Source organism: Abramis brama (genome assembly GCF_963993115.1).
Source record: "Abramis brama genome assembly, chromosome: 12".
Lineage (NCBI taxonomy): Eukaryota > Metazoa > Chordata > Actinopteri > Cypriniformes > Leuciscidae > Abramis > Abramis brama.
The window spans coordinates 13,892,559-14,034,469 of NC_139974.1; the positions used below are offsets into that span (position 1 = coordinate 13,892,559).

The 141,911-nt window shown below is 37.4% G+C and overlaps 3 protein-coding genes and 1 long non-coding RNA gene across 5 annotated transcripts in view; 1 reads left to right on the forward strand and 3 right to left on the reverse strand.

The window, feature by feature from the left end:
* Window positions 1-8,142: 8,142 nt before the first annotated feature.
* atp9b (ATPase phospholipid transporting 9B) lies at window positions 8,143-59,979 on the reverse strand. 2 transcript variants are annotated; one of them, XM_084130300.1, is made up of 30 exons: window positions 59,877-59,979; window positions 56,815-56,988; window positions 51,863-52,013; window positions 51,173-51,286; window positions 50,967-51,075; window positions 50,067-50,125; window positions 49,604-49,655; window positions 47,227-47,321; window positions 46,020-46,100; window positions 43,090-43,165; window positions 41,888-41,964; window positions 34,725-34,885; window positions 34,453-34,595; window positions 34,038-34,150; window positions 29,853-30,107; window positions 24,506-24,667; window positions 23,947-24,039; window positions 21,614-21,697; window positions 20,403-20,573; window positions 19,533-19,631; window positions 18,208-18,297; window positions 17,972-18,116; window positions 17,721-17,785; window positions 15,373-15,528; window positions 15,142-15,206; window positions 14,950-15,058; window positions 14,738-14,795; window positions 12,770-12,973; window positions 10,501-10,533; window positions 8,143-10,177 (listed from the first exon to the last, which is right to left on the reverse strand). In XM_084130300.1, the coding sequence occupies exons 1-30, from the start codon at window positions 59,954-59,956 to the stop codon at window positions 10,041-10,043; spliced, it is 3,411 nt and encodes a 1,136-aa protein (XP_083986426.1). In that variant the 5' UTR covers window positions 59,957-59,979; the 3' UTR covers window positions 8,143-10,040. The 2 variants fall into 2 exon arrangements, with proteins under 2 accessions (XP_083986426.1, XP_083986427.1); XM_084130301.1 differs by lacking the exon at window positions 10,501-10,533.
* A 390-nt stretch (window positions 59,980-60,369) lies between these two features.
* On the reverse strand, window positions 60,370-70,828 carry sall3b (spalt-like transcription factor 3b). The gene is made up of 4 exons (XM_084130368.1): window positions 70,652-70,828; window positions 64,033-66,957; window positions 62,491-62,831; window positions 60,370-62,095 (listed from the first exon to the last, which is right to left on the reverse strand). The coding sequence occupies exons 1-4, from the start codon at window positions 70,731-70,733 to the stop codon at window positions 61,700-61,702; spliced, it is 3,744 nt and encodes a 1,247-aa protein (XP_083986494.1). The 5' UTR covers window positions 70,734-70,828; the 3' UTR covers window positions 60,370-61,699.
* Window positions 70,829-113,211: 42,383 nt separating this feature from the next.
* Window positions 113,212-116,551, reverse strand: galr1a (galanin receptor 1a). The gene is made up of 3 exons (XM_084132175.1): window positions 115,762-116,551; window positions 115,059-115,124; window positions 113,212-114,925 (listed from the first exon to the last, which is right to left on the reverse strand). The coding sequence occupies exons 1-3, from the start codon at window positions 116,419-116,421 to the stop codon at window positions 114,620-114,622; spliced, it is 1,032 nt and encodes a 343-aa protein (XP_083988301.1). The 5' UTR covers window positions 116,422-116,551; the 3' UTR covers window positions 113,212-114,619.
* Window positions 116,552-119,238: 2,687 nt separating this feature from the next.
* LOC311094136 overlaps window positions 119,239-141,911 on the forward strand; it is a 683,555-nt gene continuing 660,882 nt past the window's right edge. The window contains exons 1-2 of the long non-coding RNA XR_014608572.1: window positions 119,239-119,284; window positions 119,370-119,442. This is a non-coding gene — a long non-coding RNA (uncharacterized lncRNA). The remainder of the gene's footprint in view (window positions 119,285-119,369; window positions 119,443-141,911) is intronic.

Genomic DNA, 141,911 nt, shown 5'->3' on the forward strand with positions numbered 1-141,911 from the left:
GAATGACGCTGATTTGATGGTGGTCTTCTGGAAAAGACCTCAAGGTTCCAGCTTTTTTGTTTCTTCCCCTTTTCCTTAATAGACAAAACAGATAAAACCAGGTTTGGATGCAGAAGTTGAATTTCAGATGACTAGGGCTCCATGAGCAACTGAAAATATGTATCATGTTTTAAATGCGACCATGGCTAAAACCATGTGAAGACGATAATGCAGAACAAGAAAAGCATGTTGTTTTTTTTGCGTCACAATGGGATTGTAATCAAATGTGTTATTTTAGCCTTTTTACGATGTGCCTTATGAGTCCATGTCGTAAAACCTAGACCACATTTAAAAGTAAGCTGATGAACATATAAAGTGCTTAAAGTAGAAACAGCAACAGCAATTTGAGGTGGTATTTACATGACATGGCCTTGGTTATAGAACTGCCCCCCGCTGTACCTTGGGGCTTCCTGTCTCCACTGAATGCTCTCTTTGACTCGGCACAGTGACGGAATCCCCAAGTCTGTTTCCTGTTGTGTAAGGTTGTTGCCGGGCAACTGTGGCTGTGTTCCAGAGGGGAGGGATTTCATTGGCTCCCACAGGCTGAGTGAGCAAACACAGACCCTCTGCCCAGAGCTCCACTGTAGGGTCCAGACACAACAGTGACTAACTTATCAACAACACAGCGAGTTGAGCAACAAATGGCAGGAAAGTCATTTCAATAGATTTTTAAGAGAGTGGTATTGAGCAAATGCTGCTCTTGAGAATACATTCCCCAACTTTCATGTGCCTTAGTAAACTCGGCAAAAATAATCACACCAAATCGTTAAAACATATAGACCTTCTCAGTCGTGCCTGCAAGAATTCTGGAGAATTTTAACATCACAAAACACAACATTTAGATTGATAGACTGATAGACAGAATGATAGATATATAGAATGACAGACATAACTATAGATATAGTGACAGACAGAATGATAGATATAATGACAGACAGAATGATAGATAGATAGATAGATAGATAGATAGATAGATAGATAGATAGATAGATAGATAGATAGATAGATAGATAGATAGATAGATAGATAGATAGATAGATAGATAGATAGATAGATAGATAGATAGATAGATAGATAGATAGATAGATAGATAGAGAGATAGAAAAATGCTACAGTGAAAAACTGTTAATTGGTTAACAGAAAGTTTCCGTACTATTTACGGTGATAATAACTGTGATAGATCTAACGGTACATTTAATGTAATTTTACTGTAGCCTAACATACCGTTAAATTTACAGTTTTTGAAAGTGAAAAAACAACTCATTGTATAATTTACAGTGAAAAACCGTAAATTGACATTCCTGTGACACTTCACATTTGATGTGTTTTTGTTGAAATAACTATGTTTGTTTCTTCATAGTTTTCTTCGTTTTTTCTAATCAGTTATGTACATTAGGGGTTTATGTTACATTTAATGTTGTTAAATTAATGTTTATTGCATTTTTAAAATTTCATGTGTTACCATGATGGTGTTTAATGTTTGTGTGAATGACACTGTGCAGCTTCTATATATATTAGTATTAACTTTCTTGTGGAAGAACTGCTTGTGTTGAGCTTTGATTGATCATGTGACTCTCATCACTGCTGTGATTGGTGGTTATCAGTGTACAAAACAGATATTAATATTTCAATAGGACGGTAAATTAACATTATATCATATTACTGAAATCCAATGTTAAATATACAGTTTTTTTCCGTAAAAACAACGGGAAGAAATTACCATTTTTTTACAGTATTTTTCCGTTTTTTAACAGAAATTTTCTGGCGCCCCTGCTGCCAGAAAATTGCCGTTTTTTTACGGTTTTTTTTTTTTACAGTGTTTAGAAATAATTGCTGACAAATACAGCTGAAGGTTTTCATCAACAGAAAGTGCTTAGCAAAAGGAGTATCCCAAATCTGTGTCCACCTACAGGAAACACAATGCTTTGGAAAAACAGACACTCTAGAGACAGTAGAAAAACAGTGTGACGCGTGTTGTGCCCCACATGTGGCTGATAAAACAACACAACTGCCCCACAACCTCTGCGGAAATGTCCAGCGCACAAACACATCAAAGGGTGGAGACTCTATACAGGCACGTTCAGCAGATTTGGGTCATTTTAAGCAAATGCAGGAACAGCAAAATTGAGTTTTGATGAAGAAGTGAAGAAAGGTAAATGGAGATATAAAGAGAAGGGGAAGAAAGGAAGATAGAAAGATAGATAAGATGAAAGAGAAAGCTTCCTGGCATGTTAGTGTCAGTGGACCATCACATCTAGAGCGGGGTCGCAGTAAACCACACGTTTCCTGCTGTACAGAGTGTGTGTGGGTGAGTTTGGGTGGAGAGCAAGGCTGATAATCTCAGTAAGTACAATAAACCAGTCAAAGGTTTGGACACACCTGCTTGTTGTAAGCCTATGTAAAATAATATTTTTTAGGATTCTTTGATGACTAGAAATTTCAAAAATCAACATTTATTTGAAAAAGAAATCCTTTGTAGCATTATAAATGATTTTTAACTTTTATTTCATTGTTTTGTTGTTTTCAACATTAATAATAAGAAATGTTTCTTGAGCATTAAATAAGTATATTAGAATGATTTCTGAAGGATCATATCATGTGACACTGAAGACTGAAGTAATGAGACTGAAAATTCAGCTTTGCCATCACAGATAAAAAATAAAAATAAAAACATTTTAAAACATTCAAATACAAAGCACATTTGAGATTGTAATATTTCACAATATTTTTCCCCCCTTTATTTCTAATTAATTAATTAAATGCAGCCTTGGTGAGCACACTTTTTTCAAAAACATTTTGCAAAAAATAAAAATAATAATTCAATGCTGCCTTACATTTTTAAGTATAATCAATTTGGCTGTGCAAGTCATTTCAACTTACATTATATTTAACTGACTAGTTGAATAAATCGCATATAACGTACCTAATTTATTTTTCTCAGTTAAAGTGATGTAAAAAAAAAAAAAAAAAAAGTTTTATTGATCGTTTCATTTTTACACTATAGTGAATATATAGGTGAATATATAAGATAAACTATAAAAATAGTCACAATTTCCTCACAACTATGTTCCTTTTTAGAAAGAAATGATATCTGCAAGGATTTTCAGTCTGTTTCAGGATTTAGACCGTACAATAGTACTGAGACAGCTCTCAGAGTCACAAATGATTTGCTCTTATCATCTGATCGTGGTTGTATCTCTCTATTAGTGTTCCTCAATCTTAGTGCTGCATTTGATACCATTGACCACAACATTCTTTTAAATGGACTCGAAAATTATGTTGGCATTAGTGGAATTGCATTAGCATGGTTTAAATCATACTTATCTGACCATCATCAGTTTGTAGCAGTAAATGAAGAGATTTCTCATCAAAAGTTCAGTATGGCGTACCACAAGGCTCAGTACTAGGACCGTTGCTGTTCACTCTGTACATACTACCCTTGGGAGATATCATTAGGAAGCATGGCATTAGTTTTCACTGTTATGCTGATGATACTCAGCTCTATATTTCTTCGCGCCCTGACGAAACTTACCAATTCACAAAATTAACGGAATGCATAGCTGACATAAAAAAACTGGATGACTAGTAATTTCCTACTACTTAATTCTGAAAAAAACAAGGATTCTAATTATTGGACAAAAAACTTCCTCACGTAATAACCTAGAATACTGTCTAACACTTGATGGCTGCTCTGTCAAGTCTTCGTCATCGGTTAGGAACCTGGGTGTGCTCTTTGATACCAATCTTTCATTTGAAAGTCACGTGTCTAGTATCTTGTAAAACCGCATTTTTCCATCTTAAAAATATCTCTAAATTACGTCATATGCTCTCATTGACTAATGCGGAACAATTAGTTCATGCGTTCATGACATCAAGGCTATATTATTGTAATGCTATTATGGGTGGTTGCCCTGCACGCTTAATAAAACTACAGCTGGTTCAAAACGCAGCAGCTCGAGTTCTTACTAGAACCAGGAAGTATGACCATATTAGCCCAGTTCTGTCAACACTGCATTGGCTCCCTATTAAACATTGTATACATTTTAAAATATTGCTGATTACTTACAAAGCACTAAATGGTTTAGCTCCGCAGTACTTGAGCGAGCTCTTAACGCATTATAGTCCTTCACGTCTATTGCGATCTCAAAATTCCGGCCAGTTGATAATACCTAGTACCTAGAATATCAAAATCGACTGCTGGCGGTATCCTTTTCCTATTTAGCACCAAAACTTTGGAACAGTCTTCCTAACATTGTCCGGGAAGCAGACACACTCTGTCAGTTCACAGCTAGACTAAAAACACATCTCTTTGACCTAGCATACACATAACACATTATAGACTTTTATAATGCAATGTTAGGCTGCATAGATTAGGTCAGCCGGAACTGGGAACACATCCCATAAATCCTGATGTACTTGTTACATCATTAGAAGGATGGCGTCTACGCTAATATTAGTCTCTCTGTTTATCCCGAGATTTACCGCAGTCCGCCGGATCCAGGCCATATCCAGATCTGATGAAGGACCTGCGTCCGGACACGACGACAACGCAGTCCTGAAGTGTCAACTGGTCTCTCCACTGTGAAGGCCTCCTTCCCTTCCCTTTACCTCTCTACAGATAAAACGTTGTCGGGATAATTCCGGTTCACGTGGCTTCGCGGAAGCGATAAAAAATTCTGTATTATACATTTTTCAAGGCTTGTGCCTTGGATTCTATTTCATGGTTTGCGTTCTCGAGCCATCAGGCACTGTTTTGTGCAAATGAGCAGGCCGGATCGCATTAAGGGTTTTCTGTTAGAACGATGTTGAGTTAGCGGCCCCTAAGTTAATAACTAATGATCGTTGCGACGGAAGTGAATCAATCAAAACTAACTTTAGCTGGACAATAACTTTATTCTAGAGCTGCTGTAAAGCCAAAACAATCTTTGTTACTTTAATTTCCTATATATCCTATATATTATATAAATAAAGGTGACTTGAATTGACAATTTCTCTACATGGTAGACTTGTATCATCTTTCTCCAAAACATGTTGGTCACAGTTATTGGCAACCCTAGACCCTTAAATTTTTTTAGTACACCAGGGTGACTAGGAACATGAAATTGTCTAGCTATGACTTCTTGTTTCACAGGAGTTTAAGTATGAGGAAACACAAAGGCCAAATTCCCTTAATCATCCACCACAATGAGTAAAAACAAAGACTATAGTTCTGAGGTGTAGCAAAAGATTGTTGAGCTTTACAAAATAGAAAGTGTTGTAAGAAAATTGGCCCATTTCCACCATCAGAACAATAATTAAGAAGTTCTAATCAACAGGAAATGTTACGAATCTGCCAGGAAGAGGACGTGTGTCTAATATTGTCCTAATGCAGGGCGAGGAGGAAAGTTTGAGTGGCCAAAGACTCTTCAAGGATCACAGATGGAAAAAAAACCCTACATCCCCACATGTTGTTTGGGAGGGTTTCAAGAAAAATCCTCCTTGCTCATCCAAAAACAAACACCAGCAAATTCAGTTGTCAGACACGACTGGATCTTCAAACGGCACAGGGTTCTGTGGTCAGATAAATAAATAAAAAAAATTAAAAAAAGCTTTTTTTGCAGCAAACACGCATCTAGCATGGTTTGGTGCACACAAGGATAAAAAGTACCCCATGTGTACAATTGAATATACCGTTGGATCTTTAATGTTGTGGGCATATTTTTCTGCTGGAGGTCCTGGACATCTTGTTCAGATACATGGCATCGTGGATTCTATCAAATATCAACAGATAAAAAAATCTGCTTCTGCTAGAAATCTTATAATGGGCCGTGATTGGATCTTCCATCGAGACAATGATCAAAAACAAACTCAAAATCAACACAAAAATGTGTCAATGACCACAAAATGAAGCTTCTGCCATGGCTGTACCAGTTCCCTGACCTGAATCCAATAGAAAATGAGTGGGCTGAACTTAAGAGAAGAAGCGCCAACATGGATCTGGGAATCTGAAGGATCTGGAGAGATTCTGGGTGGAGGAATGGTCTCTGATCTCTTGTCAGGTGTTCTCCAAACTCATCAGGCATTATATAGGATAATAATAAAAAGGATATTAATAGGAGAAGACTCAGAGCTGTTATCTTGGCAAAAGGAGATTGCAAAAAGTATTTAATAAAAGGGTGCCAATATTTGTGGCCAACGTGTTTTGGAGAAAAACATTTATTTCATAATGCGATTTCCCCCATACTTTCAATTCTTTTACTTAAATGAAAGGTTCGATTTTTGCTATTTTTTTGAATGAAAGATCAAAAGGATAAACAATGCAGATTTATTTTTACAGCCATTTTTGATCATATTTACCAGGGGTGCCACTAATTCTGACAACAACTGTAAACTGGACACTTGTTGGATGCTTTTCCTTCACTATCTGATCCAACTTACCCATTTTCATAATAATAATAATAATAATAATACAGTGGGATTTGCATTTGTCTACAAAGCTAATTTCAAGAATTAAAGACTTTAGATTAGATTATTCAGTCAAATGTGTCTAAACTTTTGACTGGTGATGAACATCTAAGTGAAAAATCCAAGTAAAAATCCATGAAGATATTGGTCTAATACCTCCTAATTAAAAAAAAAAAAAAAAAAAAAAAAAAAAAAAAATCAATAAATGCAGATTAAATACCCAGACAGCAACATAGTGTCAGCCCAGATACGGACCACATCTGATACGTGTGGAATCCACATGTACCAGATGTGGGCCGGATCTTGTCCGACACTACTGTATGTTGCTGTCTGGGTATACAAAAGCTACAATAACATCAGATATGTTGACATCCCTCAAAGAGACTAAAATAAAATAAGAGAGCAAAATTGACAAAGCAAACTTAACAAGCAATAGTAAAATATGCAGTTTTACATGTGGACAGAAACCAGGGGTCATACAACTCTGAAAGCCTATTGTTGAACAGCAATCTTACCAGCAGATGTAGTTTCCATGTGGGCCCAAAGTGTGTCTTCAGTGAAACTGTGTAAATGCCGCCCTCTAGTGGTTAGAAGCAATACATACAAATAAATGTGTGGCACAGTACGTTAAGCAGTGCTTCAGAAATGCAAGCTTATACTCACTCAAATTGCGACTTCCCATGTATGTTTGTCATAGTTTCAGACATTTTGAAATTAACTTAAAATGAGTATGCTAAAAAAAGGGCCAAAAAATCAAATATATATTTTTTGTTTTTTTGTTGTTATTCTCCAACAAAGGGTCAGTGTTTAAGAACACCTTTTTTTACTCACCTGTTTACTCACATTCTACTTAGCAAAAAAAAAAGGTTTGGTGGGGTTCTATACAGAACCCTAGGGTTTTTGACTCAATTTTAAAGAACCCTTTATGCCAAAAAGGTTCTATACAAGGAGAAATGTCTTAAATGATTGCATAATACTCATGTTTATCAGGTTATTTCAGTTTTTTTCCTAGTGATTAGGTACGTTTATGAGCTGCTTAATTAATACAAATTAATCAAAATTAAAAATTGATCAAAACAAAATTCATAAAATGATCCCATGATTGGAATCCCCTAAAAGCCTGACACACAACCCTTCTATATAGAACCTTTTCTTCTAAGAGTGTATATGAAGCAATCTTTTTGAAAACACATATATTCAGTATTAATTTTCTAGCAATTAAATTACAAATGTAATGATAATAAAACAATCAAACAAAAATGGCTACAGGGTTAAAGATTCAGCCATTAATCTGTAACTTGTTTGGAGCAGAGTTTTTAACTCAAATTTCCCATAATGAAAAAAGCAACAACATGACAATTCTTAAGAAAAAGAGTTGAACGGTCGAGCTTCATAAAGTCAAATCAACATTTTAATTTGACAAGCCAATTAAATAACTAAAACTAGCTACATTTCATACAGTCAATTTGATGCTAGAAAAGTATATTTTATATATCTAATAGTTTTCTCTTAAAAAAAAATACATTGGATTTGTGCCTATTAGTTCACCAGTGTATACTTTGTATGTAAAAAGTGCTACCAAATATGGATGTATGACATATGTATTAGCACACCACTAAAAACATTGAGAGCCCTTAAAAGAAGCACCCACTAGACCACTTGGAAACATATTGCTCTTTAATCAGACATCAATAATCATTAAAATGTTAAATTATACTGCTGATGACACTGAGAGAACGCCCACAGTCGCAGTAACGCCACAGAAATATCACATTTTCTATTGTGTCAGTCAATAAAAAAAAGCAGGAGAAACAAAAGCAAAGTAGTCAAATAATAAATAAGCTATTGTTGTTAGGCTGTTACAGGGTTAATTGAAGGTTTATATACAGTAAAATATATCAGTTAGTGGTTTTCCTGAGTACAGTACAACTCTGCGTCTTCAAAGCACAACTGCAATCCACCATTACGCACAGCAAGAAAGGAAGAGCGTACGGCACACACGTTGCTTGGCATTGTCTCATTCAGTATTGTAAACACACTCGCACACTCGGTATAGAAAATAAAGTGAATGATAAAACTCATTCCTCATACCAGCTGACTTATATCATAAAGATAAGGCAAGATGATCTTACACATTATTGAACCAACTTCACACCGTCAGCACAGTCAAAGCAAAAAATAGCGAAACTCCGAAATAAATGGCGCCATTGTCTATAAAAAAGTAACTGATGATGAGCAAGTGCCATAGGTGATTTAAGAAATGCAAAAATTACAGTGCACCTCTAAGCAGCTTAGGACATCCTAATACTTTTTGTTTTCAGTTTTTACAATCTTAAATAAGTCATTGATTTATAACACCAATCCAACAAAAGCACATTCTTGTTTTCAATGACGTGGCGTTACAAGTCATGCAATCAATCAAGTTTGATTGTCAAATGTCAAAACGTCGATTGTGAAGTTTACACAATGTCATTTAGGATGTCAGGTTGAGAGGACCGTTGTTCCCAGAACAAATAGTTCCCTCTGTAAGAACACACGCTGTGCTCTGGTTTACATTTACACAGTTTTTTTGCAGCAGGATCATATGGCAGCAGCAGCCACAGCACAACAGGAAACAAGAGCTGCCCGAAGTACACACTCATGCAATCAGAACACTCCAATCACAACCACAGGTATTTACCAAGCCCCGCCCCCACACAGATCTCATTAATAATAAAGTTAACGACGCAAAATGTGCCAAAATCAGATGGAAAAGTGCTGATGGGTATGATAATACTAATACTTCACGTTCATTAAAGATGAAATTGTATCATTATATACCAACAATAAAAATAAAAAAGGTTAAAAATGCCTAATCTATTTGATAAAAAACTGATTTTGCCTTCACATACATTTACGGTAAGTAAAAAGTGACAGTTTTGGGACCATTCCAGTCATTCCAGTGTGGGTGCCCTAAACAACCCTTTTATTCTATCTCGTCTTTCTTTGTGCTTAAGCCTTTTCAAGTACTCAATACTACTCACCGTTTTATCCTACAACTGTCCCACCATCTTTAAATGATGAGCACTCATATTAATCCAACGGAAAAAGTTCATATATATACACAAACAAATCACATTATGTCACTGAAGCACACATAAACCGCATCATAAAGCACTTTTGGGATAGTTTATGCAAAAATGAAAATTTGGTCATTATTCACTCACCCTCATGTCATTCCAAACAGATAGGAGTTTCCTTTAAGATCAAACACAAAAGTTAAGACTGTGTTGTAGGTGCAGTTTTGGAGTATGACAGTTTTTCCAATGTATGGAAAAGAGCAGCGTGAACATTCTGCTAAACTTCTCTTTTTGTGTTCCACAGAAAACACAGCAAGCCATTAAGGTTTGGAACAACGTGAGGGTGAGCAAATGATATCAGGCTGTTCATTTTTGGGTGAACTAAAATCCAGCAATAATAAAAAAGGATCAGATCCGTTTCAAAAGTGTTTGATGTAGCCGTCACATGTGCTTATATATGTGTCTGCATGCCTTTTGACACCGTAATGTATGGAAAGCTCAGGAGGAAAGTTTGGAATAACTGGGAGGGGAGAACTTCCGCTTCAGGTATTTGATGATGTAGAGCGGCAGACAGCTGACCAGTGTGATGACGCACACCTTCCACAAGAACGCCCGTGTTGTGATAAACGAAATATCTGAAGACAAACAAAACATAAGAGGAAAATCAAACATCAGGGTCAAAGTGACTCTTCATGCTGGTTTATATCATCAAGGAGTACGTTTTCACGTTACAAAAAAAAGAGGCTATGGATGAAGTGGACGGGATGCACTGCAACGATGGAATGTTCTGAAAAATGAGTAATCACGGGGTTACGACACATTTGAATGACTCCTTCTCATCCAGGGGCCCACACCACACGAGAGTGAAACTCGAGGGAGGAGAACGGATATGTTTGTGGAGGCAGGAAATGATAGCTGGTGAAACAACAGAGAGAACACAGGGGAAAGACAAACCTACCCAGGAAAGCTCCTAAGGTCACACGACCTATGCCTAAAGCACAGTCACAAAACAGAGATGGAGAGAAAGAAGAAAGAGCTTAAAAGTTGAGCTTACAGTGAGCGCACCAGTCTGAACTAATGTGTGTTTGGTTGAAACACTGAAAACAGAGCTTTACAGAGGACATTTTTCACTTATTTGGCCTTTTATTTACGTGTGAAGGAAACAGACCAGCGGACCATATCATTAAAGGTGAAGAGAGGCAGACAGATAGAATAATATTAAAAAAAAAAAATGAATACATAAAAAAAAAAATAATGATTTGTTGTTTTAATTTACTTACTTTACTACTACAAAAAAAAAAAAAATATATATATATAATAATAATAATAATAATAATAATAAATATATATATATATATATATATATATATATATATATATATATACATATATACATATACATATATATATATATATATATATATATATATAGAATATTTAAGGAACAGGTAGACTGGTAAGAAATAAATCAATTCAGTAAGATAAAAATTCAATAAATAATATTTTTATTTATATTAAAATTAATATAACAAATAATAAACAAAAATAAATCAATAAATGAATAGATAAACAGACAGACAAATAAATGGATGGATGGATAGCTAGATAAACAATATAATATTATTTTTGGTTTGAATTTACCTGTATAGTGCGTGGATAATTATTATGCAAGTTGATATTCTGATCATATTTTTTATCTAAGCACATTTTACAAATTCCAAACCACATCAATCTTAATAACTACAATTAATTTGATATTAAATCTTTTATAAGTGAAAAATGCCTTATATTCAGGTGTGCATAATTATTAGACTTTAGATTTTATTAGACTAGATTTTCTTTTACATGTAAAATGGGATACAAAGAGATTCAACTCGCTCTGAAAAGCCCAAAATGATTAAATACTCATGAGAAGGATGCAATACTAATGCAACACTAGAAATTGCAAAATTAAGGTGTGACCAATGGACAGCAAAATGCTCGTTGGTTCAGCAGAGTGGTTCAAAAACAAGCCAAGAAGAAAAGACACGTTAGCCGTAAAGAATTAGGCGTGAAAGCATCAGGAACCCTTTAGTCTCCAGTGCCACCATTTTCCAGACCTGCAACTGGAGTCCTACCAGGATCTCAGAGACTTTGCTGAGGGAAAGAATCCTGAAATATGACCCACATTTAATAATAAATTACAAGCTAAACCGTGAAATACATGAAGACTGTTTATAGACAACCTATCTGTCTGAAGGCTTTATAGACAGATAAGTTGAGTGTGACTCTTGAGGGACCAGCACCAGTTCAAGTCAGACAAACAGCAGCGGTGGCGAGGGAGTCCTGCTGTGAGCTGCTACTAGCAATGAGCAAGACGTAGGAGATGGACTTAAAATCAACTCCCAAAACTTACTGCCAGATAAATTCTTCAAACAGTGGTACTAGAGGATGTCATGCTGGTCCCTCAAGAGTCATTCCCAACCTATCTGTCTATAACGCCAATAAAAACATTTATTTCTTCATGTATTTCACAACACTTCAGCTTGTGATTCTTATTAAGTGTGAGTCATATTTCAGGATTCTTTCTCTTAGCAAAGTCTCTGAGATCCTGGTAGGACTGGAGGTGGCACTGGAGACTAAGGGGTTCCTTATATGCTTTCACACCTAATTCTTTACCTTAATTACACATTTTTTGCAGTTAACATGTGCCTTTTCTTCTTGGCTTGTTTTTTGTATGACTCTGCTGAACCAACAAGCATTTTGCTGTCCATTGGTCACACCTTAATTTAGCAATTTCTAGTGTTGCATCCTTCTCACGAGCATTTAATTTTTGACTTTTCAGAGCGAGTTAAATCTTTTTTTTTAGCCCATTTTACCTGTAAAAGAAAACCTGCTTGATAATTATGCACCTGAATATAAGGCGCTTTTCACTTCCAGCCTTCCTTAACAATTATATATCACTTATAAATGATTAAATACAAAATTAAGAGTAGTTATTAAGATTGATGTGGTTTGGAATTGGTATAATGTGCTTCGGAAAAAAAATATGATCAGAACATCAACTTGCATAATAATTATGCACGCACTGTATAAATGAAAATAATGAAAATATAAAAAAAGTGAATAAAAGCTAAAAACATGTAGATAGGTAAATAATATATTAATAATATGCAAAATAATTTAGATAAAATAAATAATAAAACAAGAATTTTCGAAAAATGTGTTGCACTGCTGTCCGTTCTTACCAAAGTATTCGTTTAAGAAGGCGAGGGAAGCAACGTAGCAGCATAGACTTATCATTTCGGCTACGACCATGAGCCAGTGCCAGGTGCGGACAGTCAGCGCCACCATCAGCAGCTCCGTCAGGATCAGAGCAGTGAAAGAGATTGCCACCACATGCACGAACTCCTGATCAAACAGCACCAGGGCCCCGTACATCAGGATGCCCCCTGGTGGACAAACAGAAGATGTGTTTGAGTTGAACTAACAAGGACTGAGATGTTGCTAAGATGTCAGTTTAGTGTTATAGGCCTGGTTTCACAGACAAGGCTTAGAATAATCCAGGATTAAGCCTTGGTTTAATTAGGACATTTAAGTAGCTTTTATAAACGTGCCTTAGAAAAAAACATTACTGGCGTGCATCTTGAGACAAAACAATGGTACTGACATATTTTTAGATATGTCAGTGCAAGTTGCGTTCAGTTGATACAGCTCAAACATGCATTCTAGGACTAGGCTTAAGCCTTGTCTGTGAAACCAGGGGGATAATGAGTATAAAAACATGTGCATGAAACACATTAGTGGTTATTAAATGAAACGGGAATAACTAACTAACAAAAAAAAAAAAAAAAAATATCAAAGACCTCCTTTAGACCTGACAAATCCATAAGGTTTACTGATGTCCATCAAGAATGAGTTTCTTCCGTGATTTCTTGACCCTCGCTCATGGTCTGATCCCAATTCACACATGAGCGCGTCGAGCCCTGACCCCTACTCAAAAGCCTCCACGCTCACTCGGCTCCTCAGCCTACTGTAACCGTCTCTGCTTTCATTTTAATCATAAATGCCAGCGCAATCCAGCCTAATGGCCTCTAACTGATCACATAATTGCCTCTCTTCATACGGCGAACATTCCTCAGGGTTACTCTCTGGACTAAATGAAATCTTTGCTCATATTTCCCTGTTGTTCTTGTCTCTCTGTATTAAGGTTTAATTAAAAAGCAGGAGCTGTCAGACGGGGACACTGATCTCTCTTGCTCGCTGCGCGGATCGATTTACAGTGCGGATAAGGCAGCCGTGTGCGCGTGAGAGCTGGCGGCGGTCCGAAAATCACATTCATGAAAAGAACTCGGCTGAATTTGCGGTAGAATTGCGCTTCAAGGTTTATATCTTTGATGAAACGTTCACAGATTTATTTGTAGAGAACGTATCCGTTTATGGTTAGTTTATATATGTCATGTTATCTCAGATTGGACTGGCTTTTTTAAGTTTACATTTCTCTTTTATGTTTGTTCAGTGAATTTTGAGTACTGAGACAATCCAACTGGAGGAACCCAGGCACAATGGCGGTAGCTCATGCATCACTCCTCCTGGGATTCCAACCTAAGCCTAAAAGGAAATTGGTGTAAACCTTTTCGATTCCTACAGCATTAGACCAGCATAATACTATTAATAGAAAACTATAAACTCGAACCAGTTTCGTTCATTTTCTTTGATCGTTTCAATACGATTGCCATTCTCGATTAAATTACCTGATGTATAATAAAAACTAATTTTAGTAATGACTTGATTGGATTTGAAACAAATGGATTATTTACACTAACGATTCAAAACTTTGGGGTCGTTAAGATTTTTTTATGTTTTTGAAAGTTTCATGGTCACAAAGGCTGCATTTATTTGATCAAAATACTGTAAAAAACAGTAATATTGTGAAATATTATTACAATTCAAAATAAGTTTTTTTTTTATGTTTTAAATTATAATTTATGACCGGCTTCTTTATTAATTGAACTGTAGAAAATTATGTTGACATATAAATAAATAATAATAATAAGAAGAAGAAGAAGAACCTGAAGTATTGATTTAGTACAGTGAGAAAAAAAAAAGAATCACAACATATTGATATATAATTGTATCATTGTATGAGAGTAAAGGTTATTGTTGTTGTTTACAATCAAACTAAAATATAACAACAACATTGTCCATCCATTTACCTTGATATACACTTATCAAAACCCAAATCAGGAAGGTCTTAAAGGACAGGGAACGGCCCTAGTGGAGGGAAAACCAAAGTCAGCACCGCTGTCATGCAGCAAACACAAACTCATGCCTTCATTCCTGTAACTTATATCATGTTTATCATGCAGATATTTGAGCTGATGGTTAGTTCTGATGATTACTGTTATAATGTCTGATAAGTTGTTACCTTGGTGAGGTCTTTATAGAGCTCAGGATACAGCAGAGCCATTTCAGGCTTTACATCCTGATCCAGCACCAGAGAAAAGACAGGGAACATGGTGTAGATGGTGGCATAACTGGGAACAAATAAGCAAAATGTTAGGAAATCATTGTAAAAGGCAACTATGATGTCCAAAAGTGCTGTGTAGCCTTTACTTACCCCACCATGAGGAAACCTTGGTATAGAGGAACAGATGCGAAATAGAAAATAGAAGAAAACACAGCCTGAACGGGAAAACACAAATTTAAATCAAGATGTCAGCACTTCAAATCAAGAGGCAGCAACATAAGTGTAGTGAGAGCAAGCCAATTTACTGTACTGACACTGGTCACTTCAGTGAACACTATATGACAACATTTACATGAGGCTCTACTTGTCTCTGTGTGTTACCTGCATGGTGGAGATGATCATGCCACGGTGCATGACAAACTGGCCAAGAGCTGCTGAACGTTTGTAGCTGTTGCGGCCATGTACCATTAGCAGTCTGCCGATGTGCTTGAACTGGGTAATGGAGAAATCTGCCGCCAGAGACGCCTGCTTTCCCTCCTGAAACACAAGTTTAGTTTTCAAATGACATAATGCACTTATGTGAACTCTGAAATAGTATACTGTTACTGTTCTTTTGTTATTATTTATTAAATAAATACATTTTATTTAGACTAGGTAGGAGCAATTATTAAAGGTACTGTATATGAAAATGTCTCTGTAAATTATGTTTTCTAAAACTAAGAATGGATGAATGTCACGAAACCGTTCATGAACATGCGGATCATATTTTACCTCAAAATCAAAAGAAATAATAGCAAAAAAGGAATGCAAAAAAAATGAAAATTCAGGTCAGAAACCGAAAATGCTTTTTAAAAATGACTTATTTCTTATTTTAAATGAGCATTTTTTTTATGGCTCTGAGGCTCTGAGATCTGCACACAAAAACAGTTGGTTTCACCACCACTCAAAACCAAAATAAATAGTGTTCCAACCAATCACCGACAGGGGTGGGTGTTGTGAGGTTTTGCGCTCGTGCACGGCTGCCTATGACGGCTGCACGCGAAAACCTCACAACACCCACACCTGTCGGTGATTGGTTGGAACACTATTTATTTTGGTTTTGAGTGGTGGTTTTTGTGTGCAGATCTCAGAGCCTAGGCTGCCTACAGAGACGCGTTTTTTTTGACGGCATGCTTATGGGGCGGGCAGCTAGCGGATCGTTAGGAAAGATTAGATGAATGTGATCATTTATGTTTGGGCCTGAAATCGCTGATACAACCTTTAATATAATTTTTTTTATGAATTTTAAAAAATACAAGCCAATAAAATAACCACACTTTTATTGAAAGTAACACAATTAAATATCAATATATTATTTTTTATTCAGATCTTTGCAACAATCAGATTTAACGGATTTAAAAAAATGTTTTTTTAAAATGTATAGTCCTACAAAGCGACTCTTATTACAGCATTTAAGCAGAGTGGAGAGCATATCAGTGAGTGAGAGGGTAGTGTCATTTTAACAGCGTTGCCCAGTATGGCTATACCACACCATGTTACAACACAGTAGGGCTATTGCACTACTAAATAGAAATGTCATGTCGGCGCAACACTTTTTTCTTTTTTTTCTTTCGAAAAGCATGAGTGGTACATGAGCATAGGCCATGACCAACTGAGCAGAGTGCATGTGCAAAGAGCAGAATATTGAGGGGAGCGCCACACAGTGATAACGGCTAGAGCGAGAGTGAAACCTGGGCAGGGCGGTATATATTTTTTGTTTTTAGTTTTTCTCTTTTGGCCAAAAAACGAAAATGCTATTTTCAGCAGCCGAAAATGCGGCACATCCCCAGTAAAAAAAATATAGCTGCAAGCAGCAATTAAGGGGCCAAACACAAAAAAGTCATGAGTTATGCAAGCATGCCTGGGAGCATCAGACCAACTGCAACAATGAATAATTAAAGACATTTTAGATTATTTTAGATATTTAGATGTTATAAGCAAAAAAATCTCCTGACCACTAGGTGGTGTTGTGCCAAAACCGTGCAGGTATATGCAACTGGTCATGGTTGTCATAACACACACCAAGTGGTCTGAATACGCTAAAGAGTTACGGAAATATAGCCTCACGTCCACTTTGGTGCTCTTCGTCAAAGTCATTTGCACGTTATTCATAAGCGGTTTGACAAATCAACTTGAATTCCAAAATTTTTTGTCAGCATGACGATGATCTGATTGAAAATCGGAGCAATGGTCTAGGAGGAGTTTGAAAAATAGTTTTTTCGTGAAATTCAAAATGGCAGAAAATTCGTTACAGGTTGCATCCGAATCGTCTTGAGCCAAGGGATCAGAGTAATAAATAATTTTGTGTCTAGCCCTTATGTTAAAAAGTTGTACTTTTGACAGTTTGTGGCATTAGAGGGTTTGAGTTAGAGACTTTTGCTATGGTGACTGTCCTCAATCTGTGTGCCAAATTTCATAACTTTCCTACAAGAGGTTCTATGGGCTGCCATAGACTTACATGGCGGAAGAGGAAGAAGATGATTTAAAAATAATCTAACGAGCATCACCAATATAAGATATCACCAATATCACCAATGATAGCAAAAGGAATTAGATGCAAAGAGGTAAAACACCTAGACGCATTAAGATAGAGAGAATTTATTTGGAGGGGAAAATGTGGTTCATTAAAGATGAACTGAAAAGTTACAGCAACAGGAAAAGACAATCTAAGTTAATGAGAAATACCTTACCTTCCCTTCAATACCAATACCACAGTCTGCTGCTTGGATCATGCTGACATCATTTCCTCCATCGCCTGAGCACAGAGATCAGAAAGATGATAGCGGGAAAACATGAGAAGACACTGTGAAGACAGTCATCTTTACCGCTCTGAAAGATTCATGTGCTTGGAGAGAGTTCGGTTTAAGTGGGTTTTGTCGCAGCTACTAGATGATGGGACTTAAAGCTCAACAGACTAAAGAGAGAAGCGGAGAGGACTGACCTATGGCACATGTTCTGTTGGCTGTATGTTGCTGTAACAATCGAACTATTTGAGCTTTCTGCGTGGGAGAGCAGCGACAGCAAACCACAGCGGGGCACTGACACGCCAGCTCCACAAATTCATGCTCGTAGTACCGCAGACAGACCTGATGGGACACACATAGAGAGATGAGAACATCAATCCTGAATGATCGTACATGATTGTGTTGAATATATGGAATATTTCAGGTGTTTTACTTCCAGAGAGTCTCCTGATATGACCAGTGCACAGTCGTGTTTCCTCCTGAAGGCGTTCAGCTCCAGATGAGCCTCGCCCCTATTGGACACCTACCAAAAAAAACATAAAAGACATCCTATTACTAAAGCCATGTTCAGACTGTCAGTCCAAATCCACTTACTGGAATCTGATCTATGGAATGGAGATCTGATCTATGGCTATGTTCACACTGCAAGCCTTAATGCTCAAATCTTTTTTATTGCTCAGATATGATTTTTTTTTTTTTTTTAATGTGGCCGATATCAGATTCCAGCGTGAACTGATCCGAACTGACCCGCATGCGCAAAAGAACAATAACAAGATGGCAAGCAGCAAACTGTCATACGGAAGTAAACATGGAGGTTACTGAAGTCAGCTTTTCCAGTTCATTTATAATGTGCCGCGGAAGTGAAGGATGAAGACGAGGATGTGGAGAAAGAGAGCAAAGTTTTTCTAGATTTCCCTCGAGTTTCGCTTATATAGAGCTGTCACCGTGATACTTAGACCTCACTGTCCCTCCACTGACTACTGTCACGGCTGTCTTCCATATTAACCGAATGACCTAAGAACTACTGGTATGTAAAATCTTTGGAGGGACTCTCGTCAGCACTTAATTGTGATGCATGTTGATCTAGAGTGACATAAATGTTGCATGAATTCAGATATAACCATTCAGATTGAGGTCACACTGCAAAACATCCAACCTGTATCTGATTTAGATGATTTAGAAGAATCTAGAAAAATCTGATTCAATGTGGATTGCGTGGTTCACACTGTAATGAAAAAAACAAAACAACAACAAAACAGAACTCACATATGAGCAAAAAAAATTGGGCCACTTTTGCCTGCAATCTGAACGTAGCCTAAATTATTGACCTGCCAACAGAATTTGACACCCCTGGTTCCAAACTGTGTAGATCCCATTTGTGTGTCTCGTGGCTATTTTTTTTTAGTTTTCTAGAATATATGCATTGGTTTTCTACACCAAAACCACATCCTTGTTTCTGCATTGACGTCAGACGTGTTTACGTTTACGTGGCATGAGAAAGTGCCATAAAGGCAGAAAAGCTACATGAAATCCAATCAGTGGCCAGACTGAAACGGATTTCCAGAAAAAAGATTTAAATAGAATTTCAAACCACTGCAGCTTGAAACGGATTTGTCCATTTTTTTATTGCCCACACTATGTTCGGTGAAAAAAAATCTGATTTGGACTGACAGTCTGAACAAGGCTTAAAACACCACAGAGGTTTCACTCTAAATCCATTACAGTTAAAATCCAAATGATCAGTGGTTATGATCCTACCGGTCTGAAGATATGGATGTCTTGATTTCTGGACACTAAGTGGGAGCTTTTGGCGATACATGTAGCAGTTTCCAGCTTGTCTCCGGTCAACATCCAGATCTGAAACATTAAGAAGAACCCAATGGTCAATATTAACCCTATAAAGCCTGAAATATGAAATCATAGAAAAAAATTTAATGGAAAATGTTATTGAATGAACATTTAGACAAAATATAAAAAAAATAAAATCATAATTAAAAAGTCTGAATATGTGTTGTTGAGTATTATATAGAGCATTATATTTAATACATCAGGCTTTTATTCAAGGATGAAAAAAACATCTTAAAGAGGCACAAATTGAGCAAAAAAATGCAATTTAGTGCAGTTTCTGATATGTATATGGCCAAAAAGTAAGATGGAATTCTAATAGCTTGTAATGTAAATCAATGAGATGTTTATAAATATTGGTTGTATCTCCCAATATTATGTCTTAGTAAGATGGCGTTAAAATGCGCCATTTTATGATCAATGTTCTGCAGTTCTCATTGTGGGGGGGCAAACCATATAATGCAATACAATACAATGATGACTAAGAGATGGCCAGATGCATCATATTTTATACTCACATTTTAATAAGATTTTCCACCAAAAAAAAAATATATATATTCATGGATAATCAAGTGAACCTAAGAGTTCACCTTGAAATATTACTAACAATATAAAAATGTATTCTTACATTTACTTCTTAAAAATTCACATCACTGATTTCACATCAAAAAGACAGTATGTACAGTGCATATACAGTAGGCTTTATAGGGTTAAATTCTCAATATGTATATGGGCCTAGTGTTTGGGTGTTCAAATACTTTTGGCCATATGACGTATGTGTACCTTGATCCCAGCATTGCGGAGGAGCTCCAGTGTGGGCCGGACATCCGCCTGCAGCTGATCTTCCACTCCAGTGAGACACAGAAGCTCCATCTCTCTCTCCAGACTCTCCACCACTGCCGCCACCTTCAGGGCGCGATCATGGATACTCAACTTTGCCTGATTATAACGGCTCTGGATAGATCATAGAGATGGATAAAATCTGTGTTAAGTTATAAGGATTTTAAATTGGCCTTTCTTCAGTAGAATTAGAATTGGTCAATTTGATTTGAGTCGGTTCAAACTGACCAATGAATAAATTTCAAAATCTGATTCAATGATTTGTTTGCAACAGCAACACAAGTGACATTATTCATATATTAAAAGGATTAAATAAAAATGTCCTGTAAAAATTGCTGCATATTACTATTCAAAAGTTTGGGGTTGCTGATTAAAAAAAACCTTTTGTTCAGTACAGATGCATTAAATTAATCAAAAGTGATAGTAAATACATTTATAATGTAAAAAGGATTTCTATTTCAAATAAATGATGTTCTTTTAAACATAATACTCTAAGAATACCTTTACATCAAAACATCAAAATGCATCACTGTTTTCAACACTGATAATAATTAGAAATTATTCTTGAGCAACAAATCAACTTTTCAGAATAAACACTGAATGATCATGTGACACTGAAGACTGGAGTAATGGTATGGTATGGAATATGGTATGGGAATAAATTACATTTTAAAATATATAAAAATAGAAATTAGTTGTACTAATATATCACAGGATTATAGTTTTTCTGTGTTTTTAATCAAATAAATATCTTGGTGACCATGAAAAAATTTCTTTAAAAAAATATTTGAAAAGAATCTTACACACCCCAAACTTTTGAACAGTAGAGTATATGAACAGTATATTGGTTCTAAATTAATAAAACATAATTAAATATATGTTTTCCTTGTGTTTGTTTGATTAAAACATGTGGGAAATATGCCTAGATCATTTATAATTCTCTTTTACTGCATTTTATTTATTACATGAAACAATTTGTATTTACTTGTCACCAATAACTGTTTGCTTGAAATGATGGTTCCTCTGCTCGAGTACAAAAATCACAACTTCAAACTATTTCAAAGCAAATCCATGAATTCTAAAAAGCTGAAAAATATCAAGATATATATTAACCTACATTTTAATTTACTTCACTATCTGAGGGCATATCATACCTCAAAGTCCTGGTATTGCTCTTCAGTCAGTGATTTCTTAGCCACCACCAGCGTCCGGAGGCCCTCTCTGGCCATGTTCCCACACTGAGACAACATAATGCAACACACAACTACAGTTACATCTGCTACAGCCACGGCGTGTGAGACAATGAACTCAACTGGTATACAGAAGGCATTGGAACAAAGATATAAACAATGCTTTTAACACAATTGTATTTACAGGAAACATCAAAACACTTTCACACAAATAGATAAATGCAAACACGCGCACAGGATGGATCAATTGTGAAAAATACAACAGTGCCTATGGGAATCTTTGAGCAGACTGTAAAAGATGTGGGACAGCGGTTTATTTTTGATATGAAAATGCAACAGGCGAAAGTGATGCAGTGATTACTTATTGACCCGTCCTCATAACGGCGTCTAACACACACACAGCGCATCGTGAACAGGCCGATGAGGATTATGACATGATGCTCCCAGTCATACGCCTTTATTGAGGTCATTCATTAATTAATAAGCCTCATCTCCGCTCCTCATCGACTGAATATTGCCAATACTAATCGTAATCATCAAAGCGAGAAATGCATGTGTGATGATGGGCTGAGCTGATTGTCCTTGATCACAAAGGATAGGACAGGCCGAGCTGCTTGTTATGCTTGGCGGTACCTTATCATATGTGTTGATTCTTAATTCAACAGGGTCATATGTTCATAAAGTCATTCATTCAAGGGATTCAACACCAAAAACACTGCCGTATAGAATATGTATGTATGTATGTATGCATGTATATACAGTACCGTTCAGAAGTTTGAAGATTTTCGAATATTTTTTTAAAGTCTCTTGTGCTCAACCAAAGCTGCATTTATTTGATCAAAAATACAGTAAAAACAGGAATACTGTAGAATATTATTACTAGAATTATTATTAGAAATAATTCTAATATGCTGATTTGGTGCTTAAGAAACATGTACTATTATTTTGAAAACAGTTGTGCTACTTGATATTTTTGTGGAAACCATGATATATTTCTTTCCCAATCTGTACTGTCACTTTTGATCAATTTAATGCTTCCTTGCTGAATTAAAGTATTATCTGTTTAGAAAAAAAGTCTTCATGACAGCAAACTCTTGAACAGTAGTGTGTGCATAGGCGGATCGAGGGGTTGAGGGTTGTCCCCCCCTAAAAATATAATTAAAAACCATGCAGTGTATTGTAAATAATATAATGATATATACTTAAAATAATTGTGTACCTGGTAAAACAATACAAACGATTTAAGTTCAGAAACATTTCGAGTCCCCTCTCCCTTGCCTCACAGTGCTCCATTAAGTCTTATTCACTTTAACCATCAGATGAAGTGATTATTTTTCTCTTTAAAACAGATGATGCTGTGTCATTAATAAATTAGTCATGACAAAAAAAAAATTATGATATCCAATCTTTTTTCCATGAGTCATGTCGGCGATTATAATGTTACCTAGCTTGTTTGGTAGCTTGTTTAATACAGTAGCTTGTTGGATAGTAAGTCACCCACTACAACTAACACGGCGATAAGCCTATGTGTGAACTGATATTAGCCTAATTTTGTAGATCTACCATTGTGTTAGGATTTGCTCAATATGATGTTAAGTGGCAGACCAGTGGGCTTGTCCGCCCCAGACGAAACCTAAAATACTATGTGGAGGACACAAGATCATTTAAAAATTATAATATGACCGCGTGGTGAACCTATGAACCTAACTCATATTTAAACAACTATCCCTTTGTGTAAGCTACAAGTACAAAATTGGCTTTATTATTAGTGTCCCCTTCAAAAATTGCTCTTTAGAATTTTTTTTGTTTATTGCCCCCCCACACTGTTAGACGAAAATTACACCCATGAGTGTATGTATATAACTTGCATACAATATGTAAAAATGGTTTGATATTTTTGTATTCCTGTTAACATTTTTATAGTTTCGTAATTGTGAGTGTCCTAACTGTTTTACTGTTTAAATTTAGCTAAAAAATAGACAACTACTGTAGCACTAGTCTACATCCACATTTATAAGATCTAGGGACATTTTTCTTTTGTGTGTGTGTGGATAAATTACATTTGAGGAACAAATATAAAGGTACTGCATTTTTTTTTTTTTTTTGATTGCATTTGATTGTGTGTGTGTAAATACAGATTATGAATCGGATACAAAAACAATGAAAAATGCAAATAAACAAACAAAAACAAGAAGGGTCACAGAAACAGACAATTAGGTTTATTCATAAGCTCACCAGCCTGCATGAAAAAGCAGAATGGCGATTTTCTCCATCAACAATGGTTCATGTATTCTTACCTCCTCCTCCAGCCAATCATTGTACTGTACAATGCTCGCCATAGCAACATCTGCCCCTTTCATGTAAAACGTGATGTCGCCAGTGGCCTCCTCCTGAAACATAATCAATTCAAAAGAGAACACTTAAAAACATGTCTAAATCATTAGCGTGTTCAACTGTAGAGTACACGACCAACACGATACCAACACTCCTAAAGTTTTTAGTGAAAAAGTCAAACAGATGTGATTTGCGCCCACACAAATACGTCAAAAGCTAGTCATAAATACTCTCATGCATGAAATGTAACAGACAAACAAACAAAAAACAAACACAACACACTCACAGAAACGCTCAAGTACAGAGTTCTGAAATATATAATAGCTTACTCAGCAAAGACTAAAGGACACAAAGTCAGACTGCAAAGGGAGCATTTTCAAACACACACATTTTCACATTTATATTTTCCCCAGATTTTTTTTTTTTTTTTTTTTTTACAATGCTTGAATTGAGAAAAATATGTCATTTTGAACACAGTGTACGAACAAGCTTGCACACACAGTGCTGTAGTGTGAGACGTACCCTGACAATGATGCCCATGCGCTTGCTCTCTGAGGTGAAGGGGAAGATCTGGAGAATGTAATAGGTCAAGATCTGTCCGGCTGGGGTCTTCAGCTGGAGGGACGTCAGGTCTCTGTTCACCAGAGTCAAACCCATACTCTCAGTCCAGCGCACCAGAGCCACCTACACACAAGTGAAAGAACTTTTTTTATTTTTGTGAAAGATGTGTGGTTTTGTATGCAAGCTTTCAAGCAGTAATTCAAATTTGGTAATGGACTTTCACTTCCGATACGCTCTGTAAGTGGTATACCAATCACAACAGACTAAAGCCATCTGACCAATCAGAGCAGAGTAGGCTCTCGGAAAGGAGGGGTTGAAAGACTGAATCCTTTATCAACCATTTCAAACTCTTTGAGAAATTAGAGATGCTGCAATGTACTGTATATTATGAGAAAATTAAAGTGTTTTTTGACTGTGGATGCAAGTAAACCTATTGTAGGAGACCTCAAAAACAAAACTAGGAACCTTTAAAATAGCATAATTGGGGCACTTTAATTGTTTTTTTCAAAAAGACATTTACATTTACCCTGAAGAATAAAAATGTGCAGTAAATGGTAAAACAGTTTGAGCTACAAACCATTGTGTTTATAATTAAGCCACTACAATAAAATAGCATGGGAAGAAATACCAGTTTGCAATATCAAGCGGCATAACAAACATTTTTGTACAGCTAAAAAATAACTGGAAGCGGATGACACTGGAAGCCAGACAGATAAAATTTACAAATGGCTGCACCCACTCTTACGTAATAACAAAAAAGGTTGATACTTGGGAAAATAAATGTAAGATTCGAAAAAAAAGTTATGTTCTGCACAAGGTCTGTCACTAATTACATTTCTGAAAATTCAATTTGTGACACTGATCATGGGAATTCTTGTACAGTCAGATTTCCATTGGTGCACACGATTTTGTTCGGATCATTCTCAAATCTTGCTCATGATCAACATGATCATCAGGTTTTACATAAACTTGTGGAGCTCATGCAGCTTTAGTGCTTAAAGCAAAAGAGGGACAAACCAAATACTGAGACTTTCTGTTAATAATTCAACTTTTGATCTAAGTGTTACACTGACAATACAAGTCATGATGAGAAGTAAATTGGAAGTAAATTAAATAAATATTTAGCTCCTCCGTCTCAGACTTCTTGACCCTATGGTTTATCTCAAAGCGAAAGATCCTAGCCATCACTGCAAATTATGACTTTGCAGCCCTGTGATTAAATCTGCTTTCTTTGCCCTTACACACATCTGAACACAGCTAGAACTCTTGTTTATGACATTTCAATGTGATATGACTAATTAGCCAGTCTTCTATCAACCTGACAGTGCTAAATGATGCCCTCAAGAGCACACACACACACACACACACACACACACACACAAACAAGAGTAACTCAGGTGGTGGGGAAATGCCTTCAGGAGACGAGCAGGGAACTGTTTTACGACACAGGGGAGAGCCTTTAATACACTCTATCAATCATTTCAGCAGTACAGGAAGAAAAGCTGTAATCATAAACCAAGATCACTGCGCCTTCAAGAAGCGGAGAGGATTGGAACCGCACCATGTGACCTACGACCACATGAAGACGTGGCTGTTATTTAATAAAGAGACCAGATGTGACAGGAAATATGATACGTCGTCATAAAGAAGGCATAGTGGAGATGGCTTTATCGGACAAAGCAGCTTCATCTAGGAATTTAGATAAGTAATTCAAAGAGTTTATCTGAAGTCTATCTTTCGCTTATCGCTATTAAATAATATCTTTTTTATACTTTTACAATGACTTTTACATGACTTCCAGTTGTTTGTGGTTACCGGCCTTTTAAAAAAATCTAGAGACAACTTGCTCAGTATTATTTTTTTTATTATGTCATTCATTTATTATTATAAATGATTAATAATTATTATTAAATTATCTAGGCCTGAAAATCAGGATTGTTTTAAATGTCATTGCATTGCAGAATCAAAATCGTATTTACTTTAACCTCATTCTAACCAAAAAAAACTCATTGTAAAAAAAAAATTGAACATACCATAACTCTCTTGTACGAGTGGCCCATCTTTTTGTGACAACTTCTATTTAATAGGCTAAAGGTTAGAGGTCAATACTATATTTTTCCAAGAGGAACCAAAGGTCAACAGCCACTGAACACTGTCATCTCATCTGAATAAGCTAAAACCACTAATAAAAGCATCAGTGAACTTCCATTACCCCCCATAAGTAAAACTTCATTATCGGACATAACAAACGGTCTTGCTCATGAGAATGTCCGATCATTAAAGGTCATGATAAACCTCTGACCCTTGACACCGTGGGGTCAAAGGTCACAAATGACTTAAAGTAAGTGTGCGGAAAGGCATCTGGGTTATTCAATCCCTGAACTCGGCTTCTCTTTAGGAATATTATCGCTTTGCGTCTGTCATATTAAAGGCTGAAAAGGCTGGAGGTCTTTGAGCGAGCGCACAGACACAGGCGCCGATGAGAGTGACACGTAGAAAAAGACTAGTGTTAACCGCTAGTCTCTCAGAGAAAATTAAATATTGATCAATCCCGGAGTGAAGACGTTGGAGAGATAAGACCTGGGCATTAAAGAAAATAAATAAGTAGACACATCAAGGGAGAAGAGAGGACAGGCAATTCCACTAAAGAGGGAGATGGACAGATTTCTTTTTCCTTTTATCACTCTCAAAAGATATCTACCTCTACAGAAGGTCCTGAAGAAAAAGATGCTTGGGTTGTATAAAGGAAAAATGAAAGAGCACCGGAATATTCTCAATTTATGTAATGACTGCAGCATTGTCTTTAAAACAATCAATGCTTTGAAAACGACTGCCCTTCATTAGTTCATCTTCATTAGATCCTGCAAGTGAACAGCAAACATTCTACAGAATTATCTGAATGGGTTATTCACCTAAACACAAATATGTTGTCATCATTTACTGACCCCACCTTGTTCAAGACAGATATGGTTCTCTTTATTACAGACACAAAAAAAAGAAAAGAAAGAAATGCTCCACAAGCTGTGAGGCTCCTAAAATGACAAACAAGCTAATTAAAAAAATCATATGCTAATAAAAACGAGGCTGTGAAGGAAAGACATGAAGTCCGTTCAATGGGTTATACTTTTGTATACCTTTATTTCATATAGACTTTCTGTAATTTTTAGGGATGGGCGTTGGTCACCATTCACTTTTATTGTATGACAAAAAGCAGTGCAAACATCCTACTAAACTTCACCTTTTGTGTTCCACAGTAGAAAAAGAATCACAAAGGTTTGGATGATTATGACAGAAATGTAATTTGGGGATGAATTATTCCTTAAAGTCGAGTCTCTGTTAAAAAAATATGTTTAACTATAATGAGCCTGACGTATCCCTCCATCTATTTGAGGACCGCTGCCATTGTGACATATGTTTGGCCTCAATGCCTTTTCTGCCATTTATTTAGTGCTTTTCTTACCAACAACTCATTCAAAATATTGTTGCTCTACAACGGATCTATAAATATCTACGATCTCTCAACACAAATGATGACCGAGTCCTTCCTGGTGTGTGACCTACCCATGCCCCCTCTGCTTCTGATATTTATTGAGCCCTCTCAGATTTCTCTACTAACACAGAGTCTATATTACCATCCAATAAGGCAGTAAATTCAAGGCTAAAGTGGGGGAGTCATAAATAGTAAAGCAGCGATATATAGGATTACACCGTTAGAGGAATGAGAAGACCAGTGTCAATGCAATCTGTCTGTTTTCTAAATAAAAAAATAAAATAAAAACTGTTTTTTTTTTCTTCTGGAACCGCTCAAGGTGAAAATTACAAAAATGACTAAGAGAGGTAAAATGCTAAAACCAAACATATACTAATCAAAAAAAGCAAAGATTTTCTTTGCCCAAGTGCTGTTAACGCATGCAGTTGATTTTTGTCCAGTTTAACGTGTTAAAATATTTATCGCAATTAACGCATATTCATGACGTCATCGCGGCGTACTTGCGTTCTGCCTGCCTAATGTTTTTTCTCATTAAAATCATGCTCACATACTGTATTTTAATATAACATAATATAATATCATATCATATAATATCATATAATATTATATAATATAATATAGCCGAATGTCCAATAAAGCTGTTCTCATTTACTATATTTTTTTGTCTGACAAAAATTGAATATGTAGTAGCTATTGAATGACTATTTTTTATATGTGTAAAATTATCTGAATTGAGAGAGTTCGGGAACTGGGTGAACTAAAGCACTGTGATAGTGAGTATTACACGTGATAAGCACAAGAAAAGAAAGGAAAATAAAATGGTCAAACTAAATTCTTTAAATATAAAACAAAAGATAAGTGACAAGTCCGTGGAAACAACACTGCTCATTCACGTCTGTTTGCTGCCGTGCTGCTGCTCCTCTCTCAGCCATTCACTGAACAGGGTAGACGTAGAGAGAGGTGTGTGACGGCAAGGAGAAAGCAAACCTCGTGCTCGCAGGGACTGTGCTGGCTACATTTGGAGGTTACTGAGGTTTGTCCAAAAAGTAGCTAGATTTGTCGCTAGTCGCTTTTTGGAAAAAATGTCACTAAAGGGGTCTGAAAAGACAAAGGCGCTAAGTTGGCAATACTGGTCTAAATGAACGTAGAGAGTTGTGAGAAATTGAGAGGTGTGTGATATCTGCGTCATGTGCAGCAGCGGCTGGTCTTAAAGGGACAGCAGCTACTAATGCTGTCGGTCATTAAAGTTAATCAAAGAACAAAGGTAACAGAGAAAATTACTCACAACTCTTGACTTTCGTAGCTTTACTTAGGATTAATCTATATAATATTTAATTTATAATATTTTTTCTAAAGCCTAATAAATGTTAAACAATTGATAGCTTTCCATACACTATAATGTTGAATGGCTATAATTAATGTTTAAAATTGGGGGGAGAAAATCATTTTCATCGAGACATCAGTAGCTGTATTAGTATCAGGGATACTGGCCTTCATTCATAAAAAGATGCCATTAAACATGAATTTAGAATATACTGTCTTTATGTTGTTTCTACATTAATTTGAAGAGGAACTGTGAAATTATTACATTATAAAATATAAAAAACGTATAAAAACGTTTGTGTTTTTAATCGTGATTAATCGCGATTAATCACAGAAAAAATGTGAGATTAATCTAATAAATAAATGTAATCGATTGACAGCACTATCCAAAACGTACTATTATTTTTTTCAAATAAACATATTTTTTATGACGTCAACATGTATGTAAATAAATAAATATGTTAGTCATCTTTCAGGATCTCCCATCGTTCTTACTTCATCAGGACTGGAGGCTTGGTAAGTGCGGTTGTCATCGCTAAAGTCCTGGTCGGCCTCTGTGCTCTCCGGTTCCGTGCTGGCAACGTTCACACGGGATTCGTAAACCGGTGTAACATTGTGGCAGAGGGCGATGGCTTTCACGGCCTCGTGGATCCGGCTACTGACGCTCTTGCGAACCTTCGGTGCGGGCGGCTGTGGTTTACGTGAGGGTGTTGAACTCGCACTACTGCCATTAGACTGCGCCGAGCTCACCTGGAGAGGCACAAAGCAGAAATATCAAGAGTGAGCTCCAGCTTCAGAAGTAACATCACATGCTCAACGAGGCTGCATTTAGTTGATCAAAAATACAGTAACATTGTGAAATATTATTACAATTTAAAACAACTGTTCTCTGTTTTGATATATTGTAAAATGTAATTTGTTTCTGTGATGGCAAAGCTGAATTTTCAGCAGCCATTACTTCAGTGTCACATGATCCTTCAGAAATATGGTTATTTGGTGCTCAAGAAACATTTTATTATTATCAATGTTGAAAACTATAGAAACTTGTTTCTGCCACAGAATAAAAAATAAAAAAGGTAATTGCGACTTGTCTCAAAATTAGACTTTTCATCTCAGAATTGTGTGATATAAAGTCGATATTGTGTTAAAAAGTCCGAATTGAGAGATATAAACTCGCAATTGCAAGAAATAAATTCGCAATTCAGAATTTTTTTTCTCAGAATTGCATGTGTATCTCAAAATTCTGAATTTATAACACGCAATTGCGACTTTATATCATGTAATTTTGACTTTATATCTCGCAATTGCGTGAGAGATTGCGTGAGATATAAACTCGCAATTCTGAGGAAAAAAGTCAGTCCTTTTTTTTCTTAGAATTGAACTTTATAACTCGCAATTGTGAGTTTATATCTATATAAACTAGTTATTATATTAATATAACTAATTATATCTAGTTTATATATATATATAAAACATACATTCCCGACAATAAATATTTGTTTGAAAAAAGATTTCGTTCAAACACGTTCAAAAATCTGTTAAATCTCTGATCTAAAAGAATCTGATAGCATTATGTGTAAGAACAGGTGGACTGGGTCAGGAAGTGAATGCTGATAATTCACCTTACTGTGCTCGCTCTCACTCAGGACACACAGGGCAAAAAAGCGTGAAGATTTCATCAGTGTCTCCCCACACAATGACAGAATCTCGCACTGTCTCTGAAACTTATCAATTTACATAAGCGCCGCTGTGAGTCTTTGTGTGTGTGTGTGTGTGTGTGTGTTTGACAGGGGTTGCTGTGCTCCACTGGAGCAGGAGATTTCTCTTGATGAACTCCTCTTTCCTCAGAGCTCTGCTGAGGGGAAGAGATGACAACCTGCACATTGCCTCCAAATTGCAGACGCAGGTACATAAAGACACCCCACTGCTGGCTCATTCTCAAAAACGTATGCTAGGTTCCTGCTTTTGACTATCTGAATATGTTTATAAATATACAGTAAATGCGTGATGGGATAATGTATAATCAGCCAGTCTTATTGGGAAAGAAATATTGATTTGAGTACTTACCCCTATTTTTACATTTAGATGACCTGTGCTGTCATCTAATGCTCACTTCAAAATTCAAAAACAATAATTTAATAACACTGTGATCTTTAGCATATCTCAAAATAAATATCAATTTTTATAGTGTACATTATAATGTTGTTATGCCTAAATTCACGTGTAGCAATTAAAACAATTAATTAAATATTGGCCATTTATTGGTTATCAGCCATAACATTAAAATTATTATCAGCTTATTGGTATTGGTCAGAATTATTGTATTTAAATGTATCTTTTAATTTTATCTCAAATTTTATTATGCAAGTAAAACAGTGTGATACGGTGACAAAACTATCACTGTGTAAGAAATCAGTCGGTTATACAGTTTATCCAAAAATGTATATGTATGTATATGTATATGTATATGTATATGTATATATATATATACATTAATATACACAACGGTGAATACATAGGCCTATTCATTTCTACACTGTTCAAAGGTCCTGCTTCTCACCGAATGGTCATTTCCTTACTTTTGTATAACTAAATTTCCATTTAGTGCCACAAAAATAACATACTTGACCTTTAAATTACAATTTTATGGAAAAGCTAAGATTTTTAAGCTAAAGTGCTACTAAATAGTCACAAAAAGCTTGTGAATGGAAGGTTCTCCAAAATGTTCATTTTCTACCTTTGTATTACAGTCACCATGAAATTAAAATGTTTTTAAAAAAATGTTTTTATGGAATATTGCACTATTTATTAGAAATATTTTTTCCGTGCAGAATTATTTATTTTTTTACTTCCCCTTCCTTTTGCAGCAACATTCTTTTCTTCTCTGATAATGGGTTTTTCAGCACAAGATCGGGACAACCAGTCACTCACATAAGATCACAGCAATAGTTTCAACTTCGGTTTCATGTCGACTTTCAAGGGGCTATATGTACGATTTTTATGTATTAATTGCTTTTTTATTGCCAATCTGTAAATAGCTTTTAACGAAACAAAAAAATTAGACCATCCCCGCCTTCTTAGCTTGTCTATGAGAGCCTATAGAGCCTGGAGAGCCTTATGTGATGAAAATCAAAAGAATGTGATGTTTACGCGCGTTCTTCCTCTTCAGTTCATTGACACATGAAACGAATGCCTACATCCGTTTTATGCCGGATTATAGGATTATGCCGAAATAGCTATTCTCTACTGTAATGTCAATGTGGCATGCAAAGAAAAGTTTGATACTTTATAATCAAACTATCATAACAGTGTGATTTTAATTAACTCATCTCAACATGATACTGGTGAATTGCAGGGCTAGTGCAAATATATCCACATTTCTATAATCAGATGCTTTCTTAACTGCTGTTTCTTCACCGCTGGCATGTTTGTTGTGTTTTTATTTTGTTATTGAGAGGAAAGTGTGCAGCACATATTTACATATTCATCTAGACATTGCTCTCTCAGACAGTGTCTGGATGTTCGTTAGCAGTATAATGCTGCAAAGGTATTTCCAACTTCTTTTTACCCCTATGCGAAGCATGAAAAACAACTTTGCCATGAAAATATAGGGGAATTGAATCATGTTCAGTCTCTTGTACGTTACGTGTGAACCAGTGTGAGCACGAGCAGTAAGTTGCTGGCTGCCGTTCACTTAACGGCCACTGGTGTCGCTAAAAACAAGGGTTTCTGAATTCTACACATAGTCCCTTTAACTAAATTTCTATTTAGTGCCACAAAAATTACCAACTTATTGACAACTAGTGGCTGAAATGGGTACCGCATACAAATTCTAAATATTGGAGAGATCACAGTCACATACCAAAAACAAAAATTCCGATCTGGAACGCACAAATCAAAGTAGAATAACTGGCTGTAACATTGTTTTTCGGGGAAATAATTATTTGAACTTGGCATGTTTCCTAAAACTCAGCAAACATTATTGTTTTTTTCTGCTTTAGTACAGTAAAAAAAAATATACATACAGCATCTTTAAAGTACAATTTTATAAGAAAGCTAAGATTTTAAGTGACAATGCTATTAAAAAAGCTTGTGAACTGAAGTTTCTAAACTGAACCATGTCTTTTACATAGAGGAATATCAGATTTTTTCCATTTCAAAACACAATTCGAGTTCAAAATCCCAGTAGGACAGACAAGATCTCACATAAAACAATGGGGTTTGCCCTCTACAAAGGAGCAGCTGTTTTTAATAGTAATTTCTTTATACTCATAACACTCCAGAGAGAGAATCGGAGCTATAACTGCCTTGTGCACACCAAAGCATGTTAAGCAGTAAATTACATTATGTTTATTGATTCCTGTCAAACTCAATTTCACACAAGTTGTTGGACACGGACTCTGACATGTCCTGAGGGGGGATATAATAAGGCTATGATCGCTCATATCATGGGTACATTTCAGACCTGCCTGCCACTCCATCATCACAGTAATGAAGGACCGTGAAGCATGAAAATCAATTGCTACTGTGGGTTTAACACTGTGTCACCCAGCTGTTGGCACAAAACATAAGCACACACACAAAGACGAGTTTGTGAAGGATGTGAAACTCTTCAGTTTTCACTATAATGACAGAGAATGTCTTAACAGTGATGTATAAGGTGACAGATGTCAATCACACCTGAGCGTAGGACTGGATGATGTGACTCTGGATCTCATCCATGGTGTCCGTTCCGTATGACACGGTCCCGAGATGGAGGCGTTTGAAGACCATCTCGTTCTGGGTCAGAGTGCCTGGAAAACCAGCACACAAAGATTAAGATCAGGAAAGAAATCAATAGTTATTATAAAGCTTTTGGATGGGCAGAGCAGTTCCAACAAAAGGAAATAAAACAGAGAGCAACAGAGAGAAAGAGGAGGATAAAATAAATAAATAAAAATAAAAAACTAAATAAAATGAAATTAATGAGGGTGCTTTTAGACTTCTGGAAATATTTCTGGTACATAAGGTGATTCATGAGTAGACAATCACAAACTATCTTTCTTAAAAGTTAGATGTGTGCCATTATAATTGGAAAAAAGGCATCTTAAAGTACCCGTTTTGTCTGTTAGCAGGTAGACCAGACGGCCCAGCTCTTCTGGGATGGTGCTTGTCCGAACCACAGTACCTGGAATATTCTCATCCTTCATAATCATCCAGCCGTATGCGGACTTCCCCATGTCCAGGTTTACTCTTAGACTACACACACACATATAAATGACTTACTAAAATAAGTTTGTTCTTCTCATTTCATACAGCTGAAGCTTTGATGATTTGGCTGTAATATGTCACATTAATATAATCTGGGTGATATTATTATAACTGTACCTGATGGGGATGATGTATGAAAACAGAACAACAAAACGGAACAGGTTTCGGAACCAGGGCCCAATAAATCCCTGCAAAGCGACCATAACAACAGAGAGAACCACCTGAGCCAGGAACAGAGCTTTTGTTAGGCGGTTTAACTCCAGGTCCAACAGTCCCACCTGCAGAGGAAGAGTGAAAGATAAAGAGTCTGAGATCAAATTCTTGACCTCAAATGCAAATCATCTGCTTGACCTTTGTCCTATTACTTGATTACTTAACTTTCTTTAGGTGTGTAATGTTACTGTCTGAGCATGAAAAAAGTCAGCTCCAAAGGGAGTTATTCTCTAAATCAGTAAGCAACATTTCTGAACTCCCAGAAATTCCTCAACTGTAGTCTTAAGTTTTCTTCCGGGAAAGAACACATCACAATATTACTTGTTTTAATAATTACTGTCCAAGGCATGTGCAAAAGAAAAAGGAGCGAGGCCTGGTTTAGTTGCGCTAGTAATGTGTTAAAACTTGCGGTTATAGTAAGGGGTGTGACATTTGCGGTTGAACAATCACGACACACTGGTCCAGCCGACCAATCAGAGCACACTGTGATGAGCACTTCAATCAGAGCACTTTTCGGAAGGAGGGGCTTCCATAGATATGCATACGTAGGTGCCACATTTGACCGCTCCAGACACATTGGCGTGCCTGCCATCTTGTAAGGGTCAGTGTGTCATCACCCACAGTAAGAATCAATGATGCCACAACATTACGCAGCTTCTGGTTGTGAAAGCAGATTTTAATTCCCGAAGAAATGGGATAACCTTTCACAGGTGAGAATGTGTTGGTTTGTGTTTTTATATGTATTAACGTTTTTACTATGGTACTTTGGTAATGTTTATACTTTTACAAAGGTAACTTTTTAATGTTGTGTCAGCTGACGCCTTCGTCTTGTTGTACTGCGTTCATTTAGCAAAATCATCTGCTGAAGTCTATTTCATATATAGACACATGCGTAACTAAGTTTGCAGACGCTCAGTCAACCTGCTTTTGAATGTTCACAGACCGGTCCAATATGGCGGACGGCTTATGTATAGCGGCCCATTGAAATGGCCGTTAATGAGGCATTAACTTTTTTGTTAATTTTTGTAAATAAAATTAAGTTTCAAGCATGAAAACCAAAGTCCACACGAAATCAAAACTAATGGATGCTTTTTAAATAGATAAATAAATAAATAAATAAATAAATAAATATAAATTCACACACAACTACAGAATTCTGCAACTAACCAATTAAAATTAAGTATTTAAGAATATTTAGTAATGAATATTTCCAAGGAAACTTGATGGAAAGAGTGATAATTATAGTGATTATTATGATTTATTTATTATTATATTTTATATTTTTACAGTTTGTTTAGGATGCATTAATAATTTTTTTTTAAAGAAAATCACAAAATGAATGAGTTTGTGGTTAAAGCACTCTTAGCCAACGCATGTGATATCCCCTCTGAGAACAAGAACCTTAAGTGTTCCTCTCATCTGGAGTGATCTGAAATGTTACTCTTATGAAAAATAAAACAACCTGCCCATAAGCCAGCACTGATCAATGCCCCCCAGGCCCGTTCCAGACCGCAGACCTTTCTCATGCTAATAGTGTATGTGGAGGAGAGAAGAGATGAGAGGCATTTAACCAAGAAGCCCACTGCTGTTGTCGTCTCTCTGTGAAAAGCACAGGAGGCAAAACCGGAAAAATAAAAGCAGAACGCCTCTTCATAGAAACGGCCCCCTGACAAAAGAGCTGGAGTTTTCCCCTTTTTCTCTAAAGTATGTCCCCTCAGCCAATGGAATATGTGGGAAAATGATGTCAAAAAAGAAGTTTTTCTTGTTTCCCTCTGGCGAGGGCCGACAGCGCGGCCTGCGCGAAAACACTGAGGTCTTTCATCTCGGCAGCGCGCTAATAAAAACAGCAACACATAACACCGTCCCCTGAGAAAAGGAATCTGCGTGAAAGGGACGGGGGGAGGGGGGAGAGGGGATGGACAAATTGAACAGAAAAGACAAAAAATGCAAGCAAAATTAATCCCCCAAACTGGCTATGGCCCCCCCAGTCCCTGGAGAACTGCGTAAACTGGGAGACACTGGGAGAGAAGAGCTGCTGTCTGATTTATCAGCTGTAGTTTAAAACCCCTCCGATGGCCTGCCACCCCACTCCGAGCTTCATGCTTCAGCTAGTGAGGAAAAAGGGGGGAATGGAAGGATTAAAATGAAGAAAAATTAAGACAGAGGACATAGTTCCCCAGCTGAAAGGGAGGAATCCCCCTTTATGGGGGCAAAACAATGCAGAGGCTGAATTTTGCAAAGCTGGCCGGGGATCGGGTGAAGCCGTTATTCATTCAGCCCGAGAGGAAAAAGCGACTCAATTACCTCAAGCTGAAGATGCTATCAATGAATCGAGAGTGCATATTTTACTCTATTCAACCGGGCCTCGTTTAAAGTGAAAGGAATGATTCAACCTGCCCTCGCTGCCTGTATGTTTTGTGTGTGAAATTTGATGACGACTTTGTGCCTGCATAATGAATATTCATTGGTTGAAATCCATCAAGTATACGGAGGCTGTTACAACAATATGGCATTATGCTAGTGCTCCAGAAACTGGATATGCAATACAGCTAAATGTAACATGCCATTCACGGTGCAGGGCCGCAGACGAGGCCTAGAAGAAGTTTATTCACTTTATGAAACGAATATATCAACTAAAATAATCAAAGTTACTGAATTTTTTCACATTCAAAAACGTTTATTCACAACTTATTATATAAGTCTCGAATATTTGATTCTGATCAGTCAATCACTCCATTATGTGGTCAAATCATTTTGTATAACGACCGCTAAATTTCATAATTGGCTGTTGTCCCTGGCAACCAATCTCCTCTCAAATAAATAAAATAACTCAAATCAATATTTGGCATTCATATATTGATTAATTTGGTAGGAACTGTTTTTTTTCGTCATAGCCGTGCTGTGGTGTGGTGTGGTGCCTCCCACTCTATACTTTACTGTGTTCTTGCCACTCTCTTTCCAATAACGTTGCAAAAAGTAAAAAAATAAAAATAAAAATAAATAAAATAAAATAAAATAAAATAAAATAAAATAAAATAAAATAAAATAAAATAAAATAAAATAAAATAAAATAAAATAAAATAAAATAAAATAAATCTAACTGGGCATCTACAGTACAGTGCTTAAAATAAAATCCAACAGAACTTCTACATTGCGTTCAATACAATAGATGAACGCAATGTAGAACTTCTATACTGCTTAAAATAAAATAAAATAATAAAATAAAATAAAATAAAATAAAATAAAATAAAATAAAATAAAATAAAATAAAATAAAATAAAATAAAATAAAATAAAATAAAATAAAATAAAATAAAATAAAATAAAATAAAATAAAATAAATCTAACTTTGGCATCTACAGTACAGTGCTTAAAATAAAATCCAACAGAACTTCTACATTGCGTTCAATACAATAGATGAACGCAATGTAGAACTTCTATACTGCTTAATAAAATAAAATAAAATAAAATAAAATAAAATAAAATAAAATAACTGAGCTTATACATTTCTACACTGCTTAAATATACCAGTGAATATAACACCTAAAGTAGTGAGATGTCTGGTCAGCGAAGAGGGTTGTCCGACCCTTTGTCACATCCTTCAGACCACCAAGGTTTCGATCCTCAAAGAGAATATCGCTCCATATTACAACAATGACAGACACACACACAGTGTAAAGTGATAGCTTATGTGCTGTCAGCAGCTTCAAGTGAGAGCTTAGAGCTTTGTGCAAGGAATGTCACAACAGATTATAAGAGGCGAAAACGTTCTCAGTGACTTTCGCCGAGTCGTATCGACTTTCCCGCCCCGTCTCGTTCCCTGTATTGGCACCTCTGACATCATCTCCTTGAGATATTGAATTCCACTCTCGCACACAGAACATGGTAGAGCTATGAGCTCCGCTAGAGCTGCTGCTATCACACACATCTTGCAGCATCCATGACAGGGTCTGAAACACTTCATGACATGAAGAATAGTGGTTAACCAATATGGGTTTCTGGGATGGTTTTTGTGACGATGACATCTAGCACACAAGCTAATGGCTAATAAAATGTTTACAAATTATATGAAAATAAATGCACTCAATTAAATGAGTAAATAAATGTTTAAAATCCACATTATGCACTGACAAATGATATACCAAATGATATGGCAAAATTGATGATTGTTTTCACACAGGTTTCCTCAAACGCTCTTCTCGTCTGCCATTTGTCAAAAAACAGACCCAAACTAATACCATTGGTCAAGCAAATGTTGCTATGTAAGGCTAATTGGGATGATTAATAATGTATGTATCTTATGTTGTGACAGCCCTACTGTGTTCACACTTTTTTGGAGAAATCAACCTACGTTTAGATTATAGTTGACTTTGTATATTAAACGATATTAAACTACACTCAATAGGAAAACGTTTTAACATTGGCAAAATTATATCAGATTTAATACATTTAAAGGCTACGATATACTTCAAGCGAAAATCGAAGAACGAACTGATGTTGATGTCATTTCGAACAAAATCATGCCAAAACGAACTTGGTTTGGAGCTCGTTTTGGGAAACAGCTAGCAGTTAGTTCGAAACAGCTTTCCAATGCCAACTTTCTGTAAAAGTTCGCTAAGGCTGGTAAACACCTTTCTACTACCATTGACCTGTGGCGATTACGTAATAGGTAGATGTGCGCGGAGGCTCCGCCTTCTTTCACGTGGAAATCTTTTCCGCTTCATTTCTCCTGTTCAGTCCGTCGAGGTCAGACGTCTGTGAGTAAAAACATGAACACGCTGGAGAGCTGCTTTATAGTAGAAAATTAAGTTGTACTACTGATGAAACAACACACTGACACAATTTTAAAGGGGTCATGAACTGGCTTTTTAAAAAAAATTATATTGATGTCTGAGGTCAACTTATGACGTTCGCTTGGTTTTTACATTCAAAAACATCAAAATGAAAAAGTAATAGGCTATTTTCTACCCTGGTTTTGAGCCTAGCTCCTGAAACGCTCAGTTTTTATGGGCGTGCCGCATTGAAGACTTGGAAGTAAACACCCACTGCTATGATTGGATAACAGTTTTGCATATTATAATGAGTTTCATGTAATGCGCGAATTGGTGGGCGGGGCTAAACAGGCAGTGTTGAAGTAGGCGTTGATCTTCTTCTGCGGAGGCGGTGTTTGATACCCTTTGACGTCATAGATCCCCACTTTGAAAAACCTGTCGTTCGCTGTGCCTGGTGTCAATAACAGCTTTTATTGGACTAACAAGGACGTTTTCAGTTCTGAAACTTACAGAATATTCTTATAGTATGATGACCTCTTATATGTCAAAAGCTCAAGGAAAATTTGATCTCTCAGTTCATCACCCCTTTAATGTTTAATAAGGTAAAGTTGCTTGATTTTAAGCTATCTATTATTTTCTTTAAGTGCTATATAAATACGTGTGCCGAATTGCAAAGCAATAAACTTTTTTTTATCCTTTTAAAAAAATTATTTTCTCAGTTTTGTTTTGTTTATTTTGTTATTGATAGGAAAACGCGCAGCACATATTTACATATTCTTAATGCTGCTCTCATCAGTGTGGGCTGCGTCAGGATGTTCGCTAACAGTATATCCCTGGTCACGCATTTCAAACTTTGTTTTACCCCTAAGCGAAGGATGAAAAAGAACTTTGCCGTGAGTATATCGATATATTTGAGAAAATCTGAAAATGTTATATTGTGGTTTCCACAAAAATAGCAGTTTGAGCCGTTTTCAATACTGATAATAAGAAATGTTTCTTGAGCACCAAATCAGGATAGAATTATTTCTGAAAGTTCATATGACACTGAAGACTGAAGTAATGACGCTGAAAATTCAACTTTGCATCACAGTAGTAAAGACATTTATATATATATATATATTAAAGGTACGGTAGGCAATTTCGGAGAGGCTAGCAATAGCAAGCTAGCTTTGAAAGCTTGAGATCCCACCCTCCCTTCAGAGCGTCTCCAAAGAAAGCCTCCTCCAAAACACATGAACGCACACAGCAGAGTTTGCAAAGCGCCACGAGATGAGAGACGGTGTTAAACTACCTCATGTCTCACAGCACATAACATTACAATAATAATGAACGTAAACAACTTACAGAGCTCTTACTTGTACCACCTGACTGCTGTATTTATTTCGCCGTTAATAGTGTTGACATAGAAATGCATAAAGCTCCGGGTAGAATGTCACGGGTTGCCATTTTAATATTTTGACCACTTCTATTATTGATTGCTCTCAGGATATGAAGAGAGTTTTTCAACCAGTATAACAAAAGTGTTTATAAAATATTGAATATAAAAAAATATATATAAAAAAAAAAAATTGCCTACTATACCTACAGAAAAAAGCTATTTTAAATTGGAGTAATATTTCACAATATTGTTTTTACTGTATCTTTTATTAAATAAATGCAGGCTTGGTGAGTGTAGGACAATTATATATTTTTTTCAAAAACATAAAACATTTTTTACCAACCCCTACATTTTTGACCAGTCGTGTACATATGAGTAGAACAATGCCAGAGCTCTGAACTATGTCGATAAGTTTAAAAAAGGAAAAAAAGGGCAAAGACAGCAGGGGTCAGTTAGGGGAGGGGTAATGAGTGTAATGGGATTTGACGTTTTTAAGTTTACTTTTACAGCATTGACGTCCACTGTATCTAATCATTAAGGGGAATTCTGCAGGATTAAGGCTCTGCCACAAATGTCACGCAAGCCCTTGGTTGGTTAATTTCCCTCTAGATTAATCTCTCTGGGGTTGTCCTTTCACATCGACAGGTCCAAATTCATCACTAAGATCAGGGTTGAAAACCACCTCAACTGTTCGCTATTTTTATTTGGTTTAAATTGAAAGGTTAAAAGGAAAAAGAAAAACAATCCCTGGGTAATGTCTAGTGAATATTGACAATTCAACTGTAGATATCACAACTCATACTTATGTTATTGAATTATTATAATTTTTTTCAAACAATCAGCCTTTGGGAGAAAAACTAATTAAAGTAACCAAGTATTTCACTTTTCATAACCAAACAAACAAACAAACAAACCCACCTTGTTTTTGGACTGCGACGTGTTCAGCACACTTCGCATCTCTTTCCCTGTATATATGACCACACCTATGACAGTACCTGGAAAAACCAAAACAAATTGGATGACTGACTGCAAATGGACAACAATAAATAAACAGGCCGTGTGTCTATGGCCGGCCTAATGAACAATTAGCTCAAAAAAGTGTGTTTCCAGTTAACGGATGCAGCTGAGACTCAGACAAATGATTCAATATGTGGGACACCCAGAAATAAACCGTTACAATGAGGCCTATTATAGTCAGATCAATGGTGCTGCTTTGGTAATGGACTGATTCATTAAAGTGAACTAATTACTGATGGAGTATGCAGCCTACCACTAAACGAGGAAGTGCCGAAGTCCAACTTTTGTTTAAACACTGTAACACAATATATATAAAGTGCTGCAACAGAGTTTAAATATTTCTCATTTTCTTTAAGCTCGACATATCGTTTCATGTTTGGAAAGCAACGAAACCTAGGCTGCTCTCAAGGGGGTCTTTAATGGGCTAGGACTACAGGGCATATCGGTTTCTCGCCCCATGGTGTTTTGTGTTGGGTCTGCTTGGTTGGATGGGATGACGTCACCAGACTGTGTTTTGCGGGGAGATATGGAAGGACTTTCTTCGGCTGAAGGTCACACCATGCTGGGGAATATGAAGAACCTCTAAAAACCCCTGGAGAACCAAGACATGGGCAACCACAGATCAATGAAGGGCCGATCGCTGGCACAAACGCATGCCGCTTGAAGGAATAGCCCTGCTATTATTGTTGAACTGGGATCAGATTCTAAACAACAGACCCCTAGGAGATGTCGGAGAAAGCGTAGCGGCAAAAACCGATCTCGGACCTGTTCTTTGGGGACACGTTTCATTGACACCGCAGGGATAGGACTGCAAAAGGCCAGACACTTCGGCTTCCCATTAATGGCTACTCATATTTCTCTGCTCATGAGATTGTTTGAATAGTAGCAGATGAGTCTGGTGATCTCAAGTGACAAACAAACGGGAGAGCGAAGGGGGTCTTGAGTGATGCTAGCGGATTGCCTCAGTATCAACGGCACACTCTCCTACAACACAATAAACTCAAAAGATATTTGACCTGTGATGAATATTTCAGACCTCTGAGGCTTGTGTTTTTCTTCAATTTCTATAAAAGAAAATTCACGCTGGAAAAGACTTTTCTTACCAGATGCCACCACAGTGCTGGCCCACAGGGTGTTCTCAATGCTCAAACTCTCGTTGACGGGAGGGTCACAGTCCTCCTGGGAACAGAGGTCGTACATTAGTCTGGGTTTATACATCTCAGTCTGTTTTGATTTCATGGGTATCTAGCACAGGAAAAAGCGGTTATCAATTATGGCCTTTAAAAAGCAGGTCAATAAAAATGACAAAGACTCAAAGCACAAATAATGAATCGATGAACTTTCATCACGACGAATGGCAAGTAGGGAATTAGACAACAGATTGAATTACACTAATGCCCGGTTTAGCGACACAGTCCATTTAAAGGGAATGGCGAAATCGGTTTGACTTGATTTGCCTTGTTTAGAAAAACAGCACCATGCTGAACATTATAATAAGACCTTGTTTAGTGTTAGCACGCTCTGTGCTGAGCAGAACAGAACAGAATTTCTGACCCCAGGCCATAAATCAGGGGAGAAGCGCAGAAATTAAATCTTTAAATGCTTATTTCCACATAACATGTTGCGGCTGGGTGAATACGGATGATATCTAATTATCCGCTGTCAGTAGGGCATAATATACAGTGAGAAAGAGGACCACACACACATCGCGGCTGCTGAGACATGCGCATTGATGCAGATAGCGAGAGAGATGTGTCCTCTATTCAAGACGGCCCACTTGCTTTGTCATTTGTCTCTTTCTGGCCAACAGATGTAGCAATGCCAACCTGACAGAAACTGAAGAGAGGTTTATCAAGAGAAAAGGCCTTTCATCAATGATAAGGCTCAAAAGACAGGCTTAAAGAAATGGGAGTGTTTTAAACCATAAATCATAACTCCATACGTAGGATAAAAGTTCTATAAAACTTTTAGGTAAAATTGTTGAAATAGAAAGGAACAGTTCCAAGATGAGCATTCATAATTTTATTCTGCAGCTGTGAATCTGACAAGTTTAATGAAAAACATTTGGCTGCATCATAACTTAAAGGGATAGTTCATCCAAAAATGTTAATTCTGTCATCACTTACTCATGTTGTTCCAGACCTGTATGACTTTCTTTAGCGGAACATAAAAGAAGATATTTTGAGAAATGTCCCTGTGCTTTTTGTCCACAGAATGGAAGTCAATGCTCATCGAAACTGTTTGATTACCAATATTTATCAAAATATCTTCTATGTTCTGCAGAAGAATGAACATAAATGATGATAGAATTTTCATTTTTGGGTGATTTATGTCTAAATCTAGTTAAACCCCCTTTTATTTAGCTATGTAAATGAGAAAATGTTTTGTTTATTTTGGAACATTATTATTTTTATACTACCGTTCAAAAGTCTGGAGTCAACTTAGTCAAAAAGTGTTTAAAAAAATAAAATAATAATAATAATATCCTTCAGTAAGGATACCTTATATTGATTAAATTTTTTTACAAAATGTTTCTCTTTTAAATAAATTAATAAATTCAAAGAATCATACAAAATGTATCATGGTTTTCATTCAAATATTAGGCGGCACAACCGTTTTCAACAATGCAAATAATAAATGTTTCTTGAGCCCAATTCAGCATATTATGAATTAAAATATTAAAACAGAAAAGAGTTGTAATAACATTTCATAATCTTACCGTTTAAAAAAGAAAGAAAAAATAATAATCAATTAAATGCAGCCTTTGTGATGATAAGAATCTTTTCAAAAACATTTATAAAATTTTACCGAACCAAAACTTTTTAATGGTAGTATTTACTGTATACAGCTAATAATAAATACTAGAAATGAACCCCAAATCCAAAACCTACCACAAAAGAAATGTTTTAATTTAGAAAAAAAAGAAAAAAATCAAAACCAGTGTATGTTAGTTTCCCCAAAACTAACATACACATGTATGTACAGTCAAGTGTAAAAAAACATCAACCCATTTTAAATAGGCTGATCTCTGCGATACCAACACAGATGTGTGTGCATGTGATGTGAGACATTAAGAACGATCATATTCACATTAACAATTACAGACTGTTTTATCCAAAGTGACATAAAAATGAGAATAATAAAAGCAGAAGCGATCCATCAAGTGATTAATCAATGGATTTAAATGTCACTGTAAGGGCCTATATTGATGTCCGAATCATAAAACTTTATTAAAGTGATAGTTCACTCAGTCATGAAAATTCTGTCGTCATTTACTTACCCTCATCTAATAATGAATAATGTACTGGTGGCACTTTTCTATGCAATTAAAGCTTTAAATTGACATTAAATCAGCTTTAATTAAAAAGAGAATATTCGAGAAAGAAATTTCTATGGGTCTGGACAACAAAAGGGTGAGTAAATAATGACAACATACTCCTTTAAATAAACAAAGCACTGAAGTGGCAATAAGGTGCAGCAAGTGTGTGGGCAGTAAAGAACTGTGGGAAACAGCGTTTGGAAGCGTGTCCCTATAGCTGCAGATTTGTGAAAGCAGGCTCAGGAGGGTGACTCAGCGCAGGAAGTGATCTTCTGCCCCTGCATGCTGTGTGGCCAAGAGCGAAGACTTCAAACAAAGACAGGCTTCATGTGGGGGGTCCCTTTTTCCTCCCTCTTTCTTTCTCCGGTACCGCGCTAATCTGCTGTTAATAAGGAACTGTGCTCGGCCAATGGGCTGGGAGTGAGCCTAACAACCCGTGATGTCATCTGCGTTGTGAGGAATGCGCCTCGTTGGCCGGTTTTACATTCCAGAGACACTTCAGCTCATAGTCATGTGAACAGGCACACTTTGAGAATCCATGTTATTTTAATGTGCAATTAAAAACAGCGGTTAGGTTTAGTTTACTGGGCAACAACACAACATTAAATACCTCTACAAAAACCTAACAGCGGGTTTAAATTGGGGCCGTGACGTCACAGCGCATGCTAAACGAAGCCTCGTAAAAATTCCTTTATTAATAGCAGTTTCTCTTACCCTTGTGAAGTTCCCCTCAAAACTGTGAATGTCCAGTTGAGGCTTCTGGGCGTAAACGTATGCACTGATGGAGAAGAGATCCTGCGGATAAGCAAACGGAAAGGTCAAGAAAAACATTAGCGCAATAAATCAGCACCGGAAATGTCATCCAACGAACAAAGTTCTGGACTCGGTCCAAACCCAACCTCTTGTTTCGTGCAAGTGTTATGGCAGGACTCAAAGTGACTAGCAATCAGAGTGATTCTCATGAAAATAAGCCCCTTCTGACATCCTGCCACAAGTCTGAATTTCAAACGGAACAGATAATGTAGACAAAACAACGTAATTAAAACACTGATGGGTTGCTTACAAATGATAATGACTTTTGCATTTGATGACATTCTGCAAGTATGAAAAAACAGGGATGTTTAGCGATCTGACTGTCAAGCCCACCAGACACCCGATCCGACCGCTCCCGCTGCTTTACTGCGCCAATCATTCGGCGACTTGCTGAAATTTTAATTCTGTGATCACATTAAGTGGTTTCGGAAAGACAAATACAAACGTGAACCCTTGCTCGAGGTGAGTGTCATCTCCACACTGATGGCACTGGGAGACAGACCGTTTGGTGGATTCCAGTTGTCTCTCGGGGTAAAGTTACCGGCCCATGTGAAACAAACCCTCCGGCCAGTAAATCAGATACACAGTGATATCAAACATGAGCCTACGTATCATCAGCCTGAGAGAGTCTGAGCGTGGGCCTACGGGGGTAAAGTTACCGACCCATCCGCGAACAGAACAGAAGGAGCTGAAATGTGATTTTGGATGCAGCTGCTTTCGTTCCAGAAGAAGATGGGTGCTGATGTGTCTGACGGTTCAAATCATCTTACTTTTAAATGATTTAGATTTTTTTATATACTTTGTTTTGAGCAATAAAACCATTTTTGTAGTTATACAGAAGCACATTCAAGTAAAATGTATGAGTAGGGGTCAACATTTTCTTCATACCTCACAGACTACTTTGGTATAAAAACATTTATATGATCCAAGCATGAATGCACCATTAATAGACTTAAAATGTGAAAGACACGGACTAGATGAGAACATTGTATTTTATACTAGTCAAGCATCTTACATCAGCAAATATTTGTATAATTTATTATTAACATGCATTAAGATCACAGGAATATGGAGTATGTACTGTTTTTGTGCAAGAAAATGTTCATACCCCTAAGGCAGGAAGTCTTTGAGTACAAGCAACAGTGACTCGCAGTTTCCAATCTGTCTCTCCATCCAGCTGATCTGTTCTAATAAAACATGAACCTGGAAAACCAAAACATTTGCATCTTAAATCTGACAGACAAAAATATAACACATTATTCTTTCAAAAATCTAATTTAACTTGACAACATGCAGTGATCTGTTCTGAAGTTCTGAAGAGCATTATTTTTATTTCCAGACAGAATAGTGAGAGGGCTGGAGATGAATGTGTGAAGGACACATTTGTTATGGGCCAAAACTTTGGCCCCTATACACTAAAGAACTCTGAATGCTTAACATATTGTTCATATTGATCTCAAACAAGACTGATATAACGGTAGGCGGTAGACAGGAAAGGTCGCAGTCTTTAAGCTCTCAGAGCAAATGCTTCAGTGTTCATCATGTTCCATATACTGAGTTTGCCTACATTATCCAACCTTACTGAAGTACAGCCTGTCAAAACATGTCCTATCATTTCTTTGAAAAACAAATAAATAAATATATATAATAATAATAATAATAATAATTATTATTATTATTATTATTATTACACATACATACATACATACATACATACATACATATGTATGTATATATGTATGTATATATGTATATATGTATATATGTATATATATATATATATATATATATATGTATATATATATATATATATATATATATATATATATATATATATGTATGTATGTATATATGTATGTATATATGTATATATGTATATATGTATATATATATATATATATATGTATATATATATATATATATATATATATATAAAAAAAAAAAACTATTTAATTAAAATTATGTATATATGTGTGTGTATATATATATATATATATATATATATATATATACACACATATATACATAATTTTAATTAAATAGTTTTTTTTTTTTTACGAAATGAGATTCATTATCATAAAGATAATGTCTCAATAAAAAAAAAAAAATCTTAAAATAGACTTCACTGAAGTCTAATAATAAAGACTCATAAGACTTATGAGTATTATTTTTTACAGTCAGTGAAGTCTATTTTAAGATTTTTTTTTTTATTAAGAATTATCATAAAGATAATGTCTCAATAAAAAAAAATCTTAAAATAGACTTCACTGACTGTAAAAAATAATAATTATAATAATTATCTTTTGAGGTTGGGGTGAAATATGGACATGTTTTACATGCTTCAGTAAACCATACAAGTTACAGCACATTAAAGGATCTGCTCACTAAGACTTGGTTAATGTCTTACTAATAAATTATTAATAATCAACTCTGTAAAATATTTATAGACAGAAAATCTAAAAACCAAACAGAAGAAAATGAATTAAGTGAAAAATTAAGAACGAAAATAAGTGAAGAAATTGTGTTTTAAAATTCTATCCAATTTGTTAAAAAGCTTCAAATTTAAGTAAATTCAAAGGGCCATAGAGTCTACCATGGCTAAAGAACCAGAAAACTGGTTAAGCATATCAAACAAAAACTATTTTTTAAAACTATTTTTCTGACTTTAATTTCACTATGTACAGCAATTTCAGTCACTATGGAAAGCACCGCAATTTCAGCAGCTATTGAAAACTGTACAATAAATAACTGTACAACAACTGTAATAATGTGTCATAATGTGACTTAAGTCATTTATATGGCTCAGCGGCAAGGCAAATGCTGGTAATCGTACACACACACTCTCGCTCACTCTCGCACAGAGAACATCGTTCCTCAGAATTCAAGAAGTTAGGCTATACGTTCAAACCAGAAAGTGAAGCATCAGCCCATGTTCACTTCAACAAAATATTAAAAAGTGGCACTTGAAGAAAAAAAATGTACAAGCACTTTTCAAGAGAAACAGCTCTCATAAAGATTTTTGTAAGGATTCAAATGAAAATTAAGCAAGTATTTGGACACTTTAATATTATGAAACTTCTATTATATAATTATATAATATATTGTGATATATATTATATAATTATTCTAATTATATAACTTCTATATAGTTCAAGTGATGAACTACCTGTGGTTACTCTTCTAAGACACTTGTATTCACCTTGGGCCACATGGTTTGATATTTCATGGTTTGATATTTTTAATAGATTTTATGTGTGAATAAAATGCCTAAAAGTTGAGGCCTACTGCATGTATGTATGTGTGTAAATATATTAATATATATGTTAACATTATAAAAAAAGAAAGAAAATGAATATTTTTAAAATGTTCTCTACAAGTGACTCTTAGGCTGCATATGGGCACGGTGTTGGAAACCACTGGCTTAATGATAAGTAGTTTTCAGGGACGACTGAAAGCTCTGTTTGTATGTGAAGAGTGAAACTCACCAGTCTTCTCAGAAGTTCTCAGAAAAATCATATCAGCAGGAATTCTCTGATTCTACAAAACAAAACATCAGACATTGCTAAAAAGGCATATAAGGTATCATGCTATCTTTGCTTCAAAACTGAGCGAGCTGGCCACCTACACAGCTTATAATCTTTAGAGATATTCATTTATTCACATACATATATATTTTATTATATATACACTGTATATGCGCGTGTCAGTGAATCCAGTTCTGTAACGTTTTAGTGTTCTTAACCTATTTTAGTGTTGCGTTGAATAATTGAACAAGGTCATTTCCCTAGCAAGCAATTAAAGCGAACCACAGACAGTAAGGGGAGAGACAGACACAATGTCCCATTAAAAGAATGACAGGATTTCATGTGACGGATCACATAGCAGAAAGTTTATGCTGATACCTTGAACAACAAAAGAGAGAGGAAGGGATAAAAAAGGACAACAAACCTTTTCCACAATGATTAAATCTCCGACCTGTATGTCTGAGCTCTTTATTTGGACCTTCCCTGAAAAGCATAGATGGACAAATAATTGTAATTAGAAATGAATTATTAAGCCTTAGGCAATTTACATTTAAAATTATAAATATTAGGGTTGTAGGGTTAACATATCAAGATGGGTTAACTATGTTTAATTCATTAAGCACATTTTTCTTTTTGATTTTCTTTTTGATTTTTCTAAAAGAACATTCAGAGCTAACTGGGACTGAACAGAGTCGCTAAGATTTCACACACATACACATAAGCTCCTATCAGAGTACCCGTTTCCCACTAGATGGAGAAAGACATTCTTTACATTTATTCATAAATTAAACCCAGACAGGGCGTTTAACAAAAGTCATTTACATTCTTTGTATGGTGAAATTAAATTATCATCGAAGCTCAACAAGTTGCATATCACCCATGAGTGAAACACTGTCATTCACAGAAATGTGGAGGATTGCACCTTTATACATATTTTGTATAGTTACTAAATTTCAATTGGATGTACTTTGAGAAATATATAACCTTTTTTTGTACAAGTACTTACATTAAAAATGAACTAAATGCTATTTCAAAAATGTAAGATTAATAGAGATTACATAAATAATTTTACAACAATTGCAAAACCTGAGGTAAATGATTTTAGATTTCTAAAACACTGGATGAGGATTTGAATACATCAAGTCATTACCTACAATGTAAAAAAAATAAAATTGTGGATACACTCAGTATCAACTCTTTTCACTATTCAATTATTTTCCACAGGCTTCAAAGGCTGCAACTCTTAGTTAGTCAATGGAGCTCAAAACATGTGCATATGACACATCATGTATAATATCATCAGGATGTGTCACATTGTGGTCACCTCTCATTGTGAGTTTACTGTACAGCTGGGAATTCATCTCTTTATCTCTCCTGCAACGGCGAACTTCGTCAACTGCCTCTCTCACCATGGTGACAGCCAACACAAAACCCTGAAAGACAAGGGGGGAAAAAAAGGAACAACAAAAGTGATGAATGAATTTACTTTTAGAGTTCAATCTCCACCTTCATAAGGTTAGACGTACTCACCAGCGGGGCCCAGTAAGTGTACAAATATCCTATCTTAAGCGATGGAACAAACTGAGAACAAGCCACTACCAGAAAATACAAGTTGAGGAAGAACTTAAACTGCTGGTAAAGAACCTAAAACAAAAGAAAGAGAAAGCACCACAAATAAATCAACAACCAGCAATATATTTGAAGATGAAGAGTTAATAAAATGCCCATGACAATATGAATCGAAAAGCATTTAAGTACTTGTAATGACAGTAATACATGTGACATCCTAACACAGCTTTTGGTGGCACACCTGATTGGCTTATACATAATTCATCGTACAAGCTGCAAATACTTTGCCAAGGACACATACACAAGGTGCGTTCCTCTGAATAAGACATCGCCAGCAGTCATAATACAGTAGATCGCTTACACACTCAGTGGAAAAAGATCCGTTAGATTGCTGTTACACCCCTTTCCTTCACAGCTAGTTACACATTAACCTGATTACTGAGCAAATCTGCTGTGCGTACAATGGGTAGAGATTTCACTTTAAACAGCCTAGCGAGAGCTAAAGAATAAACGCAGGCACAAAAAAGTTCTGCATCATAAAATAAATAATTAATATAAAAAATAATATTAGAAATGATTCAAAATATTAATGACATAAATACACAAAAATAATAAGACAGCATTTTACAAGTGATAAAAATATGGCCTTACCCCTGGCACAAAAGTGACAAAGTTGTATTTCTGATTCTTGATGGCATTTCTGGGGTACTTCTCTTCGCATTTCTCGGGATGTCCCAGCCACACTGTCCGAGCCTTCAGCTCTTTCTTCCTGCGACATGTGTGAACCAGACATTCACAACAGCTGCGTGACAAGAGACCACGGGAGGAAAAAGATCATCCAGTGATTAGACACATTCACTTAAAGGAGACAGTGCTACAGGCGCAGTTCAGGCCTGGATTCCAGTAAACGGTCTTCATTTAAAAATATCCCTGACCGAATAATTAACAAATATCAAGGCTGGTCATAACGCCTAATTTAAGGGTTGTGCTGAAAACCGGTGATTTTGGTGAATTATCACCCTGTTAATCACTTAAAATGCACTTGAGAACTAACACTGAGACTTTTTGTGGAATTCATCACCAGTCAGGCATATCCAGTTGATTCCACTTGAAATACAACTGACGTTAATGCAACATTAATGTAACTGATGTTACAGAGAGTGAAGGCAGCCTAGTTTCACTAGAACTTCAAGCAGACGATACAGAAAACAAGTAAGTGCCAGAAAATAGTATAAGAAGAGGCAGAACGCTCTCGAAACCCTCAAAATGAGCATTTTAATTGTCATTCAACTCATTTTACTTCCGTAATATAATATATTTTAATGTACTGAAGAATTAAACAGAGAAAAAACAAGTTCATTTTGATTTCATGTCGACTGAGAATACTACACATATTGATAATAAAGACAAGCAAATAATCAAGGGGGCTAAAGATGTGTATAGTTTTAGTGAACAATGAAAAACTTCATCTAAGGTTCCTGTGTGTTCCATGCAGGCCTAGCGATACCTAAAGAGAACAACAAACCTGTAGATGATGTCCTCTGCAACACCCCTGTCAAATAAACCCCTCCCTAGTAAACGAATGCTCCGATTCGCTGTGAAGGTCAGAGAGAGCGCCAAACACTTTGTTGACCTTCATATTCATTTTATATTCTAGCGGTTGCCATCCCCGCTGAACGGCGTGACGGTACTCTGCCGGTACTCTGCGCAGTTTACACAGTCATGCCGATTGGTTTGGCTGGCACTGAACTAAATTACATAAACCTTGAAAAAAATATAATAATATTTGTGTTGGCCCCTTTTGTCTCCTGTCTGTAAGTGCCAGCTCCCTGATTCATAAGAGAGATTATTTGCTCAAATGAATGTAGTTCAAATAATAGGGCCGTTTGAATAAGCAGAGTTATTCTGCTTGAATTATTTGTTCATTTCATAATCCTTTGCCTAAGCACACAGAAAATTACTGGAAAGCAGCAAACTGGTCAGCTGTGTGAAATCCCATTTGTTCATTAGGAGCAGAAAAAAAAAAAATCAATACCAAGCTTACAATTGAGATGCGCTGCTGATAACCTAGTGCATGTGGAGAAGAGTCAAGCACACACGTTCATAACCGTAAATTACTAATATATCTTTTAATCACACTTGCATCATCGTTGATGCAACACAAAAGGCACTGAGATATTCTGGGAATGCACGTCCAAATAGACATTGAGCCTATTGATATTGTTGGCTGGATAAGCAAATTTTCGGTTGGCGTGTTTGACCTTCTGACTGATGATGCGCAGAGAGCACCTCAACCAAAAAACACAACCTGTGCTTGTGCATGTATTTCATGCACAGTTACCGGTGCGTTAGAAAGGAGCTGAGCCAACCTGGCACAAGCACTACATACACACACAATAGGCTGCATGACAATGGTGACATTTATTAATAAAAGGTGAAGGCCAAGATCTTTTTAAATGTTTTCAGCAAAACATCTATCTATCCATCCATCCATCCATCCATCCATCCATCCATCTGTCTATCTATCCATCAATCTTTTCATCTACCTACCTACCCATCCATCCATCCATCTGTTTATGACTGTCTATGACTCTCAATCAATTACAAACAAATGTTAAATCATATTAATAAATATACCAATCAAATTAAACATAAGTAATCAAATTTATCAATATGTTCTCATAAAAGCCACCAAATGAAAAAATATTCCTGGCTTATCAACAACTATTAGCTTCCACAACAACACACAGTAACATTCTGTTTATTATTACAAGCGCACATTGCAGTTATTTTGTCTGCCACTTTGAAAGCTTCAGCTCTTTTTAAATTTGGATGGATTCTGATTGGCAGTCAATGTTTTTATCATTCATCAGTTTGAAAAAATCATTCTGAAAGCAATTCCAACGATATCGTTCCTCTATGCCGTTATTGTTATAGCTGTGGCGTTGACTTCTCTATTCTCATAGAAATGATTATTAAAACTTCATAGATGTCCCCCTTGGTGTGAAAGTGCCTTTACATTCAAGAACAATCCATTTGCATTAGGGTTGCTGCTATAGTCTGTGTTACCTGTGTTACATGGTGTTCAGCTGCACACCGATTACATTACTTGGCCACTGTAATGTCATTTTTTTATAGAAATAAAAACCATTTAGTTCAGTTAGACAATACAATAGATGCCAAAATTATGAACAAAGCGTCTGCTCCGCTCCATATACAGCACAAGTTGCAGAGTGCAACAGGAGTCAGATTTCAGATTTGCAAAAATAATAGATTTGTCGATTAATCGTTTTTTAAAATGTGGTTGATTCGATATTAATTTTCCGTATGCATTTCCACAAACATTGAACATAATATCTGACTGACGTTAATCTTATTACTAGTCTTTTTCACTTTTTCATTTACCTTGCACGAGCGTGACAGCGGGGACCCTGTCATTCATCCTGTGCTGAACATGGCGGACACAGGTTCGTTTTTCAGCGTGAAAGACGTTGAAGGAACTGCATGGTCACGAAAGTTTATAATTTGCACGCATTTTCAAGCCTTGCCAATTTAAGCATTCAAGCGAAAGAGAACTTGCGCGTGCTGTGTGAGAAGTTTTGTGCACACACACCTGAAGCGCACACAGCTGCGAGTCTGAGACAGCATGCAAATAATAAAGTTAATTCTCTTTCACGTCTCTTTGCGCTAAAACGGACAAATTCACAAAATGGCCGCCTTTGCAAGTATCCAAATAAGCATAGTTGTTATGGCTATGGAGAAAGAACTTATATTGAATGATGTATGAGTATATTGGATCCATGCATTAGTCTTAAAGTGACAGCAGCCTAATATTCCTGCTGCTGTCTGTGTTTTTAATGTTAAAGGGATACTCCACTTTTTTTGGAAATAGGCTAATTTTACAACTCCCCCAGAGTTAAACAGTTGAGTTTTACCGATTTCGAATCCATTCAGCCGAACTCCGGGTCTGGCGGTACCACTTTTAGCATAGGTTAGCATAGATCATTGAATCGGACAGGACCATTAGCATCTCTCTCAAAAAAATGACCAAAGAGTTTCGATATTTTTCCTATTTAAAACTTGACTCTTCTGTAGTTACATCGTGTACTAAGACCGACGAAAAATGTAAAGTTGCGATTTTCTAGGCGTAATGATATGACGCAGCGCCTGAAAATAGGTCTAATAGTTTAGACAAACTAGTCCCGGTCACGTTGGAAGTTACCGAGCTGGGGACTATTTTCAGGCGCTGCGTCATATCATTACGCCTGCTCATATTACCTATGCAGCCATATCAGCCTAGAAAATCGCAACTTTTCATTTTCCGTCGGTCTTAGTACACGATGTAACTACAGAAGAGTCAAGTTTTAAATAGGAAAAATATTGAAACTCTTTGGTAATTTTTTTGAGAGAGATGCTAATGGTCCTGTCCGATTCAATGATCTATGCTAAGCTATGCTAAAAGTGGTACCGCCAGACCCGGAGTTCGGCTGAATGGATTCGAAAACGGTAAGACTCAACTGTTTAACTCTGGGGGAGTTGTAAAATGAGCCTATTTCCAAAAAAAGTGGAGTATCCCTTTAATCACACTACAAAAGACAAATAAATCACTCCATGCTCTTCACTGAATAACTTTTTTTAAACTTTTGTCCTTTTGTTTTTTTATGGAAATAAAAACCCATTTAGTTCAGTCGGACAATGGATGCTTAAATTATGAACTGAAAGTGTCTGCTCTGCTCCATATACACCACGAGCTGCAGAGTGCAACAGGAGTCAGATTTCACTTATCACGTGACAAGAGTAAGGACAGATGACTGACAGGATGATGGCAGAGGATTTGGTGCACAACAGATCCTGAGTGTCATTGACAACTGACAGCGCATGATGTAGTTTTGGTTTCTTGCCACTGTCGCCTTTGTCGCATTTGGCTTGCTTAGCTGGGGACACTTAATATTCAACAATATTATTGATCTGCCTGCATTGACACCATTTTATGAGAACTGAACTGAGCTGGACGATTACATTACTGTTTTATTCAGAGCTGCCGTATAGATAAATGAACAAAATTAAAAACTTTTTTACAACAGAAATCCCTATATACAGAGTGGACTTGATCGCAAATTCAAAAGTGAAAGGAAAAACAAGCATGCATTAAAAAAAAAAACTATTTCAATAACCGCCATATTGATAGCGGCTCCCTTATGGCCACAAATTATTGGCCATATTGAGTATGCGTGATCGCGATTTAAAAACGAGAGAAAAGCGAGTGCACATTAACCAGTGTTATCAGTAATACCGGTGTTGTAGCAAGTTTATATACTGGTGTAAAAAAAACCTCACCGTGACATCCCTAATTTGCAGTCGAGTTTTTAAATATGAGGGCATTCACACAGAACAGGTTCTCACATTCCTTCTGTGCTGTTTTTTAATTTTTTGGTCTTTTCAGCATTTTTCACCATGAGCCTCACATTTTTGAGACACAGCGTCAAATTTAAAAAGTGGTTTACGTTGGAGAAGCAAATACCAGATCATTTGTGAGCACTCAGATATTGAAAGAAGCAACTTAATGCTTAAATATTAACGTGAGCTCTCATGTAGGCTGTTACCTGATGCACAGGACCTTCCATCCTCCACAGAGGAACCAGCCCAGTCCTCTGTGTCTCTGACTCACTCTGGCTCTGGGCAGAGTCTGATAGTCACTTTCGTCATTTTCGAAAGCTTCCTCTGACATCATCAATGGCATCTCATCAAGGTTCAAGGATTCGTCTTCAATCTGATACCTGAAACATTGTTACAAAAAAGGATGGCATTACACCTCTGACAAGTTAGGCATCATCATTTTTTGCCAAAATTATTATAAAAGTTGTGTAGGATCATTTCTCCTTTATATAAATTTACAAAAAGCTAAATAACCTGCTAAGCTACAAAAACGGTATAGGATTTCTATATCAAATTAAGGTCTCACGACTCAAATGTAATAAATAGACTGTTTGTTAAATTGTTATCCAACAAAAACATTCCTACTTTCATTATAACCTATCAAATATAAAAAGACATATGCAATGAAATAAGGACATTTTTAAAGGCGCCTACATGAATGAGTGGAACAAAAAAAAAAATGCAGAAGTTAAGGGAACTGTTCCTCTCTCACACTGTGTTCCTCATTTATCGAGACGAGTCTCAAACCCAGATCAGCAGAATGCTATTGTGACACTCTGAAACAGCCGACGTCCCAAGAGGATATCACCTTCCACCCACACAAAAGCCTGGCCGTTTCTGCACCAGATCCACTTTAGCATTAGCGTCAAAACCTGCAAGCTCCCTTTTCATTTTAGAGTTGTCCGTGGATAGACTTAATTCATGCAATTAGGCCTCTGTGATCACTGTAAACACTGACAGCCTTTTGCAGTCGACCACTGAAATAAGTATAAAAATATACCAGATTCAGACCACGCTGACTGAACAGGCCCTCCTAAGCCAGTGATATCGAGTTGGATAAATTATTAAAGAAGCATTATACACTTACAATGGCGGATATTAACAACCTACAAACTCTAGTCCTAAGGATTTTAAAAGGAACAGTCCCTTTTCTTCTAAAAGAATGAACAGGGCAGAAATAGATTTGAGAGATCAGTTAGTGTGAATCATATTTAATCCTACGCAAAACACTGAACGCACACATTTTGTAGTGAAGATTACAGCACTGACTGATAAAAAAAGATATTACCATCAAATCTGCTTAACAATCATCAAATATGTTTGACCTTCTGTTTCCCATTTTTAATGTGGTCAATGCATGATCAATGTGTGAATAATGGTCTAAATTAAATGTTCATCATATCAAGCAATTGTGTCTTTTGAGAAGACTTGGATTGAAACTGCTTGATTCATATGATTTACATAACTATTTCTTTCTGAATTGTGAATGTTTGGGGGGAATGGACTTTTAATAAAGCGATCGAAATCTCTCAGGTTCCATTAAAATATCTTCATTTGTGTTTCGAAGATGAACAAAAGTCTTATGGGTTTGAAACGACATGAGGGTAAATGAGAAAGTCGGACTGGTCGGGATGCTCAAACAACTGACCTACAAATGGCTTAGTTGTAGCTAACTCTGTATAATAATTTATAATTTAATAATAATTAAAACTCTTTTGAGTTTGGGGGTGAAATATGGTCCACACATGTTCTTGACAAGTTTCGTGAGATTCACCATTATAAGAGACTATGAACTAATGGGAAATGACAAATATTAGCTCTACAAAGGCTAATCGGTTCCTGCCACAGTAGGCAAGTTATTATTGAGGTATGTCAACAAAAGCACATCACTCTGAAATGTGTCTAAGTGGATTTAAGCGTTTGACGTCCATTAAAAATAATTTTTGGTTAAACTGCCTTGACAGTGGTCAAGCAGAAATGGGTGTAATAAAAAAAGACAACCAAGTTAGCTGACCGGTGTAATCATAAACCGAATCGATACAGTCTAGCGAGGCCGATGTAAGAGATTTGTAACCTGCAGGCCCACCACTGATATTTGTATTCAATTGTATGATAAAGGAAATCAGATCACCATCAAATCTGCTTAACCAGCCATATAGATCAAGAAAGACAACAGAATAAGCAAAGTATGAGCCAAACATAGCTGGTGGTCCAATTTATCTCTCCTAACTGTGGTCAGTTCTTCTGCTCTTCTCTTTCCTCCTCAATAAAACAAAACGATTCGCAAAGTTATTGTGCGCAATAGCATTACCCCAAACAATGAAATTAAATTAAGCAATCTTTTTGGTTTAGGTCCATACTCTCAAGCAGCAACGCCACAAGTGGTCCTTAGACTGTCAGTATTTGACGAACAGCTGGATGCCATAAATACAGATCCTATCCGCTGTTAGGCTATTTATGCGGTTCAGGAAAACCAGATAGACATTTGTTTCTAAATTAGTATCTTTGCCTCACATAAACCATGGGACAAAAGTTTGCAGAGAGATATCGTGACAAGATCGGCATCAGCAGACCATGGCATGTGATGCATATACCTAAGGCAAATGAGATGCTGTATGCGATATGCTATAGAAGGAACAAAGCCTCATATGATGGTCACCAAAAGTTCATGATATGTTCTATGAGTGTACCGTGAACTGTGTTTTATGTACCAAATGCACAAGAGGCATTACTTGTGATGTTTAATGAATGAACCTAAGGCTCAGAAGATGTTTTTAGCACATCTTCTGAGCCTTAGGTAAGTTACATTCATTAAATATCACATATGCTTCATGCTTCAATTTATATGAGATGTTCCATACACGTAATGTACTAACAACCACAGAATAGCTCATAGCCAGAGTACGCTTCAATGGATGTTGTACCTAAGATGTTTTATGAAAAGGAAGCGGAATGACAAATATCTCACATGATTATATCACATCTTAATCACCACATGCATCTCTCGGGGAGTCTTGTATCCTCTCGTGTCCTATCAGCTGTAATCTGACACTGACAGCTCGCGCTGCTGAATTTACACTGCCGCTAGACTGTTAGCCCGTTAGCACTCAACCCCGGAACCGTGGTATAAACAAACCCAATATCAAAACATACATTATTATAACAACTCAACTGACAGTCTTGTGTTAAAAAAGAGGTGTTTAAGATCAATATCCAACCGTATACATACCTGGCAGGTCTGCCAGCATTATAATACGCAGTTTTTCTCGAATTCGTCCGTACGGGATTCAAAAGGATGCTGTCTGCCATCTTTACTTGGCTACGTATGAATGTCGTCATGTCCGGAACAAAGTGAGGGAAATATCTGCTATGGTTTTGAAGGTATTTTATTTTTATTTAAGTGTACTTTAATATCTAACTTGGTTGAATTAATTGGCTATCTTTGGTTATTTCACACTAGGCATCTTACCATTGTTGTCTTGCTGTTTTTGAGGTTTGACTTCCCAAATGATACCAAGATTTTGCATTTAAATAACAGTAATATAATTATTTAATTAATGATTATCTTTTTTAAATAACACTATTAATAACAATGTCTGCCTAAAGTTTGTCTCAACACACACAGAGAGACAGAAAGAGATACAGAGTGAAGCATTTCCCTGTATACTCTAAAATATACTCTCACAATAAAAAGATGACACAAACAAAATATTTTGTTTGAGATTTATTTATTGAGGGTGGCAGCAATATTGCATCTTAGAAATAAATCCAGTTCAGTCAGTGTGTTTGAGAGACCACCTCAGTTGTTCCATGAAAAAATACTGATGTTCAGACAGAAAAGAAAACCTGGTGTACTTTTTATTCATTATTATAACATATCTGAGTACAAAAATAGTGTCTCTTTTTCATGCAGAGGACACATCAAATACCCCGTCCCTTTTCACCATTACCTATTTTATGAAAACTGCTCATTCATATTTTTTATGTTTTTCTCCCATCACTAAACAATATATTATTTAAGGAAAATAGCACTACAAAATAAAATAACATATAATAAAATAAAAAACACTAAAATGACCTGACATGACACGCTTAGTAAATAAGACATAAGCTACCATTACAGACAAGTATATTGTTTCACTTTTTTCTTATTTTCCCGTGTTCAAAAATGTTTCTGGAAACATTTATTTAGTTTGTTCTTAATAGGAAAACACTTCTAAATTTTGAAATATAATAGTCCCGCAACACGTTCGGATGCATCACAAGGCCTGATAACTATACTTTAAACTGAAGTGTAAAGGTGTTTTTAAGATCTTTATTAGCACTCATATTATACTTCATAGTCTCATGTTGGCCCGCTAATTAATTTTGCATGTAAAAGTAAATAAGGCAGAAAATAGCATAAAACACATAATCAGAATTAATAACATAATAACATAGGCTGGTATAAGATGAAACGTTTGATTGTTGATGGCAGCTAAAATGACACTAGCTTTCATGGTGGTGTACTTAATTTGCATGAAAATAAACGGTTTGCATCTAATGCATAGCAGCAAAGCAGTGGGATGTCAAAGAAGAATACATCTCTTTTCAAAAACTGAAATGTCTCTTTATCTTTTGCTCGGGATTTAAGTTACATACTTTCAGCTGTAGCTATATTAAGACCACAGTGTGGGAATGAAAAGTTTCTATTATATATGCAAACATGTTCCCTTTCCCATGAATTGAGCAATGTCTGACAGCAAAATCAGAGGATAAAACAAATAAAATAAAATAAAATACATATTTACAACATAAAATAATCATTTTATCTCAAAGCAATGCCCTTGAATCAAGTGTAAGGTTTCAGTCAGTGGACATAATTGAAAAACTAACCGTGGCCTCAGTTTAAACAATAAAATAAAAAAACAAGTGCCATTATAGTATAAGATAAAGAATCTTTTCCCACATGAATCAAGCACATTCTAAAGAGTTTATTCAGATTTTCAAAAATCAAGACACGTTTATTTTCAATGTTCCTTATGCAAGGAGAAAGAATATGTCATCTTTACTTTAATTGATTCCGATGTCTTTTTTGTCCTCAATCATCATGGAGAAGTGTTGTCCAGTACCCCTTTCTAAGCCTGTTTTTTCCATGGCTGTGATTGGTGGGCTGTTTCCAGTGCTAGCCTTGTCCGTGGGCACAGTAATGGTAGGAAGCTGGGGGACTCCTCCACTCTGAATGACGGATATTTCATTGTTCCTCATTGCTAAGCCATTAGTAATAGCTGCTGCATATCGGCTCCAGAAGTTTTGGTCCACATTCATGGCCCGCGCTGCTAAATCCTTCTGAAACGCTTCGCTGAATTTCAGGGCGTCACCGCCCAGAAGGGCAATTGGGTTTTCCACAGACAGTCGTCTACCTCTACGGGCAGGAGTGTTATTCCACATATGGGTGCCCATGTGCACCTGTTGACAAACAGAAATTAAAGAGAAATCAATGACAAATATTTGTACGCACTTTGTGGTAGATGTGTGTATTAATCTGTAAAGAATGATAAAAAAAAAATGACCACCATGATGTTGTGATGACCGCCATGTGTATTTGCATTGTTGTTGTTTTTTTAATTATTATTTTTTTATTTTTGCTTTTAATTGACGGAATGGTGGAGGACTGAAAGGAAACATGCACGTTTGACATGTTGGGAGCAACGCACAACTCCAACACTGGTAAGCATAAAATAAAGACTGATTTGAAAAGTGCATCTGTTTCATATAAGCTGTTCACTATTTCACAAGTATTAATTATTATACTTGTGAATAAGTGAACATCTGAAATAACATAATCAATAATGATCACATACCTTGAGATTACCCTTGGTTGTGAACGCTCGACCGCAGACAGAGCAGCCGAAAGGTTTTTCGCCTGTGTGTGTGCGCTCGTGGATCTGCAAGGCGCTGGCAGAAGAGAAGTTCTTCCCACATGCACTGCAGTTGTGTTGCTTAGGGGTCCGTCGGGGAGGGGGTGGTCCAGTGAGTGTGGTGACGCCCGGTATCATCACCTCAGAGCGTGAGGTGGGAGACTGCAGGCCAAATGCAGGGAAAGGCCCTTCTTTTAGCATGTATGGTCTATTGCAAGCACTCTCCAGTTTCACTGCAGTCGGCGAATTTTTTGTATCCTGATCAGTAAACCTTTGAGCATTTTCTGAGAATAAAAATAAAAAATAAGAATAAAATGAACACTGAAATCAAATATACTAATACTGCAAAACTATGCATTAAGTGTTTAAGGGGAAATGTGTCATTTCTGGCTTTGCAAAGCCAAACAGAATTGCAAAAATATAATATCATTTAATCATTTAAATATATGAATATATATTTTTTTCATTTTCTACAAACACTTCCCTCTCCTCCATTACTTTACCATTACCATTACAAACAGACCAGTCCAGCCCCAAACTCGAACCATTAACTGAGCTATATTGCGGTGCTGGGCAATGTGTAGCACCACAGTGTTTACACATTTCAGGTGAATTGAATACGGCTTACTTACAGTTGTCTATGCATATTTAGCTAAGGTAGGATTTTAGAAAAAAACATTTACTTCACCATTTAAGTAATTAAATTTACACTAAAGAAAAATATTTTTTTTGCTGATTGTTCAGTTTACTTAAAAATAAGCCCAAGTTAAACAATTCTTGAACATTTTGCCACAACTTAATTTCATTCCGTTCAAATCACTTACATTTGTAAAACAGACGTTAACTTAATCCTTTGTGTTGAGACTGCATAAATCATTTTTGTTGACATTATTAACTGGACAGTGGACTTCTAATTCCCAACATGCTTTACATAGACTGCATTAGGAGAGTAAATGGTATCTACGAGTTATTTGATGTTTATGAGTAAAGGGAAATATCTATTAGTGTTTAATGTTATGTTATAGTTTCTGTGTGGTTACTTATGTGCTGAAGAGTCTAGCTTGTGCTTAGGTTGTGGGCTACATGACGACTATGGTGTGTGTTGTTTCAGTCAGTACTGACAGTACTGAGACCAATCTTTTCTTATTTGATCATTCCATGCATTACATATAATAATACATATATATTTAGTATGCTAACATGCACTAATGCTAGCTAGAATTTATCTAACACAAGAACTTAAATTTAGGTTTGTTCAACAAAACATGATTTGTTTTAACCCTCTGGGGTCTAAGGTATTGTCTGGGCCCTAGAGGTGTTTTGACATGCCCTGACATTTGTGCTTATTTCAGTTATTCTTGTCTTGTAGTGCTAACCTAAAATAATTGTGCAGAAAAGCTTTCCTCAGTTTAATTAAACTCATTGAACAAATCTATTTTTAAGGGTGTTTTATGGCTATCATATACAGTAGCAGTTTAAGCTTACCATGTTCCTTGCTGAAACATTGCACGTTGAAAGGGTTTTCTTTCTTTACTGTAGACTGGATAGGCTGTATTCCTGTTTGATTAAGAGTCACCCCGTTGACTGCGTTTGCTGCAGGACAATCTGTTGTTTCAGATTTTACTATAGCTGTTTCCTCAGGGATTTTAGAGGAGAGGTTCAGAGAGACTAGGTGCTCATGTTGGCCTTCAGGTTGACTGTTGAGATAGGGTGGAATGTGAATAGAACTAGATGAATGCGGCATTAATCTAGTTCCCATGCTATGGTTCTCCATCTCACCAGTGGTGATCAAGCCCAGAGCATGAAGATCATTATCCATAGGTCCGTACTTGACCATCTTTTTTCCATTTGATTGGCTGAGACTGATGGATGAGTCACTCCTTACATTTTGAGATTCTGATACACTGGTTGACAGAGATGAAATAGGTGGTGGACTGTCTGAAAAAGAGCTCAGGGTGTTTTCACTGTTCTCCACAACATCCGCTTCTTCTTCAAATGAAATATCATCAAGACAGTCGTCATCATAAGTGCTCATGCTGTCGAAACTCTCCATATCTGTGTCTTTCTCGTAGATGGTTTCTGCCAAAGGAGTGTTTGGAATCTGCCCACCCATGTGCATGCGTATGTGCTGCTGTAACACAACAGCATTTGTGAATTTTTTCTGACAGATCGGGCATGAATGTTGAATCCGAAGAGGAGGCTTTGCACGGTGGACACCAAAGTGAGTCTTCAAGTTACCCTTTGTGGTGAATGCTCGTCCACAAACCTTGCATTTAAATGGCCTCTCCCCTGTATGGATGCGGTAGTGCATCTTCAGCGCGCTCTGACAGCTAAGCACGCGGTGGCAGATTACACACTGATTGGGATCCATCATCTTCTTGTCAATGTTTTCCACAAGCTGTTGGAGCTTCGATGTCTCAGATGTTTGCATAGAGTCTTGGAGACCACCAAATGGGAACTTAGCCCTGAACTGATCCGAGATGAGTGGAGGAGAGGGTGACTTATTAACAGCTGAAGGAACATCAGTGGACTCTGATACATTCCCCTTAACAGGTGTTTCTGTTGACATGGATTGTGAAAGCAGGCTGTTGGGGTTGTTACCGTTTCTGGTCATACTGTTTGATGGCAGGTGCACTTCCTCTGTATTGAAGCTGTGTGTGATCTCTTCTTCTCTGATTGATTTAGGGGAGGCCGCAATGGTAGACATATCTGTCTCAGTGCCGGTGGGATTGGGTGACGATGGGGCAAGTTCACCTCTGGCTGGTGATGGCCTATGTGGAGATCTTTCAGAGGGTGTGCTTGTAAATGAATCACTTAAGCTTTCAATAATTGGTACTGTGGGTGGCAACTGCAGACCCATTGAGGATGGCACAGTTGGAAGAACAGGTTTGCTGTCTAACCAAGTAGGTCCTGCCTTCTCTGGAGGAAAAGACATCCCATATGGAATCCCAGAACTGGTAGGGATATTGTCAAGATACTCTGGGACTGGGTACGGGTTCATCTGGACATGAGGGTACTTCTCCTTGTGCCTTTGGAAGTGGACTTTGAGGTTTCCCTTTGTTGAGAAACGGTTGCCACAAATGTTGCATTTGAAGGGCCTCTCACCTGTGTGTGAGCGCAAATGGATCTGCAAGGCGCTGTCGCTGCCAAACACTTTAGCGCAGAACCTACACTTGTGCTTAAAGAATGGGTCCTCAGAATTGGGCTTGTTGTCAAAAATGGAGACGCCGGGCAGTTTGCCCTTACGGTGCTTCATCATAGCAGCAAGTGGGTCTAATGCACTGGCAGTGGCTGCAATGCTGGCCAGTGGATTGGGAAATATGACTCCGTTGGGAGGGCTTTGAGGTAGTAATGGTAGGTTGGCAGAAGGGCTAAGGAGGCTACTCTGGCAAGCTGATAGTGGACTGGGAGTGCTTACGGACTGGGTGTTACTAACGTTAGAGAGAGATCCACTACAAGTGGGTAAGAGCGGGGAAGCCCCGCTGTAGCTGAAGAGATGAGGGCTGGAGCTTGTTAAGGAAGCAGTGGCACTCTCTAATGCTCTAGAGACGATTTGTCCACTGCTTGGCTGGGAAGACAGCAACGGTGGTCTCGAAAGCATAGACGCCTGGGATACAGAGGCATGCCCATTCACTGCAGAGGGCATGACCCCAGATAATGGAAGTACAGGGGGTGGAGCGATGCCCTGGAAATTGTAAGTGTTCGAGTCAGAGGGCAGGCTTTTTGAGGCAGGATTAAGGGCGGCTTGCGTAGGCTGCCTATTCATTACAGCGACCTGGCTGCGGATCTGCTCAATGAGCTGCAATTGCTGAACCTGCTGCTGCTGCAGCGCCATCAACTGCTCCAGAATCATGGGTATCGCAGCTGAGTTCAGCTTGCCTGCGGACCCTGCACAGTGAATGCTCTGGGAAAACTGAGCAACGGCCACTCGGGTGCTGTGAAGAATCTCCAGGGTCACATTGGTGCTGGGCATGTCATAATGATTGGTTGTAGGTGGTGCAGGAGAAGAGGTGGGGTTTTCATTGTCAAGTTGTAGAGGGCTGAGGTTTGATGTTTTATGCTCAGGCAAACTTATATCCATTTGTTCATCCAGGTCGATGATATGGGTTTCCTCAGGCATCTCGTCGACTTTCTCAGCCAGCTCGGAGTTGAGCTCGCTGGCCTCCATTTCTGCTGAGTCACTGTGGGCACTCAAAAGGGACTCTGTCGGTGATTCCCGGCAAATGGCCTTCTCTTCATTCTCTTTTACTATCAGCACAGGGGGGTCTTCCGTGCACTTCTGTTGGTGCTCCAGCATTTCGGACCACTTGAAGAATTCAGCACAGCACCTCTCACACACGTGTGTCTCTTCACCCCCGCTGCGGCTCTCTGTGCCGCTGTCCTCCTCATCGCCTCCCCTCAAGCGAAGTGCTGGGAGATAAAGACATAGAGAGAAAGCGTGTGAATAGAAATTTCTGAGATGATAGATTTTTCACAGCTATTCTTGGAGGAGTGAACAATATAGATAAACTAAATCAATTGTACCACTTTACCAATTACTGAAAGCCAGCCTCTTTGTGCTCATGCTCCAAAGACTCAGACGATAATTTTCTTTGCACAATCCATCAAATTATGCGACCTATCTATTGAATATACGGGAGCTTAATGAAATTCTATAGGGGATATTGATTTCCAATGTTTTTATACAATTCACAGCTGCACTGTCAGTTGAGGGCAAATTGAGTCTTTGATTGACTAATCTGAACTCTCCATTGCTATCAAACACTCTTATTTCCTGATGAATTTGAAGAACTAATTCCTCCACTTGACATTGTTGAGTGAAACATTTATCTCTCACTGCTAAAGATGTACAACCTTGAAAAATGGTTTCAGCTTTAAAAGTGTGAACATGGACAATTAACTTCAAACTGTTTTAAATCATGCCATATTTGGTCATTTAAAAAAAAATAAGAAAAAAAACTGTCAAAATGAGAAAAAAAATCTGTCCTTTCACTAGAAGTCAAAGCCTGCAGTGCTATCTTAATAAATCTGTTAAGCGCCATTTTCTCATGGAATCAGTAAAATATATAACGACAAGAAGTGATATATAAGTGTAAAGTTTCAATAATGAGCAAGAATATACAACTTAAAAAAGTTGTTAAAAAATCAAAGTGTAATGATCATGGGAGCCAAAAATATTATATTTGTTTTTAAATTAAATCAGCAGCATTTGATGAGATTTTTTGTTCTGATAAAATACCTAGGTTACGTCAAGTTCAGATAAGATCTTAAACTGTTTTAGGTCATTGGTTCACTGGTGAGCATTTAAGGGGTTATTTTTGAGTAATTTATGCAGAAATATTCAGAGGAAAATATAAACAGAAATAGTTTTACACATAAAAGATGTTTAGTTTAGTGAGATGGCAAAGTGTGTGAGTCTAAACAGAATTATATTTTCAGCCTGTTTCTATTTGTGTGTGTGTGTTTTTTTTTGTTTTTGTTTTATCTTTTTATAGTGTTTTTTTTTATAAAAGATGCCATGGAAGATTGTATAGGTGTATTCGCTGTATGATTACCCATCGTTATCGCCTTGATATAGCCACACTGAATGTTTATGACATCAGCGTTTAAGAATAATATTGGATAAAAATTTCTGGAAAAGTGACAGCGAGAAATGAAATGAGTGAAGAGAGGATGACAGAATATCTCAAATAAGTTTGTGGTATGGTGTTGTTTGCATATCTTCTCAGTTTTTGTGAGCCTTCCTCAGAGGAGTTACAATGTGGGTCATTTGCTTGTCTAATTCCAGTAACTGTGTGGGTGGTCTGAAAAACTCTTAACACCGAAAGGTGAGAGCTAACTGAAACTGATCTAGTGAGGCGACCAATTAACTTAAGGCCATGCCACAAATCATCTTAAAATGTTCATACATTAGTTCACATATATTAGCATTCACTGAATAGTCCAAATAGATTTACAAAGAAAAAATATATACAATGGCGAAACCCCAGTGAAAAGACGGACAAAACTGTGATCATGAGATATATTTAAAAAAAAAAAAAAAAAAAAGCAATCAGAAAAAAGGCATTTGTGGGGCCCTACTACATCAGCCTCTACAAAGATGAAAAAACTTGGGAGATTCCTAGGGTGCTCAGTTGGTAACCGTGGTTTTGTAGCTAGCTGGATCATTTCGACATGAGACAGACAAAGGTTAGAACATAAGAGTTTTAAAATATATTTCTCAGACCCCAAAAGAAGAAAGCTAAATGCTATTAGACAATTGTTACTGTAGAGGCCTGATGAATGGCGAACTGAAAGACGTACAAGGGCAACCACGAAAGTCAATTGTGTTTGCGTCGACAAAATGAGATAAAAGTACCTATTGCACACATGGATAACACTCTGAAGTCAAATCATCATGATTTATTTATTTTTATTTTTAAATTAATTTAGAATATAACATAATTTAATATTAATTTAAGGAGAAATTAAGAAATGTATGTAGGCTATGCCAATTAGTCTTTGAACTATTGTAGATGGTGAAAGTTTGGCCATAAGTTACTTAAGTTTGTTAATAATATTTTTTTGAATGATAATAATATGTATTGAAATGCCCATGTGTGTTTGAGCTTGTTCTGAAATTTCTGCACTTACTGTACATTAATTTTAGTAAATTTCAAAATACAACAGATGTTTTATGTTCTGAAAAAATAATTAATTTGTTCAAAGTTTAAAAAAACTCCCATATGCAATTATCTGCTTATTGACTAAAGGAGACATTTTTTATTAACTTGTTAAAAAAATAATAATAATAATAAAGAAAACTAACCCACAGTTTAAATATATATGTGTAGGCTAAATGATCAAGAATTAAGATTTAAACATTATGCTAATTATTTCTACATCAATATTGTTGCATCAGGTTTTCACTTCAAATTATTTACTCTTCTAACAGATTAGGCCTGATTATAATGGATTCGTCTGATTAAAACTGATCTGAAGAACAATAAACGTCTTTTTCACTGTCTGATTTCAACCCATACCCTGATTCAGTTCTTTTAGTTCGATCTTTGTGTTGCAGTAAATACTTTAACGCGATTTAAATAAAGACACAACTTCGACACCAGACCAAGTGTGAGGCTTTTTCATAAGTAACGTCATTACCATGACAAAAGGAATTATTCTCACGCAAACAGACGAATGTTGAAGGTTTTGTTTGGGTCTTGCAATGGGACACTTTTGTATTTTGATGCTTTATCAAAAGCACAAATAGCCTAGATGCACAACTCTAATCTACCGTTACTGATTATAATTAATAATTCATTTTAAATCATGTTAAATCAAACTATTTTTGAAAGTCTACACGAAATGCAAAAATAAATAAATATAGGGCCTAAGATACGTGACCAGTTTAAGCAAATTGAATAAAAAATAATGAGAGCATTTTATGTCCATAAATGTTTAATTATTTCTAATGAATTTAACAGAAATTGTTAGTTAACAGCTAGAAGACTGGAAAGACTAGAAATTACGACTGCATTATTTAGTGGGGGGAAAAAAAGTGTTCGGCATTTTTGTCAAATGACACATAATCAACGTTTGACACGAAATTTCCGAAAGCACATATTTGTAGGTTTCATGTAGGCTACTATATAAACACACTTAACTTGTGATTTATGAAACACTAGCCTATTAAAAATAAAGGTTCTAATAGAATTTTACAATCATGTCATAAGACAACCACAAGTAGCCTAACTTTTTATTCTCTGGTTCTTTAGAGAACGCACCGGTGTTTTAAAGAACAACCCTAACTTTTTATATTAAAAAGACTCTTTGTTGAACGTAGAACGTTATTTTAAAGGGTGTAAAACTTTGTCTTGAGTTCCGTATAGTCTACTTGAACTGAACACAGCATCGTTTAAACTTGCATGCTTCCTAAATCAAGTTCTTTTTATATTCCCCGACTCTCTCAAATTGTTCATTCTATGTAATAGCCTATGTTCTATAGGCTATCGTGTCTTCAGCACTACTCAGAATTAACAATATAACATCGCGAAATTCTGACAAAAGAAACTTGTTTGTATCTAAAGAGCCGAATAAAAGATTCGTATTTCAATTCACATACCGTTATCCGGACTTTTGTCCGACTGTGTTCCTTCTTCGTCCGACCTGAGATGCTGAGGTTTCGCTTGCTTTCTTCGGGACATGTCTCTGCGCTTCGCGTCGGCGCTCCGATCTGCAGAAACATCGGACGCTGGCAGTCCCGTACAGTCCCGGGGTCAGTGAATAAGAGATATTAGATGTTGTTACCGTTGTGCAGATTGCGCATGTCGGCGTTATAATGATAGAGGGTCATGTATTACGTTGCGCTGCATGAGGGATTGGCCGCGCGCCAGTAGACACTCTCTCTGGATATGGAAATGAGGGATGGACTGAGTAATTAGCCCGTTTCACTTCCTCACTTTTCCCCCTTTTGCTCTCTGTTCACGTAGGACCACAAACTGGACGCAAACAAGTGCGTCTACAGCTCTGGTGGCACTTCACATGGCGTAAAGTCCATCCGTAGTTTGTTAAACATCACCGTAAGTACGGAAAACCAGTCTTGTCACGCTCACACGCCTTCTTTTCAAATAAATGACAGTATGAATAACAGTCAAGCACCTCTCAGACTCTTTCAGAGTGTATTGATTCTAGTTTAAGCATATTCCTCTCTTAAATAAGTTGTTTCATTTTTTATATGCAAGATAAGTTTGTTCTGACAGGCGAATATATTATTATAATAATTGCTTTTGGTTGGTTTTTATTTGAGGGGTTCTGGGAGTGTAATTAAAGCTTAAACCCCCAGAGACAACATCAAAACAAAATGTTGAGGGTTTTTAAATGTATATATTCTTTCAAACAATGTTTCATTAACCACAAAAGTTAGATTAGGGTGCACTAGACAATCGCTAACGTCTCGTTCGCCTGAGGAGGTCACCATAGCAACAGTATGCTGCTCCAGCGCTTTCCGTTAGAATCTGTAGGCTATGGGACGGTACGTCGCAAAACAAAAGTAACTGCCAGCATTTATGGCTTCCTATACATTTACATACCACACAGAAAAGCTTCTTTTTTTTCTTTTTTTTTTTTACTTTCCACGTTTCTTTTTTTAAGTTTTTGTATTAGGAAAAAACTAAAGAATTCGGTTGCGCGAGACGAACCACGCGCGCGGAAAATCCAGAAAGTTAGCCTACTGAGGGGACGTCGAGAACGCTATCGAATGATTCGCAGACTGTTATCGAATGATTCGCAGACTGTTTATTAAGTAGGCTATTGACAACAAACACTGTTCGTTCTGTTCTCTGTTCTCCGTCTGCTTCTCACTCATACCGAGGACGCATCCTCCAAATAGTTCATCCAATTCAAAACTATGCGCTTTCTTGCAGATTCCAGAGTCCCATAAGGTGGATGTCTTGATGTAGGAGCTGCACTGAAACGAGTGTTCGCTGATATTGAGCTGAAAATGTGCTTGTAAAACCCAGCAGAAGTCCTGGAGAAATGCAGAAGGGTTGTTCTGTGTATAAGCTTATTGCATTAGGTGACCACTAGGATATCACTGAATAATGGACCCCTATTCAACCTGCTCTTTTTCCTGTTAACCTTTCGCATAACTTCACATCTGTTATGATAGCCTACTGAATTTAAAAGGATCAACAAAAAAAGGATATAGCACTTATTTTTTGATCTGTGGTGTAGCACCTTATAAATTTAACACAGGAAAACTTCAGTTATGTGTCTATCATGATATTGAGCTGCTCTCATGGGATCAGACAAGCATTCACATCTGACCAGTATCGCTGGTGTATAGCGGCCAAAGGGCTCTAAATCAGCGATACATCATTTCCATTACAACACAAGTAGAACAATATATAAGCCTATTGATCGGCGTCTCTGTTACTCTTCTGGTGTAGAGAGATAAGCGCAATATAATTTCGTTTGACCTATCTGTATGGCCAAGTGATGGATTGCCAGGGTAACCGAGGGCTTTTATCACAAAACTCTCCCAATGATGTACTATTGATTGTCCTTAACTAGCTTTTCTGGCAAAAATCAAAAGTCCCTTCCTCGCCATCCTCTTCATTATCAATAAAATTACAAAGTGGTGGGAATTGTCAAAATCCACCCCCAAGGGAAGTCTTTAAAACGGCTGCTGTTATCCTGGCTTTTCTGTTATCCGTGCCATGTAGTAGGATTAGGAATGGGCTTTTCAAAATGAAACAAAATGATCAGATGAAGACGAGCGCCTAGAAGGACAAAATATTTAAAATTCTGCATATGAAACCCTTAATGTTTGTTTCCCACAGGGAATTTTTTTGCCTGTGCTGTTGTTAATTGTGTTTTTGTTTTATTTTTCGTGCTGTTTTTCTTCACATTCCCCATCCGCTTTCACAAGAATGAGACAAGCTTGATTTAAATGAATCGTCACAGATACAGATTTTTCTACTCTACATCACCGTCTCGCCTGGTAATTTCAGATTATAGCTTCACAAACATTTGTATGATGAACATCTTAGCTTTTAATAAAATAAAATAAAAAAGTTGTTTCAGTTGGTGCAGAAAACTGCTGTTTCTGTTCCAGCGTGGAATTCAAGAGTTGTGTTCTGCTGGAAAAAGGAAGAAATTTGTCCAAGTCTGTGTGTTTGTCGAGAAATGTTATCATTTTCTGTCCATTAAAACGAAATCATGTTTAGAATCGTTTCATGGTCCATGCTATTTCTATATGTTCCTTTAAGCCCCGATTGTAGCTTTTTAACCGAGAACATATCCCACTGCTAAAAAACATCTTTCCCTACTCTAAACACGATGAAGAGGGTTTGACTCTGAGTATAAAGCACATCATCTCAGATAGATCAACAAATGAAGTGTCAGGGCGAAACTACATGAAGAACAAACAAAGCAGAGACGGGGCAGTGAGATGGACAGATGTGAGATAGCACTGTTCTGTGTGCCGAGGGCCTCTGGAAATTTCTGATTGGTTTAATTTACCACATCTAACGCGGCTGCTTCTCAAGTCCGCGACTTTTATCTAATGCTGTGAACCTCTATTGATTTCTCTTCTCTATCTTTAATGCAGGACTGGAGCAAAGAGAGCAAAAAAAAAGCACTTGCTAAATGGAGGACTACTTTGAGATGGCTGCTATTCTCCGGCTTATTGCCTCCTGTCGACCATGGTTTCACATGAGGTCCGGGGTGTCAGGTCCGCTTCCACCAATAAAGCCTGTGATTGACACGAGCGGGAGAGACTTGAGCTGGGAAAAGAAACTGAATCTCAATGTATGAGGGGTGAGTCAGGGTCTATTGTGGGGCCAGTTGGACCTGATACATCTAAGGCGAAATAAACGTTTTTAGCCGTGAGATACGGGTCCCTTGGCGATACCGTGGTACAGTCTGGTATCCGACTGTCCAAAAAAAAAATACTGTTGTACTTTTTCTCTATATCCTCAACAAAGCAGCATGGAAATCAGTACTCTCGCTGCTTTGTGTGCCTTGATATGAAACCACATGTAGGGATTTCACCCCCGTACTTACGGTCATTTACAAACACTTCTGCAAAAGCGCTTCGCTGAATACGTACACAAAGTTTTTGCTTTGTAAACAACCGTGCAAAGAAGATGTTTCAGTTCTGTTAACCCTAGTCGCCATGGCAACCGACTATTTTTATGAAAGACAGCAAATTTTAGGCACAAACAGGATATTATGTATTCTATGTTCTCGAGGGAATAACGAGCAAAAACAAGAGTAAAGCCAGTAAAAACAGTAGTTAATTACTGGCTGTGAGTGTGTGCAGTCTGAGATGGCAGAGGGAAGACTTCAGGCGCAAAGTAATTCTCTTACATTTATGACCTGAAAAAGAACAGACCCTGCTATTAGCATTTATTGGCATGCTATAGAGGAAAAGCATGTAACGAATGAGTTTAATCTCCATCAGCTCAGATTCTCTGAACGCTTCACAGGAAGTATCTTCTGACATAGGATGTGAAATCTAATCCAAGGGTAAAACTAATGTTAGAGTCCGTGGATTTAGAAATATACTATTGAGATTACAGGGCGTATTTTATACAAATATAATATCTGTGCATTAGTCGGCAGATCAATGTGAAGTAGTTGTCTGATGGTCCTGATGGGGAATATATTAGAAAAGTAAAACACTGCATATGACTTCTCAGTGTTAAGACTGAAGTTCATAGCCATTTTACATGTGTCTTTGCAACACATATTAAGGTCAGTGAGAAATAAGGATGTCAGAGATGATGAAACTGAGAAATCTTTTAAAAATCAAATTACAAATACAATTTGGCAAGTTGATAGAAATGTACTTTTTAATTCATTTTATTATTTTATGTTTTACTTTCTTTTTTATTATATTAGGCTATTTTATTTATTATATTATTAGTATTATTATATTTTATTACCATGTTCAACTTTTTTCATTTAATTGTGGTTAAACATCATGTAAAAAGTAATGGGATAAAATATACACATAAATATTTATACACATGAGAATTTGGTTTTAAAAAGTTTTCAAACATATTGTCAAGGTAAAAAAATATATATTTTTACATATATCATTTGTAATCATTAAAAAAATTTACTGACCTTGAAACAGTTATAAGATTCTACATGGTCTGTGATAAAGTTTACTGGTTTGTTGATGTCTTGTCACATGACAACAAAATGGCTTCCTTCATGTTGGTTACACTACACTGTTTCTGATTCGGCAGACAGAAGTGTTTTAAAAAATAATACTTTGAAACAAAAAAGCTTCACTGCTTTTTTTTAATATAATTTATTTTTTATAAATCATTTTAAACTCTTTATGCCAAAGTTCAAATCTGCCAAGGACACTGCCCACACTACACCCTTTTTAACTTTAATATATAAACAAAATTATAAAAATAAAATTGAATTCTGGAAATTGAAAACATATTGTTATATTCAGGTCATTTGATTGGGTGTATGTATGAAATTTGTTAATTTTATAGATCCAGACGTAAAACAAAAGATCATTGGCCAGTATAAGATTCTAATATTCTAATATTATAAGATTATAAGTATAAGGTTACAATAGCAAAAAATTAACAATGTGGAAATTACCAATTGTAACAGTAATGTTTTTGGGTTGGATGTAATGAGTTTGGATGTATTCGACACTGTGACAAAACTGTAAGTCAAACCTCACTGACAGCTCAATAAAGGAGCATATGGGAGGACATCTAACCTTCCATGTCCAAAATTACTCTCTCAGTTGGAGGCTGGGGACAAGATAACGATTAGGAAGCTGTTTCCCTGAACATGCTGAGAGAGATGCAAAACCAGGTTAGCATGATCATTCATCATCTAGTGGCTTTGACTTAAGCCTGTTGCCATTGAATAGTCCTCTGAATGCAAAATCTAAAGGTGCTCGGGGCCATGATTGTTGCTGTCTTGACAAAGTAAAAGAAATTAATGGCACAATCTCTTGCATGCCACCGGCCTTAGATCACAGATACATGTGACATTTACAGTTAACGATTGTAAAGAGCTGTCAGAAGTAAACAGACAGTGACTAACGGACGTGTATGCCTGGTTTATGAGTCACCTCTTATGTGAGTTTCCCAGCATTATGCTGTAAAACCACAGACAAAAGTTCAGTAAACCAAAAGACACTCACTTAAGCAACAGAAAGGCAAAGTCTAACATTAATTTAATGGCAGAATGAATAACAAAAGTCACACTGACACTGCCTGATTGCTGTAATGAGATCTAAACTGGCTTGTAAACAACTATCCTGTTACAAATGTGGTCACACAGAAAAAACTGATTTGAATGATAATCAAGATCTGTTATGATTTAAGGTGTCTTTACATGAAAATAATAATCATCCATAGTATTTTATGACTGAGCCTAACTCCCTGTATACGTTTGCTTGTTCATAACAAACTGTGGCACCTCTATGTCGCCATAAGCATCTGTGTACAGTGAAATGAAAAGAAAAAACAAGTCTTTAGCTCAATTTTTATGTGAGTGTTGACTGAAGAGTGGGCTCCATCTGTGTAAACTCTCTGAAATAGTGACTTCCTCTCCATGTCTTAAACAGACGCTTGAGGCAAACCGCAGAGAAGTCACCATACATGTCCCTGATGGAAGAGGACCTGAGATTACCTCAATATAGCCTATAAGATGCTCTTCTCTTGGATGTTCTCAAAATGCTTTCAGTGTGAGGAATACATCTTACATATATCACACTTTGAGATCTGATAAACCTATGGTCTGAATGCTTTGTTTAAAAGTAGATAAAAATAGCTTTAAATCGGCTGTTATGGTCACTCAGGGCACTTCCTGTTTCTCTATGCGCACTATTATGTAAACAGAGGGAAAGCTTTCTCTGAATGTGCTGAGACTATAGCTTGTCCTCAGAAATGATCAATTTTTTTTTTTCATATACGTAACACTTATTTTAACTAACCTGGGCATGTGAAACAATTCTGTCCAGTAGAGGTGGTCTCGAGACTTCAAAACACAGAACAAGATCATTTCAGATTGTGTCTTGATTGGCTTAAATGTGCATACACATTGTGATACATTTATTTTATAGAAATTCCATAATTAGGCCCAAAAAGGTTTTTCAATTTGGCCATTTTTCAATCAAAGTATTTTACTTTGTTTTAAAGTTGTTGATTTAAATTAGAAAATAATTGTATATTGTTCAAAGTTAATGTGATGAACTACCTGTGGTTACTCTGTGTCAGGATCAAGTTGTAAAAACACATGAAGATGAGCGTTAACAGGTAGTTTTTAATTATCCACACAGGGTAACTCCAACATAGAGACAAACAATCCAATCCAACACAACCGTATTAAAGACTAGACCCAACAACAACAACAACAAACAGAAACAAGGGAACTTAAATACAGGTGCAAATGAAGTGATTAACGACACACAGCTGACAGTGATGAAGACTCAAATCAGAAACCATGACAATGAACTAGTGGCGGGAAATAGCGCAAACGGGAAAACAAAGTCCAAACTGAATAAGGGTACGTTTACACAACAATAATATGCTTAAAACTGAGAAGTTTTTCCTTTGAGTTTTTCGCGTACAGATGACACCATTGTCAAAAACAACTAAAACGCTGTGTTTTGCTGCCAGAACATTAGATGACGATGAAACACTATAGATTGAACACGTGATAGATACACATGTGCATGACGTCATCGTTTTCAGAGATTCGGAGTTGTCGTGTAAATGAATGGCCAAAGCGCATACAAAGCTTTACGTTTTTAGCTGAAAACGGTGTCGTGTAAACAGCCCCTCAAACTGTGACACTCTGCTAGTACACCTTTGTGAACTTGAGAGGAACTGACTTCATACATCCACTAAAAATGATCTTGAGACCAGTTATTTAAAAGTCATTGCAGAACTTGGATAGAAAAGTGAAGTTAGTTCTGAGAAAATGTCTGGCATCATTTCTTGCTACTTGGTTTGATATTTTGTAACTAATTCCTTGAAGTTACCAATACATTTTTTGGGTCACTGTTGTAGTTTTTTCGGCAGCCTTGACAATTAAAATAAAACTTTGTTACTTAAGTGAATAAGCAGAATAACCAGACAGTGTAAAGTACGTAGACACAGTCAGTCAACAGCGTGGTGTTTGCCGTCTGTCTGGTCCGACATTGAATTGGTGAAGCTCAGTCATATCAACTAATTCTCATGGCACAGAGAAGACACATATCTCACTGCACCGTTAACACAGAACAAGGCCACCGTCATTCACTGTTATTTTCCCAAAGGGTGAAAAACGTAAAGTCCCATATGTGAGACATGGTCAGGGACTTAAACAAACAAATGGAAGCAGGCGGTGGTGTGTAGATGACAGGCCGTAATCCGCACATTGTGGAAGAGCATTCTTAAAATAGAAAAAATTGAAGTGAAGGCTACTACTGTGGTAACCTGAAATTTCTGGTTAGGGATCGACTTCCTCCCCTCACATCCTTATGTGACTCATTAAGAAAGCTGAGAGAATGACTGATTCGAGATTAGATCTGAAAACAGCAGCACTTACAAGCTTCAGGAGCAAATGTCAGGACAGTGAATAAGAACAATGAAGCTCAGTGCGATAAGATTTACAGATGTTTTTATGAGGCCGTCCTTCTTCGTATATTCCTGTGTTTTTTCTCGCCCTGTCTTTCTTAAGAAAATCTGTGCTTCGTGTTCAAGCCTTTTTTTCCTGGGAGCAGCTCTTTAATCGTTGCCTTGGCTTTGACTTCCTAACGGTTGTAAACAAATGCAATTTTGCATTTCCTGTAGTCTAGACACAACAAAAGAAGCGTTGGCAAGCCGAGTCCCAACACATGCTGTTTGCGTACAGCTAACGGACTCCGACAAAACTTTTGAGGAAGAAAGAATGTAAATGTGAGGTGCTGATATCAGCCACCGTTTTAAAAAACAATATTTGTCTGGTCTTTCCAAAATAAAAGTGCTGCACTTAGATATTCTTTTCAAGGTTTTCTGTTATGCTTTAATTTAAAATTCTCTGAGACTCTACGTTATTTTATAGTTAATGCGTTCATGTTTAATATAAAAATGTACATTTATTAATTTAGCAGATCATTGAAATGACGATTTTAATTGTTTCCCGTTAGCTAAAGTGCTGAGGACAAGAAAAAATGTTCACCCTTTTCTACGCTCGAAAACTAGCTCTTAAGGGAAAATATAACCCTGGGAAAGCTTAGGCTAATATCTGTGCTCACCAGTATTTTTTTGTCTGTGTTCTCCCTGTACAGAAAATCTAAAAGAAAAAAAGAAAGAAAAAAATCTCAGGGTTGGAGGACAAAAGCATGCTCCGGCCATACATCTGTGAGTTTTGAAACAAAGCTTTGTTTGTAAGCTTCAGTCACTTGTGCTCATGAAAGCAGACACTTACTTGAAAAACTTTCCCTTTTTTCAGGGAAACACTCTAAACCAACATCCTGGTATAAATTTGCAAAACGCAATACAGGCCGGATTGTGCGCGGGACAGACGCAGGGTGCATACAAATGGCTCCCCCGTCTAAAGTACCCCCTGTTTCGCTTCTGCCTCAGAAGGTAATGTACAATAAATCAACAAAAGAGCATTAATGTCTCCGTTGAGTATAGGAGAGGCTTCTGTTATTGTACCTTTTTTTAAGTATTTAATTGGAAGGGTCCCTTGAAACGTTACACGGCTCCTTCAGATGACTTTTCCCCAAATCTAAGAAAAGATTGATAAGAATTTCTTTCCTCCCTCTTTTAAATCTCTTCAGCTTTTTTTTTTCTTTCTTACATCCCTCTCTCCCTTTCAGGAGAGCCTGCGTTTTTTACCGAAGGGAGAATAAAGTTTCAAGTGCATGGCATTTGAAGGTAAGCGAGTGAAATCGGAGGCTGGTCGTTGGGGATAAGGCAAGGCTGGGAAAGAGGGAAGTTGGCAGTAGTGCCCAGCCAGACTCGGTGCCTTGAGCTCCCCCCTCCCTGCACCAGGTGTCTGCTACATTTAAATGATACTATTATTCATAGACAAGAGAGCAGGGTATTAAAAGTCCCCCCAAAAAATCATTTGCAATTGAATACAGATATAATCCTGGAAATATAAGTCTCCATTTAGGCCTTGCCATTAAGCTAACAAGGAGCCCTTTGTACAACATGTGTGTATTAATCACGGTCAGGGGAAAGGGGCAGGAAGAGAGAGAGTGGGAGAGAAAATAGAGAGCGAGGGAGGGAAAGAGAGAGAGAGAACACCATTCGTGTGTGTTCACATGCAAATTGAAATGTTGCTCATCAAAAACGAGCTTATCACTTTCCCTCTTGTTCTCGGCAGACTCGGCGGGCCAGCGCGAACCCGAAGTGCTTCAAATGGGGATAAACGGAAAATTTATTTGCATTTGTGAAATTTCAACACACTTGATTTCTTTCAGCTGCGCAATCTGAAGTGCGCGAGTCTATGCGAGATGTAAAGGAAGCACACACTGTGTGCAGATGTCACAACGACACACAGGAATTCACTCAATGAGCTGGGGTTTCTTAAACCTACTGTGTGGGTTTCATTTTCCTTCAGATCACTTTGATTTGTGCACTTTTTCAATGTGGCAAATAGAGATTTTGGAGGGCCCTCAAGGCAGCCCCCAAATGCCCCTTACAAAACTCCTCTCCAGCAATCATTACATCACCATTTCTCTAAGCCGATTTTCACCAAGTCTGGCTGTGTTATTAAAATAGTAATTAATTTTTGTCCAAGGGAACAAAAGCAAGTTTTTGTCCCCCTCCAAGTGTCTCTGAAGAGGCCAGGGGTGCCGGTGAGGTTCTTTCTATCTAGTCTACGGTCTATAGAGGTAATCCCCAATAGTCTGATACAGTAAGAGCGCTTTGATAATGGGATAGAAGCAGACACCCACACCGGATCGATCTGGATCTCAGGATGTGTTTGATAGTCATAAACAAGTGTGGCTCAACAATAGTGTCCATGAGCTGAGTTAGGACGTCATTAATTAAATTGATACACACTCAAATGCTGATTTTGCATTACAGACTTAACTGTTAACTTTCACCATATGGTACATGGGAAAGTATTGTGGGAACTTAGATTGACAATATGGATACGGCTTAGTATGTTTAATATGAGTCCTGAAACAGCACTGCCGGATGTTTCTATGGCAGATTAAGTGTTCATAGTGAGGAGGTGCGGGGGCTTATGGGTAAAATCACTAGCAAGTGAGGCTTCAAGATCGAATTTTCCCTGGAAACACCAATCATGTTTAAAATCCAAGTTGGAAAGGTTGGGGGGAAAAACTCCCAAAGGAATAAAAGTTGACTTTGAGAGCCTTTGAGTTTCCCGGACAGCCCATCTGCCATAAAACACCATTGTAAAGCTGGACGTGGGTCCCAGAGATTGATGACTTGAAGTCTTTCAAAAAGCTGTTTGTATAAGTGGAGTTATGCTAAAAATGCGGCAGTGATAATATCGCCGCCGTTCATCCGAAACAGAGCATTACTGCAATGATAAACATTGTGTTTGACTTCATGGATTTAGTCAGCTGGTGTGCTTGAAAGACGGAGGGGGAAAAAAGTGGGTGGGAAAACATTTGCCTTTCTCCAAAATTAAGTCGTTATTTCACACAGCCATAAATGCGTGTCCTGAGTTACTCTGGCAGTCTCGGCTTCCCGTCAGATCACAATGGAGATGTCAGGAGATCATCTCTGAACGCAAGCATATCCGCCCCTTTCCCACCGCAAAACGTCAAAGCATTTACATCTTTCCGTATGAACTCTGTTGCGCTGTAGTGACGTCATGAGAATCAATGTTTAGTTTTCTTGAGAACCTCATTAAGAATAATATTGTTACATATATTGCATTCTGTGGCTTTATCTCACCTGTAAAGAAGCAACAGGTCATAAAACACTTTGTTTTTACAGGCTCTCTGTCTTCCCCATGAAAATGACTTAGATTTTTCCCCCATGCATTGTGGACAGCTGGGGCAGGGGGAGCTTTTCAGGATCTTACTGCATCTCGGTGTGTCCAAGCAATAAGTGTGGGGCCAGTGCAGTAGTCACTGCAGGATTTAAAAAGACTTCCTCATGCAGAAATATTTAATCTCCTTTCAGAAAATAAAAGAGGGACAGGGGAAAGAAAACCCAACATGAGTTTTTCTGTTCTTTATTACTTGTGCAGTATCAAAGAGTACATTATAGTTAGTCGTTGTTCCCCTTGAACAAAATTTCTTAAAGTGTGAAAGTCACATTCATTAAAAAAAAAAAAGAAAAAAAAGAAAAAGAAAAGGATCTGTGAAGCAACAACGTAAGCAACAAAACATTTCAATAAATTTATTTATGTATTTAGTTACTTTGGAGTTTTATTTTCAGTGTGCGGACATATTCCTTCTAATCCTTATTATTATATATAATCTCATAAATCCATTTATGTAATTTATTTATATAATTTTATTAGCATTACTGTTGAAATTACTGGAGGAATTTATGGGAAATGAGAATATCCCCAGTTTCTCCAGTAATTTCACCACTAAAAATAAAATGGGGTTACGTATAATAAATATTATATAAGAATATTTAATAAAATAATATTTGTGTATCATGTATATTTTATATATTTTATTATGTATTATATTTCATATTCTAAAACTCAAACTCAAAAAATTATGAATAAATATTTCAGACAATTTCTGGTTCTCATAAATTAATAGAACAGGTCCATAATGTAATGAAAACCTTTTGATGTTTTAGTTATAATGGAATAAAATGACTACATTAATTTTTTTCTTAATACGCTTTTAAAGACTGCTGTGAGGTAAACAACCTAATTTTCAACCACATTTCCATTAGTGTACAGTCTACAACCCATTACCAGTAAACCTCAGTGTCATAAATAAGTGCCATATGCCATTAACTTTGGGGATTTAAAACACTACGATAGATTAATTCACCCTCCAGACACCTGATTTACTCTAAACCATAGAGCCCAAACATTTAGCGGGTCATGGAAGGAAATCCTCTGGCAAGATCTTCACAACACTAATGACCATATCTGACATGACCACCACTGTCTGGCAGCGCCCCAACAACCCTGGCACTAAAATTACCTCAGGGTCACACTCCTGGCATAAAGAGTGGCGGGAGACAGAAAGAGTGAGCACCTGCATGCCTGATTTCAACCTGTGCCAAGCTGAGGATTGGCAGAGCATCTGGCACGAACCCAGAGAAGAAGGTTGGAGAATACACCAGCGAACATCATAAGCGAGGCTGACTCAGGATCCCGACCCAACCCCTGTCAGCCCCCCCACCCCACTCCACTCCCCCCACCTCCACCCCGGAGTAAACATATGCTGACAAATAACCTTGAACTAGTTCTGGCCTAAAAGTTACAGTAGTGAGGAGAACACATAGTAGAAAAATCAGTGTGGTATCAGAGTCTGTTTTTTTTCTTATCGCATTTTGGAAGATGTTTGAATCTTTTCTGTTGTAGAATTCTCTATTTTATACAGGCCCAAACACTGAATACTTTCCATCAATGTCGGTTTTCGTTTGGATCCCGAAATGTGAGAATTATTTAATCAATGTCCGCCTAGCTCAGAGGTCGGCTATCTAAAATCATTTCAGGGAAGTAATGAATACAACTCAGCCATACAACATCTGCGCAGACATGCCTAAACCCTGTGGACTTTCTATGCTCAATTTAACACTGACAGAATCATATCTCTCTCTGCCTCTCTCTCTCTCTCTCTCTGCCTCTCTCTCTCTCTCTCTCTCTCGCTCTTACCATTTGTAATTGGCTTTGTCACTAAGCGCTCAAAATAACTAATCAGCGGTCATATATACACAAATTGGCCACTGTTGAAGGTTTTGGAGTGTTTCTAGGATTTCAGTTAAACAGCTTTAGTGACGTAAGCAGTTGCTAATGAGCTGGTGGATTAGGTGCAGAATGAGAGAGAGGTTAACAGATTAGCCCCATCGTTTTGATTGATTATCAGCACACGACTCTAATTAGAGTGATTATTAGGAGCAGAGACTGGCTACAGAGAGGGATGCGCCTCTGTTGGGACAGCAAAATGGTACAGTGTCCTTAAACAACAAATATGGTATATTTTTTAAGGCAATTGTTATTTATTTTGGATGTTCAAAATATAATATATCTTTGTTTAGTCCTATGTCATATTTCAGAAACATATATCATGTTCAAAAATCTACCTTGAGAACCATATTTCCACCAAAATATATCACTACAATTATTGTTACTACTGTAAAATCATATAATAGATTAATCTTGGATCAAAATATTGTAAAATGTAAAATTTGTAAATATGTTATTTTATTTAGATTAATTTTAGTCAACATAAATTGTCATTTGCAACAGATATTTTCCATTATATATATATATATATACACAGTATGGGTGATTCTATAACATACATTTGGTGTCCAAAGTCAAATGGTTATATTTTAATTATTTTAATAATTTCCGAATTAGTTGTGTATTTTTCCCATAAGTTTCATTGTGTAATCAAAATACTTAGTTTTACTTTTCTTTTGGTAATATTTCATTTATTTTATTTATAAAAGGCCTAAATAGTCATTTTCCTAATTCTACAACATTAAATTGTTAAAAATAACTATTTTCTTATAAAAATGTGTGTCCATAAATCTTGCGATCATTTCTGTTATCGTACCATAATTTGCCTTTAAATTGGTGGAATTATATCCCACAATGTAAGAAGTAAGATACAGTAAAGTACGTCACTTTGCATATCTGATAAGATCTGAAGCACTGAATGTGTGCTCTCTCTGAGAAAATATTTTAATCTAAAAAGTTCTTACACCAAGAGTTATTTTGTAAATCGTCTAAATTGTTACCACAATATCAAGAGGAAAACAGAATGTATCACTGACCACACAGTGGGTTGTTTAAAAGTTTTTTTAATCATGATTTCATTAGTGCCATGCGCTCTTAGCAGTTATGCTAGCAAGTGGAGTTTTTGGCTAAAAAGTTTAAAATTGTCAATTCTGTTACCGTCAAACTCTGTTACCAAGGTATAGGGTAACAATTTTGACAGTATGTAGCAGAATAGACAGTAACATAGTTGACAAACAATACTATAAAATTTGTGAAGTTTTTTTTCTTTTTAAATTCAAATATGTATCTCTATATATGACATCAGCAGAAAATGAGAACGAGAATGTGCAAAAAAAAAAAAAAAAATCGGTTAAGAGCAGGAATGTTCATTAAAAATAAAAGTAAATACTTTATTTTGATTTCGTGTTGACATCCCGTAATGCAGGACTGTCATAAGTAATTTACATAAACTTTTATTATCGTTTTTATGAGTGCATCCAACTTAAACATATAACGAAGAAGTAGTTGGCAGAGTTCTTTTTCTCTTGTCTTTGGTGAGATTGAGTACACTGGTTCATCTGTGTCACATGTCCTGGCATAGCTGTCTCCCGGGTGGACAGAGGGGATGCTGGGAGCCTGGTGCGGCCATGGAAATGAGCCCCATTCATCGCCGGCTCTGAGCATATGGCGTTGCTTTGTCCCCAGCTACTGAGGCAGAAGTGATGCAATTTGTTGGCATGTCCTGTCATTTCAGCAACTCCCCGGCCCTACCTCGGCCCTCATAAACAACAACAGAGCAGAGAGCAGGGCGGCCAGAGAGAGCAGGTCTCACACGCTCACTCACACTGCTGTACTAATGACTGAGGCACAGAGAACATGCAGCCGATGCACAGACGCTCTCCCTCTCCCTCTCTCTCTCTCTCCCTCTCTCTCTCTCTCCCTCTCTCTCTCTCTCTCTCTCTCTCTCTCTTGCTCTCGCAGTGTTTCAGTGTGCTTTATCAGCACAAGAGATAATAGTTATATTTTAGTATCAGTAATAGTTGAAACAATAGTTTAAAAAAATAATTATAAAGGAAAATATAATATATAAGCTACAGTATAATTATGTTTTTAGAAAATATGTATAAAAATGAAAGAACAAAAAGATGTCATTTTTATATACAAGTAAATATTAATACCATTATTGTAATAATGTATACTGTAAGAAAGAAGTAGACAGATTGCTCAGTGTTCCTCATATGGTGACATGCAAGCAAAACATTATAATAAGAGGGGGGTGGGGGGGGGGGGGGGGGGGGGGCATTACATAGAGAGGAAATATGGCAACACTTTAGTTTAAGGTCCAATTCTCACTATTAACTTGCTTATTAGCATGCATATTAGGATATTGTCTGTTTATTAGTTCTTATAAAGCACATATTAATGCCTTATTCTGCATGACCATATTCTACATCCCTTAAACAATATCTAAACTTTATTAATAGTATTAATAACCAGTAATTAGGAGTTTCCTGAGGCAAAAGTCGTATATAGTTAATAGTGGGAATTGGACCCTATTCTAAAGTGTGACCTATAATATTTATCATGAAAATAGTTTTTTCTATAACAGCAAATATATTTTACAAGAAAAATGAGTGAACAGTGAGTAATAGAATAAAATAAGTGCTTCATCGGCGCAAAAAAGAAGCTCATTTGTATTACCATAGTTCATATAGGTGAAACAACAGATTAAAAATATAATAATAAAAATTAAAGTAAAAAGTAGGTTTTATTACATAATAGCAAATATATTTCACAAGAAAAGTATTAGATAAGGTCAGATTACTCAGTGTTCCTCGTATAAAGGCAGGCATAGACATTTGTACATCATTTTAAGATGTAACATCACTTAAGCATCTTAATATGTCATTAATTATGCTTTACTGGTGCCAGAATTTAGTTTAATAAAGTCTCACTTTAGTCCCTTATACTCTCTCACTTTGTGTTCACTGGTCTATTATGCAAGAGAATGGGACATGAGAGTGTCTTGAGGAAGTGAACATATCGCACTTGTTATCAAATGTAAACTGTTGAGAGAAATGTAAATACTTGGTCTGACTGTGGGGGGTCCTGTGTTCACATAAAAAAAAAAAACAGCTGCTAAATAAAAAGCAGACTGGACAGTTTTTGCCCCAATGGAAGTTTCACCATATGCTTCAAAACAGCTCGTCATACGGCATCACAACGTGTGGAGATATAAGTGCATGTTTCAATAATGTTGCACTGTGTGAAAACATAAAATTAAATTTGCTTTCATCGCTGTCAGCCGTGGACTTCAAGCTGTCAGCGATCTGATTAGCATCATAAAAACTCCCTGAAAGACTGTGAGAGTCATCTTTGTGGATTACGGCTGATGCTTTGTGAGACATTAAATCCACTTTGTGCCATTATTGTGGGATGTTTGCTAGTTGACTTCACCTTCTGGTGAGATCTTTAACGCTGGAGAATGTCTCCTGAGACTGAGGGAATAAAAGAGTGTCCCCCCCTGCTATGCTCTGGCGTCTGAATGGGGCATGCTGGGAAACGTCACATATAAATGAAATTACATCTGCTTCCTTGCACTGTGGTCCCTTTGAAACAGTTAACTTAAATGGAGAGGGAATCTACAAAAATAAGTGTGGGAATGTTTGACATACTCTTATAGCCATCTCTGTATGTGTTTGTAACTGTGTGTATATGCACACACACACATTAATACAGAGAGAAAGCAGTCTTGGCAAGCATATTTTCAAAGGTTGATGGAAAAGACCTGTGGTGTTTGAAATCATCTCAGGGCAAGAGGAACAAGATGTGTTTCGGCAGAGATTGATGGCTCTGCTTTTACGCTCTGAACATTCCTCAGCTGCCACGACAACCGTCCTTATGACACACTGGTGACAAAGAGTCAATCGGTGTGTCATTTTTCAGGGTCACCGACTGACAGGGTCAGAGTCTGACCACTAACCTGAACACAGATCTGGAGAGGAAAATAAAAACCTTTAGTTCATATCACCTTCTCCAGCCATCAGAATCAGATATACAGAAGAAAAAGTTCTGTCATTTTTTTATGAATTAAGCAGCTCGTAAACATACTTTATCACTAGAATTTTGAAAGTATTGTGCAACCATTTAAGACATTTATCCTTATATAGAATCTTTTTGGCATAAAGGATTCAATAAATCGAGTCAATAACGCTAGGGTTCAATACAGCACCCCATTAAACTTTTTTTTTTTTTTTAAGAGTGCAGTCATAATTTGAATTTGGAATTAGAATCATTATCAATCCATCCATGACAAGAATCAGAAATGAGTCAGGAGTCAGATTGAGAGTCGTAATAAGAATACAAAATATAAATTCCAATTAGAATCAGAACCAGAAACATCATGTGACTGCAAGAGTGGGGAACGTGACCTGTGTAAAACCATTTACACTATTAAAACAAAGAAACAATGCTTTAGTGAAATATATGCTATATTATATTGAAAACACAGTGTAAAATAACTTAACAGAATCACATTTGAAATCAGAACCAGATGCATGACAAATAAAATAAACAAACATGATAAGAAGCAGAATTGAATCAAAAGTCAGAATAAGAATACAAATTGGAATCAGAAACATAATTCATTTATCAATGGGATCACACTGGTAAAAAAACAACAGCAAATACACATGATCAGAATCAGACTCAATCGGAAATGGAATCAGAATAAGAGTAAAATTTTGAATCAGATCAAAATCATTAGTGTGATTACAGTGAAGGATAAATAAACAAAGATGAAGAAAATCAGAATCAAAATCATTATTCATCAGTCTGATCACTGATGATGAAAACAAATAAATATATGACCTAACAAACATGATTGGAATTAGACTCAGAAATAAACAAATCTGAATCAGAATCATCATTAAAAGCATGTAAACAAACAAACACGATTCCTCTCCACCGATATATCTTCTTCAAAACATTAAAAAATTCCACAAGACTTAAAAAGATGCACATTTCTTTGGAAAAACTGTGCCCAGTCTGAATCGAAACTAATAAACAAGCAAGTTGATGTATGCCTGCACGCTGCATTTGACTGTATGTTTTGAATAGATAGATTTATGACAGAAATGAAACTTCGCCGCTCTACAAAGAGTCCCGCTGCGAGGAGTGACATCACATACAGTAAACTCATTCTCTAAAATACCCTTCATCATCCTGTCTTCTCATCCCTCATCCTTTCGTTCCCACCCTTTGCCATGTCCGAAACAGAATTGCTAGAGGAGAGGCGACATGTAAATCATACGGTACGTGACATTCTCATTTGATTAATGGAGTCCTAGTGTGACTCTTTGTATATTAATCAACAAATAGCCTGACCTCATCAGATGCTGTCTGAGTTCATTCTCAATCAAAGGGGTGCCCTGTGAGGTCCAGACCTGTCAACCAACAAGAAGATGGGTGTAAACAGCCATAGCTTTAGTAATTCATACCAATTAGTCTTTTCCAAAGAATAATCTGCTCATTTTGCCATCTCCATTATGAAGGTTTTCGTGCCCACATTGTGTCGATGAACATCTTAAATAGACCAAACCGTGAAGAATTTTACAAAGAAAAAAGATTTAGAGCAAAGCCTAAGAGAATTTCTCAATTTTAGAGGCACTTAATAATTTAGAAGCACTTAATAAATATTGTATATAAAGGAGTGTCTCTTTCTCCATGTTATTATAAGGTATAACTGAAAATCAATGGCTGGTTATTCAGAGATTAGTGTGACCTTTCAGTGTGCCTGTAAATAACTTGTTCTGTGAAACTCTGAGTCCCTCTTCAGTAAGACGAACTTTCAATCTTATTTACCTTCATCACCGCAGTGTTATTAAAATGAACCATCAGTCTAGGGGTAAGTCTAAATATTTGTTCTTTATTAGATAGATTTTCTGTCATATGTGATCACACATTTGTCATATATTTCTTCACTGTTTATATACACTGCAAAAAAAAAGGGGGGGTGTGTTTACAGGACTTTAAAAAATGAAGACATATGTTTGCATGTTTTTAGTTGTTGATTATTTTGCGCAATTATTTTAAGTAAATATCTTGACTAAAATTAAAATGGAAAGTTGGCATGATTTAAAATCTGCGATCATTTGAACAATTTGAACCTTTTGGGGTTTTAAAGACTTGAAATCATTTCCTTTCTTTGAATGGTTTGAAGTATTCCAATTTTTTGAAGACTTATAAGATTCAAACTTTTGTATAAACCACACAGAGACCTCAAGACTTGGTACACAAATTACAACAAAGGTAACAATATACAATGAATCATTTTAAGTAAAAAATAATTAATTATTATTATTATTTATATTATTATTACAAATAAAAACTGGCAAATGTTCAAATATGTTAATTTGCTATAATGAATATTAATTATTCATGCCCAAGTGTATGCTGGGAGAGAATGAGATGGAAGGCACAAAACCATTTTTTAGTAAGTAAAAAAAAAAAAAAAATTTTTTTTAAATGTATTAATCCAACTCACCTTGTGTGCTTCTTGGTTCTACAATTAAAAATTCAGAGTGTTTCTCCATCTGAAAGAACAAGGAACTGGACTGCAGCACCACCACATGGTATGAAATATGATTGCCATCATATTTTCTATTGAAGTCATTCAGATATGATATCCCTCAGGCAGAAAGTGCATTGCAGCTCTTAAATATAGCGATAAAGCTAATGCAGCAAAAATGCCGGGACTCTGAAACACCTCTGAGTCATCAGTTAAAACAAAGGCCTCGACGTAGACTTACTTATTAGAAACACCTGGTTTCCACCAACTTTACTTTACTCCATACAGGAAGGTGGTACAACTCCTTGTGCTTACGTTTCAAAAGATAATGCATGAGTCCTCAGATTTCGTTGAATGGCATTTTATCAAAAACTTTAATGAGAATAAACTGTCACGTATAGCCACAGGGGAGATTTGAAGGACCCAGAGCCTTTATCTTTTAAATTATTTTATTGATTTTCCATGTCCACATGGGTGCCGTCTGATTCATCCTTCTCTAATTTGCAGGATTGATTTCTTGCGGTCAGTCATTTCACTCTGAATAACATCACCTCATAGAGGATAATCCTGTTTTAAAGATCTGATTTACATTTATGGAATTGCCGAAATGTATTGATTCAATTTTCAAGCTTAAGTAAATAATATCTAGTAAATGCCAAGGACCAAACTCTCATTTTGATATTAGTATACTAGCGTATTGGCTGATTTTATTTGACTTCTACATTCACTTTTGGCGCATTGAGCACTTTTGGCACTGCATGCGAGCTGTTATGCATTGTATATTGAATTGTATATTCAATACTGCAAAACATGGAGTCAAAAACACTTCCTGCAATTATTTACAAAGCCTCCTCCGAAGGTTCCTAAGGGTTCTTTAGCCAGGTGATGCTTTCCATATGCAAAAACACCTATTTTCCCCATTCTCCTTTGGCTGTTGGTGTGATTTACCCCTTCATACCGGGTCTTAAAGCAAACTAATCCACTTTATTGGTAAATGAGTACGTGAAGGGCCACTTAAAAATGCATTAGAAGTGCAAAGCATTATCAAACAGAAGAGCACATAAACCCAGTCAGCCATTTAAAGCTCGGCCAACACTGTTTATGAGCTCAGCTCTTCACGCTAATGCAGCTCTTAGATGAAGCCAATAGCTTACAGCGCTAACTGTTCCGCCGAGGTAATGGTGCCTCGGTCTCTGCCTGCTTGAAATGGCTGTAGGGGCTCCTTGTTCGCCTCGATCGGATCGGTGACCCTAATTAATAACGATCAGTCTGTCTGAAATGTGCAAATGGAACAATAAACGTAGATCTGAGTAATTAACCTCTAGCATTTCTGCTAATCATGGGCAAACATCCTCACTCTGTCATTGTTACTCACTGCAGTAGATTTCAATCGGGCCAGCAGACTCGTTTAGCAGGTCATAAATCTGACACTCATATCGTCCTTTCAGGGAAAGGGCAAAGTCGGCACTACACAGCTGGGGAGAGAAAACAAGATGCCAAAATGTAGGGAATCAACAATAAATAATTTGGAAGTCAGCTCTTTGTGTTCCAGAATACTTGCTTTCCTTTCACTCTCAGAAAGGTTTTCCCATATCAGATATAGGAATTGAATATAAACCAATTCTGGTTTTATTACTCTTGAATAAGATTTAACCGAGTATAATTCTGTTTAAAGCAATAATAATTGCATCATAATAAGGTAAACACTTAGAAATTGTCATAAATCTAAGGGTTATTAAATAATAAAAAAATGATGGACTGCATGGTGCAAATGCTAGACACTAACATTCATTCATGCCTATGCAATGCACTAAAACCACCAATGGACTTCTAATTAATCAGTGTGCATTATTACATATTTTTATTAAAAATCTATATTTACAGCATTATAACGGAGGCCATGAAGTCCTATGAGAGTTCAGAGAAAGCATCCAAATGGAAAACCACATGTTCCGCTCTCTAAATGCACACTTTGTGATTGATCCCGGGACGATAACCATTTAAGCAAAACAAAGCCTCCATAATCCCAAATGTGGGCATCTGTGTGAGAGCGTCATTGACATGGACACAGAGGGTAAGTAATTGGGGAGTCGGAAAATGATTAACCCACTATGCAAATGGCAATTAAAGGACACCTAATGCTGCAGGCACTGTCCTTGTGTCCTAATCGCTCGGACAAAAGTTCAAGTACAGCTGTTTGCCATGGACGCATGCATACCAGAAAACAAGAATGCCATTAACACAACCGAATCATTTGTGCTTAATGGGAAAAAAATTATCGACGCTCGCTCACATTCGTTTTGACAATACAGTGACTGCAAGAGTGGGGAAAGTGACCTGTGTAAAACCATTTGCACTAGTTAAAACAAAGAAACACTGCTAAATTCACTGGCCTCAGTATTCATTTAGTGAAATACATGCTATATTTTATCGAAACGCTGCTTATTGACCTGTTTGTTGATGTGTTTAATGTTTCAGTTAATTACTTAGGCTAAGTTTATTATTTCCATATTTGAGTTTTGAGGAATCCATTTTGTTTGGCTCTAGTCTATGCATGTGGGATTTAACTAATATTTTGATTTTGTTCATTGTTTTCTTTCCCTCCAAACAAGTCTTTTTCTTTTGCCAAAAGAAGCCTATTTTTTTCTGAAGTCAGTTAGACAGAATCAATTATGAAAAAACAATCACATACAGTATGATTTGTGTGTTTTTGCAAGACTTTCCTCGAGAAAGGATCGTTTTTCACTGAATCGCATCTGATTTGACCTGAAGTCATGCACAGCCAAAAACAATATTATGGGCAGTCTGTCAGCTTGCATATATCACTTTAAGGCTTTTGTTCATTCGTCACAGTAATCTAAGATCGAATCTAGCATCAGCTAGATGCTTAAAAACCTAATACCGTCTTCTCACCATCATCTTTGAACGATCAAGCATGTTTCTCAGAGGTATAATGCGGCGGTGAGCAGTCTGTTTATGCATCCGGCCCTGTCCTGCAAAGTCTGAGACACTGCAGGAGTTTAACACAGCTGATCAGCTCTAGCCTTCTCAGCGCTGACCTCAATGATTTCCCCATCAAGGCTGACCTGATGTACCGCTCCATCTGCACCCAATCCCTCTCCCGTATCGATTGCTCGCAAATGAGCCTTCCCAGGCCTGGCCCAGGAGCAGTAATTCAAAAGAGCAGCGCATTGAGTGGTCCTAATGTTATGAGACCTGGATGTGCACATGCTAACAAAACAAAGTGCCAGCATTGGCTTTCTGCACATCATTCACAGATGTGCAGCGTTCTCTGATTGAATTGTGGATATCTGTGAAAGACAAAGATGTTTGTCTGTTTGCTTTTTTTTTTTTTTTTTTTGCTCCATTTTGCATTTCCCTCCTTTTTCATGTTTAACATTATTCACCTATTTGTCCCTAAACATTGTGGAACAAAATTTTTTTAATTAAAAATGTCACTGCAGTGCAGGGGGGTAATTTGGGATAATGCTTGCATTTGTTAAGGTGTGGTCACATTTATTGTTGTTTGGCGAATTTTCACAGACGAAATCCAGTCATGGGCGGAATCCATGTGGATGGGAATATCGCGTCGCGGGAGGGCTAAAGATTTCCCCACTCAGGTTTCGCAGTGGGTTCAAGCTGGTGGCATGGATTCACCACGCAGAACAAGAGTAAGCGGTTTGGTTTAAAAAAGGACTTCTGTGTGACCCATGCTTCATATATGTCTACATATTGACAATGGCCCTTTTTTGCTAATGTGACTGCACCATTATGCTTTCCTAAAAATTACAAAAAACCTGACATAAAAATATTGATTTGATTAAAAAAATATTGTATTCTGTGAGCTGAAAGAGAGCATAGAGTATTATAAGAGACGTGAAACTAGTGATGTAGGAAAGTGGGCATAATCGAAATCTGCTTTCTGGAATACCTGATTCTCATTGGTCAATCATGGCATTCCGCAGTCAGATATTTCCTCATTCTCACTGCCGTCCATGGAAACGCTGAATGCTACAATGTACAAAACAATCAGCCTAGCAAGGTGAACATTAGGCCTACAATATTACTGAAATATTAAGGTTTAAAATTGGCATGAAGCAGAAGTTGCGAAAGCCTTTCTTCCTTATTGTGACATATATCAGTGTGAAACAGCTTCTCAAACAAGAAAAAAATTTAGGGCGGGACTTAATTTTGTCCTTCGGGAATTGATTGGATGGTTGGATCATTGTGGTTTGCTATTGTTGTGATCTCATTTGAGTGGCAGGTTGTCCCGCCCTCATATCATTAAACATGTCATCAGAGAAGAAAAGAGATTTCACTGCAAAAAGGATGGGGAAGTTATTTTGATACGATTATGAGGGCTCATGAATAAATAATTTATAATAAATACTGCAATTTTCCATAAAAATAAAATTTGAATTGTCGGTTTTTATTACATGGTGACTTTTAAAGTGTTAGTTCACTCAAAAAGGAAAATTCTGTCAATAATTACTCACCCTCATGTCGTTCCAAACGTAAGACTTTCTTTCATTTTCGAAACACTAATGAAGATGAAATCGGAGAGATTTCTGTCACTCCATAGACAGCTACGCAACTAACACTTTGACACTTAAAAAAGTTCATAAAGAGATCGTAAAACTAATCCATATGAATTGAGCGATTTAGTCCAAAATTTTTTGAAGAGACATGATCGCTTTATATGATAAACAGATTGAATTTAGGCTTTTATTCACATATAAACATTCATCAACTCACACATCAGTTGTGGTAAACAGAAGCTCAAACATGTTCTCTTGACGTGTGAGAACCAGTGAGGTTCATTCTTGTGTTACAGAGCATGTTTGAGCTTCCGCATGAACCAATGAGGTTTGTTCTTGTGCATCAAGCATGTTCAATTGAGCTGCTGTTTATGTTTGCTGATTAATCTTTATATGTGAATAAAATCCTAAATTCATTCTGTTCATCATATAAAGAAAATTTCAGAAACTGAAAATTTGGACTAAACTTCCCAATTCATATGGATTAGTTTAGCTATCTCTTTATGAACATTTTAAAGTGTCAAAGTGGTAGTTGCGTAGCTGTCTATGGAGGAATAGAAAGCTCTCAGATTTCATTAATTTGTTTTCCAAAAATGAAAGAAAGAATAAATGAGAATAGTTTCATATCACTATGTTCTTGTTCATGGCCCTGGTTAATATTTACTTCTCACGTTCTCAGATTACAGATCATCAGGTGAAGCAACAGAAAGTGGCTTATTCTTTCCTTTATCAGTAAAGAAACTTATAATAGAGTCCACAAGGCCCAGTGTTCCAGAGCCCATATTCTTTATGAAGATTGGCAGACTGTTCAGCATACAAACAGCACACAGCCTTCTCGTATCAGGCTCTCGCCTCTGGATTAATGTTTCAAAAGCTGTCACCGTCACTCAAGACCCTGTTCCACACATGCCACCTACCGTTTATCTGGGCTGAGAGTCAGTGTTAAAACCTTCTTGTGGTTATGACAGAAACATAACTCATCCTAAGATTATAACCAGCCGTGTGCCTGAAGAAAAACCTTATTGATCTGACCAGAGGGGGGCAACCTGCTCAAACCTGCACAGGCTACTGCTGCTCTGTATTTCTTTCACACTGAAATATGTTCCCACTGAATATTCCTGCTTCATTCCTGCCCTGTTTCCAACCGGTATTAAGATGATCAGATCACAAGTGGTCAGCTAAAAAACAGGTGAAAAGGGGATCTAAAACATTTTGTGATCGGATCTCTTGAAGTCACCATAAAATCAAAACGAACAATTCTAATTTTTTTTTAATGGAATATTGCCGTATTTATTATAAATGATTTATTCATGCATCATTATTTATTTTTAAATTGTGTCCCTCTTAATCTTAAACAAAATAACTTCCCCTCCCTCTTTCAGTGACATCTCTTCTCTGATGATTTGTTTACTGGCGTATTCCAGGTGACCTTATTCCAGGTGAGCCAGTCCCCCGTGGAAAAGTGTAGGCTACCCACTTTCCTTCCCTTAACAGAAGGCCATGGAGGATTACATAATGGATTACATAACCTCCTGACATCTACCTTCTTGGAAACTGTTACCATCCCTTGCCGTCTATGGTCACACTTGGAAGTAGACTTCATAACTCAGTGTTTCTCAACTTGTGGGTCGCGACCCAAAAGTGAGTCCAAGATCATTTTGCGCAGGTCACGGAGTGTGTAGTCAAAGAAACAACAACAAATGTAATTCAGAAAAGTGTCAAATGAAAAGTGTTTTTCTGATGCGAGACTTTTATTTTGAAAGACGTGCGTGAAAGCTGTTGACTCTTCTGTCAGATGCAGTTTAGGTAAAGCGTGCCTGAGAAAAATGCTTTGTCCTGATTAAAGATCCGTGGTCAGATGAGATGTTGTCAGGCTATCCCCCGGTTTCACAGACAAGGTTTAAGCTAGTCCCAGACTAAAATGGATGTTTGAGCTGTTTTAACTGAAAGCAACTGGCACTGACATTTCTTAAAATATGTTAGTGCCATTGTTTTGTCTCAAGATGCACACCAGTAATGTTTTGTTTCTAAGGCATGTTTATAAAAATCATGCGCCCTAATTTAACAAAAGCCTAAATCCTGCCTTAATCTAAGTCCTGTCTGTGAAACCGGGCCTATATGTCAGTGCCATTTGTCTAACATTTCGTAACTTGTTACGAAATAAAAAGTTTCTCACATCAGAACAACGAAAACATTCCTGTCCTGTCAGACATTATGCTGTGCTCGTAGCCCGTACTTAAATTGCATGGGCAGGTGCGTGCTGTGTATCTCATTACTATATATAAAGAGCAAATTAAATTACGAGCATGCAAAGTTGTAGTTATGTTGTCTATTAGTAAGTCATGACATTACCAAAAAGAACCAATATATTACATAACTGGTAAATGATGTGTTTGCTGGGAAGGATTTGCATGCAGATTTGATGCTCATTCTATTCATCAGGATCAGACAGACATGTAAGTATTGTGTATTTACCATGGTAACTGTAGTTTTCGTAACCTTAACCCAATTTTTACTTTGCTTTACTTAACCTTATTTTTACCTTTATTTTTACTTTGTGCTATTTTTTAAAATTTTGATGACTGTCAAAATATATATAAACTGTTGTTCATATAAACTTATTAGCTTTAGAACTACTAATTTACTAAATCTGTTTTATTGCTATGGAAACTGCTGAACTCCTCTTTAATCATGTCTTCTGAAATTATGGGATTCCAAAGGATATTGTGTCCAACAGAGGCCCCCAGTTTCTCTCTCATGTGTGGAAAGCTTTCTTCAAACTCCTACGTGTGACCATCACCCTGTCATCTAGGTATCACCCACAAAGCAATGGTCAAACTGAATGCAAGATCCAGGAGATTGGTCACTTCCTTCATACCTTCTGTTATTGCCGACAGAACCAGTTTAACTGCCTCCTGTCCTGGGCCGAGTACTCACAGAACACACTCCATCACCCCCCATGTAATTAACCCCCTTCCAGCGCATGCTTGGATACAAACCTAATCTCTTCCTGTAGTCCGGCAAACCATTGGAAGTCCCTTCTGTTGACCGTTGATTCAGAGAGAGCTAGAGGGTCTGGGACATCTGCAACAAGCTCTGCAGCGCCAGAAGAGATCTTTGGGCGATGTCTCGAGTACCTGGTGGACTGGAAAGGATGCAGACCTGATGAAAGATCTTGGGTACCTCAGGATGACATCCTGGATTCGACCCTTACTTACCAACTTCTATGAAAGCCATCCTCAGCGTCCTGCTCCCAGAGGACAGGGTCAACTATTACCTGCTTACTGTGGACTACTTACCTGCCATGCCTGGAAAGTTCATCTGCTCCTTTACTGTTTATCCATCGGCTGTCAATGAACACTGCTTTGGGTTCTATTAACCATCACTGTCTAATAACACTGTCCAATGGAAACACGTGGCCAGTTCACGACAGGCTTAATTTCGCCTGGCCGAGAACAGGCTCTGGCACCAGAACGCAAACTATTCTGGTGTAAAAGAGCTATGAGTGTCTCGGTAACAAAACATTATATAGAGGTCGCCAACAATGTGTAACCACGTTGCATTTAGTCTGCTTTCATAGCCTCTGAGTCGTTGTATTTAGAATCACACTCTTGCAAACTATTGTAACTCAAACATTTTTAAACAAAGACTGAAAGTTCTTTGGATAAAATACAGTAAAAATGACAAAAACACAGATAATGCAGACCAGAAAAAAGGTAAATAGTCCACACGAGGATGACGGCAGCAATTCAAGTAACACAGAGAGAAAACAAGAACATCCAAGCACCCCCAACCAAACACATTTCCATTACTGACTAACAAAACACTACTGAAACACAAGAGCTTAATTACACAAGGAAATCAAAGATAATTAATCACAGGTGTGTCTAATGACGGTAACCTTTGCAACTATTACGACAACAGGGAGAAACAGAAGCCAAACACAGGAAGGAAGCACAGAAACAATGGGAACTGAGAATACATTTCAATATAAAAGTCCTTACAAAACACAAGACACAGAACCAGGATTGTGACATTTATCAAAGTATCTGAAAAAAATTAAATAAACAGTTTTCACAAAAATATTAAGCAGCACAACTGTTTTCACCATTGATAATAATAAGAGATGTTACTTGAAAACTAGAATAATGACTGATAAAAAATCAGCGTTGCCACTACAGGAATAAATTACATTTTAAAATGCATTTTAAAAGTATATTACATTGTAATAATATTTCACAATATTGCATTTTTTACTGCATTTTTGATCAAACAAATGCAGTTACTGAGTGCACTGTGCGCCTCTAAGGTCCGCAGCTATTCCTCATTTTTGAACAAATCTGTTAACTTCTCCTCTGTCAAAAAACTGACTCACTTAAGAGGATTGACATCAGTTCAATGGCTTGACCTGGTTTGAAACAGGTTTTCCTGGTGTATCAAAATTGACCTGCTACACAGGACCAAAGGATCTGGGACGAAGCCCTTAGTCTGTGAAGGTCTGTCTGTGGTGTCACGCTTGGTTTGATTTTTCCCCCGCCGATGAGATCTCTGCTGCTATCTGATGAAATTGAACAACCATTACCAGCCATCAGAAAATAAAGCCCACTCCACTCACTGTTAAAACGAATCCCATACAGCTGTCTCTGTCAGCATTTTTCGAATTCGTTGGTCTCCGATGATCGGCATAATCTCGGGCCGAGGGAGATTGACAGTTCATTGCAGAAATCAATATTTACAATTTACTTCTTTCAACGTTCATTCAGGAAGGAGCTGCCATGTTCCCCTCTCCCGAAATAAGCTGATCATATCTTTCCGAGCTCGGAATGAGTTTCCTCACCAAAAATGTGAATCTCTCTATATCTATTTTCCCTCTTTCTCTTTCTATTTTCTTTCATTCCCTTCTTCTCTCTCTCTCCCAAATCAATGTGTGTCTGTGTGTTCTAATCTGCTCTTTGATGACAGTAAATCTTTACCTCTCAATGGCAAGCAACACTGAACCACTGACACCATTTCCTTTGAGAACAAAGGGACAGACCAACACCAATCCCTCTTTCTCCATGTTCCTATCTCCATCTCTTCCACTCTCGTTCTCTCGCTCCCTTACTTTCTCTTTTCTGTCTCACACACTTACTCACACATACACTTGGGCTTTAATGTACATTAACAGGCAAAGTCATTAATCAGTAAAAGTGACAGCCATACAATCGCACTCACACTTCATGTTCTTCATCTCATCTTTTTGGTCCTTTTGTGTTGATGGACTGAAGGTATTTTGTGTTTGCTCTATAGATTTAATTGAGAGAAAGGAAACTATTGAATGATGAATACACAAGCTTTTAGTGGTGTCTTTTAATAAATCAAGCATTTCAGTCAGTTTTGCCATCTGAGAGCATCTATATCTAAAGCATATTAATAGAAAAATTCACTAATATTGTGAGAAATGACCCTGAAAAAAAATCCTGACCTGCACTCAACATGACATTTATGCTTAGTATTCAAATCAAAATCAGTATTTCTTGTACGGACAGACAAAGAAACATTTGACAGCTTTTGTGCAACATCTATAGCATGTATATAGTCCTATATTTTCCGCTTTCAGCCTGGTGCGGCGACAATTCACTCTTCCGCTTGGTCCGTACTGAAGGAACGATTGGGTGGTAATCTATTGTTAAACAGCATTTAATGTGAGAGATGAAAATGTCAGGCTCACGCAAGCAATCAATTCATATCTCATTAGTGCATATTATTTATGACAGCGGTAATGACTGGGGAACAGCTCCCAGGAGAATAACACAGACCTCAGCCGTCAGGGCGAATAATGACAAATGCTGCGGTATTATATGACTACAGAGGCCAATACTGAGTGCTAGCTCGGAATATTATTGATTGTAACGGGCTCTTTAAGAGATGTATGGGCATCAGCTCACTGCGGGGGAGGAAGAGGAAGAGAGAGAAAGTGGAACAACAGCGGCATGATCTCGACCTTTATCTGCAGTTATACAATTATAAAATGGTTAGTCAGATGCTAATTGGTCAATACAACATTCCAGCCATTTTAAAGGGGTCCTTATGATTTCACTTTTTTTTAACTTTAGTTAGTGTGCAATGTTGCTGTTTGAGTATAAACAACACCTGCAAATTTAGGATGCTCAAAAGTTCAATGCAAAGGGAGATTTTTTTTTAATTCTTTTTTTACAGAAATCTATTTTTAAGGATACAACAAACGGCTGGTATGACTACAACTAGCTTCTTCCTGTCACGTGTCAGTGTATGTTTGGACATTCAGTTTGTGTTTTGAATTGTTCCTGTTTTCCTTTGTTCTTTTCCTGCCACTCCTTCGTTTCCATGGTTACCGTCATATTCAGTTCAGTTGTATCACCTGTTTAGTCTATCATTGTTATCTGTATCACCTGTGTTCTGTTAATCAGCCGCCTGAGTCCTCAGCCACGATGGCCGCCGACGCCACACCGCCTGAGCCCTCAGCCAGGATGGCCACCGCCACGTCAGAGCCTGTTCCTGTCCCAAGACCTGTTCCTGTCCCTAGACCTGTTCCTGCCCCAAGAACTGTTCACGTTCCTAGACCTGTTCCTGCCCCCAGAACTGTTCCTGTTCCCAGACCTGAGTCTGTACCTGAGCCTGTATCTGTTCCTGAGCCTATATCGGTTCCCGAGCCTGTTCCTGAGCCTGTATCTGTTCCCGAGCCTGTATCTGTTCCCAAGCCTGAGCCTGAGTCTGTTCCCGAGCCTGAGTCTGTTCCCAAGCTTGAATCTGATCCAGAAATCTGAGCCTGAGATGGTTCCTGAGCCTGAGCCTGTTCCTAAATTCCCACCCAGCCTCCCTCTCCCACCTCCTCCCATCATAATCTACTAATCCACGCCTCCGCTGCTTCCTGTCAGCCCCTCAGCTCACCCTTATTCCACCATCAGGGATGTGGGGTTGCCGCGGGTCTGCCAGTCTCCAGCTCCATCATGGTCGATGGATCCCCGGTCTCCGCCTCCGGCCTCCGCGACCAGGACTCCACCTCGGCCCGTCGGTCCATTAGCTCTACCTTGGCTCCCACCTCCCTCATCTCCACCGTGGTCCATCAGTCCACCAGCTCTGCTGGGCTCCCTCGTCCCTCTGGCTACGCCTTGGCTGTTCGTCGGCCTGCACTCGCCTCAGGACTACACTCCTCTGGCTTCACCTCATCCCTTCATCCTTCTGGCTCCGTTGGGCTCCTCACTCCCTCCAGCTCCACCTTGGTCCTCTGTTGCTCCGGCTCCACCGCGGCCTTCTGGATCCCCGCCTGCGCCTCGGTCGCCAGAGCCATCGGCATCGCCATGTCCCTCGGGATACTCGACATCGCCCTGGCTCGTCGGCTCTCCGGCTTCATCCGGGTATCCTCTTCCACATGCTCCGCCTCCGTCAGTCGGCCCCCTGGAGTCGCCTGCGCCGCCTGCTCCGCCCTGGCTGCCTACACAGCCTGCTCCGCCCTGGCCTCCTACACAGCCTGCTCCACCCTGGTCCCTCCTGCCTTCTGTCTGCCCTTCATCCTCCTCCTGATCCCCCTCTCTCCCTCCGCAGTTGGTGTATCTACGGCGCAAGGTCGCGCCTTCCGGGAGGGGGAGGTACTGTCACGTGTCAGTGTATGTTTGGACTTTCAGTTTGTGTTTTGATTTGTTCCTGTTTTCCTTTGTTCTTTTCCTGCCACTCCTTCGTTTCCATGGTTACCGTCATATTCAGTTCAGTTGTATCACCTGTTTAGTCTATCACTGTTATCTGTATCACCTGTGTTCTGTTAATCAGTGTCATCTGTGTATGTATTTAAGTTTGTCTGTTCTATCAGTCATGGTCCGATCTCAGTTATATTTAGTGTGTGTTGCTACCTGTTCTGCCGTCCTGTGTTTAATTACCAAGAAACCTTCGTTTTGGAATTATATCCTCGTCTCCGTCTGCCTTCCTGCAACCACCCGTGACACTTGACACCCGGGTTGGTGACATCACAAACCCTAAAGTTCAGTAGCCCCGCCCACTGATTCGAGCATGACAAGTAGTAGTAGAAAAATAACAGACCTGTCGCTAACACCACATTGACCAACTAAGCGATAAACATGCATTTGAAGAGTGCAAAATGTTGTGCAGTGCCAGGTTATGGAAAAACACAGTAGCTGCATTAGATTTACAGAGAGCCTGAAATAAAAAAAAACAATGCTGTGCCTTCTATATTGGATCCGACAGGAACGGCGCAACACACTTATGTGAGTGAAAACGTTTTTACAGTGTCACTTTTGCTTTGTTACAGATCGTTTGATATGTACAGATTATGTTTATGCACTGGTGATTTTGATGTCAAACCAAAATCACCAGTGACCAGTGATTTCTGATATAATGATTAATGTAGGCCTACAGTCTCAAAATGGTTTATTGTGAGTAAATCAAACCAGTGACTAAACGGTCAACTTCACATTGTTTATCTTAGTAGGATGAAAATAATCTGTTATTCAAACTGTGATTTAAATTATACATAGAAAGCGATCAAAGAACACTCCCTTTACAATCGCTGGAACTGTCAATCAAACAGGGCAAGTGTTCTGGACTCTCGCCAAAACTCTTATTTACATTGTGTTTGCACTGTTAGTTATGATGAAAGCATTCGTTAGTGCAAAAATCGAGTTACAATGATGAGATCGTTGCATTCATGCGCTCAATGTGATCGGCTACAATGCTCATCCACTGTAACCTTTCATGCCACGATCTTGATGCTACAGATCTAAATAAAATGCTATACACAACACTTTTCACGAATAGTAAACCTTGAGAACTGTAATAGTAAAAACATGCTAAAAGTTTTTGAGAGAATTCCACATAAAACTTAGCTATTTCCATATTGTCACCTTCCTAAAATAATTGCCCAAGTCATTTTGATGATCAGATGACTTAGGCAATTATTTTAGGAAGGTGAAGATATGCAAAGATGTCAGCCAATCACAGCAGTGGGCGTTTACACTGAAGTCTCACAGCAGACACGCCTCTTCAAACAGAGCGTTCAAATCAGAGGCTAAAATCAGGGTAGGAAAAATGCCTTTTATTTCTTAATTCTGACAATTTTGGATGTAAAAATCATTCTAACATTATAAGTGCACCCCAGGAAACATTATAAAATAATATAATAATGCAGTTCATGACCCCTTTTAATATCCTGTATACAGATGCAGAACACATGTTTAATATACAACTATGACCATAGATTGTTTTTTGTTGTTGTTGCATAACATCGTTCGGTCCAAGGGGTCAAGGTTTTGCTGGTTAGCATGGCAGCCCCTGCTGTTAGATTATTTTTTTGAGGGCTCTTAAAAGCGTGTAATGGATTCATATTGACATCACAGCTTCAGATAGTTGCTGTGAAAGGCTTGAACTGTGTGCGTTCTTGTGGTGCCACCTGAGTCATTATGGCATTTAAGGCTCAGGCAAAACAACCTGGAAGAAGAACTGAGCGCCCAAATTGTATCCCTTGACAAAATCCAAACCCCCACAGAGATTCTATTGGGTGACAGAATGTCTTTTTGCTACTGTATTTGGTGCCTCGTTATGAAACCTATATGGTTTTGCTTGTTATTGTCATCCTAACAACCAAAATTAGTGTTTGAAAAAAATATTCTACATGCTTAGAAGAAAAGCTTCCATAGCATAGAACCTTACATGGTTCCGTCATATGAGTTCTCTGAACCTTACAGGGTTCTGGCGCTTCATAGAAGCTTTCAGGAGTTCCAATCATCAGTTTAGATTTAGTTTTAATTAATTGTTTTAATTCATTTTTTTATTTTAATAAAATGTTGAATGAAACAGCTCATTAACTAGAAAAAATAAACACATTAAACAAGAATGTATTATGCAATCATTTAAGACATTTCTAGATAGAAACTTTCTGGCGTGGGTATGGAACCCAATTATGTATTGTATCTAACAAAAAAAATATTTTGCAAACATTTGTTTTGTATTTATTTTGTTATTAACGTTCATGTTGAATGTTAGTGAGCTCTTTTCATATGTGCCTTAATATTATTCAAATACAACATGGAAATTTTGGAAACTTCATTGCAAAATCATTCATTACTGCTTACAGTCACAACCCTTTATATTGTCATTCATGTACTCAGATCTTGTAAATAGCCCAAACTTCCAACGCCTCTAGGCCTATATAAACCATTAAGGCGCTATTCTGTTAAGTGAACATATTTAAATTATAGCCTATAGGCTATATTTAAATAATAGCCTATATTTATAATTTAGTAACAGACACTCCTTCACGCAACAGCCTTTAGTCTAAAATACTTGTTCCTTAATGGTAAATATTCAGACTTGATGAGCCGCGTTCGAAACCATTGTGAAATATCCCAAATACTCAAACCTGCAAATGCACGTAAGAATTAAATTATAATTAGCCTATAATTAATTAAGTTAATGCGCCAGGTTGCCACGTTGCTTAGCAACCGTGTTAAACGACTTACAGTTAGGCTACTGAAATGTAGCCATATATTTTTAAAATAGCTTATTCTGATTAAGATTGCTACTTACTGAACGTTGTTTGATCATATTTACCACCGTTTTACATAAAAACCGTTGAGGGGGACTTAAAGAATTCCGTTCCGCCCTCTCGAGCCTTTAAAAACACAGATAAAACATTGATCTGTTGCTGAGGGCGCTATTGTGTTTACAAGTGGAGGAGGAAATTGTGTTACAGTTTGAAGTGTACTTTTAATTTGAGTGCTATGTTTTATTATTGTAATTTTAGATTAATCTGTTTGATTAGTGGTTATATTAACGACTCTAGTGCCACTAAATCGACACTTGAGTGAATCTCTAGAGGGGTTTTACATAATGTGAAGAGCAATCTTTGAAATGCTGTGCAAGTCTGACCTCTGCTGGTGGAACATAATATAGCAACTTTTTTGTTGCAAGATTTTTTATACAATATTTCTATGGAAAATGCAGATTTTATTTTATATAATATTGTTTGGACTTTTAATTTTTTTTAAAACAAAAATTATATTTGGAGTAATTCTGAGTTGCCCTCTATAATCCATGTATAAAAAGCGAGCTCCTTGACAAAAAAGCCAATAGACATATTATACTGTTTATTACTGCTTTTCCAATCAGATAAAACCTAATTCATGTTGATTACTGCCAGAGAATTTAATGACAGTGTAATTGAAGGTTAGAATGTTACTCAAATCATTTAACATTTGATTCCATGTATAAAATGGTGTGATATATAAATGTAACCTCTAAAATCATTCAGAGTGTCACTTGTGTAAGCCAGTGAAATATTTTGGGAGCAGAACAAATGGCCAAATGTCCCCAAAATGTCAAGGATTTCGGATATTGCCACCCATCCACCCCCCACCCCACCCCACACACACACACACACACATATCTGGTTTACTATCTTTATGGGGACTCTCCATAGACATAATGGTTTTTATACTGTACAAACTGTATATTATATACCCTTACACTAACCCTAAACCTACCAATCGCAGAAAACTTTCTGCATTTTTACATAAAAGAAATAAATAAATAATTCTGTATGATTTATAAGCTTGTTTCCTCATGGGTGGGACCTCAATTTAGGTTATTCCCCATCAGTTCAGGTTGAAGACCCACACACGCACGCACACACACACACACACACACACACACTCTGAGGCTAAAATGTTGAATTCTGGATTTTGAAAATGGCATAGTCAGAGGATGCTACAAAAGTTACAAATTGCATATGATCACAAAAAAGAGAAAAATACCCTTCTTTGGCAAATCCTTTTGTAATCTTATCACATAATTTACAGTATACTCTGACCCAGTAGTGATTTTTGTCCTGAGGACATGTAGGCCCTTTTATTTATTTATGTATACTTATGAATTTTAGATTTGAAAAAAATCCATATATATATAGCCTACTGTATATTTAAAATTCTATTGTGTAATATTTATTTAGTTTTATAAAAAAATAAGACTCAAGACTAGAGATCTTTCTGCACCCTTTTAAACTGCTGTTCACCCATATTGGATAGAAGCTTTGAGAAGCAAGTGTTTTTGTGGATCACTGTGACCTATCACACACACAAACCAGTGATGGACAATTACAACTCCTGTTGCTCACTCATGAACTGCACTGTCTCCATGACGACCAAAAGCAGGATACTTTGAGACAGAAACTCTTCTTTACAGCACATAAAAGAACTTTACTCAAACACACACACACACACCCAAAATACAGTATATACACATGATCAAAACATACAGATATATTTCACAATTTCACAGCAAAATATAAATCCATTCTGAGAGTTGAGGGATTGTGATGATGCGGCCTCACATGGCCTTCTTATATTCCATTATCAGTAATTCAGGTACAATTGCAACAAAGGGTAATCTTGCCATGGTCTCTTGTTGAGACGATAAGATAAAAGCCATCTTTTCGTGACCCTGGTCTTCCGTGAATCTTATAAATGGATTTTTTTATTCAATGTGAACTTAATGTGCATATAAATTAGGCTAAGCTTCTGCGTTTCCATCTGCGTTAAGGATATTTATGAATCCAAATAATAAAGTCCCTAAATTAAACTTCAAGTGGTTGGTTTGCTGCATCTTATGGGCAGCATAAGATGTTATCTTATGTGGCTGGAGCATGTGATGTGAAGACATCCCCAGGTGTTCTGCTTTCCTTTGTGATCCGATGAATGTTATATTTATGTGAGATCTTCAAAAATATATATATTTTTAAGTACTACTCATGTACTCAATGGCACAGTATACTGTCATTACCATGGTCACCGTCATTATGAGTTCGTTTGGTTCAGCTGTGTTCTATTAATCATCTTGTTTGAATTCCTATTTAAGTGTGTATCCTCTCCGTCTGGTCACGTTCACATTTTCTGTGTGTTGCTATACCTTCTGTTAACCTTGTGGATATTCAACGCTATCTCACAACCAATACGTACGAGTAGCCTACGATTATTTGTCTAAACCCCAGTGATGGATGGGTAGGTACAGGGCCGTTTCTAGGCATAGGCAAACTAGGCGGTCGCCTAGGGCGCAAACAGCTGGGGGGGCGCCAGTGAGAGCCCCCACCACACCAAGAGATTTTTTTCTCGCCCAAGCGAGTGGAAGAAAAATCCTTATTTTTTTACATTTCCGATAATGGAGCGTATATTTGGTTTTTTTTGACAAGGTATACAATCACTTTTGGCAAAAAGACGCCCACCACTAAATATCTACAGTGGCATAGGTCGTAAGGTGTGAGGTGCTTGAAAGTAGCTTTTGATGCGTTCGACCAGAGAAAAAAGGACTTTGGTTGGGATTCAATAGGAATCTTGCCTAGGGTGCCAAAAAGGCTAGAAACGGCCCTGGGTAGGTAGGTTTAGGGGCGGAGTCAGGGGTAGGTCATTCGTACGAATTCATATGAGTTGGGCAACTCGTAAAATATGTACGATTTAGCAAAAATCGTACGAATTCGTACGAGTGAGGCCGTATGAACTCGTACTAGCCACCTCGTAAAATACTACGAATTGCCGAGAGATTAAACTCGTGTTGGAACCTCCTTCATCTTCGTCATGTGTGCTGTGACTCCAAGCCTCTTTCAAAAGACTTTCTCACCCTACTCGACTCTTTTGACTTTGTGCAATGGGTGTCTGGACCAACTCATGTTCAGGGACATACTTTGGACTTGATTTTATCTCGTGGTCATGCAGTGTTGAACATCAAAATTGGTGGCTTATCTGACCTATTGATGACCTCAGATGAGACCAAACATTGTTACATATTAGAACACACTAATAAATAAACAGTATGTAAAGCATATGTCCTATGAAGCAAATGGTAAAGACGTGTCATTGAGGTGCAAACGACTCTGTCTCTCCCGACAGAACCATCCTGTGCCTGGAGTGTCCCAACAGTCCTCAATCAGCATATTGATGAAACCCTTGCACTAGATCGGCATTAGCATACACATCGGCCTCAACTTTATCTACTTTTATGTCTACTCTTAAGACTAATTTATTTTTTTTGCATTTAATATATCTTGACTTGTTGGTTTATGATGTTACTTTCGTGTGTTACACCTATTTTACAGCTTGTGTTTTATTCTATATAACTTAGAACTTTTTTTTTCTTTTTTGCAGCACTTTGGTCAACTTCGGTTGTTTTTAAATTGTGCTTTATAAATAAACATTGTATTGTATTGTATTGTATGTGATGTACTGTATATAAAATCATACATATAATATGAGACATTTTCAAGACTAGTATTTTCAGATTTCAGAAATATGAGAGAGAGAGTGCTAAAGAAAATAAATATGCAATTTAACAAGCATTGAAACATTTTCAAGACCAGCATTTTCAGGTTCCAGAAATGTTATAGCCTGGGCCATAAATATATATTTATCCCAAGCATTGTTCACGTTTGTTCACATTCATGCTCTCACAGCATTGTTAAAATTAATAAAAAATGTTATAATAATAATAAACTGGCCAACTGGTGATTGACACCGTTTCACCAACACTGATTTTTAGTCGCATTTGGCGCATATATATATATATATATATATATATATATATATATACACACTATAAAAAAAAATCTGTAGAAATTACAGTATTACTGGCAGCTGCTTGCCAGTAACTTACTGTAGATTTAAATTGATGTTATTTACTGGCAACAGTTTGTTCAAAGTTAAATGAACATTAAACATTAACAAGTCTTTATCTTTACAGAATAAAACTAAAATAACAGCCTCATGCAAAGCATTCTGGGAACCAAAATCTGAAGGAAAAAAAACAGAAAAAGGTTGATGAAGATTTCTGGTTCCCAGAATGCTTTGCAATAGATTATTTTATAGTTTTATTCTGTAAAGGCAAAGACTTGTTAATGTTTAATGTTCATTTAACTTTGAACAAACTGTTGCCAGTAAATAACATCAATTTAAATCTACAGTAAGTTACTGGCAAACAGCTACATAACTACAGCAAATTTTTTACAGTGTATATATATATATATATATATATATATATATATGAGCAACATTATATAAATGTAGGCTACATGCAATATAACAAGCATTTGATCCCACGCTACATGTCATAAGTCAAATTGTTAAAGGATTTTATAACATGATGTATATAGAATGTTTATATAAAACACATTAGCCTACTTAAAGTTTTTGTGTATAATGGTTTATAGATGTATCATAATGTGTGTTATAATGCATTATATCTTTTCATAAATAATTGTAACCAAAATTAAAATGCATTATAATATTTGCAGATTCCTTGTTACATCTGAAATTGGTTGTTTGTCGTGTTTTAATGCATTATACTTTAGAAAGGTGTAACATAAGTATTATAATATGTTATAACTGTGGTTACAATTATTCATGAGAGCATACAATGCATTATGAGATTAATTAAAAGGCATTATTCATGCATTACATGTTTATTTATAATATCTTTTATAATATTTTATAGTATTTTACAGTATATATGTTTAGTAAAATGCTACTAAACAAGCATTTGAAGATTTGAATAGATTTGAAAGTAAATTATAACATGGCTCAATGTAACAGTTGATTACATTTCAGACTATTTTGCCTGAAGGAAATGGAAAACCAGATCCTCACCCTCCTTTACCTTCACCTTTTTTTTGCACATATTTACAGACCATACATCACTATGGCTTCAAAGCAGGTGCTAAGTATGGTCGCGATTGCTCTCCAAAGAAATGCATTGTCGTGAGTAACATGTCAAAACCAGATCCTCACCCAAAAAAACCTGTCAAAAACCCTTCCAACCCTCCAAAACCACCAAGCATATAACAAATACATTGGCCAATTTCTAACCAAGTTAAATTCTTATCAATCTAAATCAGTGTAGCAAATTAGCTCTAAGAAATAATAATCAATAATAACTTGTTATAATTGATTATGAATATTTGGATCAGTTAATAGAATTAACTTAATGTAGTAAAATTAATATTAAAATCAATTAACCTGTTTGGTACCATGAACACTCAGTGTTAATTGTTTATTAATTCTAAGAAATGTACATTTCCGGGGCATGGGAAATGTCTTTCTTACTGTACAGTTCTATTCAGAGCCTGTAGTCAAAATCTGTGATTAGGGAATCTAGTATATGAGCCTGAGAGACAGACAACTTTACGTGTGACATGAACAAGACTTTATTAACTAGACTAAACATTTACACTACTCTAACATGCACATAGGCTACATGTATACAGTTTACCAAGGGAAAGAGAGCTGAAGCAGATACAGGAAAGCAATAATTTATAGCATTGTTTGAAATTCAGCAGATCAACAGCCTTGAGCAAACCATCAGTTTAGTTCTAACTTGCCCTTCTTAAAAAGGGGTAAGGATACTTAATGTATCAAATAATGAGACTAAGTTTGATACTTGCATGTCTCGCCCATTTGAATTAAACTGTCTTGATGCAATTCGTTGACGCTCCAGTTTATCTTTGCTGATGTTGTCTTGATGAGAGAGAACCAGTGGGAGTCAGAGGATCTTTGGTGAATGGAAAGACAAGGCCGCAGCCTGGCACAAGCTTGGGGGTCCTTAGAAAACGTCTCGGTTAAGTATGTAACCCTCTTTCCCTGAGTAGGGAACGGAGACGTCTCTCACCTTCGAGAAATAAAACAAGCCAATGGCAAAGAAATGCCATGGGTCTGCGGATTTGCATAGCGTAACTCCTCCCCACCTCGTGGGTATATAAGGAACTACACTGGCAACATGCAGACATGTTTCTTCGCTGAGGAGCTCAGGTGTTCCAGCGGTACAGTGGAAGTGGCAGGGAGACGTAACGTCTCCGTTCCCTACTAAGGGAATGAGGGTTACATACGTAACCGGGACGTTCCATTTCGTGGTCAATGGGAGTTACGTTGTGATGATGAATGGGGTTCCCAGTCTAATCACGCTACCTCGGCTGTCTTCCAGTGCCCTGCGTAAGTCTGAGATCCCTGTCGTGAGACTAGCACGGACGAAGGACTCCTAGTTAACACAGGAATACCAAAGTACACTAGGAAGCATATCTCAGTGGAAATATGCAATCAGTGCCTGCCCGAATATGCAATCAGTGCCTGCCCGAACTTACAGAATACGCAAGGTGCCAAGGGAAAGACACATGCTCGAGAGAGGCTTACAGTGGAAATACACATGTGGGGGTTGCCCAGAGGGGGAACCATGCACATGGAGAAACCTGGCCAATGTGAAAGCTGCCGGAGGCATAATTCTGGCGTTGACGTCAACAGTGCTGGAGGAACTCAGGGCTTCTCAGGGAGGCTCACCTGAGGAGAATATCGCACGTATCCAGTCCATGGAGTGGAATGGTGAGCAAGTGAAGACACCTGAGCAGATCCTAGTACCGGCTGGTTGAAGCGAGTACATGAGAGTACACTGGAGATTGTAAAATCTCGCGAACGTTTTTGGGTGTCGCCCAGCCTGCAGCTCTGCAGATGTCTGTTAACGAGGCACCATGCGCTAGAGCCCAAGAGGAAGCCACACTCCGGGTGGAGTGAGCCTTCACACCAAGAGGGCAAGGTCGACTTTGCTGCTGGTATGCCAAAGCAATGGCAGTAAGGTAGCGACCTCCGCACGCATGACAGTGGCATTGCCACCCACCATAGTGTAACGGACTCCCCGGAAGCGGGGAGGAGATCGTACAAACTGAATCGCATAGCCGAGCCTGATGGTTCTCGCGGCCCAGCGGGACAGATTGGGAAGCTCTAGCCAGGCTCCCAAAAACTGAACCAGCGGGGTCATGTGAACCACAGACGTACCCTCGGTGGGGCAGCGAAGCAGAATGACCAGACCAGGGAAGGACCAGCATTCCACGGGGGCCTGCTCTGCCAGGGGTCTGGCGACAGAGGGGAAGCGAGTGGCGAGGCCCGTGAGCGGCGCGGCGCGCACTGTCATCCGAGAACTCTGTGTGCTCAGAGATGGGTGTGTCAGTTCTTTCTTTAACCACATTAAGGTGCTGCCTGATGAGGGGCGAGCAGCGGGGGGTGGAGAACAAAAGATTCTCCCCCAGCCCTCCACCAGGGGAAGGAGTGGCCCTGCTACCATCTCCCGGAAAGAACTGATTGCCATCTCTGAGCAGCCCGTCTCAGGAGCACCGCTTAGCCTGGCGTTTAGTGAGAACAGTGAGAACAGTTTTCCCACAGTGAGAACATGATTCATCCACAAAGACTGCCTTAGCATGATCTACGCCCAAACGCGTAAGGCAGCGATTGTGCCCATCAAACTCAGAAACAGTCTGACTGCAATCAGAAGTGCATGGGCGAGACATCTTTAAAAAGACGTGCCACGCGCAAGTTCTTTTGTGAGAGGAAAAAGACTCCGCAGAGTGTTGAAGCGGCCAGGGAGAGAACACACAAACACTGGCAGATCACTGCACAGATCAGCAGGGAATGTGCACTCGCTGGAACTCGCCGTCACACCAACACCTGGAGAGAAGCTCGTCTCGAAGAGTGTAGAGATGAAGAAGATCTCAGGATGGCTTGTGGAGTGAAGTGGTAAACTTGGCTCCGAAGCGAAAACATATCTGCATGTTGCCAGCGTACTTCCTTATATACCCACGAGGTGGGGCGGAGTTATGCTATGCAAATTCCGCAGGCCCATGGCATTTCTTTGCCATTGGCTTGTTTTATTTCTCGAAGGTGAGAGGCTTTCTAAGCGAAACCCCATTCATCGTCACGATATAACTCATAGTGACCACGAAAGGTAACTTCTAGTTCAGCATCATCTTCACATCAGGATTTTAGAAAAAGAACTAAGAGAGTAAGAGAATAAGAGGCGTGATCTTGTGATCAGTGATTTTTAAAGTGTGAAGATGTCACACCCTCTAGAGGTTTCTGAGCCAATAAGAAGTTGTTCCCTTTGGAGGGAATTTCTTTACGACCTTTTGTTCAAGCAGGCCTTTGAACATGTAATTTGATTGGGTGTTTAATAAAAGAATCTTCAAGATTCTTATAATACTAATGCATCACAAAGTTAGCAAAATGTAATGAAAATTAACGAATGGGGGACGAAGATTGGAGTTTATAGAGACTAAACATGCTACACATATGATTTTGGTTAACCACAGTATGCAAGTCTGAAACATTAATCCAAATGAGTTGAATGAATACACAGGCCAAACCATAAAAAAGGAAAATAATGAGATGGGAAAATAAGATACATGTTTATACATTTCTCAAGTGGTTATATATAGAATATATAGGATTAAAAGGGTTTATTTCTCATTCTCAGCTAGAATTAAGTGAGAGTCACAACTCTCTGCAAATTCCTTTTGGGGTCGTAAAAAGTCTTATCAGTCTTAATGTGTCCTGTAACAGGACAGCGGGTTCTGCCAGTGTGTTAGCTTCATTTGGGATGTTAGTTTTGGGGGAGGTTTCATAGACCTTTTTGGGAGAGTGAGTTTGCTGGATTATTCATTAAATATAATGAATAATTTGTGTGTGTCTGATTGGTCCAGATGCTACATCAGTATGTAACAATCTTCTTGCCTTCTCCCAAGTCATTTTTAAGCTATCATAAATTATGACAAACTTAACAGCAGCAGGAATTACACAGTGGTGCAGTTGGTGGATGGTGCTGCCTTCATCTCTCTGGCCTCATTTGTAGGGCACACAGAAGCCACCTGACAACGGAAAACCTGCTTATACGCCTGCCTGAAGTTCTCTGAGAGGAACGCATAAATAACAGGATTAACAGACGAGTTGCTGTAGGCCAGACAATGAGCCGCCACACGGAGCACGAAGGATGCCTGGTTCAGGGGGAAGGAGCCAAACTCGACCCACAGGTGCACCACATGATGAGGCAACCAGGACAGGCAGAAGACCACCACAACCACCAGGACTGTCTGAGCAGTCTGTCAAGAAAGGTGGAGAGACATTTCTGCTGGGTTTTTACAAAATAATAAACAATTAATAATTCAACAATTAACAACCATGAGATTATATTATATTTGAATATTTGAAGCAAGCACTCTTAATATTTCTTACCTTCTTTTTTGATGCCTCAGACTTCTTGGAGACATTTCTTAACTTTTTATGCAAATGATTCAGGACCTAAAGACACATTGGCACATAATAATTTGAAATTAAAATATGTGAATGAAGGGTCAATGATTTGACACACTTTTTGAGTTATTTAAAAATACCAAAAAAATATTATTGATACAAGTGAATTGAATGCACATTTTCTATAATGTTTACAATTTCTTAATATTTATTTTGTGTGGCATGAAGTAAAAAAAAAAAGAAAAAATATCTAGCTGGTAAAAGAATAGAACATTAAATGTTAGAAAATTAGTTTAACATCATTAAGAAGTGAAAGAAGCGAAGCAATTTTGTTTTAAATATGAATAATATTTGAAAACATTATGATAGCCAAATCAAAGTGCAGACCAACATGCAGGATGCCATTTTGTTGTTGTGACAAATGCATAAAATAAACTCAGACCATTATATATATTAAACATGACTATTCTAACTTGTCACATCTGTTTTAAATAAGATTCCTGCTTTTTAATAATTTTGGACACCTTATTTTTCATTAATATACTTTAACAGATTCTAAACCAAATACACATTTCATTTTCCTTTAATAAGGAATATAATCAAAGCACATTACATGCAAACATTCATAATCAAGCCACACACACACACACACAAAAAAAGAAACAAAAGAAGACGAGCAACTAACCTTAGCATAACAGAAAGATATCAGAATCAACGGCAGCACATATCCAAAGACAAAAGTGCACACGACATAGATTTTCCTCATGCTGTGATCTGGCCACACTTCCCAGCAAAACGTGCTGTTGTCATCACTTTCCACGATACCCTGATAGTAGGCAACCGGAGTGGCCATGGCGAAAGAGAGCGCCCATATAATCAGCACCCCGATTAACGCATGCCTCTCAACTCGAATGGATGAGGATTTTCTGCAGTGCACTATGGCGATATACCTGTCCACCGACATGGCTGATAAGGTGAAGATGCTCACCAACATAGACACTGTGAAAAAGTAGTGGATGAACTTGCAAATGAAGGCACCCAGGATCCATGTGGGCAGCATGTAAACTGTTGACTGAAAGGGGATGCAGAATAGCAGATAGGACAGATCTGCCACACTGAGGTTGAGGATGAATATGTTGGTGGTGCTTCGTTGCTGTCCAGGTTTGCGTTGAGCCAGAACAGTGATAACCAGAGAGTTTCCCAGGACTCCTAGAGTAAAGATGAGTCCAAAGATCAGAAGCGTGACGAAGTTGTCGGTGCCGATTCCAAATAAGGTTTTTTCAGGTGCCTCTAAGCCTATGTTTCCTTCAGGGCTGTCTAAATCACTGCCGTTTTGGATGTTCATCTTCAGACTCAGCTTACTTTGACGGTTCGTCGTGAAAACAAACTCTTCTGCAATTATTATTTTTTTTCTTGGTTAATCGATTCTCCAGAAGAGAGGGTTTGGTTGAAAAATCCTTTAAAGTTTACTGGTGTCCAACGGTCAGCGACGGGGTTGGAGTAGAAGGTGCTCATTCAATTTTTGTATTTTTCACATTTTCATAACAAACAAAAATATAATAGGCTAATTATCAGAAATTATGTTTCTGATCATCCAAATCACACTGACGGCGTTTACAGGTTCATGTTTTCTCCGGCAAGAGCTCTTGTGTTTGAGCTCGCGTTAGGCGTAGAAGAGCTGTTCTGCTGCCGCAATAAAATTTTGTCTGCGTGGACGTCACTGAGGTAGCAATTTCCCACCCTTACTCACCCATCCTCCTACATGAACATGGGAAAAGCGCAGGATCTATGATTCTAGTCCATCACCCCAACCTTTTTTCCCTCTTCCACTAGGCTACTGTTCCATTACCAAATAGACCCCTTTCAACACCTATTCATTTACAGGTAATTTAAAGGGGTGAAGTAAACTTAATTGATACATTGTAGGCGTTTTGTTGAGACAAACATTCAAAGGCTATATGATATAACTATAGTATACCAAAAAAAAAAGAAAGTTCATAAAGAATTCGTCTAAATCAGAATAAGGGATAGTTCACCCCCAAAAAAATTTACATTATTTTATTATTATTACTCACCCCCATGTCGTTCCAAATCCGTAAGAGTCATCTTCGGTACACAAATGAAGATCTTTTTGATGAAATCTAAGCTTTCTGTCCTTCCAGACAGCTACGCAACTGACTTTTTGACGCATAAAACTAATCCATATGAATTAAACGGTTTAGTCCAAATTTTCCGAAGAGCCACAATCGCTTTAAAAGATGAACAGATTGATTTTATTCACATATAAACCTTCATCAACTCACACATGAGTTGTGGTAAACAGAAGCTCAAGCATGTTCATTTGATGTGCAAGAACTAGTGAGGTTCATTCTTGTGTTACGCAGCACATTTGAGCTTTGCAAGAGGTTTGTTCTCACGCATCAAGCAGGTTTGGTTGATCTTCTGTTAATTCTGATCAATGTTTATATGTGAATAAAAGCCTAAATTCAATCTTATAACGCGATTGTGTTTCTTCAGAAAATCTGTGCTAAACCACTCAATTCAGTTTTTCTCAATTGCTAAAACACTAAAACCAATTGGCTGAACAAAGTTCTCAGTTGCCTGAACTCGTTTAGCTACTTGTGCAGTCTGTTGTCAATACCTTTGCAAACACAATTTGCAGATCTCACTTAGACTTTTCAGAAAAACTCTAAACACATTCTCATTCTCAAAACACATTCTACACTCTAATGCACATGCCATCCATACTGGTAAACAAAAGTGGCAACAATCAAATACAAATAGAGAACACATGTCATTGATTGAACACAACCACTCAAAATTAACCTGTTTCAAATGATGCCCAAAGACAAGAAGAAGCACACTGATCACATTTACTCCTTTGATTTTTGTCCCTTTTAGTATTGTATACTGTAGTACAGTGCATTGTAGGCTGTATACTGAACAAATTGTATGGCCCTGAACATTGTGCTTTCCGTTTGTTAACAGTACTGACTGCTCAATAGATTTTGACTGGTTGCAGGTTCATATCAACAAAGAACAAGAATTACAGTAAGACAAAGGACAAGTTTGTGAGATGCAGGGTACAGTACTGTAAAAATAGGGGTACAAGGAGGAGGAAGAACAAAAAAAATTTGCAAAGAGCAAAGCGGAGTAGTAATTTCTGATCAATTTTGAGCTACTATGATAGAACATGTTTTCGTTCATCAAAAGACAATGACGGAAAAATATGAAATTTGTTTTGAGATTAAAAATGTACTTCTCCCTGAGAACTATATGTTTTTTTTTGTGTTTTTTTTTGTTTTTTTTTATCAAGTGCAGTCATACAGTATGTCACAAATGAACTTTTTGATGGTACAGTAAGGTGTCACGGGCAGTGACGGACTGGCCATTGGGCAATGTGGGCAAATGCCACTGCGGCCGCCTGGTCTCATCACTTGTTGTGGCCGCATCACAAACAAATAAATAGGCTAAATAAAGCGAGGAAGCGGCCGCCTATTGGCGCAATGGCTGCAAGCGGCAGCACCACCAGCGGCTCGCTCGCCGCTCATCACAACTTGTGGCGCACAACCATATAAAAAGGCTAAATAAATAAATAAAGCGGAGATGCGGCCGCCTTTTGGCGGATTGTCCGCCCGCAACCGGCAGCACAGCCAGCGGCTCGCTCGGCGCTCATCACAACCATATAAAAAGGCTAAATAAATAAATAAAGCGGAGTGTCTGCAACAATAGGCCGTCGCAAATCAACAGACTTATGAACTGACAAAATGTAAAAATGTGTACGTTGAATGCAATGTAAGTCGCTTTGGATAAAAGCGTCTGCCAAATGCATAAATGTAAATGTAAATATGAATAAAATAATAATAAATTAAGCGGAGCTGCAGGCGGCCACAAAAAAACAAGGAAAAAGGCAAACAAACAAACACCACGGCCTATCTCTGAAAAATAATAGCCCTATGAACTAAATAATAATAATGACTTTTTATTTCTATTTTTCCTGTGAAGGACAAATAGCCTAAATGTATGTAATCTCTCTATTTATAAGGTATTTTGAATGTTTTTAGTCAGTGGAATTTCTCGCGATCATTGACCTGATGAGATGATAGATAATGACAAGTGAATGATGGGTAATGAGAGCATAGCAGTGATTGACTGAGTGGCAGAGAAAAGCAAATTATTGCGCAACCTGCTACTGTAACCACATGAAGGTAAAACATTTATTTTTCATGTCTTGGTTAAGCTATTATTGGAGTGTGTTGTTTGTGTAATGTTATGTTTCTGTGTTGGTTGCAGATGACTTGAGAAGACAAATGTGGCCTCTCTGCTAAAATTGCCAGGGCCTCTTTTTGGTGCCAGTCCGCCACTGGTCACGGGTAAGTCTACAAACAGAATAGCAGTCCATATCTTTCGAGAACTATATGTTTTGAACAATGTGTTTTCTATTTTTTGGTGTATTGTTTACTGACTGCTTGTATATCATTTTGATTACTTTGTTTATGATTTGAGAGCAGTGTTTGATTTTAAACACAGGTAAAACTGTTTTGAGGCGAAAGTTTCATTTTGCAAGAGGAGTCAGAGGTTTTGTAAATAGTGCTTGAAGATGAGGTTTAATGTTTTCAGAAAAAGGAGCAAGGTTTCAGAAATTGTGTTTTAGCAATTGAGAAAAACTGTAATTAGTTTTACAATTTCTTTATGAACTTTTTGAAGCGTCAAAGTGTCAGTTGTGTAACTGTCTAGGGAGGGACAGAAATATGGAAGTAAAATAATGCCAAATGTTTTTGAAACAAAAAAGCCTGTTGAATTGCACTACTTGAAAAAAAAGGCATTGCATTAACCATGCTTGCATTTTAATGCATTGTATTTTTAGGGCTTGCATTTTTATGGGCTGAAATTCACGCGCTTTTGCACCACCTGCTGGATTGACTAACAGCAGATGGAGAGTATGCTCGGTAATCTACTGCTTTTCCTGCAGTTCCTGGATGTCAACGTAGTATTTTCTGTCGAATTTGATCCACTGAATTTGTGGAAGTGAATTGGCAAAGCGATTATTTTTAAACAGTTTGAATATTTTGGAAGTGAAATATGAGAGGTGAATATGGACTATTGGATTTTTAATAATGAAAATGTGTTTGAAATATTTTGAATTGAAATATTCACAGCTTAAATATTCAACCATGCTAAATTTCAGCCCATAAAAATGCAAGCCCTAAAAATACAATGCATTAAAATGCAAGCATGGTTAATGCAATGCATGTTTTTACAAGTAGTGCAATTCAACAGGCTTTTTTGTTTCAAGAACATTTGGCATTATTTTACTTCCATACAGAAAGCTCTCAGATTTCATCAAAAGATCTTCATTTGTGTTCCGAAGATGGATTTGTGTTACGGGTTTGGAACGACATGAGGGTGAGTAATTTATTCATTTATTCAATTCACTTTTGGGTGAATTAAGCCTTTAATTATTTCCCTGCCAGCATTTTTCATTTTCATAAAAGTTTCATGGCCCCCAGAATATTTTCTTGTTGTTGTAAACCCCACTCCCCTGATCACAAGGGGCGAGCTAGCAACTGTTGCTAGCGGCTGTGGCCTTTAGCCTCCTTGTTGGAGCGGCCGCCTCCCACGCTGAAGACCATTCAAATCCTGCTTGGAGTTACACATACAATATATCAAAAAAAGAACAGACCCTCTGCTTTAAAAAAATAAGTTTTAGCTTTATGCATTCTTTTTTTCATCACTTGAATGTGGGTAAGTTTCAAGTTTCAACATGGAAAGCCGAAAAATATGTGTACATCCGTCAATGGTGCGGAAAGTGTTAAAAGTATGTTTTATTTTAACATACTAGTGCAAAATGCCCGTGCAAAATCAGTTTTTGTGTGTGTTTTTAGTAATTGTTGGTTTGGTGCCCGTGAAAGAGACTGTGAACGCATTGAATTCAGGGAGCAGGCTAGGTTACTACAAATGATGGTGTTTATGTATACCACAACCTTCTAAGTGCTAGTGCAAAATGCCCGTGCAAAATCAGTTTTTGAGTGTAATGAGAATGAAATATAATAGCCTATTCAGAAGTAAACAGCATAGCTGACTTACAGATTCAGTTAACATCCACAAATGAATAAGCGTGTCGATTCAGGGAGCAGTGCAAAGTGCCCGTGCAAAATCAGTTTTTGTGAGCTGATCGCAGTCAAAAAAGTTCAGGAGATGTTTCTTAGTGATGGCTGATTTCAACAGTTTTAATATGATAGCATTTTGAAAAAAAAGTGTCATGAATTTATTGCATTTTTGGGGAAAAATAATCCGTTTTTATAATAGATCTTTGAAAATCCAAATCTGGATTTGAATTTTTTATGATATTATAACTTAAAGATGCTATGTGAAAGTTTTAAACAGAAAATAGTGGTTTTCATCTTGCCACTTTCTTGGTAAAGAAAACACATTTTTACTCAAATTAATCAAAATGGATTTATCACGTTCTGGAACCAAACTATAATATTCAGAAGGAACCAAACTATAATATTCAGAAGTAAACAGTGTAGCTGACAGAGTGTTTATGTCAGAATGTTTATTTTTAAACCACAACCTTCTTGGGGCTTCTTTGACCGATACAACCCTCTAATGTCAGAATGTTTATTTTTAAACCACAACCTTTTAAAAATGATATATTTAACAATATCTTTAGCATTTCTCATCCAAACAACGTCAAACTTGGCACTGCACTTACTCGTGACCGTAGCGAGACACCAGTTTGAAATCCATCGGACTAACGGTTCGAGAGATATGTGGTTAACAGACACACACACAGACAGACACACACACACACACAGACAGACGTTTCTGTAATTTATAGATAGATAAATACAGTAGGTAATGCATATTATAGCTTTGAAATGCTTTAAAAATGTATTTAAATGACTTACTTTATTTAATTAATCACAAAACGTACATTATAAGTTTATCGAAGTGCGCTAAACAGACCCCAGCGATCAGATAACCCTAACCATGGCCATAGCAACAGTATGCTGCTCAAGCATTTTCCCTTTTAGCAAAGTCCCTTTAAAGTCCCCTGGTGAAAAATCAAGTTTTTAATGTTATTTGTATGTCTATGTGGTGTTTTTAAGTAAGGGATAATCCACGGCTAGCCATGCATTAGTTTTTCTCGATTGCTTAAACACTATAACCAGGCTTTTGAACTAAAATTTCAAAACCATAATGCCATTTATCAAAAAGCACACCCATTTCACTAAACTATAAACACTATTCCCCTGTTTTGACACATGAGTCAGATCTGTTGAACTGTCACTGCAAAACTCTACACACAAATCCCTTCATTTCTCATTGCTTAGACCATGTTGTCATTTAGAAAGCACTAGCATTCAACATTGTTCACTCAAGTCAGCACAACTTCAGCTCAGTTAGCACACAATTACCCAAGTGGAAACACTAAGAGTCAAAATTTAACACACATCAATCAGATCCTTCAATAGATAAAAAGGGCCCTAATCAGTTTATTGAGTTTTGGAACAATGGATCCAGAAAGACATGAAGGAAGAGATCGAGGAGGGATAAGAAGGAGGAGGACGAAGTGCAAGGCCAAGAAGACAAGCAGTCTCAGATGAAATTCAAGCCACTCTAGTTGCCCATGTCTTTGTCAATGGTATGACTATGAGGGAGGCTGGGCTACGAGTAAGGCCAAATTTGAGTCGCTTTACCGTTGTCTCGAGAACCTTCAGGGAGGTGTGGTGGCAAACAAAATTCTATCACTGAATAAAAGACACACATTTCCAATAGTCTTTGATGAGGTGTATTTTCTTGCAAGAAAATGCCAGCAGTCGTACAGTCACACAGAGTGGCTGCAGAGTGTGACAGTGAAGGGAGGGCTGGGCATCCTTTCTCCTTTATAGTCTTGACTCCCAGAATGTTATCTTTCTAGGCAAATGATGGTCTTTCAACCATATGTGGAACATTCTTAGACGTGTTCATCATATTGTATCCTTGAGTGGAGTACCTCCTGCCACGTCCCAACACTCTTTACCATTCCAATACACTTTCATATTAGAATAAGGTTTGTGTGTGCTCTTTTACTGTCATATGATGGTTACACACATCTTACTGCAAGTAAATATACAAATTTTCTTAGAGGAGAAAAAAAAAAAAAAAAACGTAAAACGGGGAAAAAAATTGTTTTGTTTTGTTGTGTGTGTGTGTTGTACTGTGTAGTACATGAATGAATAAAAATGTGCCAATGTATCCATTGGTTGTGTCTTTTGTGTTCATCATGTGAAAAGGTTTGTGAGGGGGGAACCACAAGCAACATAACTTACCAGTTTTGGAAATGTTGTTTTGAATTTATTGCACCAGTGTGTTAGACTATGTTGTAGTGTGTGTGATTTTGAGGGCTTGTGTGTCCTGTCTGAGGGCAAAGTTTGGTTTTTCAGCAAGAGTGAATGGTTTTGAGTCTAGAGCTTAATTTTGACCTGAAAATAGGATGTTTGGGGAACTGGGTGAGACGTTATGGATTTGTGTTTACAGTTTTGAGAATACGAGGCATAGTTTCAAGAAATGTGTTTAAGCAATCGAGAAAAACTGTAAAGGATTTTAATGCACGACGTAGAGGCGAAGAACCACCCGACGCGAAGCGGAGGTTATTGCCAAGTTAAAAACAAGTTAAAGCTGTAGCTGATGTTTACAGTGTAATTTTTTAACAGACTGGTAAAAATGACGGTTATTTTCTTAAGTTACGGCTCGTTAGTTCTAGCACTCCGTCCGCTTTAAATAAAGTAGAGCCATCGGATTGCTTTTATTTGAATGAATTATCACATTTATTTAAATTCATTATTAAAAGAGAGAGACAGAGAACTGAAAGAGAAGGAACAGAGAGAGAGAGAGAGAGAGAGAGAGAGAGAGAGAGAGAGAGATGCGTGCGCGAGTTACCTGTGTGCGTCTCTTCTTTAAAGTCTACAGTCCCCTCGTTGCTTAAGCATATAGCTAACTTAATGATTCTTTAATGGATTTATTAAAATTATTTATGAATGACAGGCAACACTGACAGTGACAAGGCAATCTTTATTTGAACTAATCATGTCATTTATTTAAATGAATTATGTAGAGTGTGAAATAAAACCAGCGTCTCTAACCACGATTAGGCTACTATATAAAGACACATTACATTTATTGAAATGCATTAAATTAATTATTATGCTAATTATTATATTTACATTATATTACAGTAGTTGTAATTATGTATAATTCATATAATATAGTCATACAATTATTATATTAATTTACAATTAATATTACAGTTTTTCTCAATTGCTTAAACACATTTCTTGAAACTATGCCTGGTATTCTCAGTAAACACAAATCCATAATGTCTCACCCAATTCCCCAAACATCCTATTTTCCGGTCAAAATGAAGCTCTACACTCAAAACCATTCACTCTTGCTGAAAAGCCAAACTTTGCCCTCAGACATCACACACAAGCCCTCACAAACACTACAACATAGTCTTACACTAGTGCAATAAATTCAGAACAACATTTCCAAAACTGGTAAGTTATGTTGCTTTTGGTTACTCTGCCCCAGCATCCCGTCTTTGGTCTGGGACAGGCCAGAGAATCTTGTCAGCATCACAGGCTATATTGGCCCTAGCCAGGCAGCGGGGGTAAAATCCACTTACATGCCTGTTCCCCGCTGACACGCATCAACTGAAATATTTGGCAGGCTTCTTCCATTTCATTGTCTCTGTGTCCTAGAAAAATAGAAGTACTGATTACTGTAACTGTAACATTCAGAAAACATTCAGATTCAGCATTCAGCATTCAGAAAACTCTATCTGTATGTGAGGCAATTTGATACATTTCTTTTTACAGTTTTTTTTTCCAATTGCTAACACACAGTTTAGCAAACTAGGCTGGTTTTATCAAAATGCTTAACACAATTCACAAAACCACACACCCAAACTGCAAAATCCTCCTCCTCCTCCTCCTCCTCCTCCTCCTCCTCCTCCTCCTCCTCCTCCTCCTCCTCCTCCTCCACTCAAGTGTCCTCAACCTCTTCCTTTATGTCTTTCTGGATCCATTGTTTCAAAACCCAATGAACTGACTCTGGCCCTTTCATCTATGCTAATTTAGCTGAAGCTGTGCTGACTTGAGTGAACAATATTGAATGCTAGTGCTTTCTAAATGACAACATGGTGTAGGCAATGAGAAATGAATGGATTTGTGTGTAGAGTTTTGCAGTGACAGTTCAACAAATCTGACTTATGTGTCAAAACAGGGGTGTTTTGTCAAAAATAGTGTTTATAGTTTAGGGAAATGGGTGTGCTGGAAATTTTTGTTCAAAAGCCTGGTTATAGTGTTTAAGCAATCAAGAAAAATTGTAAAGACTGAGATTCTGATTTCTCCTTCAATGTGCGCTCCTTAGACTCACTTTATGTGACAGCAAGCTTTAATACACTCAACTAAAGGATTATTAGGAACACCATACTAATACTGTGTTTGACCCCCTTTCGCCTTCAGAACTGCCTTAATTCTACGTGGCATTGATTCAACAAGGTGCTGAAAGCATTCTTTAGAAATGTTGGCCCATATTGATAGGATAGCATCTTGCAGTTGATGGAGATTTGTGGGATGCACATCCAGGGCACGAAGCTCCCATTCCACCACATCCCAAAGATGCTCTATTGGGTTGAGATCTGGTGACTGTGGGGGCCATTTTAGTACAGTGAACTCATTGTCATGTTCAAGAAACCAATTTGAAATGATTCGAGCTTTGTGACATGGTGCATTATCCTGCTGGAAGTAGCCATCAGAGGATGGGTACATGGTGGTCATAAAGGGATGGACATGGTCAGAAACAATGCTCAGGTAGGCCGTGGCATTTAAACGATGCCCATTTGGCACTAAGGGGCCTAAAGTGTGCCAAGAAAACATCCCCCACACCATTATACCACCACCACCAGCCTGCACAGTGGTAACAAGGCATGATGGATCCATGTTCTCATTCTGTTTACGCCAAATTCTGACTCTACCATCTGAATGTCTCAACAGAAATCGAGACTCATCAGACCAGGCAACATTTTTCCAGTCTTCAACTGTCCAATTTTGGTGAGCTCGTGCAAATTGTAGCCTCTTTTTCCTATTTGTAGTGGAGATGAGTGGTACCCGGTGGGGTCTTCTGCTGTTGTAGCCCATCCACCTCAAGGTTGTGCGTGTTGTGGCTTCACAAATGCTTTGCTGCATACCTCGGTTGTAACGAGTGGTTATTTCACTCAAAGTTGCTCTTCTATCAGCTTGAATCAGTCGGCCCATTCTCCTCTGACCTCTAGCATCAACAAGGCATTTTCGCCCACAGGACTGCCGCATACTGGATGTTTTTCCCTTTTCACACCATTCTTTGTAAACCCTAGAAATGGTTGTGCGTGAAAATCCCAGTAACTGAGCAGATTGTGAAATACTCAGACCGGCCCGTCTGGCACCAACAACCATGCCACGCTCAAAATTGCTTAAATCACCTTTCTTTCCCATTCTGACATTCAGTTTGGAGTTCAGGAGATTGTCTTGACCAGGACCACACCCCTAAATGCATTGAAGCAACTGCCATGTGATTGGTTGATTAGATAATTGCATTAATGAGAAACTGAACAGGTGTTCCTAATAATCCTTTAGGTGAGTGTATAAGCTTTTTAACAGATTAAGTTTAGCATACGTGTATTCTTTTGAGCTCTTTGTGAAACTATAAATTATAAGGCCTATTTGTTTGCTTCACTTATAGTCAGATATTTTCTTTAAGCTGCCTTCTCAAACTTTTGCTGCAGCAGCAGTGTTTATCCCTGCCTTGCAAATGCATTTAATTTCATGATATTTTTTCATAATGATCTCTGAGGGGCTGTTTACACAACACCATTTTCAACTAAAAATGGAAGAGTTTTTATGCGTTTTGGCCATTCATTTACACGACAACGGTGTTTTGGGTGCCTGAAAACGAAAACTTTTGAAAACGGTCTCCGTGTAAACGACAAAAACGTGAATCTGTGAAAACGATTACATCATGCACATGCCTACATGTTCAATCTATAGTGTTTTCATCAAGAAGTGAATCAAACTGACGCTTTCCATGTTCCGTGTGATTGGCTGTTTGCCGCACGTGTCACACTTTCAGATGCACACGCCTCAGAGATAATCGCAAAATCTGGATTAAACCTGAGTTGACAGAAAACGTTTTTATACCAAGCGTTGTGAGCCCGTTGAACCAGGGGCCTGTACCATGAAGCCGGATTAGGTGGCTAGCCAGCTATGTTTCAGCTTAGTTTCCGCCAACCCTGGGTTTTAGGTACTATGAAAGTAGCTCGGCTTTAATCGGTGTTCGTTGCCATGGTATCTTACGCTGCACGGCTAACCTGCACCGGGGCAGGTTATGTTCTGGATTCAAGATCTCAGACCGAAGTTTGACCAATCAGCTGAGAGCAAAGAAACATTATAGGTGACGTAACTTATTCCAAGTGTCTGTTGCAATGACTTCACCTTTTCTTCCAAATCCGGTGGACATCTCAGCGCAAATTGTTTGACGAGCACTTCGTAGAGAAATAGTTTTTAGCCAGACAAAATCCCCTTGCCTTAACTGATAGTTACTTGTATGAAAGATACAGATTTTCCGCGGAAGGAATGTCTTATCTTTGCGAATTTCTTGAGCCGCACATAAAGAATTTAACACGTCGAATTCATGCACTTACTGTACCGCAAATTGTATTGCGTTGCATTTTTTTTTTTTTTTTTTTTGCAAGTGGTACATTCTTGCACGGTGACGCACAGAAGCTATAGGGGAAAACATATGTTTGTCGAACCATTCGCAAGGTGGTCCTCGCTCTGCAGGAGTACATGAAAAGTTTAATTAATAATGTTCCCCGGACATTTATCGACCATGTCCATAAAAGAGGGCTTTTATAAAATTGCCGGTAAGATATATTGATAGGGTGACATCACATGAACACTTTTTTTTTTCTCAAAAAGCAAATTTCACAAATGTACTACACAATATAATACATGTTAAGAATTATTTTGAATCTTTTTTATTATTATTCTGATAATCTTATGATAGGATTCCCAAGTCATTGCAACATGTATGCAGTCTATTGCTCCAATCTCCACTGCTCTAGGGGAACATGAGGCAGATTATGTTAATAGGAAGTCCTATCACAGCCTTAATGTTCAGGTAGAGATGATGTGAATATGTGAGATGATTATTTTCTGTGAGATGAATCTTTAAATTAATAGTAACTTTAACAGATATAACAATGATCTACTAAACATTTCATCTGCAGATGACTTGTGGTCATGAACATATGATCAAGTTTGGATGCCAAATGGCCTGGCTCCAGTGCTTGTCTTACAAATTTTCCTTGAGTCTGTGTTGTGTCAGCACTTTGAGGAAAGCAAGTTAAATTTGGTACAGTACAAAACACTGTTAATTTGAACTGAGATAGAAAAACCTACACAATGACCCCCTATCATGACCCTCAGATAGGGCCACAGCACCGCTTCAGTGTGGCCCTCAGTAAAACCAGAGTGAAGATAGCGATGACCTTTGGCATCCTAAAGGCACATTTCAACTGTGTTCGGCGCTTCAGAGTCACCAGAGCGGGCATCACAGATAGTGGCTGTATGTGCCATTCTGCACAATATAGCCACCAGTAGAAAGAGCGAGAAACAACACAAAACCAGCTTCTCCCCGATGAAACTGACCCGATCACACTTGACCACCCAGCTGGTGCAGATGTAGATGCAATCACCATACAATATTACACTTAATAAAAGCACATTGAAACTGCAGATATGTCTCAAACTGTTTTATTGGTTTTGTGGGATGGGAGAGAGAAAGAGAGCAAGAGAAAGTTGCATTAATAAATATTCATACTAAAGTGTTACTTGGTTAAATAAGTTATATATATATATATATATATATATATATATAAATAGTTATCTATATATATATATAGATCAGTTTTATCCAGCTGTTTGATTTTGTTTGGAGCCTCCTCAGCTCACAGTCAGCTCCTTTAGTGTGCAGTCTAGTTCAAGTCTCCTTTAGTGTGCAGTCTAGCTTGAGACTCTTTTAGTGTGCAGTCTAGTTCGAGACTCTTTTTGTACAGGGCCCTGACTGAGTCTGTTTCCACCTGAAACATAATTCCACCACAAACATGATCATTACAAGTTTTCTGGAGGCTCATCAAAATCACAAAAAGTTCCTTGACTTCCTACAAACACAGGACTGACTGTAATTTATGTCAAGGGTTTTAAATCCTTACACATTTCTTCTGAAGCCCATTGAGGTAGAGGCCACAGTTTCTGGGTCAGGTTGTGAAAAATCCTACAAAAGAGATGTGTAAGGGCCAGTCCCTTTTTTATGCCACACATTCAAATGTTTGCCATAATAAAAAGCCCAGTGCATTCACATCAGCAACTGTCTGAGAACACACAGACAGAGTGTCTTCATCATTTGCTTCACCCTAATAAATAAAAGTAGGCCACTGTAAAGCATAACTGTTGTAAAGCAGGTTATGTTTGGTGTTCTGTCTGCTGCATACTGACCTCTGTGTGGGAGACTGTGTCTGTGTGTCTGTGTCTGTGTGTGTGAATGTGTGCTAGCTTCAACAGGGACACTGTATTTCCCTGCAGAACATACAGTCAGCCATATTTAAAACTTAAAAAAAAAAAGTAGTAATGTATTGCACACGTACCCAGTGTTACTTGCTTAGAGGAGCCAGCACCAGGGTCAGATTGTACAGCACCTGTAATCCCATCCATAATCGGCCGTCCCTTATTGCCTACTCAGAGACAACTCCTCCGCCAGTGTATTCTGGTTTTCTGAATTTAATTCTTTATTTCTGTTTGCTGCAAACAAGTGTGATAAAATGTTCACAAAAGTAATAAAAGGTTGTGGTAAATACTCTTTGAATTAACTCCTTGAAATAACCACTTTGAATTATATTTTTATATTTTGTCTTTATCTGCTGCCAAGAACATTTGGAGTTGGGGTTGCATCTAAAAATCTAAAAATCAATGAATGTTAATCTTTCTTAGTAGCCTACATACATGCACATTTTTTATATATTACAAAAATAGGCTATTGGCTATATTACACATATAGGCTACACATACATATATACATACATAATTTTACATAAATATAGAATGTATTTGTTTAACTTACACATTAACAATCAGCAATCTTTCTCCAACAGTCTTCTCTTGCTTTGGCAGCAGAGACCGTATTGTTTCGAGCTTGAAATACATATTTAAATTAATCGTAATTATTAATGATTATCTCTTGCTCCTCCGCGGAAAAATATATTGCTCTAGCTTTACCCGCGATTGGTTGTTCAGTGTCGACGTCACTCTTTTATGTGCACGCGCGCGTGGAGTAATCATAGCTTAAGGATCAAAGCCTGAGTTGACAGAGAAAGTTGATGAGCTGCATCATGGTACCAATAAAGCCTGATTGCATCGGTTTGGTTTTGTCAACTCAAAACTAATCCTGTAACCCCGAGTTTGTTCAGCTACCTTCATGGTACAGGCCCCAGATCTAAACCAGGTTGGATTTATATGGATTTGTCAACTCTAAACCAACCCTGAAACTCAGAGTTTGTTCAACTAGCTTCATGCAACAGGCTTCAGGGGAAATACAAACACTGAACATTATATGCAAACCTATAATAATTAAATTACATATTAAATAATACAAACAGTTAGCAGTTATAATGTTTCCAAATAAAATGACTAAACCATACATTGAAATTTTGATGAGGGTAGTGTTGTTCAACTCAGAAAGAGAAGGCAGTTTTGAGCTATTTAGTCCCCCAGCAGTTAAAACAAAATCAGCAAATGTATATTACACACTTTGCAAATACATTTGTCCTTCCTATATGAGAAATATCGTGAGTTCTTGGAGGACGTCATAAATATAATGAGGCATCAGTTTTGCTGACTGGAATTTGTCGTGTCGTGCCGCATCCAGTGTAGAGAGCATCACTGATTATAATGGATTCTGTGTCCGAAAACTGATAAATGCTGCCTTTGGAGGATGCATTCCACGGTCAGAAGGCATCAAGGCACGTCTGAATGCAATGTTAGTTTCACTTCCTGTCTCCTGAGATACCTTCAACTGATCATTTTTTGAAGGCAGCGTAGATGTATCCTTCTCTGCCTTTGATATCCCACAATCCTGTGCTTTCCATTCTGTGAGTTGAGGTAGAAAAATAAAGATGGCATCTGAAAGTTGTGACTGGTCGTCAGTTTGTGTAAATGTACATTTTTTATCAACGGTTTCCAGTTATGATGTCATTTCTAGTGAGAAATTACTATTCTACACTTTTTTTTTTAAAATGGTTCTTATTTACACATAGTAGCAGTTCTGTTTAGAACCGTATGGTCTTGAAGAACCCTTTATATGCTGAAATATTTCTTTCTTAAAATGTCTATACATTTTAACTTTCAAATTGTAACTGGTTTCCTACCAATCATGTATTTTTACTCTTTTTAGTTTTACAGAACATGCATGTGTGACCAGCTCTGTTCAGGTAAGGATACTTATCTTCTCTTGTCCACACATTTTACATTTATGATCCATATTGTTAGATTTTTTTTAAATTACTTTATGCATAAACATACCCTGCAGTTACAAAGAATATTAAAGCTATCCCATGACTTGATCTCACCTTTTCCTTTCAACATTGTAAAAGGCTCACATACTGTCCCTTTTTTTGTGCTAATTTTAGCCTTCATAAACAATTATTTTTACATAAACAACTGGAAAAGACACACTGTAACTCTAAACTCAAATGTTTTTCAGATGCTGTCACATGCCACAACCTCATCATCTGCAGAGAGAAACTGCCACTCAGAATACACACATAATGATGGACTTAAACACATCATAGTGGATTAAGATATTTCACTGGAACTTGGTCTTCATTACATAAATCATGTTCATTGTTGTTTATTAAAGTATTCAGCTAATAACTGTTGTTAGAGCACTGTTGTTTTTGCCACAATTTGCCATGTCAATAAAACATGCTGTTTCTTTAAAAAGAAAATTATGTAAAACCCAAATAGAGGCCATTTGAAATCACCAATGAAATCTGAAAATGGTCTCATAAATGGTTCAACTCATGAAAAAAGGGGGCATTTTTCAGGCTAGACCACACATCTCAGAACATTGACTGTTTCATATAGAGTTTCTATTAATATTTGCTATTTTCTACAGAGATTGCACTTTCTCCCAAATGAGTGCCCCGACTTTCTTTAAAGCCTATGCTCATGAAACAGGAGAGTACAGACAAGGTAAAATCCAAACAGAGTTTATTAAAGTATTGGAAGAGATGCAACCAGGTGAGAAACTGGAAGCGGGAAAACAGAATTTGTCAACATTGATGTTAAGGAGATTCATTTGTTTTGTTTGCCAAGATTGGATGCTGCAGTAATAATAAAGTTATCACATTTAAAAGCTCAAGCGTGCTTTTCTGTTGTTGTTGGGTTTTTTTTTTTTTTTTTTAGCAATGTTGTATTGATCTTCATTTAAGCTAATAAGTTTTTTAATTGTTTTATTAAAATGAATGAATTATTTATTTTACATTTTACATTTACTGATGCCCCCAAGTGGCCTGCAACCACCTGTTGAGAACCACTGATATTATGAGATTCAACATTATAGGTCTCATTCTTTAATACTAGTTAATGTATTAACTAAATATGAGCAATACATTTGTTACGGTATTTATTAATCTTTGTTAATATTAATTAATAAAAATACAGTCGTTCATTGTTTGTTCATGTTAGTTCACAGTGCATTAACTAATGTTAACAAATACAACTTTTGATTTTAATAATGTACGAGTACATGTTGAAATTAACACTAACTAAGATTAATAAATGCTGTAGTAGAATTGTTTGTTCTTTATTTATGTTATCTATAGTAGCTAACTAATGAAACCTTATTGCAAAGTGTTACCACGTTATAAAATCTCTCAAAAATGAAATTGTTTTACAGTATCGTTTTGGATCTCTTATAGGTTATGCCCACCCAGATTCACATGAAATCAAAAGTATTTTATTTTCAAGCTCCTTGGCGACCTGACCTCATGGCCTGTTTACCACTATAAATAATTTATTATTCAAGAAGCTGATTACCCATGCATAAACTGCTTCCCCTCTCATGCTGAATGGTTTTCTTTTACCCCTATTGTGCAACTACCAATATCCAAAGAGGAAATACAACTGCACTGTCCTCAGGGAACCAGAGATGGTTAGTCATGTATGATCGCTGAAGAGATAACCACATCTCCAGCCTTCTCGTTGTATATTGATGGTGCTCAGGAAACTATGACAACTGAATTTCTAATTAAATTATTTGAGAAAAAACGTAACTTGAGAGCTACCACATATTGTCTTTTTAATTAAAAAAATCATTCTTATGATAAACATGAATGGAGATATGGCCCCATATGACCTGAATCAAAAACTTTTAGTGAATCACCAGATAATGTGAGACAACCTGAGCATATTTCAGACATATGGCACATGAGGCGAACGATTATGAAATTATACAACCAATACAAATCAATGCAAGTTTCTTAGGAAACTCACAAGATGGCAATCTCCAGAGAAATTAAAGGATCTTTTGTAAAAATACAATCAACACAAATTGAATTGTAAAACAAATCTGCCACTGACATGCAATGGTTGTTTTTAGTGTCCTTGTCTGGAGGCCTGTTCATCTCAGACATGACATTGTGTCATCAATGTTGGCTGTTTTGCATGAGAAAAAAAATAATGATTTGATGTTTCTTACTTAAGCCTCTCATCAATGTTCTAATCACACTGAAAGATTATTAGGCTGCTCTTTAACCATTTAGATTGTTTTGGAGTCCTCCAGCCTTTTGTGTGCTGCCCCTCTGAGATCCTGAGGTACTGATGTTACCATGGTGACCAGTTGCCTCTTCTCAAAGACCAAAACATTTTTTCTCTCTCGGTGTGGGAAACTGTGCTGGAGCTGATCATGTTTTTCTGGGTCAGATGAATCAAACATAACGTGGTTAAGCCCTTCACAAAGATCATTACTCATCAAAGAATCCATTTTAATCATGTTTATTAAAAGTGAGGACAATTGGTGCTTAGAAGGAGTCTCAAAAAAGCACTGTTGCTTGTTTCAGCACCACGGACAGAGACGACGAACACAGAGGCCTCAGGGGAGAAAGACAAAAGAAATTATAGAAGAAACAAAAGAAATTATAACTAAAATAAGAATTCAATGCTATGTCTTAGTCTGACGCAACATGCCTGAAACATAAAGTTAGTCATTAGTCTATCTCCATCATTTCTGTAATAGGCAAATCTCTTCTTGATTACTGTAATAGATTGTCCCATAAAATGCATCATTTTGTTGTACACTCATACAGAGCACCTAATAAAATAATGAATTGCATTGCACATGTTAGAGAATGTGCAAACTTGAGTCTGCTGCATAAAATGATTGATCAATACTCATTCAAAAATACTGAATTGCAAAATGTTATATTTCTGCATTATATGCTATGCCTTTCATTGTTTGGCACTGTTTTTTAGGAGCATAAATCCTCCTAATCCAATTCAAATGATTACAGTTTGTTTACAATTGCAAACAAACTTAAAGTACTTTTTCTAAACTCTTAACACAGAAACACCTACAGCACACTATTAGCCAAGTAGTTAATTTTCTAGCCAAAAACACATTACAGTTTTTCTGAATTGCTAAAACACTAAACTCCATTCTCTGAACCAAATTCTCAATAACCTAAACCAATTTGTCAAATAAATCACTCTTTCTGTAAAACATTAAACAAGTTCAGGTAGTTAAAGCTGCCGTCGGCAACATTTTTTTTTATCATATTCAGTGAAATCGACACTATAATCCGACAGAACAACATAAATAAGGTGGTTTTAGAAAAAAACCCGAGCTTCTAACTCCACCTGGAGCATGTTATTTGTTTTGCAAAAATCCACCGCTCCCGCTTCATCAGGTCCAATCAGCGCAGGGGGGTGTGAGATCTGACTGTCAATCACAGGTCATGCACACGCACGCCACAGATCCCCTCTCCCTCGCGCTGACGCGCACGTTACAATATCACATGCACACGACACGCCTTAAGTTTGCCTGCAGATTGTACGAAGCGTGATGGCGGAGAGAAAATCTACTAACAAGCTTCCAATTCCTCGGTTATTGCTATCTATGGATAGATTAGCCAGGGCAGCCTACCTCCGAGTCCATGGTGTTGATCGATGCTGAAGAGACGGACGTGTTCACAGAAAATCAGGTACACACGCACTGACGATGGGCGGGTGCTCATTGGTAGTGGGGGAGGGGCATGAGAGTTGTAAACATTCAAAATTTTGGCTAAGTCGATCCAATCTGCCAGACTTGCCGACTGCAGCTTTAAAACACTGTTTGCAAATCTCATGCATTCTTTTTGCAAAACTCTAAACACATCCTCACTCACTAATGGCGGTAGATCCTTCTCCCCTTTAGCACCAAAACTTTGGAACAGTCTTCCTAACATTGTCCGGGAAGCAGACACACTCTGTCAGTTCAAAGCCAGATTAAAGACACATCTCTTTGACCTAGCATTCACATAATACATTATAGACTTCTATAATTCAATGTTAGGCTGCATAGATTAGGTCAGCTGGAACCGGGAACACTTCCCATAAATCCTGATGTACTCGTTACATCATGAGAAGAATGGCATCTACGCTAATTTTAGTGTCTGTGTTTATCCCGAGGTTTTTCCGCAGCCTGCCGGATCCAGGCCGTATCCAGATCTGATGAAGGACTTTCGCCTGGACCCGATGACAACGCAGTGCTGAAGTGCCAACTAGTCTCTCCGATCCCTTTACCACTCTACAGATAAAGCGTTGTCGGGAAAACTCAATTCGCGTACCTACCCCGAAGTGACAAAATAAAATAAAATTCTTTATCAAAATTTATAAGGAAACACCAGTACTTTGTTTAGGCTTGGCTTGTAGGGAATTCCAAACCTGCGTACATATATTCAAACACACATAAGTATAGAACCAATTCTAAATGCGCATGTGAACGCCATCAGCGTTTCTCACAGGTTCGCGTTTAAAGTCTGTGTAGAGAGAATGGTGTCGTCTTAGCGGCCCCTAATTTAATAACAAATGATCGTTGCGACGAAATCAATCAAAACTAACTTTAGCTGGAAAATAACTTTGTTAAGGAGCCGCTGTAAAGCCAAAACAATCTGTTACCTTAAATTATACGCTTATCTCTCTAAAGCTGCTTTGAAACAATCTACATTGTTAAAAGCGCTATATAAATGAAGATGACTTGACTTATAGTCGTTACTAATGATGTTAGACTCCGCCAGTCGGAGATCACAAAAATTAACATTAAAGAGGTGTGTGAACTCGCAAGTACGATGTCAGGCACTGTAATTTGCTCTGGCCCCCTTCCTGTTCGCAGGAGTGATGAGATAGTTAGTAGATTGTCCTCACTCAATGGCTGGCTGGCGCGTTTTTGTCCCCAAAATAAAATAATATAGAATTCATAGACAATTGGAAAAGTTTTTGGGGCAGACCTGACCTGTTGAATAGAGATGGCATTCATCCCTCCTGGGATGGTGCTGCTCTTCTCTCTAGTAATATGGCACATAGTCTTAGAGCTCAAACATGACAATCTGGGTCTCAGGTCAGGAAGCAGACAGACTGGCTAAACCGACCGTCTGCTAGCTGTCTCATGTCACCAAGGTCACATAAATCCCATCACATAGAGCCTCTTTCACCTAGATATCATCATATAGAGACTGTGTCTGTTCCACGAATTAGGACATACAAAAAACTCCTAAACCCATTCAAGGGTAAAAATTTTATTGATGTTCAACAAATAATATAATACGGATGAACAAATGATAAAGCTCGGGTTGCTGAATATTCGATCCCTTACTTCAAAAGCACTTATTGTTAATGATATGATTACAGACTATAATCTAGATGTGCTGTGTTTGACAGAAACCTGGCTAAAACCAGACAATTATATTACTTTAAATGAGTCCACCCCGCAAGATTACTGTTATAATCATGAGCCTCGTCTGAAACGCAAAGGGGGAGGTGTTGCTGTAATTTATAGTAATATCCTCAGAATTACTGAGAAATCTTGTTTTAAATGTAATTCTTTTGAAGTGTTGTTGCTAAATGTAACACTATCTAGTGTAAATGATAAATCACGTTTAACATTTGTGCTGGCTACTGTATAGAGGCCACCAGGGCACCATACAGACTTTATCAAAGAATTTGCTGATTTTCTATCAGAGTTAGTATTGGCTGCAGATAAAGTACTAATTGTTGGTGATTTTAATATACATGTGGACAACGAAAAAGATGCACTGGGATTGGCATATAAAGACATTCTGAACTCAATTGGAGTTAGACAACACGTGTCAGGACCTACTCATTGTCATAATCATACTCTAGATCTAATATTATCACATGGAATAGATGTTGATGCCGTTGAAATTCTGCAGCAGAGCGATGACATCTTAGATCATTATCTAGTCTCGTGTAAACTTCATTTAGCCAAGGCTGCAAAGCCGACTCCGTGTTACAAATATGTTAGACCTATCACTTCTGCCACTAAAGATTGCTTTATTAATAATCTTCCTAATCAGTTTCATCATCTCAGCATCCCGGATAGCTTAGAAGAACTAGATATTGCGACAGAAACTTTTAACTCTTTCTTTTCCAGCACTTTAGACACAGTTGCTCCTTTGCGCTTAAAGAAGATTAAAGAAAATAGTCCAACGCCGTGGTACAACGAGCACACTCGGGCCCTTAAGAGAGCAGCCAGAAAAATGGAGCGCAACTGGAAGAAAACAAAACTAGAGGTATTTCGCATTTCATGGAAAGAGAGCTTGATTGCATACAGAGAGGCCTTAAAAGCTGCTAGATCTGCTTATTTTTCAACCCTATTAGAAGAAAATAAACAAAACCCTAGATATTTATTTGAAACGGTGGCTAAACTAATGAAAAAGAAAGCTTCAAGCCCAGAAGTTTCAAAGCAACACAGCAGTAATGACTTTATGAACTTCTTTACTAACAAGATTGATAATATCAGGGAGAAAATTATAACTATGCAACCGTCCACTACAGTATCGCATCAGGCAGTGCATTGTAGTCTCCTTGAAGAAAAATTTGATTCATTCGTTGCTATAGGAGAGGAAGAATTTTCATCTAAATCGACAACATGTATGTTAGACCCTATACTGATTAAGCTACTGAAAGAGATGATTTCAGAGGTCACAGATCCTCTTCTTAATATCAATAATTCATCTTTGTCACTAGGATATGTACCGAAAACTTTTAAGCTGGCTATGATTAAACCGCTTGTTAAAAAACCGCAACTTGATCCTACAGAATTAGTAAATTACAGGCCGATCTCGAATCTACACTTTTTGTCAAAGATACTAGAAAAGGCTGTATCCTCACAACTATGTTCCTTTTTAGAAAGAAATGATATCTGCGAGGATTTCCAGTCAGGATTTAGACCGTACCATAGTACTGAGACTGCTCTCATTAGAGTTACAAATGATTTGCTCTTATCATCCGATCGTGGTTGTATCTCGCTATTAGTGTTACTCGATCTTAGTGCTGCATTTGACACTATTGACCATAACATTCTTTTAAATAGACTCGAAAACTATGTTGGCATTAGTGGAATTGCACTAGCATGGTTTAAATCATACTTATCTGACCGTTATCAGTTTGTAGCAGTAAATGAAGAGATGTCTCATCGATCACAAGTTCAGTATGGCGTACCACAAGGCTCAGTACTAGGACCGCTGCTGTTCACTCTGTACATGCTACCCTTAGGAGATATCATTAGGAAACATGGCATTAGTTTTCACTGTTATGTTGATGATACTCAGCTCTATATTTCTTCACGCCCAGACGAAACTTACCAATTCACTAAATTAACGGAATGCATAGCTGACATAAAAAATTGGATGACTAGTAATTTCCTACTACTTAACTCTGAAAAAACAGAGATTCTAATTATTGGACAAAAAACGTCCACACGTAATAACCTAGAGTACTGTCTAACACTTGATTGCTGCTCTGTTAAAGTCTTCGTCTTCGGTTAGGAACCTGGGTGTGCTCTTTGATACCAATCTTTCATTTGAAAGTCACGTGTCTAGTATCTGTAAAACCGCATTTTTCCATCTTAAAAATATATCTAAATTACGCCATATGCTCTCATTGACAAATGCGGAACAATTAGTTCATGCGTTCATGACCTCAAGGCTAGATTATTGTAATGCTCTACTGGGTGGTTGCCCTGCATGCTTAATAAACAAACCACAGCTAGTTCAAAATGTAGCAGCTAGAGTTCTTACCAGAACCAGGAAGTATGACCATATTAGCCCGGTGCTGTCAACACTGCACTGGCTGCCTATTAAAAATCGCATACATTTTAAAATATTGCTGATTACTTGCAAAGCACTAAATGGTTTAGCGCTGCAGTATTTAAACGAGCTCTTAACGCATTATAGTCCTTCACGTCTATTGCGATCTCAAAATTCCGGCCAGTTGATAGAATATCAAAATCGACTGCTGGCGGTAGATCCTTCTCCTATTTAGCACCAAAAACTTTGGAACAATCTCCCTGACATTGTCCGGGAAGCAGACACACTCTGTCAGTTCAAAGCCAGATTAAAGACATCTCTTTGACCTAGCATTCACATAACACATTATAGACTTCTTTAATTCAGTGTTAGGCTGCATAGATTAGATCAGCCGGAACCAGGAACACTTCCCATAAATCCTGATGTACTCGTTACATCATAAGAAGAATGGCATCTACGCTAATTTTAGTGTCTTTGTTTATCCCGAGGTTTTCCCGCAGCCTGCCGGATCCAGGCCGTATCCAGATCTGGGTTGGGTCACTGTATTTTCACAGTATGCAAGTGCTGAATATACAGACTTTGAATTGCATTGCCCCTGTTAGAGAATGTGCAAAGTTGAGTCTAATGCATACAATTAATAATATTCAAATTTATTTATTAGGATAAACCCCTTGAGATGCACCATCTCGTTTTCGAGGGGGTCCTAAAATACATCACAACCATCACAAAAGAACAATAATCAAATAAACAAAAGTACAATTATACATGTCAATTATTGATCAAAACTCACCTGAATATTTTATTAATGAAAATACTGAATTGAAAATGTTATGTATTTCTATATTATATGATATGCCTTTCATTGTTTGGCACTGTTCAAATCCACCTAATCCAATTAAAATAATTACAGTTTGTTTACAATCGCTAACAAGTACTTAAAGTACTTTTTCTGAACTCTGAAAACAGCAACACACATCACACAGCTAGTTCATTTTCTGGCCAAAACCACATTTTGTTAAATAAATACAAACTCCACATTTAAAAAAACTAAAAACCTTTTTCTACATATATACTAACTATATCAAAAGACAGCAAACCCAATTCAAAATCGAATCATTCTGTCAAAACACTAGCACTGTTTTCTATCCAACATGAACATATTTAGTCAATCATAGCGCAATAACTGTCAAAATACTAACAGCTGAATTGTGAGATAAAAAGTCCCAATTACCTTTTTTATTTTCTATTCCATGGCAGAAATAACCAGGTTACACGTTTAAGGAGGAAAATATAAATATGCACAGTCCAGCACACGACACAGAAGGGAACAGACGGTGGATGTAAAATAAACAGAGTTTATTGACAGAGCGGGAGCAATACAGAACACAACAGGTGAAGGATGGTATTTGAGGATGAGGATGAGGATTAGGATTGCTGGGAATCTCTGGTGCGAGCAGGAAGAGTCTGTGTAACGTGTGACGAGACCAGACAGTGAACTGGAGCAGGGCCGTGCACAGACATTTTGAGGGGCAGTGGCTTAAACCAAAAAAGGGGGCACTATAAGGAGTTTGAATGAGGCAGTATCATCTTAATACAGAAAATTAAAAACAACTCTTTTATATGGGCAATAAGATTACAATTAGGATTTAGTGCAAAATCAAGTTATGTTGTTATAATTACTCTTCCAATTAAATAATTCAATGTCAATGCCAGTTTAACTGTCTGATGCTCAGTGGGCTCTCACTCTCTGAGCTGCCTCATCCTATGGAAGTAGTATAGACATTTAATTTAATATTATACACTTAAAGTATAAATTGAAATGATATACAGGTTACAACAGTTATAAAGTCACACCAGGGTAAAATGCGCATTTGACTTAATTCTCTTTTATACCACTCAATGGCACAAATTCTGCTCAGCACTTTTTTTCATAAACGCTTTTGATGATGGACTTGGAAATTTGGCTGATCATTGACTTGATCAAAGTTGATTCTGTGCTAATTTAATCTACTATTTTATATATATTTTTTAATGTTTTAGACTTATGTAGCAATTTAAATACAAAGATCTCAAGAATCTTGTTTCTGTATTTTTAAAATGAAAATTATGACAGATAGCCTATATTTATTGAACAAACATTTATTATTTAATTTATCAAAATAACTCCAAAATTGTTATAAACTTTACTAAAGTGATTGGTTTGAACAAGTATCAACTTAGACATTATTAAAAGCATATTAATTTAGCTTAAGTATTTTTATCAATACTGTGTGTCTTACCATGCTGGTTTTACCCCGTGTGTACCTCCTTGCCACCTCATACATTAATAAGATTTTTAAACAAACCACCTTTCTGATTTATTTTCACACAAAATCTGTTGCTCCATAAAT

Excerpts from the sequence above, each read along its gene's own strand:
- galr1a (XM_084132175.1), bottom strand. The coding sequence starts at position 116,421 with ATGAACATCCAAAACGGCAGTGATTTAGACAGCCCTGAAGGAAACATA. Across the intron at positions 115,125-115,761 it reads TATCTTTCTGTTATGCTAAG|GTCCTGAATCATTTGCATAA; the intron begins GTTAGTTGCTCG and ends ATGTGTCTTTAG. Across the intron at positions 114,926-115,058 it reads CTGAGGCATCAAAAAAGAAG|ACTGCTCAGACAGTCCTGGT; the intron begins GTAAGAAATATT and ends CTTTCTTGACAG.
- atp9b (XM_084130300.1), bottom strand. The coding sequence starts at position 59,956 with ATGGCAGACAGCATCCTTTTGAATCCCGTACGGACGAATTCGAGAAAA. Across the intron at positions 43,166-46,019 it reads TTGAGGGGAACTTCACAAGG|GAGGACTGTGACCCTCCCGT; the intron begins GTAAGAGAAACT and ends CTCTGTTCCCAG. Across the intron at positions 34,596-34,724 it reads TCATACATCATCCCCATCAG|TCTAAGAGTAAACCTGGACA; the intron begins GTACAGTTATAA and ends GTGTGTGTGTAG.
- sall3b (XM_084130368.1), bottom strand. The coding sequence starts at position 70,733 with ATGTCCCGAAGAAAGCAAGCGAAACCTCAGCATCTCAGGTCGGACGAA. Across the intron at positions 66,958-70,651 it reads GGACAAAAGTCCGGATAACG|CACTTCGCTTGAGGGGAGGC; the intron begins GTATGTGAATTG and ends TTTATCTCCCAG. Across the intron at positions 62,096-62,490 it reads CAACCAAGGGTAATCTCAAG|GTGCACATGGGCACCCATAT; the intron begins GTATGTGATCAT and ends GTTTGTCAACAG.